Source organism: Vanellus vanellus (genome assembly GCF_965231255.1).
Source record: "Vanellus vanellus genome assembly, chromosome: 1".
In the NCBI taxonomy this organism is placed as follows: domain Eukaryota; kingdom Metazoa; phylum Chordata; class Aves; order Charadriiformes; family Charadriidae; genus Vanellus; species Vanellus vanellus.
In genome coordinates this window covers 33,679,468-33,823,646 of record NC_138905.1, presented here as the reverse complement: position 1 = coordinate 33,823,646, position 144,179 = coordinate 33,679,468, and the positions used below count along the sequence as shown (strand labels likewise).

General features: G+C 39.1%; 1 protein-coding gene across 1 annotated transcript; it reads left to right on the top strand.

Annotated features, from left to right (window-relative positions):
- Positions 1-24,697: 24,697 nt before the first annotated feature.
- ADAMTS20 (ADAM metallopeptidase with thrombospondin type 1 motif 20) lies at positions 24,698-120,475 on the top strand (the record flags this gene model as incomplete). Its single annotated transcript, XM_082498477.1, has 39 exons — positions 24,698-24,788; positions 25,122-25,468; positions 37,215-37,377; positions 41,199-41,452; positions 52,086-52,169; positions 52,866-52,990; positions 53,944-53,984; positions 54,310-54,415; positions 55,536-55,682; positions 56,330-56,471; positions 57,826-57,930; positions 67,948-68,093; positions 69,471-69,652; positions 69,749-69,885; positions 71,051-71,168; positions 74,438-74,533; positions 76,307-76,473; positions 76,583-76,712; positions 77,813-77,939; positions 78,595-78,805; positions 79,333-79,497; positions 80,203-80,367; positions 81,708-81,830; positions 82,957-83,064; positions 83,743-83,907; positions 84,129-84,419; positions 84,746-84,907; positions 86,388-86,564; positions 108,932-109,099; positions 110,358-110,531; positions 113,680-113,850; positions 114,473-114,673; positions 114,789-114,918; positions 115,076-115,170; positions 115,269-115,363; positions 115,771-115,904; positions 116,676-116,767; positions 119,624-119,728; positions 120,386-120,475. 39 exons carry the CDS (start codon positions 24,698-24,700, stop codon positions 120,473-120,475), a joined length of 5,730 nt encoding a protein of 1,909 aa, XP_082354603.1.
- Between the last annotated feature and the right edge of the window lie 23,704 nt (positions 120,476-144,179).

Sequence of the window (144,179 nt, the reverse complement as noted above, 5' to 3'; positions counted from 1 at the left end):
CTATTTATTTGCAAATTATTTAATAACTGACGCTTACGCCTTACGCCAACAAATTTAAAAGTGAGATACTACTATGGATTACAATCCCACAAGCATACAAGTGTGTATGTAACTTCAGCAATTTAAACAGCCCCGTACACAACATAAGGGGTGTCTGCACAGCACTTGCAGGAGAGACATCTTTAAACAGAACAGGTTAGTTTTGAATTTGCGATCCTGGGTCCTGCTAGCAGTTCAGCTTCAGCCAAGATTTATCTCAATAGCCAGACCTGAGCCTGGCACTGTGCAACACCTCTGTCACTGTGGACTTCCCTGGGGCGTTCGGTTATGTCTTTTCTGGATTTGTCTCACGAGGTTTTCAGCCTCCTCCAGTGCAGGGTGTCAGTCCGGTCCCCAATTCCTCAGTGCTGCCTTGAAATGGGCATGCTCTGCCAAACCTGTGGAGCATCGATGGCACGGGTGAAGGACCCCCCCGCCTGCCCCTCCCAGGTTCACTCTCACAGGGTGGACGACTCCCCATTTAAGCTGGAACCCTTAAACTGAGGTTTAGATGACCCTCAGCTGGTGGATTTGTATTTTGCGCTTTTAGGATTGAAATATGGCAATATGGCAAATACCAGTACCAAAATGGAGTCTAATTTCAACTTTAAGATACATTTTTTTTCCAAATTATTAACCCATAACTTAAAAGCGTCAAATAAAAATGCTGACCTTCTTGCTGACAGCAGCAGTTATTTACTTGAACATCTGTGCAATGTTTTGGTTTTAATTTAACTCTCAAATCATGTTTATGATATCGTTGGTTGTTTTTATTCTCAGTTTAGTGCATTTGAACTGCTTCTTCAGAGAAAGCTACTTTAATGCCATATTATATTGTAGGTTAGAAAGGAGAAGCAAAGTTTATGAAATTCTGTGGAAAGGTCAGTGAATCCAATAATTGCTGAATCGACCCAGTACAAAAAACCTGTGTAAGGCTAACTTCATCTTTTCAGCCTTTTGTCCATGTTGGGGCTTACTTCTGGAAGGATAGAGAAATTTCTGGTCAGTCTTTTAAAGTGAAAAGATTTAAAACAAGCATTGCAGCTGGCTGGACTGCACAAGCAGAGGCCAGGGGTGAGCTGTGCAGGGGAAGAAGCAGTTTCTGTAAATAGCAAATGGTGAGTTTAGTTGCACAAACAGAAGCATAAAAATATTATATCTATTGCTGTCCTTTTGGTTACTTGGAAAGATGGATGCTTGGAAAGCATGAGCAAATTAAACTTTCAGCGTAAGCTAGAGGAGACAATAAGTATGGAGAATTAAGTTTAGTTTTGAAAATTTGCAGGTTTTAAAAATAGATGGTTAAAAATACAATATGAAAGAGCTGATAAAATCACCTTTTTTACCTGCTGTGGTCCAAGAAAGCACCCACAGTGCATGATTGTTGCTCAGCTGACGTGGAAATTTATCAAGCCATGGTAGCCGAGTCCCTTGCAAATGCATGGGCTTCCAGTATACGTACAAGGCAAGGCTATATTTTCACTTTCTTACCACTTTATAAAACTTTCTTCTGTTTTGGCAGGAATTCAGCTCAGTGGATTTTTCTTCCCAAGCTAAGCTTTTGGAAGGGACACTGAACAACACACATTATATCGCAGGGTAGTATGCAGATATTACTGATGGCAGTACTTAAAGGTAAAGGAGTGAAATGATGCATGTGGTATGACCTGAAGATCTTATTGCCACGTGGTTGAAATACCTCTCATAATCCCTTTTTTACTTCAGTTGTGTGAGCTGATATAAAGCTCAAATTCGTGCTGGTAAAATCTCAGTATCACAGAGCCTTTAATCTTATTTCAAACTTATCGTTGCCTTTTTTGACATTTTCTGTTGGAATGCAAATACTGTATGTGCAACGCCTTCCATCCTTTCTATTTGATTTCTGATCACTGAAAGTCCGTGGCTGATTTTCTTCTTCAAACTTTTTCTGTCTCTAGGGTGGTGTTTACAAGTAATTATTAGTAATATTGGTTCTATACTGCCTCTGGATGGCAGTAAAGAGGCTGATGTTAGAGGGAATTTTTCACACGGGATATTTCTATGCCACATTGTGTTGTACACTACGTCAAGCACTTTGGATTCCCAAACGTTACAGTTCTGGGATAATAGGAAGGCAGGGAATCTCAGCCTCAAACTGTACTGTTCCAGTCTTCCAGAAACATTTGTGACCTCAATTTTCTCTCAATAAATCACAACCTTTCTGGCTTGCACACAATTCTGCAGGTTATGGCCAAATAATTTAATGCTATTTGAAATCATTTAAATGTCATGCATGCTTTCTACAGCAGTACACACACAGAATAAATTGAAACAATCTGAAAATTAGCCCCCGAGAAGGTGCATACGCCTACTATGTCTCATTGCTTAGGTAACCGATGGGATATTTCAAAAGCCAACTTAATGGTCCAAAAGAAATAATCGTTTAAATTAAAAATGAATTCTGCATTTTGAATAGCACTACGTCCTGGAGAAATGAATACACAAAGGCTACTTTGCAGCCGTGGAAAAGATTGCAAATAGTTTTGTTCTGCCAACAACTGCCAGCCAGAAAGGGCACGCCGCGTTACGGTTTGCTGTTCTGTATGGCCATGGTTATATTTTCTGTACATAACAGTAAAGCGTTATGCCCTTGTAGACAAATTTCATTCAAAATAGTAGGGCCCACAGAGGGCCCATAGTTTCGTCTCATAAAGGGCGATAACAAGAACTGTGGGTCAGGCAGACAAGGGGCCTTTTGGTGCTCATGAGCATATCGGAATTAGTTTGCTATTTTCTTTCAGTTGCAGGATGTTGGGATTTCCCCTTTCTCACATTTAGGGGAAAGAAAGAAGTTCAGTGATTGTCGAACGTTACCAGTGCAACCACGGAGACCCCCAGAGACCAGCAGGGCTGTTGTATTGAGCCTATAGACAGTGATGTGTCCAGCTTCTTCGGAGATGCCCTCAAGAGGCAGTGCCAAAAGGCCTCCCCAAAGGGCCTCTCGGGGATGCCGCTAAGCCTGCGGTGCGCTTGAAGAGATTGCTGTAGCAGACAAGCATCTTATGTTCCTATGTTATAAATCTCTAACAGCAAACCTCTGCTCCCGAAGGGGTGATGTGTCAGTTACTGCCAGTGAGTAACGGCCTGATGGCAGCAGGCATCCACGCATCCGCTGTGCCACGCAGCGTAGTGATGCCGAGGGCTGTTTGGGATCGTGCTCAGTGTCGGTGCTGAAGTCATTTCTACCCAGGACTGTATGTCACCTTCCTGGAGAGTCTGAATTCACCCAAAGAGCACATCTCAGAGGAACCTCACATTTGGTGCAAATAGCATCCAGAACCAGACTTGTCTTCTACAGAGAATTACTGCTAGGTGAGCCTTCAGTGCTTTTGTCTGCTGACTTTGAGAGAGTTTGCCTTTTGGAAGAAACTCAAATCTACAGTGACCAGAATGGGGAGAAATACCTGTAAACTAAATGCATTCTCTGACACTCATTTTTGCAACTCCATTTATGTTACTGTGTAATCCCCAGCAGCCCTTCTTCCGAATCTTGGTAAGGAAGTCCTATGGAAGCAGGGTATCATCCCCATCTTCTTTAGTTCTGGACTGGTTTCACCTAAAATCTTTTCCTCTGTGGACGGTGGCACTGTTATAACTGCCTATTAGTGGATTAGTTTTGGATCTCGCTGAAGCACGTTCTCCCTCATAGCGCATGCCTCACATAACCTCTGGCGCAGTCGGTGAGGGGTGTGAAAGTGGTCTCTCTCAGATTGGAAGTACAAACTAATATAGCTCTCTAAAGAACGTAAAGCCACATACTTCACTCTCTCTTCACTTTAACACCATTTCTGAGATCCATGCATACTCTGGTAAGTGATCTAATAACAAGGTGATGATGATTTAGCTAAAGACATTTGTGGGAAAAGTATGTTCATCTTATGTTCAGACAAAGTCTCCAACTATGTTAACAGCGGTTTCTTGTGAGCCACATAGCCTACAAATGGTAAGACTTTAAACTGAGAGTTTAAATTAAGTTTGAATTTCTGGATAAAGATCAAATACAAAAGCACATTGCATTTAAAGTGTAAGACTTCAGACTGACAGTTTAAAATGGGAAGTCCTCCTATCTGGACGTGTTTCATGGCTCTGCTATGGATTTCTTGAGTGAAGCTAAGCAAGTCATTTAAATCATCACGTGTTACAGTGTTTTGATCTCTGAAATGAAGATAATGACAACTGTTCATCAGGAAGGTTGTGATGGTTAATATTTCATTGAAGCATTTTGAGAACTCTGGGTGGAACTTGATATATGTAAGCAGTATTATTACTGTTGTAACTGGGTAATTTATTTACTCTCAGGGGATGCTACAGTTCTAGTTTAGATACCACTTTGTATCTTAAGTCTTTGTAGCTTTTCTTGACTATCTTGGGCTGCAAACTCACATATCTACCTTAACCCAGAATTCTGAAGGAAAGCCATTCAGCTGTTATCAGAATATTTTAAAAAAGTATTTCTTTCAGCTGTTAGAGAAATTGAGCAGGCCTATTTGGCACTTGGCTTCTAGTATGCGTGTGCAGTAATCGCCACCATGAACTGCTGCTTTGTTAAAAATAGTTTAAGATCCAAATTCAGTTATCTGTTTCATAAAGAAGAGGTATATTCTCCTTACCTAAGGGGATGGAAAATATAACACACACACACATACATTTGGATAACTAAAAATACACGGGCACCTGCTACGGGAATATATTAAAAACTTCAGGGTAACAGTGAAATGAATAAGGTACACATAAGACATGCTAAATCTTTTATACAGTGGATTCCAAACTACAGCTGTTGTGAGAGCCAGCAGTACTAAATCTTCATCCTCTGGCAGCTTTGCCCCAGCCCACTCATAGGGTATGCTTCCTGTAGGATTTTCCTTAGAGAGTGAATACCTCACAGTCTATGGATGTCTTGGCACTACGCTGTTTTTGCTCCAACTTTCTAGAAGTGGAAAGGAAGCGTGGCTAGGAGCAGGGCTGCGATGTGGCGTCCTTAAATGCTGCTTTTGCTGGCACTGACAACTTTGCCCCAGGCACAACAGTTCTGAGTGTCTTCCCAGTTGTATTTGGGACCAAGCGCTCCCCCACTTAGCCTCAGCCTTGTGGAGCTCAAAGAGGAGTATCTAATTATTTTGGCCCTCATCCCCTTGTCTTTTCTCCAGAGTATCTGCACCAGAGAGTCTTGTTTCCACAAACTGTTGTCTAGAACTGTAGTAAGGATAATATTCTCTGTGGATCCAGTCCTAAATTATGGAGAATAGTATCTGTATGACATGGACACAGGTGACCCATATTTTTCCCCACTCAAGTCAGTAAGATTCTGTGGGTTTATCCAGCTGGAATTGGAGCAAGTGAGTTGAAAAATATGCTTTGCCCCTGTTGCTGATCTTATATATTCAATTTCTTTTTAGTAATCAAAGACATCCAGACTAACTTTTGTGTAAGCGAAATCAGAATATGATTATAGGTCATAATTTTTGTGTCAAAAAGTTGCTACAGAGAAATTCAGTATGTTTACTGTCCAAGTATTGCTGAATGTGGCTGTTGTAAACCAGAAGAGATTTACATACTGACAGGTGAAATTTGAGCCACAAATTCTAAAACTCAATTTGGCCAGAAGTCTAATTCCCACTTGCATAGACAAGGATAAATGTGCTTCTGTAGCTTGCTTTAAGGGCTGGATATTTTCAAATAAGAGTATTTTTACCATGAAACAAAAATGTTTTTTTTTTTTGGCTTGTATTCACAAGTTGTTTCCACATCACAAGCTATAACTACGTAAGTTTGCTCACTAGCACGGTCTTTTGTTCATACATCCTATGCTTACTCTGTTGCTTTGGTAAAGCCTTGGCAGAGGAAGGTCAATCTCAGCGGTCAGACTGAGAGTACTGACACTGATGTACGCAGCTCTTCAGTGCCTTGATCTTGACAGATCATGTCAGACTCCCGGTTTGTGGAGATAAAAAAGAGACAGGTCTGGCTTTTATGTCCCCTCATAAGAAGTGGGAAAGAACCAGCTAGCACATGTTTAAGAAAATAATACAGACAGACATGTCTTTTTCTTTTTTCCTAAAGCATCTGTTAATATAAAGTTCCAAAGTATCAAATACTTATTTACTTACTTTCCAGTAATTTAAGTAGCTATGGTAGAGAGGACTTCTATGATTGCTTAGAATTGAGATTGTACAAGAGAATGTTTGCAGGATCTTGTTGTCATTGTTCATAATTTTACCAGACTTCGGGTTGATTATGTTTGAAAAATTTCAGATAAAAGATTGTAGCCATCTCTGATAATTACATTATACAAAATGTAAGTTGTTTTGTACTTGCTGAAAAGATGCTCCTCCCCTAAAAGAAAGTTGGAAATGCTGCTCACCTAAAAGAAAGTGGAGCAAAGACATGATATATGTATGATAGTGGATTGGCCTTTGCATTCTCACAGATTATAAGCCTCTGAAAATTCAGACTGCACTAGAGGTTTCTACAATTTACAAGCTAGATTCTCTACAGGTTTTCTCCAAATGGAATTTGCTTTAGTCCCTTGTAGCTTCTGTGCTGATCAGATATTGCACATACACCATCCTCACTTTTCCTAGAAGGATACCAGATGACTCCTTTTGCAACTTCGTCTTTTACAGTGCAAAACAATAAATAAGTTGGAAAAAGCTATCTTCTTTTTTAAAGAGAAAAAAAAAATCAGATCTGTTAGGAGTTATCAATTTAAGTTGGAATGTCTGTAGGGAATTCTCTCCTCACCATGGGGAGGCTTTTCCCCAGTTCTGGTTTCTAACTCCACTCGGCTGTGCAAACCCCAGGCAGGCTGGTGTGGGGTGACGCCATTTGGGTCTGCTCCTGGCAGCAAGCAGCGGCTGGCTCAGTATTTACCTACCAAACTGAATTCAATCAAGTTAAATAGTTATATCCTCTGTCGCAGAGATCAGCAGCCTCTCTCTACCATATAGACCTCTTGCATGAGCACATGGATGGGGAATGCTGGTTGATCCCTGTTTCCACCAACTCTCTCTTATGGGTCAAAGGCATTGCAAGTCAACAGCATTTTTTTTACAGCCATTCATAAACCTCAGCATCCAGTGTCAACCTCCTACAGGTTCAGCTGAAGATGCCAACAAAGGTGCCTAATGACACACACTGCCAGGGAGGACAAAAGGGCAAAAGTCTATGTTAGGGAGTCAGAAATCAAGCATTGGAGCGGAGGAGACTGGCTTTGAAGCAGCAAAGGAGCAGTCCCCAACGGCAGTATGGTTCCTGGTTCGGCACTCCAGAGAACCCTGGTTCTCTGGAGCTCTTCCTCTGGCTCTCCTCTGAAATTCTTCCTCCGTTCCCTCCCCTCCTTTGCCCTTTCCCGAGACACAAGTGAACTTTCTCCTGACTTTTCAGGCAGCAAAATTCAATTTTGTTTCGCAGTGTTAAGAAGCTTTGAGCTGTCTTTGACTTTGTTCCCAGAGAACCAGGAAAATAAACAAAGCAAGCAGATCAGAATAAAGCACATTCCACTAATTAAATATTTAGTCACACTTTAAAGAGCCGAATACTTGTAATGAATGCTGTTGTGCATTTACCTTAACATATTTTAACTCTACTAGATGTTCATGTAAACTAGCTTTAGTATATTTGGTGGTCATAAGTAAAAAAAAAACAGGTTGCATAATTTCTTCTTTCTGACAGCACTGCAAGTAATTTTGTGTCTTACATAAGCTTTTATTGTCAATCAAAATGACAACAGATAGCTCTTTTTAAATAAGAGATGTACTTTAATGAACAACTTATAGCAGCTTTGGGAGCACGTTTTAAACAAGTGTAAAGTTTTGTTCTGGCATTTCTACAGGACACTTTATTTCTTCTTGACAGCGTTTTATTTTCCAGAAATGTATAAGAAGTGACAGGTTATTGTGTATGTAATCATGGCTAATTTTTAACTTCAAAAACTTCTCTGTGATCTTAAAAGCTTTTAATTTGTTCATAGGCACAGGTTTGTACAAGCCCTGTGCAACATCTGTATGCCATTTTAACAAACAGCTATAGTGGTAGCTCTCCCTCCCAAAAAGTTTAATTAGATTTGAAAAGTGGCTTAAGGTCTTATATGACTTTGACATGTATGGACACCATCACAAATGTTCACACCTTGAACATGGTCCTGTAAGATGCTATGGCTTTCATGTAAAAATGTTGCATCCCCAAATCTTGCTGAGACTGGTGGGTTTCAAGGTGTGCAGCATCTCAGAAGATATGGTCAATGCTTTGTCCAACTGGGAATATCTGGGAATGTGTAAGTCTGTGGCAAATCTCTCATGAGTTTTGATGAACCTAGGAATTTTGACTCATCATGCTCAAATGCTTAGCTGATACTTCAATGATATTAGAGATCAAGGACAGGCTGAGACAGTTGGGGTTGTTCAGTCTGGAGAAGAGAAGGCTCCGGGTAGACCTTATAGCAGCCTTCCAGTGTCCCCCAGAAGGGGGCCTACAAGAAGTCTGGAGAGGGACTATTTACAAGAGCATGTAGTGATAGTACGAGGGGTAAAGGCTTCAAACTGGAAGAGGGTAGACTTAGAACAGATGTTAGGAAAAAATGAGGGTGGTGAGGCACTGGAACATTGTTATGGTTTGAGAGACCCATAACAATTTGTTGTCATTTAGACAATCATTCTATCACCCGATGACCCCTCCCCACCTGGGAAAGGGAAATCAGGAAAACCAAGGAAACCCGGGAGCTGAAGTATAAACAGATTTAATAGAATAAGATTAGATAATTAACAATAACAGCACTAGAGAACTGACGTTGATCCCGACACCAATACAGAATATGCAAAGGTTATACTCAGCCAATTATATCAGTAGGAAGCTGTGCACTCCCAGCAGTGGACAGCAAATGTCGGACACTGCGAGCGCTGTGGCTTCAGGAGGAAGGGAAGGCCTCAGGGCTCCGGCACCAGGGCACGAAGTTCTCAGGATGGCAGCCATCAAGGGAGAGAGCGAACTCTGCAGCAAACTTTCTAATTTATAATGAGTGTGACATTGATGGTATGAAATAATCCTGTTGGCCAGCTTGGGTCAAGTGCCTGGGTCTCGCTCCTCCTCATCCCTGCACCTGGCGAGCTCAAAAACACTGAGACCTTGAGACCCAGACACCATAGCTGGCTGTAAAGTAAATATTTTCACAAATTCAGACACTGGAGTCTTCTAAAAGTGCAATTTTCCCAAGTATTAGAAGATAAATTAGTCCTGTGTCTCTCAAACCAGGACAAACATTGCCCAGGGAAGCTGTGGATGCCCCATCCCTGGAGGTGTTCAAGGCCAGGCTGGACTGGGCTTTGAGCAATCTGGTCTAGTGGGAGGTGTCCCTGCCCATGGCAGTGGAGTTGGAACTAGATCATCTTTAAGGTCCCTTCCAACCTAAACCATTCTATGATTCTATGAAATAGAAAAACATAATTGTATAGGCCCTTGTTCCCAACTCACCTTCTCTACTACTTCAGCATGCACTATATCACAGATACTCTTCTTCAGGAGGTATTTTTAATTAAAAAGACCGAAACTCCATTACTGAGAACATCATACACATCATCACAGTTGAAATATATTGTGATGTTTACATATTGTCATGTGTACCAGGTAATTTACATTTCACTCAACACAGATAACTAAATAAGACTAAAATTAGTCATATTCATCTTTTTTTCTTTTAACTTTGTAGTCAGTTGAATAACATTTAAGGAAGCCCTATATGTATTTCAAAGTAATTTAGAATTTATCAAAATATATTTTAAAAAAAATACTAATTTTGGAAATTGTTATTAATTTCCATTCCTTAAAAAAATCTTGAAGTAATAAAACTTGTCCTCTGTATTTAATATTTAAGCCAGTAGAATGTCTTTAGATAGTTCTGGATGTATATTTTCAAGAATTCCATTTAATTCCTAACAAGAAATGTAACATCTTTGTAACAGCCTGAAACACATCTATTTTTAAAATTCATAGTAGAAGTAACTGTAAGGTAGTTTGCAAGGACGGAGTTAATGTTTAAACAATGATTGAAATTTACTGCTTTGGTGAAACAATACCTACTTAGGTTAACTGGTAAATTCATTACTATTTGTGTCGAAGTGAAAATTCACTATCACTCTGAAAAACACGTGAATGCTTTTAGGATTATTTCACACTTAATTCAATCCCATTGGCCTTAATGTTGGGTGCAGCACTGCCGCTGGTGTCGCCAGGAGCAGCACACAGAGTTTCTTCTTGTGCAACTGGCTCTGTCCCAACACCCAAAGTCCCGAACAAGGGGTGAGGTTTACAGTAACACTTATTTATAGCTCCTGCTTGCTCTGGGAAGCACAAGCAGAGAGTGAAATGGGATATATCTGTCCCGTTAGGTGATCGGGAACCCTTAGAGGAGACAAAGAGCAAGCACCGCCTCGGCTGTCGAGAGAGGAATGCAGTGTTGCCTGGGACCCCCACAGGCCACCCAAAAAGAGGTGGGGGTCCTTGCAGTCCTCTCCTACAAGTTTAAGGGTGCTTGCCCTCTCCATTTCTGGACAATACAGGAGAATATATGAGAGGAGAACAGAGAGTTCTTGGGTTTGGTGTGCCTGTTAGAATCAGCTGATCTCAGTACAAACAGTTCTGTCACTCCTCTGTCTTGATCTCCAAGGACAGAGAGCTTTGAAAATGCCAGCAGGAGTTTTCCAGGGCAAAAATACCTCTGAGTATTTTCTTATGTGTGTATGGGAGCACACAGCCAAGCTGGTTTCAGAGCACAATAGGTGAGATGCAGCGAGTAGTCATCCGACTCAGCTTCATCTCTGCCTTGCCTTGTCTATGCAGAGATAACTTGGGGGGAGCTGCAAAACAGCTCAGCCCGGGGTTATCTCAAGATTGCATATAAGAACCGAAATCAAATGACCCTTAACAAACAAAATGCCCTGAGTCCTGTCCCACCACTATTCCCATGACTTTGAGCGCCAGACATCACAAATTGGCAACAGAGACTTAGCTATCACGCCACCAGAAGTAAATATCCCAGACAGTGTAATCCACTCAGGCATAATCCTGCATCCTCACAGAATCAGGAAATATAAACCGCAGGGTTTGGGGAGAAAAATGGGGAATCCTCCAACAATACAGCTGGCCTGTAGGAGATCCGTCACCCCCCTGTCCAGGACGCTGTACAGGGTAACTTCCCAGGGACTGAGCGACCTTACCTGAGAGAGGTGACTAAGTGACATACGTACGGTATATGGCATGCTGTTAAGTTTGCGAATGGTGCACTCTTTTAAGGTATTAATATCTAGTGCGCTTGTGGTTTGTGTTGTTACTTGTCGGGATCATTTGTAGCTTGCAATAGTGTATCCTGCTAATTTCTTTTAAACTGCAATAGTGTAATCACCATTGTACACCTAGAACTTGCAATAGTGACGTATTGGACCTGTGAGTGAAGTCCAAATAAATTGTTAATTTGAACCTCTCAGTGAAGTCCTTTTTCCCATTTCGTCACAAAGTGCTTATAGCTCCTTCACTTTACACTAATGGTTTCACCAGGAGCTTACCTTTCTGCCTATTTGCCAGTGGCAAATCAAAGAAGTTCCAAATAAGAAGAAAGTGCATGCATTGGTTTCATGTACCTGTGAATTTGGAAATAAATGTTTGCTGTATTTAGCCTGCTCTGCTTTCTAACAAGGGCAAGGGAAGTATCCTGTGCTCCTGCCTGGCCTCCTGCCCTCGTCTCTGATGTGGATGGCCAGTGGCTCTGTGCCTGTTTTTCACCTCCACCCTGGTGCCAGTCCACCTTACCGGGCTTCTGTCAGGTCACTGGGGGAACCCCCAGGAGAAGGTGATCTTCGCTCTAATCTCCTGCCAGGCTGCTTTCTTGGCAAGAACCCACGCTGTTGGATACATGACATTTGGTCTACTTTTACTTTTAAACCTCTTGTAAGAGGACACAATTTTCTAATTCTCTAGCTTTAGGACCTTTTGTTTCATTTAAATTTGAAGCTTTCTGCTGCTGCCACCTTATTTATGCCATCCATATAATGTATGACAAGCATATAAACTGAAGTCTACAGTGTTTAACACAACAATACTACCTAGCAGACAATCTAGTTTAAAAAGAAATCTAACAGTTTAATTTTTTCATAAAAAAATTGTGAGTTTTTTTATATTTTGATGCATTACACGAATCTAAATTCATTATGATGCAAAAATGGATATACTGTCTGTGGTGAATTCAACTTGTAAATTTTCAGAAACTGGAAGATTTTCTAACAGAAAATGGAAAACTAGAGGGAATAAGTTGAGCAAAGGTGAAACAACATGATCTGTAATAATACTACAGTGATAGGACTGTCTTCTATACATATGATGAATAGTTATTATTATTATTAGACTATAAGAGGTCTTCCTAATATATTCAGATTTAGTATACCAAGCAAGGAATGTATCTGTTGCCCTGTACACTTTTTCTGTGGTTATAGAGGTCGAGTTCTAGCTATTTTATCACTTATTCAAAGGAATGACCCAACTAAGGTAGATTTCTGATTGTCTGGCAGTCTGTCACAGTCAGTCTTTACAGCGAATAGTTTTCATCTCTAAGATGCTGTAGTAAAGTTACAGATAATTATATTTAAGTGTCCCTTTGCAAGGTGTTAGGTGTCTGCCTGTAAACGACAAGGAAGAGACACGCGACAAAGCCGGCTGAGTTCACTAGGCACGTATGGTGCAAGTTGCAGAAAAGTGTGGTTGTGGGTGTTCTCTCAATGTGGAAGGAGATAATTATTTTCCAAAGAGGAATAAGACACAGTAATAATAGTAGTATTATGTAAGCAACACGGGTTAGTTTCTAATTCCAGATAAATAATGTGCTTGCCATTTTCTGAGTGAGTCTTTTACTACGCCAGAAGTATTATATAAAGCATTACTGAGTGCAGACAAGAGCATATTGTTAAGGCATTCGCTAATGCAAGCTATGTGTGTCCAAGCAGACTGCTAAAATATGCAAGAGAAATTTCCATGTATTATCAAAAATTATCTTTTAGCAACTAGAGAACATAATTCTCCCTAGCGTGCTTTTGAGAAAACTGGATGAAAAATGTTTCAAAATCAGAAAGACTGTATCTAATGGCCACAACTTATGAATATAAAAAACGATCTAACACTAAACATAGTGTACAGCCTTGAATCAGCTATGAGAACAATGTGTGTGTATACTTTTTTCTAAAAAAAGAGTACATTTATCAGCAAAATCCTTTAGAAACAGTTTAAAGGCATTTCATTATTGAAAACAAAGTTGTTTTTTAGAGAATGCATTACATGTAAAGAACTCTTACAGGTATATCTACTGCATTTTAAAAATCTCTTTGTAGGGATATGTACTGAATATATATCTTAGCAAATGAACTGCAGGAAAGGAGAAAAAAAATCATAAACTCCATAAATGAAAATATTGTTTAGAAAAGGGGAATAACAGAGTACATGACATTACTTCATCAAAGAAATATGATTGCGTATTTTAAAGTAACATTTTCTTATTGCTGGCATGGAGAGCAATGCGTGTAGGAAGAGGAGAGCGACCAGCACGGTCATTCGTGGGCATGTGAGAAAAGAGAAATTTGCAGGCACAGACAGCGTGCACATACAGACCCAGTAAGTCTAATGACAGAAGGATCACACGGTAATGAACATTTGACAATATCCTTACACTCATTTTAAAGAGCAAATCACAAATTGAGTATTAAAAAAAAACAACACCCTAAGGAAAGTCAGCAAACAAAACTGATACATACAGTGACTTAAGTTTATGAATTAAGATGGCTCCCTCACTTCTATACTTTTGAGGCACCATAACTAGTTAAATTATTTGTGAAATGACTCACTAAAATGCATGTTAAGGAGAAATTATGTTTTTCTCTATATAGTGTTAATCTTTCTGATGAGGCTGATTTGCTTTTTATGAAAAGCCTGACTGATGCCACCACCTGCTAACTTGGGATCATTGTATCAGATTATTTCCTTCTACCACCTGCTGTGCGGAATAGAGCTGGAATTCAGCTGATGTTTTTACATACTGGTGACAAGATTGTAACTGTTTCTGTAACCTGTATTTTAATCTAGGGGTTTCCCCAGGAATATTCTGTTAATTTTAGCTAGTTCAAAATGCTGCAGTTACGAATTAAAAAACCTCAGAATCTCATGACTCAGGTTTTATTAAGTGTGCTTTCCTTACTCATAATTTGGTTCACTACCAAATCTGAATACTGAATTTACTTGAGATCTTTTACTTTTTTTACTCAATTTGTACTTGTTTTGTATAGGGGTAATTGGTAATAAGATGTCGAGCCATAGAGGATAGCATAACATCTGTAATAATAAAATCTCAGTATGTATAAATTAGGATGTAGACTGCCCATGGATTCTAGAAACAGAAACAAGGAGCCATTCAGAAATTACCGTAACTACTCTTTTTGCCTGAACAGTTTCACAGGAATGCAAACACGATGGGTCCACATGTTGTTTCTCCCTGTGAGCACTGATGTGATGTGGCCAGTCTTAAGGAATGGATAATTTCCAGGTAATTCACTATATAGACCTATTTGTAGTTCCATGCAGCAGTGTTCAGGAGGAAGTGTGCATGTGAGCAAAGTATGTTTCCCTGTAAGCAGCCTGCAGGCCACTGAAGTCCCTTTCAGGCCTCTAGGTAATTCTGCGAGTACGGAATGGTCTCACAATTTTATTAAGTATAGAATAAAAGTCCTCATTATTGTCTCAAAGTGTAAGGAAAGAGCTTATCATTATGCATGTGTGGGAGAGTAATGTTAAAATTACTGTGGAACTACTTAGCGTTTCTCATTCTTTAGTAACAAATGCATTATTGAGTACAGAAGTTTAATATTTCTCTAGTTTTGGAAATGAAAATGTTTAAAAGAAGAGGGAACTAGTCTTGGGAAGAAACAAGAGGGAATGAAAGTGTCTTGTTGGCTCAAATTCAAAGCACTTTTATTCAAAGTACTATCATTCAAATATTGTCCATTTTGTGACTCTCCAAGGTCTTAAATTAAATGACCTGATGATTTTGCTTCAGGGCTTAGCAAACAGGGTCTACAACACAACACAGATTGCTTGGCAGCAAAACCTTAGGATTATCAATAATAGCTATTTAGATTTTGCTTGTAACATTAAAGTTTCTGTCCTAGGTTACAGAAAGCCCAAACACTCTCTCTGCATACTGGTTTTAGCCAAATGCCTTGGGTTTGTATTTCTCACTTGCTGGAATTGACTTTTTAAGTCTTCTAGTAAGTGTAACAGTGGCATCTCAGGAAAATACTGTAAGCTTTTATTGAACCAGTTTTTTGAAGCACTGAGGGAATTATCCTTGTAGTTCTGTACCAAACTCCCACAATTTACGAATTGAGTACACTTGGTGACCTGTCCATTCATCAGTCTTATCTTCAAATCTGTCCAGGAACAGATTCATCGCAAATATTTTTGTCCTGATTGGAGCTATATAAAGTTATCACCTTTCTGTTTAGTGGTTGACCCAAATTTTGATTTTAATTCATTTGTTCAGATCTAATCTAAATTCCCCCCCCTCTCCCCCCCCCCCCCATTCCTGACTAGAGAATGTAAAAGAGAAAACTGGAAAAGCTTCAACTTTGATGCCGTTTCTTTCAAGCTGCTGAAAGTAAAGCAGAGGAGATTACTCCAGTGATAAGGAAAGAAGTTCTGCCCAGTAACCCCAGCTTAGAGACCTCAACAAGCACGATGCGAGATCCTTGAGTTTATTTTCTGTTGCTGGCTTAATGAGATTTGAAACCATGCAACAGAAAGCTGATCTAACTGCAATACTGTAACAGATTTTCCACTAGGGAAATGGAAAGTATGTAATATATAGTGGAACATGATCAAAAAAACGGGTAACAAGCATGCCCAGCTTACTCTACTAAACAGCTAATGGAAACACAAGATCAAATCTCCTTTGGAAGAAATAGGATTAAACGTGGGTTTTCTCCTGGATTAATTCTGTAACTGCTGGCTGGGGTGAAATGACTCTCCTCATTCATTAGTTTTGTAAATCTAAGACTAAATTCATCCAAAATCATCTAGTGAATTTGGATTTATTTATCAAAGTAAAAATTTTGCTGTAATCTCCTTGAAGATGTAATCAATTAGTCCATTTTGGGCATCGCAACTTTCTGCAAAGTCAGCATGTATAATCCAGTTATCAGGAAATAATCTTGGAGATTTAATACAGACAGAGGTATAAAATTTCCAAGCCTTGCAGAATAATGGATTCCAAAGCAGGTTGAAAATATTACAATTTTGGTAAATTACTTAGAATTATATAAACTGGATCCAAAAAAGTGTCAAAATAATATATGATTTATCAAAGAAAAAAACACTGAAAAAAAGAAGCTCAAGGTTCTCTCACCCATAACTTTGAATGTTGAGCTTATATATACAATAAACACCATTCTTTGCACACGTACACCTCAATACATACATTCTTGTATTGCTTTGCCATGGAAGCCCTCATCCATCCTTTGTCTTGGTGGTCAGTTTGGTATTTTTCTTATGAGTCTCCCAGCTGGGAAAAGTAGTGTATGAAGGAAGACTAAAAAATCAAGTATTTGAAAAACCAGAATGAAGACAGAAGCTTCTGGTGTTCTAATTCAGTGACTATCAGCCAGCTGAGAGCTGACAACTCTTTTCCTAGAAGTTTATTGCAAGACATGAAGCATACTCTATCCAGGAACAGCCTGTTAATGCTATACACAATTTCACTTTCCTTTTGTCTTCAGCAATTGCATAATCAGAGTTATGAATTCTGATATTCTAATAATGAATGAGAATATCTTGCCTAGTGAGACACTACAAAAATCCATGAATTTCTGATGTTCCTGCATTCGTATAATGTGACTATAATGTCAGAACAGTGAAATTAGTGCAAAACAAGCTCATGCTTCCTCGGAAATACAACACTGTGATATAAGGATGTCTCATGATGCTATTGTTGTGCTCTAAGTAATCGTTTTTATCATGCTATAGGGCCGCACCTAGCATAGGGAATGGGCTTGGGATGCTTCTGGATCCTTCTAGTCTTTGTGCAGTTCACTTGTATGGACATATACAAATTTCTGGTTTTGAGGAGTTTACTTCTTCCTAAAGCTAGCAGTTCTAAGGGGCACAGGATACCATTGCGTAAACACAGATTTGCTTTGCACAATTAGGAGCTATTTCACTTGCTATTAACAATTTGATGCTCACATTTTATGACTGCTGTTTGTGTCTTGAATGTTAAATTTATATTCTCTTGTGGACTAATTCTAGGGTACTACCCAAAGTGGGAAACTGGAACAGGCTGGTAGCTAGGAGAGTGCTATGTGAGACAAATTATCACTGGCATAACTAACAGGGTTGATATGAGAGATGAATTGGGCCCTATGTCTCTTTACTGTAGAGAATACTTTCTCTCGAGCCAAAGTAACAGCTGCAGTGTGCTTGTGACTTTAAAAAAAAAAAAGCTTGCTTTTTTGGCAGAGCGAGTGCACATGCCTTTGTCTTCACAGTACAGCAATTCTTATTTTTCTGAATGATTTGTATGGGGTCACATCTCAGATTAGAGGTTTTTTTTCTTATGCACTCTTCTCTAAGAGTATGCAGTGACCTAGACTTGCCTCCCCTTGAAAGCTGAAATTCCCTCGGCTGATACAACAAATGCACTCCGCTGATGGCGGACAAAGATGGGGTGAAGTTCAGAGTGAGATTCCTGCCCCAGGGTTAGCAGAAAGCACAGAGCAGTCTGCCCGCTTCTCTCCTGGGACGCTGAGCCCTGGTATGTCCGCAGTGCTTGCACAACGCTGGGTATAATACCTTGTAGCTGGCGCACGCCTCTTTGTTTTTGTTCCCAGGGGATTTGTAATGATATCAAAGTGCTTGTCTTCACTTACAACACAAAGAAATAATTCTAATCAATCATAAGTTTCTTAAATTAGTAGCTATGACTGTCTGGCATATATTCAATTGTTTACAAATAATACCACCTTTTGCCAGCAAGTTAGTATTACATAGACAATACTGCAAAATTATTCATATTGAAAATAATTCAGGATCTCAATAAAAACTGATGGAAGCAAGTTCCAATTACATGGTATGGTATACAGTACCTTTCAGTCTCTATGTAAGCCTACACTTCACAGGATAAAACTTGGCAAAAGGCTTCATGCTAAATAATAAAAAGTAATGAACTTTCAGTTACCTTTGATTAAGGGAAGAGTAAATGTGCAGACATTAACTTTAGAGTAAGTCGCCATTGTTCAAAAACTGTTGTAGTGTAAATGTACACATACTAAAGAAAAAAAACACCACTTTTTTTCAGAAGAGCCTGAGAATGAAAAAGATTATTCTATCAAAATGTTAAATCCATTTATAAAATAGTTCAATATAGATTTATACTGGTTTCTGTAAAATATATTGACTTCACTGCCTTTAAATTCTGTGGGTTCATGGGTTCACCTACAAGGGCACCCTGAATTGCTCCCCTGTGCCTTGGTCGCCTCAGTACCCATATAGCACACACCCCAACAGGCTCCTGGGCTCCCTCTGGAGTTACTAGACTGGCTGAAGGGACAGTCCACTCCAGCTCCACCCAGCGACTGTGGATGAACCCATGGCAGGGTAAGCTTCCCAGCTCACCCAAGAACATCTCCAGCGGCATCCCTGCTGTCCTCACACCTTCACCCATCTTTATACACTACTCCAATGCTCACAGACCTTCCCAACCGCTCTCAAGACTAGAGAAGACCTTAGAACTGTGCTATCCAAGGTGGGTTGTTGGATTTTTTTCTTCATACTTGACCAGTAATAATTTTATTTTAAATGCTCTTTATTTGGACCCTATGGTCATTTATCCCCTATTTCACTCATGTTGGTAACAATACATTTGCAATTCATTGCAACATATATGCTGCCCTTGTGTACTGTGGGGGTCTCATGTCTAGATCTTCCTGTCCCTGGGGCTGCAGCTGGGCTGTCGGGTGGACAGGCACTCTGGGAAGGAAGCTGAGGATGTGGCAGGATGGTGTGGGGTAAGGCTAAGGAGGACAGAGCAGGGTGGAGGATGGGGAGAACAGCATTGGACTAACGTGGGCTTTAAGTTATTTTGAGTATGCCCAAAGTCACTGCTGAAAGGCAGTCTCTGATAGTGTTTTGATGGATGATGCTGCTGGCCCTGAAACTCACAAGAAAACCCAAAGATGCCTTCAGTGGCAGCAGCTGGGCATTCAGGAACAGCCCAGTTGCCACTGCACACGGGGTGCTGATTCACCTGCATGCAGTGATCCCTCCAACAGCCCCCAATTCAACTGCTGACTGCAGGTGGAGTTGTGTAGGAAGCATGGTGGGGTACAGATGGGAAGGGCCATGGGATAGGCATTGAGCAAGGCTTGCTTCAAGTCTCAGCATCTGGGGAAGGCCAACCCACTCCAGACAAAACTAGCCTTGATCAACAGGGACTCAATCCACTCTTCACCTGGTCGGGTGGCTCTGTGGTGTGTGTACATATATATATGGTATAAATATAACCTCCAGGACTTCTCAGGATAAGCATCAGACAAGGTGATGAATAAGAGAAGTGACTGCAAACTGGGCAGATTTGTGCAATGGGTTTAGTGTCCTGACAAGAACAGCAAATAAAGAGCCTGAAGGATTGATTTAAATTGTATTCCACAAGACAGAAAAATGCCAAGATATAATAATAAGGAAGTAAAATATATATTTCATATAGTCTCCTTTTCAGAATAAAATTTGTTCATAAGTCTTACTTTTTATGACAATTTCACTTACTTAAATGTTGTCTTTGCCTTTTCTGAACACCTGCTTTTTATACTGCTTCCACTTTCTGATTTTCAGTCAAAACCACTTACAAAAGACCACTTCAAAAAAATGGAGGCAAAAACAAGTTAAAAGATTTAATAGCTAATCTGTGGTAGGTTGTACTAGACCTAAGGAAGAAATTCATTAACTACTCAATGTGCATTTTTACAAATCCTGCTCTTTTATCTGCTAAGCCTTATCTACTGCAGCATGTTAAGTGTACAATACAAATATTTGAATAATCATGACATAATTGCAATTCAGTTTGTCCATGCAATCCTAGTGAAACCCTGAGGAAGGCAAGTGGTTTCAGTGAACACAGAATATCCTTGTATTTCATTCACTTGCAAAATAATTGGCACAACATGCTTCATTCCAAACATATCCACTGAAAGAGATAACTGAAAAGAATAAACAGTGTAAATAGATGGATTTATTTCACTAATGTAGGAGGCATTTTAAAGGCAACTGTTCAATACCAAGCCTTAATGTCAATGCAGATTTAATGAAGTCAGAATATATTACATTTCTGAGGACTGCATAATTCTACTGCCTTAGCTGGAGCTATACCAGTCTATAACTTCTAGCCTTGAAAAATCTTATCAAATATTCTCTGTTGCTCATCCTTTCTTCCTCTTCTGTTTCTTTGCAGCCTAAGACTATTTTCTCCTGATTTTTTCCCCTACATCTCTGCTCTTTCAGCAGGTCTAATGATTCTCTTCCTCCTCTGCACTTTGACCTCTTCAGCTTTCTCCAGTAATCTTTTTTTCTTTGTTTCATAGAGTCATAGAATAATCTGGGCTGAAAGGAACCACTGGAGGTCATCTAGGCCGACATCCTGCTCAAAGCAGGGCTAATTTCAAAGTTAGTTCAGGTTGCTCATGGCTTCCTTGTCCTGTTGAGTTTTGAGTATCTACAAGGATGGAGATTGCCCAGCCTTTCTGAGTCCTTGTTCCAGTGCTCAGCCCCTCATTTGAGTTTTTAATTTTAATATTCCATTATGTATTTTTACTGTTCTGCTCCTTTAAACAGATTCCATAATTCTCCAACTTTGTTTCATCCTTGTGTCTGTTTCCACCCTTCTACCTCTTAAAGTTGTAGCAAGCACACTATTTCCATGCTTTCTGATTTTTTTGATGTACTTACATTTCTTCATAATAGAAATATACCCCTTCCTTTGATATACAGGGTTATATTTACTTCTCACAAGATTCAAACTGATGCCATATGGGTAGAGGTCAGATTGAATGACCGCAGCTTATTGCCCAAAGCCATTCAGGTAACATGAATACTACTAGAACTGCCTCTTATTCTCCTTTGCTCCTTCACAGCTAACCCATCTTGCATTTGAAAATCAGACTTCTGCCTAATACCTGTAAAGCTTCAGTGGTTTCTGAAAGTGTAGTGGCTGCTAAGTATAAAAAGCTGTTTGTTTTGAATGCCTGACATTGCCTGAATCACCAGATTTACCTTTGGAAGTTTACTTTTTGTTTAGGATGAAAATTTGAAAAAACAATTGAAAAAATTGTCTCTGTTGGCACTAGATTTTGTGCAATAGTCTTATGGCACTACCAGGAGCTACTGGAACAACACTGGCAATCTAAATAAATATTGTCAATTTTAAATTCCTCTAAACAGTCAATCTTTAGACAGAGATGGACCTTCAGCGTTTACTGTAGAAGTGCTGGCATTCCATTTTAATGCAGAATATGGGAAAAGTTAAGCAGATTAAAATGGTATTATAAAAAAAGTAATCTTATTGTGTTTAAAATATTCACATTTTGAAGTAAATATTGCCTTTTCTAAAATACTGGAAATACATACATAAATGCACACATAAATTGTTAAAGCATTGAGTCATCTGCTCATATTTGCTTTGAAGTGGGCTACAATGAAGCTTTGTGATTGAAGTGAGAAGGTTGAACTTTGTGTTCCCTGATGCTTAATGCTTCTGTTCACTTTCAGAAAAAATAATTTTGCAAATCATAAACAAGAGAAACATCACATCTTAATCAGTGGGTATTTGGTTATGCTTAATGGAATAATGCCCATTCATGCTGTTCACAACAGTCAGTAAAATCAAAGCACTTGTCCTTAAACCTTGTTCTACTACTATGTGAGCACCCCATGTGTTAGCTTCCTGCAACGGAACATCTCAATGTACTAAAATACTCTTCATGCTTCTGTGATAGTGAGGATGGAGCTCTCTCCACCCACCTCCTATTCTTTCTCACCACTCAATGCTCAGAATTGGACTTTTGTTTACATCTCATGATCAGTCTTCTCCAGTGTAAGCAGTTTAAAAGAAACAGTTTAGAAGTCTCGCTTCATTGTTGGATTACCATGGAATCTGGAGACATAGGCTTTCTGTTTGTTCTCACTTTGCAGAAGTCTTCAGATTTCAAATATTTGTTTCTTGTCATATGGCAGTACTTATCAGTGACCCATATAGAGAAAACAGTTTAGTATGCATCTGAGAGCTGCCATCATCAGAGAATTCAAGAAGACAGCTCAGTATTCCCAACAAGACTCAATAATACCAAGATTATGCTGGATAAATATACAAATACACTTTGGAACAATTTAGACATCCCTTCTACAATCCTGGACTCTGACACGGGACATCTGACTTTACTCAGGCAGTGGAGGTTCTTCCAGTACTACTCACCTTCATTCAAAGCCTGATCAGCTCATTCCCTCATTTCAGGAGAAGAAAACCTGTCCGCCAACTTCGTTTCTACCTTACAAGATTCCTAGAATAACAGGTGAGTCAGACCACCAAACAGCCTTGAGACACAAAAGTCACCTCAAGCTCAAAGGCCATCCTTGAAGCCATTTTGCCTTTGACAGAGCAGTCATGGACTTCTCTTGTATGCGGTAAGAACAGAGAAAGAGGCTGGATGAGCTCAGTTCCACCTGTTCGCTGACACCTCCAGCCATACAATAAGCAGGTTCTGCAGTTGTTCACACTATCTTGGTCACCAGTGCCCCAATGAACAGATGCACGGAACATAGGACTTGCTGAGATTATACACAGCTCTGTTTAAACCCCATATATGACATGCTTTTTGCCGAAGAAGCCAGGAAAAGGTTGAGACAAAGCACTTAATAAAGAGGAGACACAAGGAATATTTGAAAACATTGGAACAGGCTGCCCAGAGAGGTTGTGGAGTCTTCCACACTGGAGACATTCAAAATGTCAGTTGCTGGACACTGTCCTGTGCAACCTGCTGTAGGTGACCCTGCCCTGGTAGGGGGGTTGGACTAGATGATCTCCAGAGGTCCCTTCCAATCCTGAGCCTTCTGATTCTGTGAAAAAAAGTTGTATGTACATTGCACGTTTTCTGCAGAGCACTGGTGGCTGAACAGACAGATCTTACTGCCTGTAGTGAGTAGACTCCATCCAGCCTGGAAACCTGGCTCACCATAAGCATCTGCATTGTCGATATTTTCACATAGATGAATGGCGCTGACAATGATTCCCCCATCTTTAACAGTGATTAGTCATCAACTAAATGGACTCTCCAACTTGGGGAATTTTTAGCTCAAGGCTAGATTCCTGCCCCACCCCATGACGCTAAAGATGTAGGTTTAATCAAAGCCATGAAAACTAGATTGGAGGAACAAACAACTAAAAATTATGTTTAACTAATAAAAAATAAATTCAGAACTGCCTCCTCTTCCTGAAAAGGAGCCATGGCACTCGTACAGCAATTGCCAGAGTACAGCCTCCTAACAACCAGGTTTCGGTCTGGCTGGTAATCCACGGGCTCGGAGGGGTGTGAGGGGTGCGAGGAGGGGTGCGGGGCTCCCCGAGGGCTGGAACAAGCAGTTTTATGGAGGCTTTGCCCGGACAGAATAACCTAAGCTGGGGACACAAGTCACACCTGGCGACGCCATGGTGTCAGGCTCTGCCTTGAGATCTCCTGCCTTCGAAGCCGCCTGTGGAGACGCCTTCGCCCTGGAGCCAACGCACAGGGGAAGGTGGTCGGTGGGGTGCGCGGAGGCGACACCTGAGGGGACACCCCTGAACTCCCTTTGCCCTTCTCAGGGTGAATCCGGCATCGCCCTCCTGCTCAGAAGTCCCTTTTGTTTTTTTTTTTGTTTTGTTTTGTTTTGTTTTTTTGTTCTCCCCCCAAAATGACACCTCTCACCACACCGGGGGGGCGGGGGGGGGCGGCCCCCCCCTTCCCCGCCCTGAGGGGTGCTGAGGGCCCGGCCCGGGCGGGCGTTGCCTGAGGGGGAGGCGCCGCGCGCTGCGGCCGCGCGGGGGCTGCCCTCCGCCATTGGGCAGCTCCTGCCCCCGGGGGGCGGGCCGGGACCCCCGGGGCCCGCTTTGAAGTGCGGGTGCGGGGATGGCCACCGCCTGAAGGCGTCTGGGCATCTCCTCGCCTCCCCGCCGGCGGCGGAGGCCGGGGCAAGGGAGGCGGGAGGAAGGGCCGGACGGGAAGGGCCGCCCTCGCCCACCCCGGCGGCGGAGGGAGAGCTGGGGGGGGGGAGGACGAGGTTGGGGGGGAAGCGGAGGCGAGGGGCTGGGAGGAGAGGGAGCGCTATCGCGGGGCGGCTTCCCGCGGGAGCGGGCGCCTGAGGGGAGCGCGGAGGCAGCGGGACGGCGAGGCGAGGCGAGGCGGGGCGCGGCGCGGGGAGCATGGAGGAGCCGCGCGGTGCGGGGTCGGCCCCGGCGGCCGGCGGCCGCTGAGGCGGCGGCCCGGGGGGGGGTGCTGTGGGAGCGCCCGCCGCGGAGCGAGCCATGCGGGTGGCGAGGTGGCTGGCGGGTCTGCTGTGCCCCCTCTCCCTGCTCGTCACCCACTCGTGGGGAGTCCGCTTCCACCCGGGACAAGGTAAACAAGCGGCAACAAAGGCGGCGGCGGCTGCCCCGCGGGTCTTTGGTCGCTCCCCCGGCCCCCGCGGGCGGGGAGGCGGGAGCGTTTCCTCAGGGCGGGGGAAGAGGGCAGCGGGGAGGCCGTCGGGGCGCCCACCGGCTGGCGCGCGGGGCGGGTGCGGGGCCGGAACGTGGTGTCGCCGGGAGCGCTGGACACCCCCTCTCCGACCCCGCTGCTGTCACTGGAGCCCCGGCTAGCGCCAGGAGTGCCGTGGCAGGAGCCGTTCGGGTGCGAGCGGAGGTCGCTTCGTGTGCTGTTGCGCTGGGCTGAGTGTCTTGCTTTCTGTTGCAGAGACCTTAGTGAAGCAGCTCTCCTCCTACGAAATCATCACACCTGTCCGAGTGAACGAATTTGGAGAGGTTTTCCCTCAGACGCATCACTTCAGCAGGAGGAAAAGGAGCTTGGAGGCACCACTGGAGCCGGCTGCTTTCCGAACACATTACCAGCTCAGTGCATACGGGCAGGTCTTCCAGCTCAACCTGAGCGCGGATGCAGGCTTCCTCGCTGCTCAGTACACTGTGGTGCACGTCGGGGCCCCGCAGAAGCAGTCCTCCCCTGATTTGCGCCACTGTTTCTACCGTGGGCATGTCAATGCACAGGAGACGCACATGGCCGTCTTCAGCATCTGTGGTGGATTGGTAAGCATGTTGGTTACTTCTTCCTGTCTCCATTCATATTCTTCTCCTCCCTGAAAGAAATGTAGTGGGATGCCTTTGCCACAGAGCTGAGCTGGAAATTCTCGGGCGTCATTCCAAGTAGTTGGTCATGAAATGTCTTGGCATCGGCAGTTTGTAGTCATGATGATACTTTTTTGGCGGGATATACAAATGCTGCTTTCAAAGGATCTATTGCTGGCCTGTGATAGAATTGGTTGATGTAACTCCTGACACCAAGAGCATTATAATGGAGGAAAAAACATGCCTCAGAAACACAGTAAGCTATTGTTTTGATAAAATGATGCTATTAGTTGGCATCAGTTATGTGTTGGTAGCTTTATAGATATACTGTGTGGTTATGAGTGAAGAATAATGGTACTTGATGAGAGAAGAACTAGTGTTGATCTTTTTCTTCTACAGCAATGCTGTAGAGGTGTGTCATGTTCTAATAGGTGTGCAGCAGTGCTCTCTAATCACATTTTTGTTTAAAGTGAATGGGCAGCTTCCTACTAACTTCAGTGGGAATATGTCTATGAAATGCTTCTTAAGAACTGAGCAAACAAATCAAAACTCCATTGCCGTACATTCTTTACTTACCCCTTGATAGCACTCCTTATGTCTTCCAAGGTGATAATGAAGAAACAGTATCACACAGCTGTCTATGAAAACAGTTGTACTGTTGCAAAATTTTATAGTTTTGTGTCTAGAAACAAGAAGATTGATACCTAGTGCCTTACCACATCACTGCTTATTGAACTGATAAGTATGTGTGACATGCACATATGATGTTGTAAATGGTGTCGTATTTGTTGATGACAAATATGATGTTCTAAACATTACTGTGAATTTAAGTTGAAGTTGTTCCATGTTTTTTGCAGTCAGTCAGGAAAAGTAAAGGTGCAAGACTTTTCTTTTGGGGAAATAAAAAAAATACAGCTAGTATTCTACTCTCTTTCCAATAGCCTATAGAAAATAGAATGGAGATGACTGGATGCATGCAGGAGGATGTAATGTGTATTAAAAGAAGGTGATACACATGATGGAAAAGAGGATCGGAAATAATTGGTACTTGAGAGAGATGCCTCTGTCTAGTGTTAGTTCTTGGATATGTGGATATATGTCTCCTTGTCTTCAGGCTGAGGCCTGTAGGCTTGGGCTAGTCCCCAGAAATTACTGGAGAAGCAAGCATTCGAAAACAGTAATTCTATATTCATCAAAGTTTTGCCTATATATCTTGCTTTAAAAATGTCTGTCATTGATTCTTGTCTGCATTATAAAAACCCAATTCAAACCTGTACCAAACCCCCTGATATGTTACACTTCTAACTCACAGAGGGAATCGGAAAGAGGAGGAATCACAAATACCTGTTTGTGTTTTTTTTTTTTCCTCATGTTTCATGTTCTAGTGGATGCTCATAGACCATGGTGTTGAGAATAGTGTCATACTTTATATGGAATAAATATGAGAAGTTTTAAAACCTTCTCTGTTCATAACTTTTGTTGCCTGTTTTAATTCTGTCCCTGCAAACCATCACTTTTCATTACTTGAAGGGACCATATGCACTGAAAATAATTTTTCTGAAAAATGTGCACCCACTGCACTTAAAAGTTGTCTCAACTACCTATTATTTAGCAGTTCTGAAACTCTTCAGCACAAGACTCTCTTCTTCTCTGTCATAGTTTGAATGGCTCAAATCTCTTGTCTCTCTCTCTCTACGTTGCTGCTATATTAGTCTGCATCCACTCGTAAATCCTTGAGTGTCTTTAAACTGAGTCTTTGTCTCTTCTAGATGAGTCTTGTGAACTTTCACTGCATCTTCCAGCTGGACTTTGTGTCCTCTGTTACTGCCTGGCTGACAGAGTGCCTAGTCTGAGTCATCAGCGAAGGCCTTGCTGTCCTGGTGTTCTCAAGACCTTCTCTCTCTGCTCGTTTTGCCTTCTGCCCAGGCAGACACAGCCTTGCAGAGGGTGTGTAGTGTACCCAGCGCTGTTGCTGCTTTCCCCTCACTAATGAAGCCTGTGAGGTTTTCAGAAGAAGCAGCAGATCCTTGCATGGGTGCTGATGCAATTCTTGTGGGACATGCCTATAGTACCCCAGGGAGGGATTGTGTGGGGATGAAGAGGCAGTCATAGCCAGCTGGTTGCCTGTATCTGCGCAGAGTATCCTCCGACTGGACTCAGAGCCTTCAGCCTAATGTTCTTTCTCATCCTCATGGATCCAAAGTAAGTGTTACACTCTTTATGTGACTGCCAGAGGAGTCAACTTTTCTGGAGTCAAGAGAGGAATGGATATGAAAAGATATGGAGGCCAGGTAGAATTTTCCTGTGAGATCTTGTCCTCCCTAAATGCATTCCCCAATCCCAGGTGGGGCTACCATCAAAAGTTAGTAAAAATATACTTTTTTTCTCAAGCTTTTTAAAATTTCACAGCTTTGTACATTCAACAAATGCACCTGCAAAAATAAGCTATTCAATTATTGCTCTTTTATTGAACAGTACCATGCTTCATGAATACATGTAAAGATTTAAGTGGGACTGCTGTGGAGGTAAGATACTATTTATTTTGAGTGAGGCAGTAGAAACTAGACTAGTGACTCAGTAGCTCTGTATTATATTTATTTTGATCATAGAATCATAGAATAGTTTGGGTTGGAAGGGACCTTAAAAGGTCATCTAGTCCAGCCCCCTCTGCAATAAGCAGGCACATCTTCAACTAGATAAGGTTGCTCAGAGCCCCGTCCAACCTGACCTTGAATGTTTCCAGGGATGGGGCGCCTACCACCTCTCTGGGCAACCCGTACCACTGTTTCACCACCCTTATCATAAAAAGTTTCTTCCTTCTCTAGTCTAAATCTTCTCTCTTTTAGTTTAAAACCATTACCCTTTGTCCTACTGCAACAGGCCCTGCTGAAAGCTTTGTCCTCATCTTTTCTGTAGGCAGTAAAATCTCTTTTCTTTGTAGGATCTGTTTTCTTCAATGCTGAACTTGGTGTATGGAAAATAAAATAGAAGAAGAGTTTGCTTTGAACTATTAGGTCTAATTTTATGTTCCAGCTTTGCATAGAATCATAGAATGGTTTAGATTGGAAGGGACCTTGAACATCATAGAGTTTTGCTGTAGACCAATGCTGTAAAAGCTAGGGAGGAAAAAAGCATATGGACTTAGATAAAAAGGTACAGGAAATTTAACAATGGAATTTTAAAAATTGCTCTGAAGATGTGCCTGAGTGATCTGAAGTTAAACCAGGTACTTGAGTTCACTTTATCCTGTAGTCATCTATCCCCAAGCTTTGCACTGCCTTCATTCACAGCTTCATTCCTGCTTCCCAAGCTCCTTCTTTTCATTTTTATATTCTCAAGTTGAGTGTGTTCTCCCCTTTGAGCTCTGCTTTCCCTTTTCACCCTCAGTTAAGCCTTTTGAGTGTGCCAAGAGCACGTACAACCCAGAGTACCCATGGAGCATTGCTTAATGGCTCCTGACACCCTGTATGCAGTTTTGTTGTGTTACATTTCAGAGCATGCCCTGGGTTTAGGGATGCAAATGGCAAAGGGAGGTTAGAAGGTCAGCGGGGAGTCTGTAGTAATTGCAAGAAGGGAGTGTGTAATTAGGGAAGTTTGGGATGCTGTCAAAGGCAGAAGGTCATTTGGAGTGATGGCCTGGGTGCCTAGTTGAACATCTGATCACATACAGGCATATTTCCTGCATCTTTAGAGTAATTTTTGAAATTTCACACTTTATTTCACTTTATTCTCTTAAGTTCTGTATCTCTTTATTTTTACTTTTACTGCATTGCATTGGTCAGTTATAGCTTCCTACAAACATGGGAAACAAGACCTGTTGAGGATGTGCCTGGATGCGTGTAGACTAAAGAGACCTCTCAGACATTATCCAGACAACAAAATCAAAGAATTAATAAAAAATATTAAAAAAACATTTAACTTCTGAGAACATATGGCTTACAAGTTTATTGACAAATACAAGCAAATACCAGTGAATAAAGTATCTTAAAATGTGGGAGCTATCACCACTTATAACTAGAATGACCCTTCAATTCCTAGTATGTCCCTGTCTGAAGAAGGGACCCTTATTTGTATTTGTTTTAATCCTGAATGAATGCTATAGGAACAGTTTGTTTAGTCCTTTGAGAAGCCTGGTATTCTTTTGTGGAGGTCAGGAATGTGTTGACTGATGCTGAGGATAGTTAAAATCAGTTTTTGTGAGCTAGGAGAATGCTGACGTGCCAAAGGCTGTTTATGTGATTCTACTGTGAGAGAAAGAAAGGTAAGAAAGGAGGAAACATGCATCTTTTTGGGTGTACAGTCTCTGATGTATAGAGCACTTTCACGTGCTCACTGACTGGAAAAAGGTAGGAGTAGGAAAGTACATGTGAATCTCTTCTTGCATGGATTTGCTGGCTATCAGCTTTCTGCAGTCCAGGAAGGCAGGACTGCTTTGTTCTAATGTAGCATCTGGAGTGTAACAAAGTCTGTGTGATGAATTCCTTCCTTGGGAGCTCAAGGAAGCCCTTTGGTAACACTCCTTTACTGCACACCAAGCTTACTTTTGTCCTGGCAGGAATGGCAGGAATATGAACCTAAGTGTGGATCTTCAGAATTTCCTCAGTACAAAAGAGGTTGTGTTTATTTTTTTACTAATACGGGTCAGTGGATCACCTTTTCTGAGAGATTTTGAAAACAATTCAGTCTGCTACTGTGGATGAATGCAGTGGTTCTTTTTCAGAAAAAGTAAGCAGTCCTGAAATTCATTTTAATGAAATATAATTTTTAATTGTTTAGCTTAAAAAAAAAAAAAAAGGGCCAAAAAAACCCAGACAAAAAAACTGCAAAACTTGCTAGAAACTAGTGCTAGCATAGCCAGCATCTAGTTTCTTGTGGGGATCTAATGCAGGTAACAGATTCCAGATATTTGCTCCCCAGTTTTTTTCTGCTTAGTACTAATTTGGTTTTCCAAAGAAAGCTTCAACACTTGTAACTGGAAGATATGCTTACCTTGACATAACTTCATACTATAACTTACAGGCTGTCACTTCAAAAAAAAGTTACCTTCTAAACCTGAAAGGCAGATTAGTTTTCAGCAGTCAGGCCACTTTTGTAAATTTGTGAGCAAATATGCATATGGCACATACTAGTCTCTATATATTTTTACCTCAATGTAGAGATTCTGTCATAAGTTAGGAAAAAATCATATTAAAATGTCAATTCAAGATAATGAATTCTTGTTTGGACAAACTAAGTCTTATTGCTGCTGACTGGCTGAAGTGATGACTTTCACTTAATAGTTCTGGTTTCACTTGTTGTATAGGTGAGTCTCTAGCCCTGAATCTCTGCACTACAACAGTCAAAAATTTCAGTGCTTCCATTGTTACCCTGTGTGTTTGTTCTATCTGTTACCAGCACAAAATGGTTTCAAGTACAGGGACTGACTTTGCAAGTAAAAGATAAAATGTTCTTTTTTTTTTTTTTTTGGCTGTTGTTTTTATAACTAAACAGAACAAAAATGAATCGGGAAGTAGACCAAACTCTACCTTCTGTACCATCTCTACATTGAAAAGATCTAGATGAAGATTTTTGTACTTAATTACTTCATTTGAATTTTTCATTTGATTTTTCTCTTTTTGCTGCTTTCTTCTCTGATTATTTATTCTTTTGCTCTTCACTTGATTTCATTTACATTTTCTTGTCTCATTTACTTTGGTTTGTTTTCCTGTTAGCTTTTCCCTAATATGTATCCTCACAAGCAGGACTGATTTTTAAATATTTCCACTTCTGTGACACTTGATGTAGCATTTTACAACAGTCTGTTTTAATGACTGCAGTTGCCTGAAGTCTTCCCAGTCTTCTGCTGGTCACAGGATGAATGGCACGTATCTTTTACTATTGCTATGTCATCTCTTTTTAGCTTTGTAGACACTAGGGGTCTTTTCCACATACACCTGTGGGTGGACTATAACACTTGAATTTACTTGAATATGATCGTGTATCCCAGAGTCAATTTCTGCCTGCCTGCCTTGGCAAAATCACTGTTCATCGCACACTTCATTATAAAATAGTAAGACAGCTTAGGTCCCCCCTGTGCCTGTTACCACAAAACTGAAACATCCCCAGTATGTTATCCCCAAGCTTTTTACACCTCTGCTTTCCCTAAAAATATCTCCACAGATGCTGTGCCTTTGCACATGGTCCTTGTGCACATGGATATCAGCAAATACAGGTGGCAATTGCAATTGTAAATGAGAAAATGCGCGGGGTCGTGAATTGTGCAGTTGAGGTCTGTCACAGAAAATGTCTGTTGGAAGCAATAGGATCTGATTATACATCTACATTTTTGCCAGAAATTCTACATGAATTATCCTTTATGTATGCACGTCCTAGTCTCTAACATTCTGTGTCAAGGATGCTCAGCCATTGCTGGCCTGCCTTTTGCCCACATCCTGTGTCTGGTAGCCTTCTTCCCTGGCAGCTGTTTGAGCATATTCTATTTGCCAGATAAATTGCTTTGATGGCTACAGCCTGTTCTTAACTACTGCCTTTATAGGAGATCCACAAGCTTTTGCTTTTTTTTTTTTTTTTTTTTTTTCCATCATTTTGGGTTTATGTGACACAGGTGAATTTGCTGGAAAGCTATGGGTAGCCACAGGAGGTTGGATTTACTTACATATATATATATGTGCATGCACTTGTTCATTAAACTTTCAGGAAGTACAAAGAAGGTATGGTGCATGAATGCAAGTGGTATGTTGTGTCCTCTCCCCTCCTGACACTCTTATGGCCCTTTGCTGTTACTAGGTGAGCAGAATTACTGAAATGGTGTGCAAAATTTTTTTTATCTTAAATTAATGTTTCCAGCCCCAGGTGACAGTCAACAGTTAGCCATCAGGGATCTTGGGAAACTTTCTACTATTGGCGAGTAGGTAGGCTTCCCACATGAGATAATGTATCTGCAACAGTCTCAGTTGTCTTTCTGTTTGAGGTACCCTCATGTAGAAAATGGCAAGATTATGGTAGCAAAGTCAGACACTGAGAACAGATCATACCTTCTGGGTATACACATATTGACAAAAGTACTCAAGGTAGCTTACTGTGTGGTTGACTAAAACTGGTGAAAATCTAGCCATACTTTGCATGTACTTGAGTGATAACTGCCTGATGGCATATATGAGGTTGAAAGGACTTTTTGGAGCTATTAATCTCCCAGCAAGAGGAAAAAGGTGGTTCTGCATGTACTTAAAAACATCAAAGCTAGGAAGTTCTCTTTAAACAGAGATAAGTTGCAAATGTACATTTGCTTGACATTTACTGAGACAGACAAGATTATCTGATGGAGTTTCCTCCAATATTAAGCATATAGATCTGCCAGGTCTGTGTTCTATGGTAATACTTAGCTTGATTATTATTTATGTGTTTAAAAAAAAACCCTAAAAAAACAAAAATAAAAGCTACCCTCTTCCCCCCTCCCCCACCCCAACCAAACAAAAAGGACCCCCTTCATTTCGTTTCACCAGTTTCAGCAGGTATTGCAGAATAGCTGCTTTTCCGTAATGAAATCTCCATGTATATATCTATGACAAAAGCTTTTGCGCATATTTTTTAATTGACTTGTCTAGCTTGTTCAGTGAATTGTATATAAAGGTAAAAATACATAAATTGCCCCGCTCCCTTCCACTATGCTGAATGTTGTTAATTGCCATGATCCCTGCTATTTCCAGCTGTCTTTGAGATTGTTATTGTAACATTCTGTCAAGTTCTCAGCTATTTAGCTAGTCTGTTGTTACAATTTGTATTTAGAAACTCCTGGAATACAATTTTTACCAGGCTTCAGCCAGACTTTCTTGCCTAGAGTAGCCTTACAAAGTGATGTTCAGGGTACCTAGAGTCAGGATTTATGCTTTCTGCAAGAATATTTTCCCCTATGCACAGTGTGTGTTGTGTGCACGTGTGTTCCTGAGTGAAAGTAACTTGGCAGTAATAACACTGGATCCAGTGCTATGGTTATCAGCATGGTTAGATCAGGTGTGAGATAAACATAAAAATAGGTAAGATCACTTTAGCAGTTTACATGGAATTTAAATTCCAGTCTGGAATTATGTAATTTTATTTAACCAACGATCAAGTGCCTTTTCAGACTGGGACACCTCTGAGCACAGGTGGGTGCCTCATCAGTTCTGTTCAAGGTGTGATTAAGTGTGGTAAAGATATGGTTACTATCTGCTCATGAAATCTTAACATCACACAATTTGTAAAGAGATGTAGTTAGAGCATAGTTAAACTTATGATGAAAGATATCATATTTTTTTTCCTATAATAAGCTTTTAGCATTTTATACTATTTCTCTAAGAACTTCAAATGTAATGTTGCTTTCAGTCACTTCTAAAAAGGTGTTCCCTTGGAAAACTTATTCCTTGCTAGATATTTCTTCCCCATTGCTTAGCTGGTGTATTATTTATTGTTTTCTTATTATTTTCTTATTTCTATTCTGTTAGCTCTAGTTTTAACACATTAGCTTGCGACCACTACCTCTTGTTGTGTTTCTAGCTGAATTATCTTCTAGTAGAAATATTTTTTCCATATGTTGGTGGTGTACCATGATCAGATAACCTCTAATACTTTTTTCTTCAATGAATTAATTAAGCTATGCTTAAGTCTTTCATTAGAAAACATTGTAACAGTGGAGCAGGAAGAAAAGGGTGAAGGACTTCTCACATGATTCAGAAGAGCTTTGAATTAACACAAGGGGGAGGGAGGAGAAGAGGGAAGAGAAGAATATAAAAGGAAGGGATTTTGTCATCTACTTTGACCAGTTTACTCTTGATGTAAACTACTTGCAGGTTTTTGAGTTTGAGTTAAGAAGCCATACCATAAGGGCATGAAAAATACTTGAGTACCGGAGTGGAGCTTACCTGGGAGGGAGTCTGCCAGTTCAGAGTCATGTTTTCCAGAACTTCAGTTGTTTTAGCATTTTTCTGAAACCTTTCCAATTTTGCTGTTGGACATATTAAGATTAATTCCACGTTTCTGAAACCTGCTATATATCCCTTATGTTTTCCATGTGTTCAACGAAGTTGCCGTTATACACAAGGATGTAATTTGTATATGGGCATGGTACATACTTTAACCATAAATTCTGCAATATTTATTTCTACTACTCTTGGAATAGAGCAAATACATTGATTAAGACTATACGGTTTTAAGCCACTTTAAACCACAAAGACATACCATATCTAGTGAGTAGCTGTGTTGATCCATTGAACCTTGATTTAATATAAAGTGTCTAACTCATCCAGAGTATTTTAAATCCAAGAAATAAATTATCTTTCTCATGTGGGTTTTCTCATAAATTTCCTCAAATCTATGCATATGCGTAGTCCTGGGTAGCACTCCCTCTTTGGACCACTTATTTATGATGTGCAAGAGACTGTTTTCAATTTTGTACTGCACTTCTACTGAAGAGATCTTTTAAATGTACCTTTACCTCTTTATCTGAGAACAGAAATAGAATATTTCAGGCAGATTTCTTGTTATATGATTTGAGAGGCATCTGTAGATGATAAGTAACTCCAGTTCATTTCTGATTTCATTTCCTGCAAATGCTTGGGCTCCTGTTTCGGCAACCTGCCTCTGTACATCTAAGTGACTTTGGTTTGTTTGGTTTTACCAAAAGTATTTCTCATTTGGATCTCTCAGACCTTTTCCTTGTGGGTCTAACTCATGGTAATAGCTCCATTTGTATCACCAGATTAAGTATCACTTTCATGAATGAAGGACTGTGAAACAGACAGAGCTGGTGACTGAATTTTTGTAGACCTATGTGTTGGGAAAATTAGGAGATAACCATGTGTGTAGCTAATGAAAATCCAGCTTTAGTCTTCATAGAGAATTTAAAGGATTGGAATTGGTGTCTTCAAGCTCAATGTCTGCTTGGGGTTTAAATGACAAATATCATATGAACTTCTTAAGAGATTAAAACAGTACTCTATCTTATCCTAAGGTTTTTCTCACATACAATAAAATGACTTCTTCTCAACTTGAATAGCAAAGATGCAAAACATTTATTGTAGACTACTGGTGCGGAGGTGTTCCTAACTAGTCAGTGGTAGTAATTACTTCTTTATCTATACATTGTTAAAGAGGAGAGAATTCATTGAGGGAAGAATGAAAGTTTGTTGCATTATTTCTTCCATATCTAAACAGACAGTGGATCCTGGAATACTGTGCAAGAATCAGTGGGCCAGAGCATAAGCAAGTGAGAGGAAGCCTAGCTCTGTTTTTTCTAAAATAGTTAGTCCAAGTATCTGGACAGGTGGAATCTCCAGTCTTGTGCCTTCTTGTATTAATCTTTTGATTTAAAACAAAAAGCTAAGAATAATTCTGAGGTCATGAAACATAATATAGGATACTTCCCCTCCAGCTGTCCGTCCTAACTTTTTAGGCTATAAGTTTATGATGTGTTTTGTATTTTCTTGGGTATAATGAAATGTCTTTTAAACATAGAAAACTGATAACTGCTAGAAGGATCCCAAATTCAAGGGGATATTATGATTCCAATACAATACCCTGGACACTAAGGTAGTCTGCAGCAGATTTTAAAAGGCTCTTTGTAGATTGCTTGGAAAAAAACCAACTGTTCTCACTTCTTGTATATCTTGCTCTGCCACTCTCTATAACCCTGAGTTTCAAGGTTGACACGAACACTTAATCTACATAATATGGTTTAAGAGATTATCACTATTCTCTTATTGGTCAACATACTTCACTAATATGGCAGAACAGCTAACAGGATGCAGTGCACCTGCTCACTCTAGGTGCTTAATTGGCTGAAGTGAGGAAGTTGCCAAAAAGTCTGAAAATAATTTGATGAAACTCTTACGTGGTTTTTCCTCCTTGTAGTCTCCTGAAATAAGGTACTTAAGATATAGGAAACTGATTTGGTGCAGAGAGAATGAAGAGATTCTGTTTTAGGATTTCATAATTGAATGGATTATGGGGCAGAGGTGAGGTGAGGGAAAGGAGCTTAATTTTTGTTCTTTTTCTTTGTATTTGTGCCAGTGCTTTTGTTAGTAATCAAGTTCCTTTGGTTCCCATTACATAGTTACCCATGTGTGTGTGTTATAGAAGGGGGAAAAAAAATCAAGGAAAAAAACCTCATTAATGAAACTGTCAACTTTGAATTCCTGCAACTCGTTTCAGTCTTTACAAAGAGTATCAGGTTGACACTGATATAGGCATATAATATAGATAATCTATGGGCAAAATGCAATTTTAGAAGAAAAATATTATAAATTATGTAAAGGATGGAAGGCAACAAATCAATCCAGAATTTGGACAACATAAATCCTGAATTACTTAATGACCTCTGATCCCTTTTGCACAGTTCCCAGCTGATCCTGCTTGGTTATATCTAGATAGTCTTCACTTTTGTGACCTCTTTTGTTTCATTAACTCTATATAGTGATTACCTATGATATATTGTTAATATGCAAGCTAGTCTGTTATGAGTTATTCTGGTGGGACAAGTCTCTGAAAGCAAACTTCTTTGTCTTACCTTCAAGCTTCCATCTCTAGCTTCCACTGAAGTTTCCTCTGTCTCACGCATAAATTTATTTCCGTTAATTTCAGAGTATCGTCATAAATAGTTTGTTATTTCAATGGAAATTATTTTTATATCAGTATTTGTAGTGGAAAATAAATCAATTACTTCTCTTACTTTCAGATGGGCACCTTTAAAGCACATGATGGTGAATATTTTTTAGAACCTCTGATGAAAGCAGATGGAGGTGAACATGAAGATGAGCATAACAAACCACATCTTATATACAGGCGTGAAGAATTTAAAAAAAAGTATCAGAAATCCCACAAACCTTGTGAAGTTTCAGGTATAGTCATACTTTAAATTTCAATGTGACTTTTTCAGATGTCAAATGTTTAAAAAAAAAGGCAAGATTTAATTTTCTTAAATAATATTTATCTCCAGATTGTTCCATTAGAACCTACACATTTCTTTCTCGTAGGCTTGGCAGCCATTTCTTTTTTTTCTGGCTGTGGCTAATTCAAATATAGGAAAAAATGTGCATGTCAAAAGAATAAAAATCATGATATTGCAAGAACTTCTTTGTGGGTTTACTGTTACACCTATGTTGTCCCATTTGTAAAAATGTAAGGAGTAGATCCACAGGAGTTTTTGCTTATATTTGCAAAAGATAATGAACTTATTGCAAGTCTAAGAGGTAATTCAGGACATCCCTCTTCCTTAATAATGGCAGCATCTAATATTATCCATTAATAATTAATTTCTCCTTAAGTGTTTCAACAATTTATTCATACTACATATTCATAATATTTACTTGTATTTCAAATAAAGTGGAGTAACTTACAAGCATACTATTAGGATACGTGACAAGTGAACGGTTATACTTTCATAGCTTCACAGTATATGGGTTAATCATTAAGCAAAGTAACTTAAGAGTGAGAATATGTAGTGAAAGTAACAATGAAAGACAAAAAAGCTTTATTAATACCGTGAAGCAATGAGTAAAAAGCAATGTGCTTTAAATTAATATGTTTTTTAGTGTGGCAGAAAACTTTCAGTAGTTGTTTTTCAGTTATGCATGCATCTTTGTAGTCAGAAAAATAGTATGATGCGAGAAAGGCACCTGCAGCTACCATCAAAGTACAAAAGCTAGACAAAAGAGTGGGATTAGAAGGGATTTATTTGAAATTGTAGGTGTCCATAGACTCATTCTAAACACTGAGATACCATCTGCTTTGGGATATAATAATGTAGAAGCCTTTGAAGATCCTGCCTGAGTGATGCACTTACTAACCTTTACTATTATACTAGTGGCATTTAAAAAATATTTTTCACTGTGTTGGAAACATTTTTTTTTAAGCCTAGTGACATAATAAATGCTTTTCTTTTGCTTTTGATGGAAGCATACGGGCTTCGTTTATTTGGCTTCAAAGAAAACACAAATGTGTGGAGATTCACAATAGGAGAAAGCAGCTTATGTTTGGCTCAGCTTGGCATTTAGAAACATCCTGTCTAATTCAGAGTCTACACCTTTCATGAGATTGAAAACTGTATTTTATGCATTTTGAATGTACTGGCACTTCAGGAATGTTTAAGCAAAGCTGAGTGAGTAAATAAGACTATCTGAAGAAAAGGAAAATAATAAAATTTCTACTTTATTTTCTTAAAGAATATCTGCCCAGATGTTTGAAAATATAAATTGCACAAATAACGGTGTAGCTTGAGTGGCTAGGTTTTTTTTAAGTTTGGAAAATTCTTAAAGCCTATTTTATACTCAGAAACAATATGTTGTAAATCCTGCTTTTCCATAGATACTAAGGCCAGAAAGCAACCATTACGATCATCTTGCATTCGATAAATTTTAGTAAAAGGTAGGAATCTGGTGCTGTCTATTCATTGATTGTCATTTCAGAACTACGAGTTAGTATTTTGAAAATCAAGCAAGTGTTGTTATTCCTGATTCTTTTTTGAATGATGAATAATATGCACTGAACCAAAGTAGAGTTGTTTCAGTTTGTATGGCTTGGTGGTGTTGTTTTTTTTCCTCTATGTTATATATGAGAATTTATTAATATAAGCAACCTAGTGTGAGGAAAAAAGCTCCAAGCATTAAGAACTTGGTCATTCTCCCCATTTTCATTTATTGGAGTAACTACAAAAGATTGGGAGCTAGAGATTAGTCATTTTTCGGAGAGTGAAGTTGTGGAAATTTTCATGGAGAAAAGCCTTGTATTGTTATATTTCTGTCCTTCTGAAGATATTTGTCTCCTTTAATATTAGTCTTGCCTGGTTATTCACATCCTCCCTTTGAGAAGGAGCAGAGTATATCTAGCAATATTGTGATCATGAGAGTTTCTCTAGTAAGTGAATCTTGACAGGGGATATGGAGAGGCATAACATTCAGTGCATCTTCTTAGTTTGAAATTGGACTATAATAATTACTTCTAAAATTGTCTAACTAATCTTTTCCTCCCTCTGTACTGGTTTCTTCTAAACTAACTTGCTGATGAAAAATTAATTGGAAACCCTGGTACAAGCCTTACTCAAGTCAGGATAGGACATCTGCTGCATTTCGTCTATCCATAAATCCTGTTTCCTTAATACAGGGAAGCTCATCTGAGTTTACCATAATATGTTTTTGATAAATATGATAGGTATTACTCATCCACTTGGTGATTTCTGGTCTTTATAAAGAAAACAAAAAATTCATTTGTTCTGGTATTGAATTTATCTTGGCTGGTCCATAAATTTAGGCTTTCTTTAAACTCCCACTTTAGATATAGATGCTGTTTCCCATTTTGCCAGTACTCTGAAATCTCAGATGCCTTCTGTGACCTAGTAAAGATAATGTGTATATGAGATTGTTTCAGCCAGTTCTCTTCAGTGCACCAAACTCATTCAGTCTGAACATATCTAATATACGTAGGTACTCATGAACAAGTTGCTTTTCAAAGCCAGTCCCCAAATTCTCCCCTCGTTACTGTTAGTGATAAAAGCTTTTGCAATGCTTATAACTGTGTCTTGTGACTGATGTTTAGATAATTACTCAGTAAACTTTAAGGTGCTTGCTGTTGTCCCTCTACTGTTTTCTGGCTCTATGGTGCCCTAACTTTAAAGAGGACAGACTATTGACTTGTCAAAAGTAGCTTAAAGTTTATGGATAAGGGCTCTTCCCTTGAAATATGGAATGCATAGATTTAAATCCTCCCAAGTTGAAGTTGCCAGAGTTGGGATCTCTGAATTCTTGAGTCAGTGCTGCAGTCACTAAGTCATTAGAATAAAAGGATTAGGAGACATATCCTTTGGAAGCTACTTTGTAAGATGAAATCTAGCTTCCAGGAAAACAGCGGAGGTTTGTTCTGAGAGGGCTGAAGTGTCTGGTTCTGGAGAATTCACTGAGAATTCAGATATGCTTCTCAGTTAAGTATGTTTATGGGGGCTATTGCTAAGCTGACTCTGTGATTGATGCATTGATTTTATGTATCGAGCATCAGAAGCCTCTGGTGGCTGGACTGTACAGCATAATTAGAAGTATTGCAGTACTTAGTTTGGAAGTATCTGAGTAAATTCTATATTTCCATTAGAACCTGATCCTACATAATGAATATTAACAAAGCTGTCAAGGAAGTAATGGAAAGCTTTTGATGCATACTTGCTTATGATGTAAACTCCATATTTATATAAATATAATGTTATATAAATGAAAAAATCAATTGGGACTTGAGAACTCAGGCCTAGTCTCTGTTATGTTTGTTTTGATTGGTTCTGTTGGTGTCAAAGGTTTATGTGTAACAAAAAAATGAAGTATTTTGTTTAATTAACTTGCTTCCTTTTTTGCACTGCTTAAACTGTAGTATTTATCTCCTTCCATCCTGCCTGTTTGGATTATACTGCATTCTAGGAACTGTATAATACTGCTATCTCTTAACTAATTTTTAACAATGAATCCATATATGATAGAACAATATGATAATGGACAGGATGTCTAATTTGATGTTCCTGTTACAGCCTTCCGTGTTTAATATATTTTTGTAACTGTTGCACTGTTTCTTTTGGAAATAAGATCATAAATATAAGTTTGCTTTGTCTATTTTGGGCAGCCTTTTACCTGTTTCTCTTTTTAAATTTAGAAACTGCATCAACAGTATATATTCCTTTACTTTACAGAGTTGAAGAAGAGGACTTTACTACATCCAACCTTCAGCAGCTTAAATGAAGACAGCAACGTTTTACAGAAGTCTCTCAATTCAGAGTATGCTTTAAATAACTTATCTATAGAGGATGGTGGCAATCTACATTCCAGGAAAAAGCGTTTTCTTTCCTATCCAAGATATGTAGAAGTGATGGTTACAGCTGACACCAAAATGGTTCGTCACCATGGGCAGAATTTGCAGCACTACATACTAACACTGATGTCAATAGTAAGTAAACTTAAGTTATTTTAGTTATTTCTGTTCTGTTTTTTTCTCTTCTGCAACTTCCCTGCCTTCTGGTTTGATTGAATTTGATACAGAATATTAGAAGAAAGAGATTCCATAAACATAAAAGAAGTAGGGCCAAAACTGAAGATTATGGATCTTTTGAGTTTAATGCAGTAAGGTGTGTAGGTGAAATGCTGTGACCTATTTCCTGATTTGCTCTTGCATTAGGAGAACTCTTAAGCTTCAATGGTTTAAACATATGGATTAATTACAGCAGACAGAGTTTAAAAGGCATTTTGAAAACGTGTTTTGTTATGGTAATCCTAGTTTTTCAAGTAATTTCAAATGAATATGGGTCAGACTTTGAGTTGGCATAATTTAGTTGAGTTCTTTCTGTGGTGAGTTCATTTTGTGGTAGATTCTTTCTTGAACCAAAAGTCACTTTTATTGATTCAGGATCTAGTAATTTAATTCCTGATGTTATTTTTTAAGAACAAATGTTGTTTCTGCATCTGTAGGTGTTGTACATTCAACCACTATTCCTTATGGTGCAATGTTTCTTGTGTCTTTACTTACGTAATTGGAATTCTACTAGGTAAATAGGATATGCATTGTATAATTGCTGCTGAAGAGAGTCTAGATGAACTGTTTTTAAGATATAGCATATATGTGTATGAGTGAAAGAATACCAGTTCTTTTCTAAAAAGCCTATCTATACTGTAATACTGGGGCTTAGAGCAGTTATTCCTGGCTTTGAGATAATAGCACACAATAAAACACTACATCTTTAATGTGAATTTAATATCTCTATCTACTGTGGTATTCAGTGAGATGTATAGCTGGCATCTTCTGACAGCTCTTATTTCACATGTACATTGGCTATTCTGAAGGTAATATTGAAACAAAAGTTTAAGACTATTTCTAGAAATGTTTAGCTCTTATAGATGCAGATTTAAAAAAAATATAAAATCAGATCTTAATTCTGAAATATTTTTTTCACCGTTCAGTTAATTTCATCCCCAACAATATATATCCCAGCTCATATCCCTTCTCCTTGAAGCATTTCAGTGATGTCATAGAGTCACAGAAGAATTTAAGTTGTCAGGGACCTTTGGAAGTCCAACCTTCTACTCGCATATATATTGCTTTGTCAAATAATGCATATGAAGATACAGTCTTCAGTCTCTTCTCTTCTCTTACTTATCCTTCCTCATAATAGTTATTTTTCAGTAAGGTAGTAATAAATGTGAAGAATAGAAAAATAACTGACTACCACTCTTTGCTATGTAATCTGTATTAGAACTCATCAGTGTGCTGGTGGGTCATTTCTTGACCCATGGCCTATTAGTGTTTGAAATAGAACCATTATTAGTCTTATTTCATTACCCATAAAGGGAAGAAATGAAACTATTAAATTTTATCCCTTCTGCCATTGTACAGATAGCTTTGATTATTGAATTTAACTGGTACTTGTGTCTGGTCAAGCAACTTCTCCTGTTACAGGAAATTGTCAGGTTGCTGGCATTTTAAATGAATCAAGCATTATACTCTACTCTTATAATAATTCTGAAACTTTTAAGGATATTCAGTTTTGGCTTGGATTTTAAAGAAACCTAAAAAGTTAAAGCATATAAATCCCATTAAATTTTAATGAAACTTAGACATCTAGCTCCCAGAAGAACCTTTGAATTCCTGGCCCATTTTCCTTTTCTTCTTCTTTTTTTTTTTTTTTAAGCATCAACAAAGTCACCAAAGTAAACTTGCTGCTATAGGATAAGGTTTTATGAGTGGAAAATAAGAACTGAAATATACTGCTAAATATTTGTGGGGTTTTAAGTGTCTTGTCACTCATCCAATTCAACCCAAAAAGGCTTAACTCTCAGCATGGAAGTAATCCCATTGAACTGGAACTGGAATGCATTTTCTCATTTCTTTAAAATTGCATAAATCTTGGCAAGATGAGTATTCACAGTATTTATACTATGTCTTGGAAATACTAGTTCTGATTGAAATATGTATTTAAAATGACAAGGAATACCTTTGCCATAGGATTTTATCAAAACTTTTGTATTGAAATACAATAGAGTGGCATTGTTTTATGTGAAATGATAAATAAAATAATAAAGAAATCTGTGTTTGCTCAACTCGCAATGTTCTTTTGTGTTCCTCCAAGTGTTGCAACAGCAGAGCAGGCAGTAGGTACTGCCCTAACAGATTTAATAGCTGGAGGATTCCATCTTAGGCACATTACATTGTGACAGTTCAAAGTCCCTAACACAAAAGCTTGGTCTTAGCAACTGAAATAATTCATTAAGACACTGGAGTTACTGTAAAAGCACCAAAACCTCATCAGATCTGGTTCCATGGTACATTTTAAGGTACTGTCCTCATTTTCTGAATCAGGTACCTGATTACTGACATCTCTTTAAGAAATATACTGCTTATATAGTTATTTTGGTAGTAAAAAACTACTTGGTCTGTTCTTAGTCTGCATGCAGCAAGAACTTTGTAATCTTGCCTTTCTGAAAAGAAAACTTGACATGTAAAACCACCTGTGGTAGGGCTGTTGGCCAGCTCAGATCGGGAACTTGGCTGACAGCCTAGTCATGGGAGTGCTAGATTGGAGCATGGGAGGGGGGCAGCCGTGCATTCAAGGAGAGGACTGAAACAACATCAGTTTAGATCATTTAACTTGCAGTAAGACTGTGGAATCATAAAATTGCATTATATAATAGTAAAGAAGTACCATTACGAATTAAACACTGGTGTTTTTAATTTTCATCAAGACAGGTTCCTAACTTGGACTTGCACATAGATGGCTTTGACTCTCCACTGCTTTGTTATTTGTGTAGTCTTTCAGATCTGTGCAAATCAAGCTGCCATCGAAGTACCTTGAAATAGTTACTGTTGTTTCAGTAATGTTTTGTGGCTACTGTAATTTACTGAGATGTAAAATGTAAGGCAATGACTAGCAAGTCTTAGCAGTAAAAAATGTTTCTAGTTATAGTCTTGTTTATACTATTTTTTTATTGTCATGCTGACAGCTAATAACCTATGTGGAAAGATCCCACGTACCAGTGTGCTGCCCTTATCATTAAAAAACAGCCAAATGATTTTGTCCTAATATGTATGGGATTAATTTAAAGAATGTTTTTTATATTTTATTTGCAGTTCATACCATACAATTGTTGACAATTCATCTTTCCATAACACTCTGGGAAAACATAGCTGCATACTAGCATATAAAAATACTTGACATTACTGATTCAGCCATATAGTCATCAGTTAAAATTAGGGAGAAAACTTGATTAATTTGTAGGTTAATAATTTCATTTGTATGACTAGCATCTGAAAGGCAATAAATATTTTTAAAATCAAAATTTAGTGATGAGTATACTGCTCCTTGCATCTACTACTTAGACTACTAAGCTTGTATTTTACCCTTTTTTCACTCAGATCACTTTATTACTACTAATGCTGCAGGAATGTTCAGTGCTTTTTAATCTCTTATTCAGTGAAATCTAGAGAACCAGCACAAAGGCGTTTGTTTCTTGCTTAAGTTCTATACCTTATGTTTCTTTTTCTGTATGTGAAAAACCACATGGTCTTGTGCGCTTTATGACATGATTAAAGTGAAAATGGGCATTTGATTATGCACCAATGAATATACATAGCTGGAAGCAATTATTTTTGAAGTATCGTTCATGCAAAATTCTGAGCTAGACTTTTGCTTATCTCGACATATGGATATTTATATGGGTATAAGAAACCCCTACTATTTTTTTTAAATTGTGGCTGTCCTTGTATTCCAGCTTCAGGGTGCCTGTACATTAAATGTCATAATGCCTCATACCTCACTGCATTTTGAGGTCCACCAGCTAATACAGATGTGGAAACTTTGCTGTAGGTAGGCAGACACATACTTGCCCAGCTTTACACTTCACTGCTTTTAGTGCTATTTATTACTATTGTTACCTAGGTGGTGGTGGCTGTGGTTGTTAACTAGGTATTTAATGATTAGACTAGTACTTGTCTCTGACTTTCTCCTTGGTAGTACAGGATTCAAGGTCTGTCCCTACCGTGAAGCCTTGGTACTGTTTAATTAGAGAAAGGCCTTGCTCTAATCTATCTGGGACTCATCTCCTGTATAAGAAGGAGGCGTTTTTCCAATCAACAGTCATACATCTTTCTCTGAGTAGCTTCTAATGGCTAGAGAAGCCTGTGAATGATCATGCTTTGTGAAAAGACCTTTTCAGTTAGTTTCTTTCAGATACTGAAAGGAAGGATGCTTTGACGTCTGAGCTGTACATGATGCCGTTTGATGTGATCAGATTATAGGCTTGGTGCATCAAAAGCTGTAGATGATGATGATTATGACTAAGTCACCATTTACTGAGTTATTGCAATATTGAAGGGATATCTTTGCAACCATTTCAGTTCTAAGTTAGCGATAAGACAGCAGAGGCATTCCTGGCAGGATGACTGAGCCTTTAAAAGGGATGTGTTCCTTTGCTTCCACTAAAGCACTAAAGGGAATCATCTGGAACCTCTACTTGGTTAACTTGGGGGATGGTAGATGGGAGAGGACTTGGATGAGGGAACAGAAGATGGCCTAAAACTCAGAGGAAAAAAAAAAAGGTAACTGAGGTGTGTAGGTACACTTGTGCAAGTTTGCATGAGAAGTCTCTTCTGTCATTAGGTTCTACTGGTGAAAGCACAGGTTTGTACAGAAATACGGGTGGAACAGAATAGGAATAACATCAGCAGAGATAACATAGCTCTTTCTCATTCTCTCAGTGAAGCAGTAAATGCTGCGAATGACTCTTTATCTCATGACTTTAGACAATTCTGGGGACTTACAAAATATATGACAGAATCAGGATATGGCACTGGAATAGGTGAAGGAGAAATCTCCCAGATCCTGAATATCTAGCATCCTTTCAGCACTACAGTGATAAATAAGAGGTTATTGGAGCCCGCAAAAGATGTGAGCTAAGAAATAATATCGTGTTTCTTTCAAGAGATATAAATGTTTGTATTCTCCTGTGTGTAACAGACAAGAGAAAAGAAAAAGAGATCTTTTGATACAATATTTAGGGGGAAAAAAAAGCTGAAGTCCAATTTGATTTGGATATATCATTTGGTTATCTTCCAGCCTCTAGATGTACTTGCTTGTTTACTAGCCCCTTTTCAAAATTGGGCCTTTTGCCACAATGTACAGTCCCAGTTTAATGGACAGGGAAATCCAGAGAAACTAAACTTTGTTGTGACCAAGTTGCTTCTGGTCAGCTGGCAGTCACAGCTGTGGTGATGACAAGATCTGGCAATCTTTGAGAATTTTATGAACGTGAAAGCTGTGATCCTTCCACTGAAGGGTGACTGGCTTCATTTATACTTTTTTTTTTTTTTTTTTTTCCCTTTCTTTGTTGCTGTGCAGTCTGAACTGTTCTGTGGTATGGATGCTGGTTTTAAGAGTCTGAAAAATCTGTTGAAACTAATTTCCCTTTGTCTTGGTTATTACCTTGTACTTCTGTGAAGCCTGGACGTAGATTGCCATAAAGCAAGTAGATCTGGAAATTATAAAGAAATGGTGTATTCTATCAAATTCCTATCCCATGACATCATCCTTTTTCATGAATGCTTCTGATAAGAGAGCATTGAAAGAGATATCCTTAGAATACAGGAGGAGGGAGTACTTATCCTTTTACATTTCTTCACTAAAAATAAGAATCTCTCATTCCAGATCTTTGATACTTCCCCGCATTGATCTATCATTTCAAGTCTCAGTTGATGATTTTAGCCGTAGTTGATGATTTTAGTTCCCCAGGTAAATCTTCAAGTTTGGTTTGTGGTTTTCAGCTCTCAGGATATTTCTCTTCACACGTGTTCAGCCAGCCGGCAGAATATATCTTACTTCACTGGTAAGGGCATCTCATTATCAGCACAGAGTCTTGCCCTTTGATCTTTTGAAAGCAGTGGTAATAACTAAATGTTTGGAGGTCATGAAAGTGCCCGTGAGACACAGCATCCATACTTTGACTCAAATGTAGAGTTAATGAGAGCAGTGTTACTTTCACGTTTAGTAGGCGCTTACCTGTCTCCGGTATGAGAGAAAGTATGCTTCAGATTCTGGCAAGAACTGCTGGCCTCGAGCATCTAAGTGACATGATTTCAGGCCTCATCTGTTCTCAAGTCAGAGAAAGCCAGTAGATAATTCAGACGGTGCATGGATATGGTGTTGAAGGTCCTGCAACAGATTCTCTTCAAGTGTGCAATGAGATACTCTTCTCTCATACTTACTCAGTGTAATGCGTCTCCTCTGAGGTATGAGTGACTTGTATTCAGTTTTGAAGAAATACTTTTTCTCAAATATTTTAAATAGATGTTGTGTCAACAGGCAGGAAGGAGGACACCTGACTGTGGGTTTTGTGTTGGTGTCTTTGCCTCCTCTGTTTTCAGATTTTGTTAGCAGATAACCTCAACAGACAGCACTTGCACAACAGTGTTTTTTTTTTTTCAAGGGACTACTAATGTACACAAGGAAACATCCATCAACTACAGTAATAACCATAAACAAAAAATGCTAAGTTTTAATCCCGAGAAGGCTTCAGCCTGGACTTCTTGTCCAGATCATTCTAATCACCAAGGATCAGAAATGAGTCTTACTCTTACATACTGTGGTACAGGTGTCCTTTAAGAAACTGAGGGATAAAGTTGCACCGAAGGTTGATAGTTGCAGCTTAGGCACTCATGGTATTATTTGGTGTTAGTTGAACTTAGTTAACCCCCACATCCAGTTCTCAGTCTCTCTGCCTATTCTACCTGATATAAACCCTTGTAGAACTGGACAAATCCTGTATTGTTTTTTGTCCACAGTGTCGAGTCACTACCTCAGATGACCTGCATGCTTTTTACTTGACAGCTAGTGAAATGCAGTTGTTCCCTGAATTTCAGAGCTTCCCGTTCCAAAACAAGACATTGCCTAGACTGATTTACAAGTTAATAAAAATATATTTCTAACTAGTCTAATGGCTTTCTATCATGGAGTGACTGCATCAGTGGACAAGGAAAGAGCTACAGATATCATCTACCTGGACTTCTGTAAGGCCTTTGATATGGTCCCCCGCAACATTCTGGCTGCTAAATTTAAAAGATGTGGGTTTGATGGGTGGACTGTTAGATGGATAAGGTATTGGCTGGATGGCCATGTCCGAAGAGCCATGTCAATGGCTCAATATCCAAGTGGAAACCAGTAATAAGTGGTGTCCCTGAAGGGTCTGTATTGGGACCATTGCGATTTAATAGCTTCATCTGTGTCATGGACAGTGGCATTGAGTGTACCCTCAGCAAGTTTGCAGATGGCACCAAGCTGAATGTTTCAGTTAATTTGCTTGAGGAAAGGGATGCCAACCAGAGCAACCGTGACAGGCTTGAGGAGTGGGCCTGTGTGAACCTCACAAAGTTCAACAGGGCCAAGTGCAAGGTCTTGCAGCTGGGTTGGGATAATCTCCAGTGTTGATACAGACTGGGAGATGAATGGATTGAGAGCAGCCCTGAAGAGCAGGACTTGGGGATACTGGTGGATGAAAAGCTAGACATGAACTGGCAATGTGCACTTGCAGCCGAGAAAGCCAACAGTATCCTGCGCTGCATAAAAAGAGGCACAGCTAGCAGGTTAAGGGAGGTGATTCTCCCATTCTACTCTTCTTTGGTGTGACCCCACCTGCAGTACTGTGCACAACTTTTGGGCCCCCAGCACAGGAAAGACATGGACCTGTTGGAGCAGGTCCAGAGGAGGGCCACAAAAATGATTGGAGGGGTGGAGGACCTCTCCTATGACAGGCTGAGAGAGTTGGGGCTGTTCAGCCTTCAGTAGAGAAGGCTTTGGGGAGACCTTATTGCAGCCTTTCAGTAAATAAAGAGGACTCAGAAGACTGACACTTTTTACTAAGGCCGGTAGTTGACAGGACAAGGGGTAACAGTTTTAAATTGGAATAGGGTAGGTTTAGATTGGATATAAGGAATTATTTTTTTTTGTTATGATGGTGGTGATACACTGATACAGGTTGTCCAGAGAAGTTGTGGATGTGCCCCAGACTTGGAAGAGTTGAAGGTTAGGTTGGACAGGACTTTGAGCAACCTGATCTAGTGAAAGATGTCCCTGCCTGTGGCTGTAGCCAAGGGCGGGGGGGGCAATGTTGGACTAGATGATCTCTAAGTGTCCCTTCCAACCCAAACCATTGTAGGGTTCTGTTTACTGTATTTCTATAGCAGTGCCTGTTTCAACATTATGTTACAGACATGAAAAAGTCTGGCTTTTCTACCTGTTCCATAAAAGATCTTTCTGTTAATGCCATATGCGTATCATCTTCTTGTATATGTTTGTGCTGTAACAAATTCTCTATTATAAGTAGCTCTTATATCAGCTTAAGTGGTAGGAGAGTCAGTCCTTGGGACAAGTGTCTTCACATTATATGCTGAAGATCCTTGCAGATCTTATTTCAGATTCCTCTCTGACATGATTTTGGAATGCCGTATGAACCCGTCTTCTGTTTCTTCTTTGCTAAAGAGAAATAAAACTTGAAATAGTTGGGCTGGAATTAATCTCCCCTAGCCTCATACATCTGAAAATTAGACATCTTGTCTCCCTACATAGTAAAGGGATGAAGAAATGAAATACCTTACTGTCGTGTATGAAAATACGTATATCTAAATATGTATCTTTGGATAGGCATGTCTACACAACAGTTCATCCTTTTTCCTTCTCCATTGACTGCTGAAGGAATTTAGACAGCTAGCTTAGTTACATGGCCTGTGATGAATGTGATAATTGTGTTATGTTATTCTAAGATGACAGTTCATTCACCAGCATAACGTGACTGTTTGTGATATTTCGTGAGCAGAATAAATATCCAGAAATATAATCTCTAGGTTTATCAAAGTGGATCTCAAACTATGTTTAAGAACACATTATGAGCTTGATAATTTGTGGTAGTTTAAAAGTAGTTTTGATAGTAATAAAATGGTAGTTTATTCCATTCAAATTTAAATAACCCCTTCTGCCTATATAGTGCTTGAGCTTTACAAGCACCTGTCCTTTTATAAAGGTATTCTGAATGTGTCTATGCCTAATTGAAATCTTTGGTGACTGCTTGAGAGATGCTCCTTATTCCCACCTTGGAATAATTGGACACTTGCTGGTTAATAACCAAGAATGGAGTCCATATGGAAGGAAGCAGACAATAGCTGTGCTGCTCTGAAATGTGTTCTCCATATGGATTTCAAAACTCAGGTTCCTTCCCTACCTTTATCAAATCCTGTACTTCCAGCTTGTGTATCAATGCAAGAATGAAAGACAACGCTGTGCATTGTGCTCTCTCCAGTTTAGAGAAAGGGAGGGTATGAGTCAGTGGTAGCCAGTGCTCTGTCTGTTCCAACTTTTACAGGAATTACTCAGTCTCAGGTACATAGGATTCATACACAGCAAGGCTGTGGTTTCACAAGCAATTTGAGCCAGTTCAAGTGTAGGGTACTTTTGAAAAGAAGTCTGTTTTTCTGCACTTTTCCCTCTGTCAGCACCTGTGTTGGAGAGGCTGCAGCAGGAATGAGATCATGTTGATCAATAGAACACGATAGAAAGAAAGAAAAAAAAAATCTTTTGTAGCCTTGCAGCCTTAGCACAAGCCAGAAGGGAGGAAAGGCAGTACTTCTGTGTTTGGTGGCAACTCTTGTTTAGATAAGGCTGTCATTCATCAACTGCTTTAAGGACAATCCATATGGATGGGATGTCTGAAGCTGTTACTCAGAATGAATAAACTTTTTTACTGCTTTTATGAAGAATAACTTTCAAGGTGGTTCACTTTGTGTATGGAAACGATTCATGATTTTTACTATCTGGATTGAAGATTATATATAAAAATGCCTGTTGAGTATGTAAATACAAATTTTATGAATGAGGAAAGAAACCTTTGTATGTGTCATACATATTTTCGATACATTTTTTTATAAAGGTTTACAACTTAGTCCAGTTCCATTAAAAGCAAGGGCAAAAGCTTATTGGTTCAAACTTGCTTTCTAAAACTCTAATATTTTTAGGCATTGCTTCTACAAATTATCCACATAAACCAGCTTATGTCTATGATAGCCACATTAACATTACTTTTGTTCTTTCTTTGATATTTTATCAATAAACTACATCCTTACAGTGTATAATAAATATACTTTTTACACTTTTTACACTAGCATTTCAACATGATGTCTAAGTGTTTGGAATAATGAGTATAAAATTATAGCCATTTGGATATTAAAAAACGGCATTTTTTGCATTTAAGAAGACTTTTTTTAGGGTAGTTACTTATTATGTGGAGATTAGCATTGGAAAACAGTATGTGTGCGTGTTCTGATCTTCATGTGTACAGTAAACGTGCTGTTTTGAGGTAGCATCCTAGGTTAAAAACTAGCCAACTATTTTGGATTTGTCACCATATCCTTTGGTAGAAAGGTACAGATGGATGCTCGAGACATCTGTTGTGTAGCAACTTGTTTTTCTTTGATAACTTGTTCACGTGAAAAAAAGAGATATGATTTATTAGATGAGTTTAATATTCTAATCTTCTGACTTTTTTCTCTTTAGGTTGCAGCAATCTATAAAGATTCAAGTATTGGAAATCTTATAAATATAGTTATTGTAAAATTAATCGTAATTCACAATGAACAGGTAGGAAAAATAAATACTAAAAAGATTTCTTTCTAATAGAAGAAAAAAAATACACAAATTTGCATTGTAGTTCCAAAGTTTAAATATTTTAGTTTTAAATACAAAATATTTTCTTTAACTATAATTTTTTTTTAAGATAGGAGACTAAATGTCAAATGTGAGGTTGAATACAGAGCCTTTATTTAATGCCTGTATTTTCCCATCTCTCTATTAGCACCTCCTGTTGACCTGCATGGACATAAATCAGATACTGTATGAAAGCATATGGCATAACTACCTAACGTATGATTATACGCATGGAAACATGACAGGGAAATGACAGCTTTTATAGAGGGTTTTCAGCCCTAACAGCTGTAACATTTTAAGACTGTAAGAAGTATATGCTTTTCAAATATTTTTGTATTTATTTATTATAAATGTCTTGTCACACTGTTTTTTAAATATTTAACACGTGTTGCTTGCTCACATACATTGATTAAAATAATGGGTTCTCATGACTGATGACTCCTAGCTAAATTAAGACCTGATCCTACAAACAAATCTGTGTGAGTGAACTTATGTAGAGTCCTGCTGACTTCCTTTCCATGCACAGTCATTGTTGCGCAGATTAGGGGCACAAATGACAAAGTAGTAAGTGCAAATACATGAATATTAAAACCATTATTTGTTTTTTTTTGGGGGGCATTTCTTGCTTAGGAAGGACCAGCTATCACTTTTAATGCAGCTACCACTCTTCGTAATTTTTGCTTATGGCAGCAAGCACAAAACACTTTGGATGATGCTCACCCTTCCCATCATGATACTGCTGTTCTTATCACTAGGTACAGTATCTGAAATAGCTGTAATTACTCAGCTAGGTGAGACAACTGCTTTGGTTTCTGTTTTACATCGTCATTTTTTTTACCATTCCACTGATATTGTTTATAGATAATTGGAGTGGGTAAAGACTATCTTGCACTTCCCAAACCACCGATTATCAATACATGAGCAATTATTCTGAAAGTGCTATGTTGGTAGCTAACCATCTGATGAACCTTTCATTAAAGATGATGGAAATAACTTAGACCTGATATTGTTAGAAGGAAATGAAGTCTTTAACCATTGTATGTGTATGCGATAGGGACAGAGTGTTGTATGTAATGGATTCAGCAGAAGGATGTGGTGACAGTCAGCTCCTGATAGCCCAGGCATAATTAGAACTACCAAAATCTTACAAATGGAAAACATTTCCATATTAGTATATATTCTTCCTGTACACCAGTTGCCTCAGTGGAGGTTCTGATGTTCATTCACTGAAATACATTCTCTCTTTTGCTGTTTTTTTCTTTATTATTTTTTTCTTCCCACTGTTCAAGTTGGATACACTCCAGCACTTCAAACTGTTTGGTATTTGTTTTTTGAATTTCTTGTTTTCTGAATTTTATGTTGTTTGGCAGATGGTCTGCTACATAAGATAGTTTCAAGTATACTGCAATCTGCATGTTTTTCAGCAGCATTTCATGCTTGATCTACCTTCTGCATTGTAGAGAAATAACATAGTATTTGAATTTTTATTCTTTGCAAGCTAGATGGAAAGCAATACTTAGGTAAGCAAACTTAGTCTGGTGAATTTAAACTACTTCTTTCACTAGAATGCAAATTGTTTGAATGGACTGTAAGATTAAAAATTAAGAATCAGATTTGCGATTGCCGTAATTAATATAGCAACAGTCATATACTTAAAAAATGTTCCTTTATTTACTGTAATAATTTTAAATAAATCTTTTCCTTCAAGGGAAGATATCTGCAGAGCTAGAGAGAAGTGTGATACTCTTGGTGAGTTGTTTTTTTTTTTTAAATCAGTATGATTTTATAACAGAAAATCTATAAGAGAATTTCCCTGAAGGGAGAAAAACCAATTAGGAATAAATCAGAAAAGAGAAGCAAAGTTTAAGTCACACAGACAAAAAAAATCAACTTCTCAAGGCTATTCTGCCCTGAGATGTACTTTGGTGCCAGGTGGTTGGTGGTTTTGTGTAAATTTGCTGCATAGTTGAGGCATGACTTTCAACTTGGGTGCCATAGTATTTGTTTATAGAGCCAATCCTTCTACATGAAAATTCGTTCTGTTAAGCTTTTATATAAGGGCTCGATTTTGCAGGTTTAGCAGAGCTAGGTACAATGTGTGACCCACTACGCAGCTGTTCAATAAGCGAAGAAAATGGACTGAGTGCTGCTTTTACTATAGCGCATGAGCTTGGACATGTGTAAGTACCTATTTCCCAGCAGGTAAATTTTTTTTTATTTCCTTTTGAATATGACCAGTTTCCAGTGGTGGGCTCTGCATGGCCTCTACAAGAGGGCGCAGTCTGCTATGTCCTTCTAAAAGAGTCATTATTTTTGCCCCTTGCAGTGAGCCAGCTCTGCCTACCACCTAGAGGTAGAGAAATTGTGAATTTTATAACCTAGCTGGTGTGTGTCCTGAATTATGGGAGATACTGGCCATACAGCTGTATTCTGTCCTTTTGTCATGAACTGGTTGGGACACTGGGACAGGTATCTTAGATGTGCCACATAGTCCTGTTAACTCCAATTGCATTCTAGCTATGATAGGAATTTACCTTTAAGAAAAGACAATTGTTAATATAACGCAGAAATATTCTTCCTTGTGTTTGATCCTTTCAGAATACAATAGAGTAACACAAAGAGAAATACTTTACAGAGAAAAATAAGAGGAGATGACAGCATTTTATTTTATGAAGCATACCTCATCAGTGATGGCAGAAAGGTGCTATACTCTAGCTCCATGAGGCATGCCACAGTGTAGGTAACGATGACGTTACAGAGCTCAGTAGCTAGCTTGTTGATTTTCATGTGCCTGGAAGTTCATTTAGATACATGCCATTTGTCGTGGTACTTCAACTGAGATATAAAATAAGATGATGTGTTAGTTGCATAAATATGATGTTGATGTGCTCTGTAGTTTGTTTTTGTTACTGAATAGTAAGACCTATGATGTGAATATTGGGGTAATATGTTATGGACAGTACAGTGATGGTCTGTATATTCAGTTGAGAAGATGGGTTGTTCATTTAAAGTGGCACATTCCCAAAACACTGGAGTTTTTCTGGTGAGCTAAAGAACTCTCTAATTGTAAAATTCCTACTGTCCCCACCATTATATAATTAGGAGCCTTTTGGATAAGGAGAGAACTTTGTAAGGCATTTTTAAGATATCTATTGCCATAATGTCAGATTATCATACTAATTGAGTCCCATTAAATTTTAAAGCATTTTCAAACTCAAAACTCAAGCATTTGCTGCTGCAACAAAGTTTCGATTAATTATTGCTGAATTTGTTTTGGAGTTTGTCTGTTTTGCTTTTTAGATTTAATGTGCCTCATGATGACAGTTTTAAATGTAAAGAAGCTGGAATTAAACATCAATACCATGTGATGGCTCCAACTTTAAATTATCATACAAGTCCGTGGACCTGGTCAAAATGCAGTCAAAAATATATCACTGAATTTCTTGAGTAAGTATCAATATAATGCTGTGGTTTTGGTGTTTGTTTTTTTTTTTTTTCCAATGTCATGTCTTTCTAAGAAGTTTTTTAAAGGTATCGCTTAAATACTAGTTTTGTGTTGTTCTTACGTTTAACCACTGACTTGTAGGGCCTCAGTCCTCCAGAAAGACACATGCATTTAACTCTTTGGATGATTCATGGCTTTGTTAAAGTTGCACTTTGCGCTCAACACATAAGGCAAAGAATACTGGGTTTTTTTAGTATAGTAGTGTTGGTTATTCAAAGTATCTTTAATGTGATTTTAGTAGGTCAGAACAGACACAATTTATTTTTGGAAGTCTATATTTAAAAAATAAGTAGCCGGTATATTTTAGGCAGTACCATCTTTTTCCTGTAAGAACGTGAAAATGAGAAATGACAGCCAGAAAGCAAAAAAAAATTAAGCTTTATTTGGAGGTTATAATGCAAAATCCAATAAAGGAAAATCAAGTGACCTGGTTTATTTTATTAATTTTAATCTATTAAAGTCGTTACATAGGCAGGAAGGCATGCAAACCCATAACTCCACTGTGACATGCATGTGTAAGTGTTGTGTGAGTAGACTCCCAATGATTTAAGAGCAATTTAATCACATTTTGTTCCTGTTTTTACAACAGTACTGGTTATGGTGAATGTCTCCTAGACAAACCTAGTGGAAGAATATATGATCTTTCCTCTCAGCTGCCTGGGTCCATGTATGATGTCAACAAGCAATGTGAACTTATGTTTGGTCTTGGGTCACAAGTGTGCCCATATCTGGTAAGTGAACAACATGGTCATCCTCAATCTATACTAAAATAGTACCAAAAGATAGGTTTAGAAATGAAATCTTAGCACTTCTGGGTTTGGAAGAATTTTATCCTGAAATATGTCAAAGTTCAGGTTCTGTTCTGTTGAAGCGGGTAGAGTTCAGTGGAGAGCATTGCAGCTCCATATGCTAGAAATATATAGAATTAAAAAGCAGGATGAATTAACTCTGATTTGCACATCTGCAAATGTGATTATAATTCCTTTACGAGATCTAAAGCTGCATAAATTAACGCTTCCTGCAACTACTGAAAGGGGATTATTTCCACACTTTCTACAAATGCTTTCACATTATAGCCCCCGTATTACATTAACAGGTCTTTCTTATCTGCTTCTTTTAGTGCTTTAAAAAAATGTATAACTTGAAATTTAATATATTAATTCAAATATTTGTTCTAAATGTTTGGTCCAAAGTATAGATTCCCTCTACTTTGTCAAAGAGTCAAAAATATTTTCATGCCTGTTAGAGTGTACGTTTTGTATACTGAACCAAAAATTTCTTTAAAGCAAAATTGGGATCTGGAAAGAAAACTTGAGTAGATTAATATTCAAACTTAAGTTGTATTTTGAAAACTTAATGTGGCCAGTGCAATATAAAATAAATACAAATGTAAGATTATGACTTCATTTGTTACAGTCAAAAAGTTATGTAGAGTTAGATCTTGGACTAACTTGTCAAATACCTCTCCTAGTATTGTATGACTTGTTGGAGCTATTTAGAGGAGAGACTTTAAGATCAGGTTCAGGCTGATGTAGTGGCACTTTTGGTGAGGTAGAATGTTGTTTAGGAGGAGTTGGGCTTTATGGGAACAGTATAGAGAAGTAAAGGGGAATTCAAAGACCTGAACATGGTGTTACTGAAGACTGCTTTGTAAGTTTTGTAATCCATAAATGTTATTTGTCCATTCAGAGTCTTTTAAGAATTTGAAAAGGAGACTTCCTTTTTAATTTTCTAGCTGATGTATTTTTTAAGAATTCCGGTTAGAGTCTTTATCTGGGAATTATACTCAAACTGTGCTGCATTGTATCAACCATAACGTCTTACTTACTTTTTTTATGAAATTTTCTATTGAATTAGAAAATCAAGTTATCTGTTATTTCTAATGGGATCAGTTTCAAATATTCCACATTCCTGCCTGGCTGTAAGCAAAATCCATTTTGGTTTTGTGGGGTTTTATCTGTGAGAAGTGGTAGTACTAATAACAAACACTAAGCCCACATAGTATGAGAAAGTAGTACAAATAACCCAACTAATGTCTAAAATGGTGTTACAGGTACAACAAAAATAATTTTGTTTTCTTTTTAGAAACAATGCAAGCGCTTATGGTGCACAAGCACAGAAGGTGTTCACAAGGGTTGTCGTACTCAGCATATGCCTTTGGCTGATGGAACAGTTTGTGGCGTGGGAATGGTAAGCCTTCATTTGTTTCTCGGTGCTCGCATACGTAAAGTTGTTGATCCAGACCAGAAAGATCAGTGCTTGCTCTGTGGCAATACTGAACCCGTAGCATGCTGATTGTGTGAACAGTATCTACCTGACTTTACCTGCAGTTTCTCTTAGTCCTGTAATGTTGTGACATAAATAACATAGGTTGTCTGTTCAGAATAATTATAAAAGTTTACAGATGCCATATTGGTTAAAAACAGGTGGAAGGCCTCAGGGGAAAGTTGCCATCTTTCCTTCTGTTTGAAAGGTTCAGCTAATTCATAACAAGTTGAGTTTTTTTGTCATCAGTAGTGCTCCAAAGTTGAATTTCCTGGAAACAAGACATCCCAAAAATGTGTTTCTCCCAGTTTGTCTTGTTGAGGCTGTTTCACTGAACCGGAATGAACTAAGTATGAATGACTTAGGTACAGGAGTACACTTTTTTGGAAAGAGGGAATCTCTGGATTAGAATCCTGGTTTCAGTAGATATTTGCACATTGCATAGGTTTCAGACAAAATATGAAAGCATGGATCAGTACCTCTTCCCCTACTCAAATAAATGCCCCAGTCACGCATACCTCGCACTCAGATACTGTCCTGCCTATTGTAACGTAATTCAAGATACTTGGATCTGTTCAGTGCTAAAAAGCAGCTTTCTTCTCACGCTCCAATGCATAGGAATCTGCCTGGCTATGTGAGGTATGGATTGAATGCTTTGGCACTTAAAAAGGAAGAAATAAAAGCTGGACTTCCTATACGCTGCTCATTGGTTTGTTTGGCAGAGTGTTTGGGTCCTGAGGGTGCAGCTCACTTACTTCCTCATCTGGCAGGTTGTTTCTGAGTGCAGATCTCGATCTGTTCCTCTGAGGATATAGCCTGTCTTGGGCTGTCCATAAGGGTCATGAATATCTAATTAGTAGATATAGTCAAGGTGCTTACAGAACTGTGATGGAAACAGAAGTAGTGAGTGGTGGAGGCTAGTTGAATTCAGAGTTATCAGTGAAGATTTGAGGGTTTTAGTTCTGGATTTGTATGTAGTTTGGGAAGCAAACAGAAATTAGGTGCTTGAGTTCTTTGCTGATCTAGTCTTTGGCTTCTCCATGTCTCAGTCCACCACCAGCTAATAGAATTATTTTCTTACCTGTTAGGGGTTTGTTAGAATAAAATTTTCAGAGAATTTTGACATGCTCAGATATGACAATGATTATCTTAAGTATGGCTGGTTTATCACGTTGAGCTGCTTTTAATATTAGTGTGCTTTGGGACCTTCAGGGGTTTTAGTGTGCTTTGGGACCTTCAGGGGTTGTTAATTTTTTACCTTTTGATAGTTTTATAGGTTCTAAGATGATTAAAAAAAATCTGGTCTAATTTCTGTATATAATAGGCTGCTACATTTCATTGTTATTACTAAATTTCCCCCAATAACTTTTACCCTTTACAGGTTGTTTTTGGTTTTGTGTTTTGTTTTTTTTTTTTTCTTTTTCTGTACTTGGTAAGACAGTAGTAGTAGTGAGGCATTTGAAAATACTGTCTTAATGGGTAACAATTTAGTGGGCAAACCGTCTCAAATGGTTTCTTTCCCTCTTGCTAGAGTGGGAAAAGTTATTTGAAGGTTGTGGTGAAAGCTTTTCTTGATTAAATCCTATGTATGCAGCTGGTGTTATAATCTTTAACCCGTTTTTCAGTCAGTCACTGATCAGAAAGGAAGTTCGTCTCGTCTTTTATATAAACTTCATGTGTAATCTTTAGTTCAATCAACTTGACTCTAATTTGCTAACATCAGAGGACTTCTTTTATATAGGAATACAAAAACCTATTTTATGCAATTACTGCAGTGAAACCATTTTTCTCTAGGAAGTGAAGAGCTAATTACAGTCATTACCTCTGAAAGATGCAAAAAAGAACAGCAATTAATCTGGCACGTTGTCATCTGTTGCTGTCTAAGGGACAGCTCCTTTCAAGCTTAGTCAGCAAGTTTCTTTAATGTTAATGGGAGTAAGACATGGCGACTAGTAATTGTAATTAATATTTGCTGGCAACCTAAATAAGTTTATATTTGGCATTTGCAGCGTTATTGCTGTGAATACAAAAAAGATCCATTTAAGGCATTTGTAAATTTAGTATCAACTTTTTAAGCTTAGATTTGACACGTGAGTTTATTTTCACATATCTTTAGGTTTTATCTTTAGTTTTTCTTCAGGTTGTGTGTCTGATTAGTGGATCTTGCTCTATGGACTGCTCTAGCAGTCCTTGTGTCTTTTCCTTCCCAAAATAAAAGAAGATATAAATCTTCTATAAAAATAATATTAGTAGGTATGGGTAGCATTTTCTTAAAACATTAAAGGGAAAATGCAGCCTAACATTTTGGTGTCTTATAGAGAATAAAGGAAATATTTTCTTGGGAATTTGATTTCTTGTATTAATTCTGTAGAGTTAATTTTATTAATTATCTAGAATTAATACAACTAAAATAGAAAACTTTCATTTTTACTTCAATTTGCTCCCTACTCAAATTTCTTTAAGCTGATCAAACTGCATTTTGTTCATCCTAGAGTTACCTGCAAAAATGAATTTTATTTGCCTGTTGGACTTCGGCTGAAGTATCTGAAAATTTCTCTCAATCTCCTCTTTTTATACATTCTGAGTGCTTAGGTTTGACAGTAGCCTATAGGTAGCAATTCTGCTGTGTCTGAGAACAGTTTCTCACTCCATTGATACTCATGTTGTGTCTCATCACTTCAGATGCTTTTTGTTTGCTTATTTGGCTTCACAAAGGTCCATAGGAAGTCTAAGGTTCTGCCAGCTCTTCTAACATCACACAGACCTTCCCTGAAGCAGATGATACAGCCTTTAAATTCTTTGGCCTAGTTGGTACTTCAGAGACAAAATGATAGTAAATATACCTAGACATGCCATATGTAAACACTTACTAGTTTTGCAGTGGTGAATTTCTACACACCATAGGACTATATTAGTCATTGCTTGAAAGTATTTCTGTTGTTTGGGTTTTTTTTTGTGAGAAATATTATTAAATACAAAGCTATACATTCCTGGATTGTCTAACTAAATAGAATTATATGATATAACCAGAATATAAAGATTTTATTAAAATGTTATTTTTATAGCGTAATGAGGCACAATGGCATGAAAAATTATTAAATAGTGCTTTTTCGTGTCTTGTCTCTGTAATGACAGTTACCATCTTCAAAATTAAAAACTATGCCGTACGAGTAAGCAGAGGTAGCCTGCTCACTGGATACCACAGTGAATTTCTGATATACAGTTGTAACTTTGGTTGCAGTGGTATAAGCTATATGTACAAATTACAAATTAAAAACTTAATAAATGACAATACGGAGAGTGTTTATATGCTGCATTGAGGACCAAGATAGCAGAGGGTGCCCACATAACATGTATGATAGAGTTATTTTCCATTAGGACAGAAACTGGAATGCTTTAATTGGGCTGGTTTCCTTCTCTTAACCATTCTTGTTGGCATCATGTTCCAGGTAGGAGCTAATTTGATGGATGTTTAGGAAATATGAAGGACTTAGAGTAGATCTTTTTGCCCCGCTTCCTCTTAGGTTTTCATATTTCTTTCTAGTCAGAAATTTCTTTTGCTTTGAAATTTCTGCAGACCAGCAAGCTTTTGGTATTATCTTTGGATAATGTTTTCATATGGATTATGTTTTCAATTGCTTTGTTTTCTTTTATTACCTGTTTACTTTATTTTTTGGGAGATTACCAAGGGTTTCTGTAATGAGGAATTTACTTGCACTTGTGCTCTGGGATAGTGCAAAAGATTGCTCCTCACCTTGAGCATAGGAAGTTCTGGGGTTTTTTTTCCTTTCTTTTTGAAATTCCAAAAAAGAAGTGAGTTTGGAAAGCAATTAAAGTTTTGGCATGTTGAATATCTTTGTTCAGATTTAAAAAACAAAACCAAACCAAAAAGCACCCACAAAATAATGTTAGTAGGTAGAATCCCTGATTCCCCGGATTTGCTCATAATTCTAAATTTACAGAGTACCAGTTTTCACGGTGTGGTTGATGTCATTCACAGAAAATACTTAATCCCATTTTATGGAGAACCTAGTTAAACAGGGTGGTAAGCTAGTAGCATTATGGAAAAGAAATGTGTAACCAAATTGGTTACAAGCCAGCTGATACACAAACTCTCCTTACACACGTCCATCTCCAGCTTACACCTGGCTCAGAATCATGGCTTCTGTATAAGTAAGTTATGCAGCTTTTAGCAGTGTAGTGTACATGATATTCCAGTAATGGTAACTCATCTGTTGGAGATGGTGATGCACATCTGAGCCAAAAAACCCACCTCCAAAGAAGAACAGTCGGTGAAGCAATCTGTCTTCTAGGAGTGACATTCTCAAAACAAGTCTTTTTTTGCTAAGGAAAGAACATACAAAATATCCAATAAAGTGTCTTTTTTTTTTTAATTGTTATTATTTTTGAGACACTGAGAAGGGCTGCACTGTTATGCTTCCTGGATTCCTGAGCAGTATAAAAATATGCCCATATTCCACTGATTCCCTGGACATTAGAAGAAAGAGGTAGGAGGTAGCTCTGTGATTCTGACCCAAACTTTTCCATGTCCCAGACGTGTCCCAGTGTTCTACCTAAGGACAGTTTGCTACTTAAACACCAGTAAAAAACCAAATGTCAGAGAAGTCTGGAAAAAGCTGTTTAACAGCAAGAAGGAATCCACATGATACATATAAGTTTGATTGGAAAGCATTACCTTGTGTGCGTGTGAGAGAAATGTTTATTACTTCTATTCACTCCAGATATACATTGTATATTGAGCTAGTGTCTCTAAAAATATCTAGAATAGCTATCAAAAGAATTAAGATTTCATCCTAGTCACTTTATAGCTACATAAGGAGAGGGATCCAGGGGCAATTGAGTATGTGGATGCAGACCAAGAAAGGATTGCTTTGATAGTACAAGAAGTACAAGTCTTTGATTCTGAGATATGCTCACTGTTCTTCAGTTGTAGGTTACTACCCATGTATTGATTTCTTTTTAAAATAATTGCATACCTTGACTACATCATGAATGCAATACATGAAGATAGTTAATCTAAAAGAATAATTCATTATGTGTGTATATGTATGTGTAAAGTAAGTATAAAAAAATCAGAGTTGGGTGATAGGGGGATTTTTAACCATCTGGAAGCAGCAGATCTTTTGAACTGTAAAAACAGAGTAAAGTATATTTAAGGGCTCAAACCAAGAATTTTTCTGTAAAGTGGGATTTCTGTAAAATATTTTTCTGACGACGTGATTTCAGAAAAATTAAAAGCTTTCTGTGGGAATATTTCAAGGGAGAAATAAGGCATGTAGGTTTTTTGCAAGAAAGAAATTGAAAACGTTGAAGAATTTTTAAAATACTGTGGGTTTTGTTAATAGTTAATGTCATCTGACTAATATATGTTGGCTCATCTGAGAATCCATGCTACAGAGATAGAGACCTGAGATGCAATAGTTAGAACTTCAGTTAGACATTTCTCCAAGCTCCATTTCTTCTGCGTTGTATACTCATTTTACTGACTGCTCTATTTTCACTGCTACTGTATGCTCTAGGCTCCACTTCTCATCTTGGTTCTTTGAACTTCCTTGACTAGTGTATTACAGGAAGAAGCTGGAGAGGAGACATAGGTCTAATGTGCAGCAAAACGTTTCCTTACATCCACTTGCTGCAGACAAGGCAAAGAGAGGTCTGTAGCAGTACTTTCATTCACAGGAAATGGGAACATCCCATAGAGACAAATACAGCCAGAAGCAACAGCTCAGAAGTTTGTAGACTTTGGCATTTGTCTGAGTGGGTGTTCTCTTCACTCCCTGCTCATGGGGTTATGTGCTGAATCTATGTAATGTCTAAGATTCAGACTCCTTTCCCAGCAATACGTGACTGGAATCTACTTTGCGACAGTTATGCTCAGACCTCACCTACAGGCCAGATGCTGTGTAGTGAACTGGTCTTGTGCTGCAGCACTGTGGTTAGTGTTTATCTGTTTTGTGGTACCAGCTATATCCATTTTCTTTTGCCACATTCAGTCCACTACAACTTTCTCTTCCTGTGCTATTCACTGGCTTGTAGTCATTCTCAGGACCCTGTCTGGATATCAGGAGTGAAGAAATCATATTTTATAAGGCAAAAAGAAATCAGAACAATAAAACTGGATATTTGGAAGGTAAAATGCAGACCATCATGTCCACTTCTGCAACGCTTTGTCCTTTTAATTTTCTCCTCATACGTGTCTTCAGCGTTCAGTCATCTTATTTCCTGCACCATCAGAAGCACCACCAGCTACCAGCTATGTCCGTGGAAACATGTCGCTGTCTGGAAATAGAAGAATAGTTTTCCCTGAACCTCCTTTTCTGCAAGGCTACACAGGGTTCTAACACATGAAACTGTCCTCACACACTGAGCATCAGTGTTTAAATCTTTGCCCCAAGATCTTCAAAAACCATGTGTATCTCTGGGAATATCCTGGAAAAGATAGGCAGTAAGAGTGAACTTAGAGTCCTTTTCCTGCTGTGAGTCATACCAGGCTGTGAATGAAGTACTTGTTTTCAGAAGAGCTCTTGTCCTGTTCTGGGTGCACCTATCACTCTTTGATTCAGTCAAAATTGAGCATAGTCTGGCAATTAACACTTTAATAATTTCTTTCAAAATTGCTTTCCTGCAAATTTAGCAAGTTCATAAGGTATGAGATAAGTTGGAAGTACCTGAAATCAGTTTATCAAGTCATAGTTTAATCCATAGGCAAGAGTCAAACTGCTTATTATAAGCAGGTGATTTATAAATACAAATCTGGGTACCTGTAGGTTCATTGATCCCAAATTTGAACTATTAACCCTCCCTAATTACATGTGGATTTGGATCAGAATTTATGCCTTTTTGACAGAAAACCAACTGTTGACCTTGGCTAGAGCAGAGTTGCCACTTCCTGTAGTCAGTATGTTTGGAATTACAAGTGATACTCACTTTACATGATGCCTACGTTATATTTTCTATAACAAATGTAGGGGAAAAAATTGTTAGCGATTACGTTTAAGTTTATGAAAGTTCTGTGCATTGTAGTATTCTCAGTGAAGCAATGATTCAAGCAAGCATAGAGGAACATCTGGAACACATCTGGTGCTGGAGTTTTCTACTGTGACTTCATCATGTTGCTTCTGTAGGAATGCAGCAGAGTAATAGCTGAGACAAGTTTGTTGAATAAGCTATTAAAATCCCAGATGTGAACACGTGCTTTGCATTTTTATGGATCAAAATAATGCTGTTGTGGGCATAAAATTTCATTTTACAACTCTGTCTTTTCCTGAAATCTCCCTTCAAGTTATTGTAAATGTTTTTGTAAATGGAAGAAGAACTTAAACTCTAGGTCACTGGTCATATTTGGATTCAGTATTCATTTTGTGAAGAGGGATTTAGAATCTTCAGCCTATAGTAATAAAAATTATTTCCTATGATGCTAATTACAGTTCTTGGAAAGGCAAGTTCTTAATGTTTCCTCATATTTACCTTAGACTTTTATGTGGTGGTAGGTACTAGAAAGTTTGGGTACAAAAGTACCCTAAGGGCATCTTGGAAAAAGTAATAAAAACTATCAGTAAGCACTGCAGTAGGAAAATCATATGCAGATATGCAGTGAAATAATGGTGTCTTTTTGGTGTTAAGTTAAAGCATTAGTCTTAGCATCAAGCAAGTGATGATCTAGCAAATTTAAGTGACCGTGCGACAAGACAGATCTAGCTTTCGTTCTGTGTTTGCTTTGGGCTTGAAAATCACCTTGAACGGTCATATTATTAGAGGAAGGCATTTGGGCCTTAGAAAATATGTCCCGTGTGCAAGAGTCGGTGTGATGAAGAATTATACAGGCAGGCAGTTTTACCGCCAAGTTGGATTAGGAACTCAAAAGGAGAATCTTGATTCTGTGACAAATTCCTGTTTTGAGAGCAAAATGTTAGCATATCAGCATAAGTATTAACATAATAAAAGCATATACTAATTTGGAAAAAAATGCTTCTAGGAATTATTTTATACAGTGATAAAACCGCTGAACAATGTTTGAGTTTTATGTCATTCAGGTATATTCAGAAAGATTGCACACATCATTTCTGTGTGTTCAGCAAAATTTATGTTAATTGATAGTTCCTACAATAAATTTGTAACATCATAATAACTCTTGAGAAATTCTATGCAACATTTAAATTAGTTTTAAAATGGGGTAGAATCCTGGTATAATTCTATCTTCTATGTATCAGAGGTTCTTAAATTGTTTTATGTGCCTGAGACTTTAGTTACCAAAACCCTCTGGACTTTAAGGTAATTCGAAGCTGTTTTGTGTCCCAGAAAGGCAAAGTCTAAGCTTCAGAAATAACAAGCAGTTGAGTTGATATAATCTGTTCTGATGATTCTAGTGACTGATCCATGTATGTACTACACGGAAGTATGGAATAGGCCACTCCCTGTCAATATGACCGGGGCAATCCCTCCTGACAACCTAATGATCAGTCTAATCCTGAGTCTGCAAACAGTCATCTAAAATAAAGAATTCTCTCTATTGTGTATGAGCACTGACCCCATGTAGTCCATCCTGCCCAGTGTCTTGTCTCCAGATGTGGGCAGTCTTTGATGCTTCAGAGGGTCTTTGGAGTCAAGGACAAAGTTGAGGACATGTTATCCACATAGAAGTCAGCAGGAGACATGGTGCTGACATTATAGTATCTTGTAAGTATTCTGTTTTAGTATTTAAACTATTCCACTCTGTTGTAATCAAATATACCACTTGGGATTTTCTAAAGCATACAAGTGAATTAGAATTCCAACTGCCATAAGTCATCAATAGGATTAGTGTTGGTTCTTTGGAAAAAGTCACACATGCACCAATCATAAGATTCTCGTTTAGACTTTTTAGTCGTGTACTTTTTAAGTAACCACTGAAGTGGATAAATATGTGCAGAGTCAGGGACTTAGATAGTAAATACTTAGGAGCAAGGGACTGATTGCTTGATTATTTTGAAAAAAAAAAAGCAAGCTAGTAATTACAACTTTCTGTGAATAATAACAGTTTACAGATATGGGATGGTGAAGTCTCATAACTGATATGACCACAACAGACTATTCTTGCAATCTTTGTCATCTTAATAATGTAAATCCCAGCAGATGAAATGAAAATTGCACCTTGATGTAAGTTTTACTTGGAAATAGGTGGTTCTTCAGCAGGAATAAAATCTGAAGTAACACGATAAACATTACAATGTAGTATCTTGCTCTAAGAATTATTATTTCTTTAAATATCAATTCAGTTTTAATGGTAATAGCAAATTTGTTAAATTAGTGGTAAATATAGAATTATTGCAAAATATAAATAAAAATATAAAATATTATGCAGCTATTGATATAGGTGTAAAAGTCTGAGTTTAAGCATGAATCTATACCATCATCTTGCTTTAGCATAGACAAGGTCTTAAATGCTTGAAAATTTGTGTGCTTTTCCAAAACAATCCCCCTAACTTTTTTCACTTTCAGCATGCTCCAAAGACCACAGACTTCTTGGTGGTTTGTTATCATACCGTTTTACTTTTTGTATCAGCATGAATTTCCAAATTAAACTGGAAGAATATCATATGTACAAGATGACTGTAAATCTATTTTTGAAGTTTGTGCAGGAAAACATATCAGGAATTTGAGATCAGGGTTCTGAGATTCTTATATAGGCATTTGAATAAAGTGACAAGACCTAAATATGTATTCAGCATCCAGCAGCTTTCATAGACAGCAAAGAACTCTAGACAGCATTTCTGAAAATATGACTTCTGGGCAAGATATCTGAAAGGAATTTGAACATTTTAGAAAATGTCCAGACCCAGATTAAGAGCAGGTGTGCTCTTAAATTTTGTTCTTTCTGTGCCTAAAATATAGAGTAACCTTTCAATTGACTTAGAAATTTTATTTTGTTTGTCGACTGTGCAGCATTGCCGCCATGGAATTTGTGTGAGCAGAGAAATGGAGACACGTCCTGTAGATGGAGAATGGGGACCATGGGGACCTTATAGCTCATGTTCAAGAACTTGTGGAGGTGGAATCAAGAGCACCACCAGGCTGTGTAATAGACCAGAGTATGTTTTTTTATTGTGTTTTACATTTGTGTGTAATGAAGATATTACAACAAAATAGGTTGGTTCAAAACCAAATTAAGGTATTGTGGATCGCACAAATTAGTTGGAAGCACCGATAAAAAAAATGCTTGTTTCAGCCATGTTTGGAAAGAGAGATAAGTCTTTAGAACTTTTAGATTGCTTTTGTCTCTCAGCTATATAATTCATATTTATAGATAGTACTAAAAACTTGTTTTGGTAGGGTCTTTTTTCTAGCTTTACTCTAAATGCTGAGGGTTTCTTTAAACATTGATTTACTTTCTCTGGAGTAAAATATGCAAAAAGGAATAGATGTATTTCCCTGGTAATCTTTTTAGTGAAACAATTGATTTGCTTTGATTTAAGGCTTTTTCACAAAATCACCACTAGTAACACCCACAAAGAACCTGTTACAGCCGAGTCATTTACAACTTACCTTTATAACAAGAAACTTCCATTGCCTGAATAATTCAATGTGGGTTTCATTCTCTGTAATAAAAGTCAATGAGAACTTTACCCTTAACTTCTCCAGAAGCAGAACCGTAGCTGCAGCAGCCTGGGTAGTTTCAGGGCTTTTCTAGGAAGTCATGTCATCTTGATATTGTCAGTGGGATAAATGAACCTCAATCAAATGACCCCAGGTTATTTTTTTTTTTTTTTGATGACTAAGAGGCATTAGACTAGATTCCCGTTAGATATGGCTCTGTCAGTCTGTAGTAACTGATAGTATCAATTTGATTTATTCTTTTTTCCTCCCCAAGAACCTACTACTACTGAATTATTGTGTAGCAGAGTTTATAACAGTTATGAAATGTATTTTAGACTTTACAGTAAATGAGGTGTTTTCCACAATTTTCCTTTTTTTGTTCTTTTGATCCCCAAACTGAAACCAATATTAGGACTACAGAAAAGAGTGTGTCCTCTCCTAACTCAGTTGTCTTTCTTTGTCACTCTGTAAAATAATAATTTCAAATTACTGAGGGAGGTGCTGCTTCTGTAAAAATAGGGCTGTAATCTCCACTAAATTCGTAAGAGCATTAAAGTTAATAATGCTTTTTCCCAGGCAAAATAATTATGACTGTAAGAGAAACAAAAATGTAGTAGACATTAATAAACACCAGTAACTTGATTACCAGCTACCTCAGCAGTGGTATTTTGCATGGACATTTTACTTTCTTCACTTGGGCATAAATGTATGCATGGTGCAACACAAGATAAGAGTGTGTGTGGGGAAGTCAGTAACAGGTGGCAGAATGCTGTGTGAGATTTTCGCCTTTAGATCAGTGGCTCAAGCCACTTTTCATGGAAAACAGCAATTTTAGAAACTGAACGTGTTTTACATTTACCTATTTTTGTTAGACCAAGAAATGGAGGAAAGTACTGTGTTGGCCGCAGGATGAAATTTCGATCGTGTAATACTGATTCATGTCCAAAAGGCAAAAAAGATTTCCGAGAGCAACAGTGCTCTGAATTTGATGGCAAACACTTTAATATCAACGGTCTTACGTCTGCTGTTCGCTGGCTTCCAAAATACAGTGGTAGTAAGTAATTATAAATTTTTTCAATTAATGAAATAAAAATATTACTTTAATTAAAGTTTTAAAACAGACAAGAAACCTGTTGGATTTTCTTTCCAGTTTCTATGAAAGATCGCTGTAAACTTTTTTGCCGAGTTTCTGGAACAACTTCCTACTATCAGCTGAAGGACAGAGTTGCTGATGGTACTCCCTGTGGAGCAGAAACCAATGACCTTTGTGTTCAAGGCTTATGCAGGGTATTTAAACTTATTAATTATTAAAATCAATTTTAACAAATGGTAAAGTAGATATTTAATATTCATCCAAATAACCGTTACTGAAAATATGTAAAGCTAGATGTTTTGAATTTACTTAAGTTAATTTTAATCTCTACCAAATTAAACATCTGGAAATGGAAGCAATTAAGTGAAGAACATATAGTTGAATCTGAAGACGCATAGTCTTTCCTCATTAAAGCCTCATGTGAGAGAGTTAATATTGTTCAAGTGAACAGAGAGAAAGTGATCCAAAATTGGCATAAAGGGAGGAAAGAAACATGCTGTGTGTTTATTGTTGTCATATTTCTGCTATCAAAGGAGTAAAAAAAGTAGAAAATCCAAGGGTAGATAGATTAGGTAGTAATTATTTTATTGCAAAATCAGGAGTAACTGGCTCTTGAAAGGGATCATTTCAGCATTCTTTGCTTAATAGAAATGATGGAAGTGCTTTGGGAGAAGCAAGGTGCCATGTTATGACAATTCAAGACTTTGTCAAGCCCAGGTTGTTTTGCTGACTGCAGTGAAACTGAGTAAATTCCGGATGAGGAGAAAATGTAGCCTTTTTTATAGTTTTTAATCAAGAGGAAAGAGGAAATACCAGAGAAATGTCCCGTTTATCATAATTTTTTTAAAAGGAAGTTTAGATAAAGATACATAAACAAAAATTGTCGTTATGCTAGTTTAACCAGCATAGTCTACATGTATTCCTCTGCTTCTTTTGCAGTAATGACAGACTTAAAGAATTGATGACCATGTACATATACATACTGCTTTTAGGATTCCAATCCAAGACTTTTTAATGTAAATATAACTTAAAATTTATACACTATGCTGATTTTTTTTTTACACAAAATTTTTACATGCTGTTATGTATTCTTATACAGTTCTTGACATATTAAGTGTATTTGGATTGTACATTCTCAGTACAAGAGCACTATTGTGTTTTGCCCTTACATCACAGCACCCAGAAACATAAAAGGCTTTTCATGAATTGCCAAGGAAGACCATATATATATATAAAAATATATATATATGGTGAATAAGAAAACTTTGGGAGAGTGGGAAGCTTACATTGTTTGTTTTCATTGTCTTCCATTGGGCTGAGTGACACAGGGCAATTGTATTTTTTTTATTTTTTTTGTAGCAAGCAGGCTGTGATCACATTTTGAATTCCAAGGCAAGGAGAGACAAATGTGGAATCTGTGGTGGTGACAATTCTTCATGTAAGACTCTTGCAGGTACTTTCAACAGTGCTCATTATGGTATGTTTGGGTTTTTAAAATTTTTTTTAAAATCTTAATGCACGTTTTAGTATAGCTTAGAAATTATATTTTACATTTGAGGAAGTGGGATTCCAGTGTGTGCTCCTTAGGGCCCCTGTCAACAAAAAATATCTCTGATTTTCAATCACGTGTGCCTTCTGAAGGATGCAGAGGCAAACACTATGACACACTAACCCATTAAAGGGGAAAAAATCAATCTGCTCTAAGGTAAAAATAAAAGATGCAATGAGGGTAAAAGTACTTTAAAAGGAAGAATGCTCTCTGCTTTTCGCTTTGCATTCTCTCATCTGAAACTCTGCAGCTGAAGGACTTAATCCAACATCTCTATTTGGTTGTGTAAAGAGATAGCAAGAAGTCCATGGTGTGAGCAGCTGATGAGGTTCCTTTTTTCCTATAGTGAAAAAGATAGCCTGTGAAATGTGAGCCTTCTCTTTCCAGAGAAGATGGGCAGCAACGTTTATGTTCTTTCCTCTTCATTGGCACGTAGTGAATGAGAAACTTCTGAATAACCCTGGTAATCTCTATTTCTTTGATTTAGTTTCTCTAATAGAACTACTGATAGTTCTTCTATATGTAGTCCTTTCTGGGAAGTATGGAGAGACTACTGTATGTGTGTAGCAGTGCAGCTAAGCAGTTAGAGCATATAACATAAGGACAGAAGTCTCCAGGTTAACACCAGATTCCTAAAGGCTCCTTCATGCCGTTTTACTGGTTGAAAGAGACCACAGGCGAAGTGAAAATGATAGCTGCAGAGCTGCCAAATAGGATCTTCATAGAACAAAGGAATTGCTGGTCGAAGGGGAAAGCATGCCCAGTATCCTGTTGGATTTTTTTTTTTTTCCCCTGGCAGAGGTCTTGCACCAAGCAAAAGTACCAAAAAACTTAAAGGTGGAATACAGCTTCCCATACAAATACACACAGCTTTTATTGTGTGAGTGCTGAGAAGCTGGAAGAAGACACAATCAGCCATTAGAGACTGGATTTCTGAACACGTGATCAAAGAATGTTTTATTTTGATAATTCTGAGTAAAGGACTGTCAGTGTTTTAGCTTCCCACCACTATGAAAGATCTTTTTGCTTATAGTTAGCACATAAATTCTGTCACAAATACATTTGACCCAAGTGACCATTACACTGGAACTGCCATTTATACAAATATGGTTGAAACTGTCACTCTGTGCTGTTTATCAGCTTCACATCGTCACAGACTTATTTGCTGCTACCTGAAGTTGGAGGGGAAAAAAAAGCACCCATGTTTTGGCATAAGGAAAACGTTGATATATTAATTTGTTTTCATACTCAGTTGAATGTTTTAAAATTCTGTTTGAATTCTTGGAATTATAGCATATAAAAGATGATACTGAATTACACTCCTGGACAGTATGCTGAACACTTGGGATTATCACTCAGGTGTGCTGCAGTAGGAGTGCAGCAATGCAAACAAGAGGGTGTAGCTAGCCGATCACTACAACTTCAGTGTCCGTGGGAGGCTTACGGCATCCCTAGGCTAATGACTGAAAACATGGTCTGAGGAAATGTTCTTTTCCAAAAAAGTTCAGAGTTAGGATCACAAGATAAGTATGCCAAAGTCTGGGCACTTGATCTTTTTCTTTTAACTTCACTTGGTCCCCTTCCATACTGACAGAAGTCATTTACTAAGGCAGAATTTGGAACTAGACAATGGAAGCCTGTTGTATGTGCTTGTATTCATACACTTCAAATGTTGTCATTAAATGTTTAAACGGTAGTGAAACAATCATCCCAAATTCATTACAATGAAATACTAATTTACTTAGCCTCCCAATTTAGGAAATGGTAATATAATTATGTACACATAATAATGTTGGCTATTATTACTGCCTCAAATTAGAGTATCTGAGGATTTCCTGGAAATGGTCATTCTCAGTGCCTTAGTACGTGACCTATTCTCCTGTGTATCCTTGACAACATGCTATGCAGATTTGTTTATAGTTTCCTCCTGTATTTTGTCTACTGTCATTCTATTACCACAAGGTCTTCAGCGTGTGAGACAAGGGGCTTTTTTGAGTGTGTTTGGTTTTCTTCCCAATGTGTTGGAAGAATGACAAAATGCTGTGTATTTATCCAGAGCACATAGCGTGTCAATTTGCAATTGCAGTGCTGCCCCCAGCTGGTAGATGTGATGGATCTGTGATCAGATTAAATGTTCATTTAAGTGCATGGTATAGTTTTAATAGATTAAAAGCACTGTGAAGTTAATGAATTATGAAATTGAAAAGGATATTGCCATTTAAATTTTTACCCACCGAGGTGAGTCAACTCACCAAAGTTTAATCCTGGCAAGACTGTTAAACACAGCACAATAAGTGGAAAAGTTAGCAAAGATTATGTTAATTCTTGTGTTTATTATTTGTTTCCAGTGTTTGCCATACTCAGATTTTCTTAGACATAAGAATCCTTTTGAATTTGTCATTAGCATCTGTGAGAACCAAATTATTTTTTTTTTAACCTATGCTTATGTGTAGAGTGACAGTTCTAAAAAGTACATCTTGATGCACCTTATTTGGTTCCCTTACAACAAGGCTACCATAGTAGTAGTTGGAGGCATTACAGGAAACGATGTCTCATTTGTGAAGCATTTGTATTTTGAAGGGAACACACTAGGGTAACATTTTAAGTAGTAGAATGTGGATCAAGCATGACTAGTTTATATGATATATCTACCTATGTGTATGGCCTGCAACACTGCAATATTTGAGTATTTAGGATTTGCTCTGTCATGCAATACTATTGTGAGATAGACAAAAGCTAACCCAGTTGTATAAACAGGGAGTGGAGATATTTCATGTTAAGTGACTTATTCAAACTTGTGTAAAAGTTTTGTGGTTAAATTGTGAGGAGGCACAATATTTCCCAAGTCCCACTTGATGTAGTTGGCTGCTTTCTAGAGTAGTGCTGTTCTCTAGAGATTTTTTTGAGTACATTGAACTCATGTTACTGGTAAAGAATTGAATTCACATTTCTGAACACAGGAATGAATTTTAATGAGTTATGAAAACAAAAGTTCAGTTCAACTGATTAAAAAACAAAACAGAGAAATCTAATAAGCATGAAGATATTTATGTTTCCTTCCTAAAACATGAGGGCATTCAGAAGTGATTGTCGCTGGTACACTGTAGGGTTTTGTGAATAAAACTAGTTAAACATATGTTCATCTTTGCTAGTTTTTGGCTATTTTTGTAGTTAATCTGTGAATAATTACATTGCAGGTTACAATGTTGTAGTAACTATTCCCAAAGGAGCAACAAACATTGATATTCGGCAGCACAGCTACTCAGGGAAACCAGAAGATGACAACTACCTTGGTAAAAGCTTCCTGCGTATAACATTGATGGATGGTTTTTGTGCTCTTGCCAGAGATCTGCTCTAGACGTATGTTATCAGAAGTCTGATAAAGTCTTTAGAGCATATATCTAATTACATTGTATCATCATTTGTTGAGTCTCTCTGTAGATACTAGTTTTCAGAAAAAAGAATGTAATGTTGTTAGGTTTCTAATTCTTAAATGTGCGTTCACTTGTCAGAGAACAGGAATTACAGCACATTGCATCATTTTGTCAATTTTTTACTTTGTTGTGGCAATGTTAATTAAAACTCCACAATGAATTAAGGAATAATGCAGGTACGGGTGGTTTTAAATCTTGGAAACATACTTTATGTTTATAAACAAAGCAGTCAGACCTTTAGCAAACTTATCAGTTGTCTCACATTTTTTCTATCATGTCTGAGTATAAAGATCACATTTTGATAGATTTGCAAGTACGTGAGAGGAACAAAGCATTCATAGCACATTGTACCAAAAATCTTGGTTGTTCTGTTTCACAGTACTTAACGTTATATCTGATGTGCCTGAGAGAATACTGGTGCATATTTTCCTTCTGTGTCTTCTTCCATTACCATCCTACTCATCATAGAATCATAGAACGGTTTAGGTTGGAAGGGACCTTGAAGATCATCGAGTTCCAACCCCCCTGCCATACGCAGGGACACTTCCCACTAGACCAGGTTGCCCAAGGCCACGTCCAGCCTGGCCTTGAACATCTCCAGAGATGGGGCCTCAACAACCTCTCTGGGTAACCTGTTCCAGTGCCTTACCACCCTCAAAGTGAAAAACTTCTTCCTAATGTTTAATCTGAACCTGCCCTCTTCCAGTTTAAAGCCATTCCCCCTTGTCCTATCGCTACATGCCCATGTAAAAAGTACCTCTCCAGCTCTCCTGTAGGCTCCCTTTAGGTACTGGAAAGCCGCAATAAGATCTCCCCAGAGCCTTCTCTTCTCCAGGCTGAAGAGCCCCAACTCTCTCAGCCTCTCCTCATAGGAGAGGTGCTCCAGCCCTCGGATCATCCTCATGGCTCTCCTCTGGACACGTTCCAACAGGTCCGTGTCCTTCTTGTGTTGGGGACTCCAGAGCTGGATGTAGTACTCAGAGTTTTCAAAATGTTTTTCTTGCCACCTGTTGCCCTGTTGTTGCACATGCATCTCACAGGACAGAATCAATCCTCGCTCCCTGACACTGGCTACCATTTCAAATGTAGTAGTGTCTGAATAGCGTGCCTTTACTAAAAATTTTACTTTATTTTAAATTTAATTTTTAACTTGTCATTCGTCTTTATTATTGTAAATTGGTCGTTATATTAAATTATTATAAATGTTTAATAATTTCCTTTATTTTTACTTTAAAATTTACTTTTAAAAGCCACTTCACTAAAAGTAGCTTTAGCAAATACAGGAACGTGGGTTGTAGAATAGGCCAGAAATATCGATAATTATTGTTTCCTTCTACAGTAGCTGAACCTAACCAAATTTAAAAGTGATGACTGCAGTCAACCCTTCAACAGAACAAATATTATTAAAGCTGTGTTGTTAATGCAGAGAAAATCCATGACAACTGCTCAGGTGAAAGTTACTGATGGTTAGGATTGAATTCATGCATTAGAAACTGATACAACTTCAAAGTATTACACGTGGACTAAAATAAAGCTAAGTGTTGATGAGAAGATCTATTATTAAGAGTTTTTCTTGATAAAACCTTTTAATTAAATACATGCTTTATTTCCAATATTTTATTTTACTTATAGCTTTATCTGATATTCATGGAAATTTTATCTTGAATGGAAATTTTGTTGTAAGCATGTCAAAAAGAGAAATCAATATACAAGGAGCCATTTTTGAGTACAGTGGTTCAAACAATACAGTAGAACGAATTAACAGCACTGATAGAATCGAAGAAGAGCTAACCTTACAGGTGCATGTTTACTTTTTTCATAAGTTTGAAAATTTGCTACATGATCATTATTTTCCTAATTTTATGTTCAAATTCACTGAAAACCAGCTGTTATTTTATCTCAATTAAGGTTTTGTGTGTAGGGAATTTGTACAACCCTGATGTCCGTTATTCATTCAATATCCCAATAGAAGAGAGAAGTGATCTGTTTACGTGGGATCCTTATGGACCCTGGCAAGACTGCAGTAGGATGTGCCAAGGTACTGTGAATTCTTTTGTCACCAGAACCAAACAACTGATGGCATTTAGGAAGGTACTAGTCTTAAGTACTGTGATTTGTCACTCCTACTTGTAAGGAAGAAGCTCAGCACTCCCAGTAAACTTTGGGTGCACAGAGCCTTTAAGGGCAGAATGACTTCTGATTTTGTTTTGCTATTTTCAGTATTTATGCAATGCAATTCTATATTCAAAACTACATTTGTGTTCCTTTCTTTTGTAGCCATAGAAGTGGTTTATTAAAAAAAAAAAAAAAGTTGAATCAAATCTAATGCATCCTTAGAAACCGGTATTGTATATCTACTACTATGTATTAGGCTTCTTTTATCCTATTTCCAGATGGTCACTGATTTGTCTAGTATCTTTCATAAATATTTAGTTGCCTTTTTTGGTTATCTGCTACATGGGGTGAAGCTATTTAAAGATATTTTTTACAAATTCTTAACTGTTATTCTGTGTAAAAATAAAACTGCAATATGTATGAAGTGTATATATAAAATATGCATGCACAGATTTTTGATAGATACTCCTATTAGCAGATGCTAGAAATGCCTGTAGATATGTGATGGTGAGTTTCTTCTGCCTTTGAGTCAGGCTGTAGACACGCTCATGTGCTAGAGCAGCAGAGTGTCTGTCAACTGTGGTACTTCTCCCAGCATTCCAGATCTTTTAGGTACCCTGTGATCAAATTTTCTGCTTCCTTAAAGAAAAGGATCACAACCTCTAAGTTAACATGGTGGCTTGAAAATTTGGTAATTAGCAAAGGACAGACGTGATGCATTTGGAATACTTAGCCTGATGAATAAAAGGACTGTTGCACTTTTGCAGTTTTCTGGGAGTTGATATCCTTGTGAGACCACTGTAGTACAGCTGGGAGATGGCAGGGGTGACTGGGACAAGGTTGTTCTCCACTTCGAATGTAGTCAGCTGCACAAAGTAGCATGTTTGTACAGAATCTGCTGTACACAAAGATTTGTGTTAATGGGGTATCTCAGTTAAATTCCTAAATGATGAATGGAATCCAACAGTGTAAAAAGGCACTCTTATTTTAGCCCTTTATTTGCTTTTTTGATTCCTTTTCAAGGTATTAGAAGAAGAAGAATGACATGCATACGTAAAAGTGATCATGTGGTAGTGTCTGATCAAAGATGTGAACATATACCCACTGTACCAGATGTCTTTGAGGAATGTAATACAGAGTGTGAATTAAGGTAGAAAGAGGTTCCTAACTGATGGAGCTGTTGTGGTCTTACATATTGTTGTCGATAGAGATTGAAACAAAATAATTGAGATTGCTTTATCCTCTGTCTCTCCACCCCTCTCTATCTCTGTCATCTCTCCCGTCTCTCCTTCCTTTCCTCAAATCTAATGGTATAATGGGTTTATACATTAGGTTTACACCCCTGAATCTAAGTAGAACTAGTGTACTTATCTAATTTTTATTGGTAAAGTACAAAGTCTTTTGTTAGGATTGTGAATCTGTTCTATATATCCTGCCACAAAAGCTTGTATAGCTGGGCAGAATACACATTTCACCAGAATTGTACCCACAACTGTAACTAATTTGAAACAGACTTGTGTTTTTGCACTCCAAGAAAGCCCACACTGAAGTCTTCAGAGAATGAACAGTTAGAATTATAGCTTACATTTTTCAAAGTCACCTAGGAGATTAAGAAAAAAGATCCTTTAAATTTAAAAAGATGTTTTTAAGCCCATGAGTCAAATTCTTTTATATTGCTTTGAAAATTCCAGTCATGAGATAGATTTTACTATTTTATCTGTTTTGTAAAATGCATATCTATATTTGCATGGCAATGACTGGAACATTCTCTGGGTGCTTTATTCACCTACACTTTATCCTTGTAGGTGGCACAATGTTGGCAAAAGTGACTGCACATCAAAGTGTGGCCCAGGGTATCGATCTATAGAGATCCACTGCATGAAGTACTCTATTTCAAAAGGACTCAGTGCTCCAGTGGATGATAAGTACTGTGCTCATCAGCAGAAACCACCAACCAGAGAGTCCTGCCACGGTGACTGTATGTTAACAAGTTGGCACTACACAGAGTGGTCAGAGGTACAAATTCAAAACCTTGTAACTGTACCATTATAGTTCTGGTTAGCATTCATATGAAAAATTTATTTCTGTATCATTTTTTTTTAGTAGAGGTAACTAAAAGAAAATCTTTGACAAACACAGGGTTGTATGTACCAATCTTATATTTCAGCAACTTCCTCATGTTTTTGTAAGAAACTGTAGCTAAATTTTTTGCAGCTTGGTTTTGGAAGTCAGCGGAGAAGATCTGGTGGTTAAAGGTGTATATTTTGTTTGCAATCTTAATAATTTATTTCTGCGAGTATTTTGGAGAAAAGGAATAAGTGTAATTTCAGCTTTAATCTTCATTAAAGACTTTTATCTTGGAACTACTAAACAAGGTGCCAGATTTATCTGACGTGAACATATTAGCAGTCTGTGGATTAAATGTAGGATACATTTGTGTAATACAATAATTAATGTTTTTCACCTTTAAGACTGGTAATGTATTTTGACCTGGTTTTATCATGTAATGTTTCCTGTTTCGTAATATTGTCTATACACTGCAGTGTTCCAGGAGCTGTGAAAGAGGTGTCAGAACAAGAGAAGCTTTTTGTATCAACAATTTGGGTCGTCATCTTCCTGACAGAGAATGCCTGGAACTTCCAAGAGTTGTAACACAGAGTTGCAATGAATTCTTATGTCCAACATGGTCTGTTAGTGAGTGGAGCGAGGTAATGAACCATGTAAAACTTAAGACACCTTTAGTCCTCGTCATCAATATTAAAATAAGCTGTTTTAAGTGTTTGGGTTTTTTTGTTCTGGCTATTTTGGGGAACAAGATAATAAAGATTCTGAAGTCCTAGTGTTTTTCTGATATACATCCCAGGTGTACAAATGGCAAGAGAACTTCTGAAAACCACACCTAGAATCTATTTTTCTCTGAAATTTTGTTACATGGAAACAAGGTAGCGGAGCTATTTGAAGTAAATCTATCTACAGTGATATGCATACCTTCCTGTTTTATGAAGCAATAAGAACCATCCAGCCAGTGGCAGAACAGAATTATATCCGTTTTATTATAGATTTTATGAGTATAAAAGAATCACAAGCAGTTTAAACATTTTTCCCATGAAAGCTGTGACATGTGCACTCATATTTGAAACAAGTATTCTTTATTCTAATGGAAATAAATGATCTGTACATTGTTCTTATATTTTTGTAGCTTTAGAAGCTTAATAGTGATTCCTTTGTATTAGCATTTGGGTTGATGTTTACAGGAAATTGAAAATTCATAAAAGAACTAGTTCTTTTGGACTACTTAAATAACAAAAATATTTGATGAATTTACGTGATCTTCAAAATCCAACAGATTACTAAAAGTGAAGCTGTTAATGAAGATCCATCTCTTTACAATCTGATGACTAATAATTTTACAGTGTCCTGTGACATGTGGCAAAGGGATGAAGCATCGTCAAGTATGGTGCCAACTTAATGATGAACAACTGAGAGATGATTTCTGTAATCCAAATGATAGACCAGAATCAATAACACCATGTGAACTTCATGAATGTGCATCTTGGCAAGTGGGGCCTTGGGGATCAGTGAGTACACAAGGATTCCTTCTTGTTGTCTAATTTGGACTATGAGCGATCACAAAACAAAATCTTTTAAATATTTTAATTGGATTTTAAGCAGTTACTTTAGTTGAATTGATTCACATGTTTGCTTGCTCCTGTTGGCTATCTTAACCTGTAATTTAGGAACACCCATCTATAAGTTAAATGCCTAAAATACTCATTGACTCTAAGCCTTAATATCAAAGATGCTTTTACATATGAATGTATTACATCTCCAGAATAATAAAAATGTAGATAGCAAACTGTTCAGATGAATGAGATCGTTGAAAGACCAAATACTTAGAGGTGTATGGGCATATTAAAGTGGTAGCTTTAATAAAGATCATAGAAGTGTATATGCTAATAATATCAGGCAAAAAGACTTAGTATTTTGTTATGTCTTGTTTTGACCTTCAGTGATAAAAGATCTGCTATCTGTTTATGTGAAAGTGCTGTTGAAAAATATGTTCCTGTGTGTAATGATGCTCATCTAATGTATACAAGAGTGGCTTCAAAATTCTGGAAAAAAGGGAATTAATTTGAGAAGGAAGCTTTGGTCACCAAATAGATGAGACTAATTAAAAAATAATAAGGTACTCAATTTCACGGAGCTTTCATAAGATTAGGCTACTCAGTCCAACAGAAGTGTTGGATTATTCGGTGTTTCTTGGATGTTAGTGAGAATTCATAACTGAATAGCAGCTAATTATTTATTTTTTTACTTATAACCTGTTAGTAAAATACAGAATAAATATACACTTGGAAATAAAGTATATTTTTAACTTAAACATTTATTTTTTGTAGGACTTTTCTCATGTAATATTTTTTCATGTTAGAGATAACCACACTGTTGCCTAACATAATGTTGATTTCCTTCTACTAATCTTTTGATCACAAGGTGCTGGCTTTCCATTTCTACAAGCTAAATGATAGAATTCTTATGAATAAAAAAATCACTGTGTATGGCCTTGCTGGAATAGCTCGTACAAGCAATTTACCAACACCCTCCCCACACACACACCCACACGCACCCACACACCCACACACACACCCCTCTGACATTATAGAGCATGTCCCTTTGGTCAGTTCAGGTCAGCTGTCCTGCAGCTTGTCTTGCACAAGCACTTTTCAGCAATAGCCAAAATATTGGGGTGTTATGGACACTGTTCAAGCACCATGTGGTTTGCCACGAAGAAAGTTAACACCATCCCAGTAGTCATTCCTATTCATTCTAGAAAGGGTTTTAAAATAGAAAATGTAATTTAAAATTAAATCTAATTATAAATAGTGCTATTTCAAGTGTGTGAAATTATTGACTTTAACAGTGTACTGTAACATGTGGACGTGGATACCAGATGCGTGCAGTCAAATGTGTTACTGGGACTTACAGAGTTATTTTGGATGATGACAGGGAATGTAATGCTGCTACTCGTCCTAGAGATAACCAAGTAAGTTAAAAAATATCTTTCAGTTGATTGTACTTTTTAGTTAAAAGCATCTAAAGACAAGTGTTGCCTACTGACTCTTTGAAGGAACTTGCAGAAAATGAGTTCTAAAATGAGAAAAAGTTACTGAAACTATCGGCTGTTTTCCTGAACTTCAAATTTGGCCTAGGGAATTAAGTAAAAGAAGAGTAATTTGGAGATTGGAGATTTGAAAATTTGATGTATGATTGAAAGGGTCCAAAGACCTTTGATTAGTTGGTTGGAATGGAAGCTCTAAGTTGTAGAATATTTTAAGGAGACTGCTTGCCATGATGACAGCAGCACCGAACTGGCTTGGTATTCCTTAAAGTTCTGCTTCTATATAGTTCTCAAAAGAGCAACATGTTTACTTGAAGAAAACTTCAGTTGTTGGAATAATACTGATTCAAAACTGTGCAGACATGAATTATGATTCAATATGGTATTAATACCTTTTCTTCTTGTCTCAGTTTACTTACTTCCTCACTTCCCTTAATTTAACTCTCATCATTTTTCAGAAGAAATGTTTTCAACACAGTCAGTGGTTTACCTTTAACTAAAAGCAGAAGGTGTCTTAGATGCTATGCATTAATATGTTGATCTGTCCACTAGATTGATATATCTCATTCATATCTAGCTAAGCTGGTAATCACATACCTCCTCGGTGGCATACTCTGCTTTTTGTCTAAAGAAGAGGAAAAGAAAGGATTCAGTGGTCCAGAGTAAACCAGTCACAAGTTACTACCTCTCTGATGGCTTCCTGAATAAGATTTCAAAATACAAAAGCCATCTAATTAGTATAAATTTATTTCCATTTACATAGAAGTTGCCCAACACAGTTCTTTCTCAAAATGCAAATATTACTAGTTATTACTAATACTGTTTTAACATCGAGTAAATTTTCTTTGCCTCTCAATTTGAAACAAAACAAAACAATTCAATTAAAAGCCTTTGAATAACACCAGAGAAAAGTTAGAAGATGATATGTACTTATTAATTAATGCTGCCTTATTGTAATGGTAGAATCTATGTCTGTGGGAGCCATTTGCTTTACATTTGGCTATTCCAAAATGTATATTTTGAAAGCTTTTTTTTCCTCTCACCCCCACAGGAATGTGAATTGACCTCTTGTCCAGAAAATACAAAATTATGGACTACATCACTTCCTCTAGTTCACGTGGGGAAGGTGACCCAGTGGAGATATGGATCATGGACCCCAGTATGTAAAGTAATAGTAGTCACATCTTGCAGAGCAGTCCTCAATTCCTTCGCCCTTTTTTCCATAAAGCTCTCATTAGTATGTTTTTCAGGCTGAAATCTGCTTGGGATAAATTTGAAAGGAATTGTAAGATTTTTTTTTAAGAAGCTGTTTCTTAAGGAGGAGATAGATGCTCCCAGAAAGTTCTGTGTGCTTTAAATCTAGCCAGAGAAAATAAGGAGGGGGAAAACACAAGATTCTTGAACAAAATAGCTTTCATATGATTTAGTGTGCAAGGAAGTGGTTTTTTTTTTTTATAAATAATTGATCAGTTTTTGAGTATGGAGAACATCTTTCATTCTAAAATATGATTTGAATCTTTTATGTGAATAGGAGTATTCAACAGTTTGGGTCTTTAAAAGTCTAATTTTACATAATTTGTAAAATAAACATTATAAAAAATGGTTAAGGCCATGGAATTGAGTTCCAAACCAACAGGAATTCTTAAGGCCTAAACCATCCAGCAATATTTCACTTTCCTTCCTGAATGGATGGCTCTATCAGAGTGAGATGGAAATCTGGCTCTCAGTGTTTAAATCTGAAGTCAAGCTGATACTAAGCTATGTTAGTGTTTTAGATGCTTGCATTATCCTGTTTCGGTCTCCTAAAGTGCGATGAGCTTGGATTGTTCTCTGACAGTGCTCTGCATCCTGTGGGAAAGGTGACCGTGCTCGCTATGTGAGTTGTAGAGATGCTGATGGAGGAATAGCTGATGAATCTTTCTGTGCTCATTTACCACGACCAGCTGAAATTTCAAGCTGCTTTAGCCCATGTGGAGAGTGGCAAGTTGGAAATTGGTCACCTGTAAGTATTAATTGTAATTCTTTTTTTTAATGTGTTTATTTAGATTATTGGCCAAAGTCCCTGGGTAGAAATTGGGACTTCATATTCTGTGCGAGTGTGATTGAAATTGCTTCCCTAGAAAAAACAAACAGTATGTTGCTTATTGTCAAAAGTAAATGTAAATGCCTTTGGTTATTAATTATCAATGTTCTGTTACAAACATTGGGTTAATTTTTGGCCAGTGCACAGTTACGTGTGATAGTGGAATAGTAACAAGACAAGTTATCTGTGTCAACTATCATCAACAAATCAACGAGAATTACTGTGATCCTGAAGGCCGACCTTCCAAAGAACAAGAATGTAAAATGCCACCGTGTCCACCAGTTTATCATCATAATCTGAAACCACATGATCATCCAAGCCAATTTCCAGAAATAGGTTACCTTCCAATACACCGTCCACAAAACAATATAAACCAGTGGAACCGTCCCTCTGTGGGAGGATATCAATGGAGAACTGGACCCTGGGGAGCAGTAAGAATTTTTTTTTTAAATATATTAATTTTTTATCTCACATGTGTGTTAACATTTTTAGAAATATTATTGCAGTACAGATTTGGTCAAAAGAGAAGCACATTTATTTTAAAAATATTTTTATTATTATGAAAAATAAATTTAAAAATACATTTTTTTCGGCAATTTCAATTTTAAAATACTTATACATAGTAGTAATTTCTGTTGGCAAATTTCAGTTTTGAAAGTTAAGATTAAAAAAGAATAATTTGAAGTTGTTTTAACCAACATATTTTGCATTTTCGCGGTTATGCAATGGTTATATGTATGTTTACATGTTTTGACAGTGCTCTAGTACTTGTGCAGGTGGATTTCACCGTCGAGTTGTAGTATGCCAAGATGAAGAAGGAAGAAGTGCTAGTTATTGTGATGAGGCAACAAAACCTCCAGAGTCAAGACACTGTGATTCTGGACCCTGCCCACGATGGAACTATGGGAACTGGGGAGAAGTAAGATCATTTCACTTTGAAAGGGAAACATTATCCACCAAACAAGCTTAGAAATAGTAACATAATTATTTGGCTGTGAATGGAACTGAACACCTTTATTTAAGTTATTTAAAAAGAATGATTGTCAACCTTAGATAAAGTTTGTTCTTTGATGAAATCTAGAATTGTAGTGTAAATATGGGTAGTGTAAATATACATCCAAAAGAAGTATTGCATGAGGCTAAGGATGCACAACATATAATTGAGTGCTGCAGTAGCATATTGAGTCTTGAGACATCATACAAAATTATTTGCTGTTAGAAAAAGATGAATTGTATGCAGAAAAGCCTCAGTGCCTAAGAAAAAAATGAGCACAAGAAGCTGTAAAGAAACTTTATTACATCAAATTTCACAGGTACTGACTAGAATAACTGCAGGTAGTAGTATCTATTGGGTTGTAGTTACAAATTAGCAGTACAAAGACAGGATCATGCATCTAAATGGTGTGCCTGGGTTAGAACGTTTTGGTGAGACATTATATGTTATTGGACAAAGAACGGTTTCTCCATGCTGTGTAATGTCATATCTTCACCATGCATTCTTGCTCAGACAGTACAGAAGGCGTTAAAGCTGGATTAGTTTGGCATTTGTTCTAATCTAACCTCCTATGATTCCTGCCCTAATTTCTTATTCTTGATACATCAATATCTAGAGTTGGGAAAAGAAGAAAAATTGTTTGAGTGACTTTTTCATTCCACACACACACACCACCCCACCACCCCCCCATTTTGGGCTGATCTAGCCATTTATTTCTCAAGGCCAGTCTGAGTGTCATATTTTTTCTGTCCACAGCTGCAGACTTAGGAACCAGCTAATGCAGATGCTGCAGTTTTTGTCTAATTCAGAATCCTCTGACATACAGTAAAAAAGCTGTAAACCATTGGAACATGCTCACTTTTGATCAGATTGTTTTTAATAGCTCATTAGAAATGAGAGTTAGTATTTCTGTCTGGTATTGCAGAATTACAGGAAAACGAAACCCAGAATACATATCCTATAAGTATTTTACACTTAGTCTGTATCAGCTAGACATGAGAAAGTGTGCCCAGTATCTGAGTTTTATCTTTTCTGGCAGGGAAAACTAGTTTTAAGAGCAATTTCCATCTTTTCCCTCTATCAGAGAGAGATATATATGCACATTTATTCTCACAAATGGGTACTTCTCCTTGATAGAGTAGATTCTCTGTAACTGAGACTTTCTGTAGAAAATCACTTGATAAACTGTAAAAATGTGGTTCGGTAAATGTTTTGGTGAGAGAATTTTTTTTTTCATTATGTGAGAATAGACTGTAAATCCTTATTCTTGAATTGAGAGTCCAGGGAATAGGAAAATAGACGTAGTAAATAATAACACGTACTGGTTGTTGCTGTATCTTTTTGGTTTAATGGTTTGTGATGACTCAACTAACAAAAATATGGCATATAAAATTCTGTATTTCAGTGTACTCAAACTTGTGGAGATGGAATAAAGACAAGACTGGTGATTTGTCAGCTTCCTACTGGCCAAATGTTGGGTGATCAAAACTGTGAAATTTTAGACAAGCCACCTAATATGGCACAATGTAATGTGCACTCTTGCCCTGGTGATGTTTCATGGCATCGGGGACCGTGGAAATCGGTACGATAGCATTCACTAACATTTTCTGCTTTTTTGTTCGTTCTGTCACTCTATTTCCCCTTGCCTTTTAAAAATTACATTATTTTATTTGGTAACAGTGAAATAATGCATGTGAAATATAGTCTATGTAATTTTATTAAGCAATTGTTCCTGCAGTCATTGAATTAAATGGGAAACAGCCGTTTACTTCAGTCATGATCTGTAAAACATCATAGGGAATATTTTGAAAATTACCAGAAATCATCATAGCTGACAGCGATACCTAATAGGTTGTTCTATTTTGAAGGATAATGATTTGATCTGGTTTTAAATTTAAAAGTATATAGTGTAATTTATACTGTAGTATTATCTACATATTTATATTTGTAAAAAGGAAAAAAGCTTTTTAGTGCATAACTTTTTTTCTAATAGTATATTTAAGTATAAAATAGCTCACACACATGTATATTACACTCTATCATCAAATATTTTACTCCATATTACGTGTACATTTGTGTATAAAAGTTTATATTTGTGGTTTTAAAATAGTGACTAATTAAAACTGTCTATGTATAATTATGTATGTAACTATAATATGTTATTGTCTACATGTCACTGTCTATTAATGTGTAAAAATGCCTACAATAATCACCATTAATCTTTAAAATTGCCGCTAGCAGATTATTAACATACTGAAGTAACCATTGCAAGCTCTACAATATAAAATACATTATATTTCCCAAGCTGTGAATTTGACAACAATATTTTTTTATTGTACTCAATTCTGAGGAGAATAATGGCCATCAAAGGAGGTTGGATCCAGTTCTGGTTCCATCGAAATCAGTTAAAAACTTGTCATTAACATCCCTGGGAGATGGGCTGGGACAACAGTGTTTGTTTTTTTTTTAAATTAATAAAATTATGTAATTTGGTTCTTTGAATTAACATGGAAGCTTTTTAAAAATATTGTCCAATTTCAACTTTAAATGATATATTAGTATTTATATGATCTATTCTAAATTATTGCAACTAGACTTTAAAATGAAGGTTTGAATTAATAATTTAACACACTTATCTCTTTCTTCCACTGTGCAAAACAGAGTTTTGATTTTGTTTTTTAACAGACACCAGAGTATCTTTTTAGCTATTAGCCAAATAATTAGTGGTCACTTGTTAATGCTTAATTAATGAATATACTTCAGGTGACGAGAAGAAAAGCAGGGCATTTGGCATACAGTTGCCTTTGAACTCAATATTTGTTTTCCTTAGATCGAAAGTTATTCACAGCCTGTTCGTTCCCTGAGTTGTGCAGTTTGTCCTGCACTAATAGGTTACCTGTAAGCTAATGTAATGTCTTGTAAATGTTGCATGTGGCTTAGTTTTGCAAAGATTTTCATGTTGGTTTATATCTCAATCGACATAAAAAGCCATTTTAATCCTTCAAAAAATAAGTTTAAAATGGCACCTAGTTATCAGATAGAGTTTGTGGCCTCTGTTTTATATATGCTTGCAAGCTCTGTGGTTATTCAGTAAGAATTTTAATTTCATCACGCTGTCACATGGTGTTGTGCAGAAACAAACAGGGCAGATTCAGGAAATAAAAGCAGGCTCGCATTAAATATGCAGTCACTTTTTAGTAATTTAGCTAGTTTGAATGCTGCCAACGCACAAACTTCAGTTAACTTTTGTTGCCGTTTAAACAGAGCAAAATTTATTCATTGAAGGCGACTGATGAAAGAGCGGTAAAAACTTTAGTCACAGAAATGCTGTTGTAGCCCAGCACACACAACTTTGTTTAGCCTTCACCTATGGGTGGTTGACAAGTGATGTTGATGTGATAGTTTGGCAATAGATCATGGCTCTGCGTATCTTATGCCTTTCTGGCATACAATATGCTCTAATATAGAGCATCTAATATGTTAATGACTGGACACTCTCTGGAGGCTGGAGTCATCAAGCACGTCACATCTACACTTATTCCCTTCTCTATAAAGACAGCAAGAACCAGATAAACCACTATTTATATTTTTGATAAAAGTATTGAGTAATATTCATGTGTCTGGACAGCAATGCATTACATTTTTATCTCTGCTGGTGAGATTCCAATGTCAAAACTTAAGTAGAAACTGAAAGACGCAACTTCCCACATGTATTGTAATTTGTTGTAATAGATTCTGCCATCTTTTACTCTTGGCATGAGTGGCACAAATGTAGTACAAGGAGAGGGTGCATAGAAGGAAGGGCATTTCTGAGCAATTGCTTTGCATGGAATAATTCCTTGACCTCCTTGAATATTGGTCCTGTCTCTGGCCCAGCTGGTTCAGAAATGGGTATCAAAATTGCTTAAAAAACTTTTTCCTCATTCTGATGTAGCTTTGTATAATCATGTCTGAACTAAAAGCTTTGCTCATGGATTATTCCAGCTTTTATGTAGCCAGATAGTTTCCTCTTGGATTTCAGATTCTAGCAGAAATAGATTCAGAAAAAGTCACGTTAGCTAAGACTAATTCAGAAACCTGAGTCAACAAACTGATCCACTGTGTAGAAGGATCGTTCTAGTTTATCAGTTGTCTCTGTCTTTTATGCTGTCTTCCATATTGGGGCATTCTGACTTCTTCCACTATCACTATATATTTGAGGATAGAAGACTTTTAGCAATATGCCTCGTAAATACATTTCTTTCATTTTTTGATTCATTTTACACAGCATAATTAAAATAAAACATATCTTGTAAATGCACAATAGGACAGTTGCAAGGAATGCTCTGTTTATGTTTTGAAGCCAGAATTCTGGTTGATGCTTTCTGCAGTTTAGCAGCTACGTTACATGTTATAGTGTCTGCCTATGGCTACCAGAGCTGACCGTTACAAAGCTTAAAGGTTACATGCGCCTCTGTTGCCAGTTTCTGCAGCTGCCCAGTGGGATGTGAGGCAAGTAAATCTCACATTCTGAAGGGTCATACCACTCCAGGACACTTTCTCAGAAATATTATGCATATTCAGAAACTTTGATTCTTTGAATCTTTGAAACTTTAATTCAGTCCAGAATTTTCATATTGTGCCAATCCGGAAAGACACTCTAAAGTTTTACAGGGAGGGTGGCTAGGAAACTCATCCCTTTATCCTTTTGCCTGAATTAGTTTGATCTGGAGGTCATCGAGAGACTGACAGTGATTTTTTTAAAATGTAGATTATGTCTTCTGCCCTCTTAGTTTTGTGCAAGTTTCTAAGGGAATTTTCTTGAAGAACTGAATAACTGAATCATGCTCATCTCTTTTTTTTTTTGTTCTTGTTTTTTTATCAAGACCCAAAGGAAATGGAGTGGGTTTACAACCACCCCATGCATCTTGAACTCTGCCCTGTTTTCAAAGGATATTGCTGTCAATTCTTAAAGTAAATGAGGTTGAAAAACATACAATCATTCCTAAATTCAAGTGTTTCAAAATTCAAAACATTTGATTTCAAGATCTAAGTATACTACCTCTTTTTTGATATACAAAAATTACAATACAAATGCATATATTTTGATATTTACATATTTATAACATATTTATACGTTAAATAATACTTGAGGTAAATATAGCTGCTTATTTTAATGGAGTTGCACCACCAGTAAATTTGGCCCATATATCCTGGATATTTTCCTTTTAGACAACTCTAGTTTCACTGTTGAAGGGATTGAGGCAATGATCCAAAACTTCACGAAAGAATGAATAAATTACAAGCTAAAAAGTATGGAAACCATATGTCACAATATATAATGTCAAGAAAAATTCCATATCATCCTGACAGCTGGCTAAGAGTACTTTGTTCCAGTATAGACTTTTATTGTATCTCTTCTTTCCACAGTATTAAAAATTCACAAAGATACCACAGGGTTTTAAAGCTGAACTGTAATCACAGAATCTCCTAGATTGGAAAAGACCTGTAAGACCATCTAGTCCAATCATTAACCTAACACTGACAAGCCCACCACTAAACCATGTCCCTAAGCCCTATATCTACAGGACCCTTAAATACCTCCAGGGATGGGGACTCCACTGCTGCCCTGGTTAACGCGTATGTCTGATGACCTTTTCAGTAAAGAAATTCTTCCTAATATCAAATCTAAACTTCCCTTGGTGCAACTTGAAGCCATTTCCTCTTGTTCTATCACCTGTTACTTGACAGAACAGGTCAACTCCCATCTCTCTGCAGCCTCCTGTCAGGTAGTTGTAGAAAGCGATAAGGTCTCCCCTGAGCCTCCTTTTCTCCAGGCCAAACAATCCCAGTTCCCTCAGCTGCTCCTCATAAAACATGTGCTCCAGGCCCCTCACGAGTTTCGTTGCCCTTCTTTGGACATGATCCAGAGCCTCAATGTCCTTCTTGTGGTGAGGGGCCCAAAACTGAACACAGCACTCAAGATGCGGCCTCACCAGTAGGTTTAACAATTTTGTGCTAGAAGAGCTGTAGGTAATCTATCTTAATAGAGTTCAAGAATGCTACTTTTTCAATATGAAGCTTTTTTTCTTTTGAACAGCATTCCCCATGTCCACATGCTTTAGTATTCTTAGCCAAACAATCATCTGTTACCTGACAAAAAGTTATGTGGAAATATAATCAAATCAGCTGTTAGTTGGATCACTAGTTATATTTAGATATGACAAATCTTCAGATAAATAGTGCAGATACATATACAATCTTACAGAGCTTTCATGTATAGCAACGATGTAAAGTAGCTACACTAGAGAATAAAATATTATTTTTAGCAGTACTTGGCTGGGAAATAATTTGACACACAGTAGCATCCTAGGAGATTTCCAGTGCCAAAGCCCTGGCCTGGTACCTGGGCAAAATGCGTAATCGTAGAATCATAGAATAACAGGTTGGAAGGGACCTCAAGGATCATCTGGTCCAAACTTTCTTGGCAAAATCAGTCTAGAAAAGATGGCCCAGCACCCTGTCCAGCTGAATCTTGAAAGTGTCCAATGTTGGGGAATCCACCACTTCCCTGGGGAGATTGTTCCAGTGGCTGATTGTGAAAAATTTTCCTCTTGTGCCCAGTTGGAATCTCCCCAGGAGTAACTTGTACGCATTACCCCTCCTCTTTTCCACATGACTCCTTGTAGAAAGGGAGGTGCCATCTTTTTTGTAGTCTTTAAATTCTGGAACATGGTCATAAGGTCTGCCCTGTGCAATGTGAACATTTGTTTTGTTTTAGTCTTCTTTGTGCTGTTCAACAGGTGATAACTCTTTTACTCATCTAGTATGCTTTTCTTAATAGATTTTTTTTTTTTTTTTGCCTTCACTTCAAGGATTGTATTTGGCAACTAACTGAAGCTTCCCCTTTTATCTCATTTTATTTTAAGATTTTGTTATTTATCTCTTGGTTAAATGGTCATATCTTCCTTTATAGTCTCTTTTTCTATGCCTCCTAGGTTGTTACTGCACAACAGAAAACAAGTTTCTCAAAATTCCTGATACGTTTGTGCTTTTACTGTGCTGTGTACCTTCGATTTTATGTATTTTTTTAAAGGCTTTATGGAGTGTGAGGAGGAATTACACTGAAGGAATAAAATAGGCTATTCTCATAGATGAGAAGACACTACCTTCCAGCTTCACATAGTGAGGAAACTTTGTTTGCATTTTTGGGTGACAATAATTTTGATATATTTAGGAGTTTGATTTTATTTTTGCTTCCCCATAGTTTTTCAGTGCTTACTGAAACCCTTGGAGAGTTAGGTAGCCAAACGGCAAGGTTCGTGCTTAGGCAGTTGGTGGTAGCAGTTGACGTTGCCTTGAAAACTTTATGTTTCATTAAGGCTTTCATTCTTGTATGAGTTTGGATAGCAACCTAAATTTCATCAGAAACATTTTAACCAGGTATGTCACAACTTGAAATATATGCTTGCTTCTCATCCTTTCTCATTCCTTTAGAAACAATACATAACTGGATTAATGAATCCTGATTGTAACTGAATATTACCTAAAGGTCATTGTGGCAGTCTATTATAAGTAACTCTTCATGGCACATTTAAAGCCAGATAGCTTGCTGTATGCATTTCTTATCTGAGCAGGTGCGGCACATGAAGCTGCTATAACTTGAAGGTAACAAGTATTGCCACAAAAGCGAACAGTTACGCCTTTGCTCTGTTGCATCCTCAAACAATCAGTCTTTGCGAAGTGTTCTAGTTTCCTCAGCTGAACAGTTTCACGTACAGTCATTGTACAGCTTTGTTGCTAAGCTCTACCAGTTACGGTTCAGAGCATAGCAAAGAAAAGGTCCATCTTGAGGGGTTTATTTTCTGTTAGATTTTCTTGAAAACATCTGCATTTGGAATGTTATTTGAATACTAATGGAAGAGGATTTAAACTCTCTAGTGTGAGTTAATTGTAGTGCAGTCATTAGCACTTTGTTTTCTTACATTTGTTTTGTTATCATGTTGGGCTTCATGCTCTTTTACTTCACACTTATATTGTCAGTTGAGATATGATACATCCAGTTCTTTTCAAAGCTAAGACTTACAAAGAGTTTGTCCTAAAATTTTACCACATACCAGTTGTGAAGTCAGATAGTAACTGTACAATTCTTTTCTTAATTACTTTAAAGTTTTTACCGGTAGTTTCCATAATTAAGGGGACCTTAGATTAAAAGTGGACAGACAACTTCCCCAAGAATAGTACTTGTGCAAAGTGCTTTTACGCTGTTCTAATGCTATTAAAAGAACAAAGCACTGACAACAAACTAGTCATGTCAATTGTACTTTGTTAGTCAAGAAACTGAGTATCACAGACAAGTGTTTCACTAACTGTTCAAATTATATTAAAAAAGAAGTCCCACAAAGTTACAGTTTAAGAATGTTTTTCTGAGTTCTTTCGGACCAATTTAAATCTGATTGTGCTGAGGTGCCTTTATGGTCGGTGATACAGGCAAGATTTGAGCCTTACGGAAGATAATTATATTTTGTTTGTCTGAAATGTTGGTAAATTAAGATTTTTTTTTTCCTCGCTCTTAGGACTTTTATGTAATTTCATAAATATTACTTGTGATTTTAGAGAAAATGAGCATAAAAAGAGTGGATTAGCTCATCTTCTAAGTTACCTTTAAGTGTCAGAAATTAGTCTTATTGCTATTAATGCCCTTCAGACGCATAATGTAATATTCTTTAAAGTGGCTATTTTTCTGGTTGTTCAGTTTTCTTTTTAGTTGCTCCAGAATATTTTCAGTGTAATTCTGTCTTTGCACTTGTGGAAGAAATCTATTATTACTTTTAATGAATATAAATTTATTTTTTAAAAATTGACCTCCCAGTCCCCTTCCAGTGTTGTTACTGCCAGTCATCCCATTGACTTCTGCAGGAGCAGAAGCAACCCAAACTTGCATAAGTAAAATATTTATTTGTTTTCATTTTCGTGCAAAAAATCTTGCTATGTATGATAAGTGCCTTCATTCACTTTTTCTAATGTGTAAAAAGTATTTATATCTTTAAAGATAATCTTTTATATTAAAAGGGAATTCAGAATCGGTGAACTTGGTTTTCAAAACCAGCATCAGTCTTTTACCTCTACTTCTGCTGCTGCCTAATGTCGAACTTCAGGATACCTCATTACCAATACAGCACATTTAATATCCCACTGGCTGAAAGAAATCTTAATGTTAGCATATGCTATTCATTTTTTAAAACTTTGGAAATGGGGGGGTGCCCTTTCAGAGATAACTGAGAACATATGTCACTACCCAAATAATGTCATAAAACAAACTTGGGATAGTGTATTTCATTTAGGGTAATTCTGATAAAAATGAAAGAAAACACTTGTTTCCAAAATTCAAAAACCAATATTTGTGTACTGTTCATCAAGTTTAGAGGAAATTTCTCCATTTTGGTGCTATGTTGCCTGTATAGCTTGAAATAATAAATAAGTTATAATGTATGTGTGATAATTTAATTTAATGACTGTGACTTGTGTCTGTGAAATACAGTTGCATTTTAACCCTTCTTTTTTATGCATGTTGTGTGGCTTTGTGCTTATATTTAATGTGTCCTTTATTAAGGCATGCTAATGTTTAAAGTCCTTAAAAAAATTAAAAAGGGGGATGGTGGTGATGGGAGCTAACCACTGAAAGTGAGTGGGTTTAACATTGGAGTAATCTTTGTGTTGCAATGAACTTCATGTGATATTTTAGTGACATTGTTTTCATGGGGGAAGCTCTTATACTTGAACAGAAAAAAAAGTGAACCTTGTCATTGGTGAAAGCAGCAATTGATGCCATTGGACAGCTGGAGTGGAATAGGTAGTTGGCACATGGTCTTTGATGATAAAGCTTGAGGAGACTAGCTGTTAAATCTTTTGTTGGAGCTGTAATTTTATGGCCCGGTCCTGCTCCCACTTAGTCATTGACAAAAAGCATAGAAAACGGTGGATCATAACGTAATGCTCAACTCTTAATCTTGAAGACATAACATAATTTTTTACATTCCTAAAACACTTTTGCATGAGGAGGTTTGAAGAACTTTCACACCCTCAATTTAGAAAGAAGGCAGGAGACATAGTCAAAGTAAAAAAAAAAAAAATCATGGAAGGGGAAAAAAAGCAGGTGGTTCTTAATACCATTCTGAAATATATATAGCCATTTAATGAGAATGAAAGGAATGTGAAGCTACCAATGTATTTATTTCTTTTTTTGCAGACTTAGAACTTTCAGAAAGCTGAAGGGTTCTGGACGGTCAGATCCGTGTAAAAATCATTCTGAGCTACCTGTATATATGTGCCAGTTTTGAAAACCCCAGTCTCAACTCATAAATATTGGTTCAAAGTGGTTTTGAGACCCAAATTTAAAAGTTATTATTAAACATATATTAAAGTATTAGCATTTCTGAAGGTTAATACACAAATATTTTGGTTACCTGGCATGTGTTAGGAAATGAACAAAATGTCCTGTAGTTCTCTGTTATGGGAGTTCCTAGTCCTTCCTTTGAAAAGTGGTAATTGCGGGAGACTGGTGATTCCACTAAGGTGGACCGCTATATTGATCAGTGTATGTTATAGCACACATCTATCTATAGCCCCTTCACTCACACTGACAGCAGGATTGGGCACTTATGTTTCCTGCTGAATCAGTCCTTCAGGAGCTTGCATGCATGCTCACATTTGTGCACATGACTGTGACGTTGGAAAGATTGATCTTTAAGTAAATTGAAAATACGCAGAGGAGTGGCTTAGGTCAAAAATAAACTGCAATTCAACATGTGAAGGTAGGTAACGTTACATTACTTATTATCTAATATATACTCATGAACACACTTTCGTGCCCAATTAATACTGAAAATAATTTGTGTTATTTTTCTTAATTCTTTAACTGATATTTAGTAAAGTGCCGTAGAGTGATATTTTTGTATGCTTCTAAAAAGTTTCAGAAAAATTCTGACAATAGTGTATTGTTCCAGTATATATTGCTTCCCCCCCCCCCCCCCCCCAGTTTTCTCTAAAGTTCAAATACAAAACCTTAGTTTTTAATCAAATGAAAAATTGAAGTGATACTTTTTTACAGAGCAGACAGACACACATAGCTCAGGTATTTGTTATTCCTTTAATTTCTGAGCTACTGTTTTGCTGCTGCTAACATGACTGAAAATAATAAATCAGAGATCACAGTTGCTGGGATCCAGTGTTTCGTCTGCTCATCTTTAGGTTTTTGCAAACTCAGCTAAAACTACTTGGTCTACCATTGTAAGACTGTACTATGTCTTGTTACTTCTGTAACTGGTTAATTGAAAGGACCCTATCTCTGAAGATTAAAAAAGAAGAATCCATAAACTGAAGTTTTAAATTATGAAAAGTATATAAGCAGATGCTTTTTCCTGTGCAAATGGAGCTTCCACACCAGAGATCCTCCACCATGTTAAAAATATGGCACAGCTTTTATTGTGAAGACCTATGAATAAAATATCACTCTCAAGGGGTGATCATTACTTTTCAGTGAGAATGCAGATTATGTCATTCCCATGCATTTGTTCCGTTTTCCTGAGCTTTGCAAGAGACAGGAGGTTGTCTTCCCTGTGATGCAGTCTGTTAAATTGTGCCTGGTTGTTGGAAACAACAGTGGATTCACTTTGGGTTGCTGCTTGGTTTTCGTGGAAGTTCGTGAACACAACTGCTGGTTGGACGCAGATACATCTGTTGTTCTCCTTTTGAAAAATGTATCCAGAAATTTATCCATTTAGTGGAAACAGAAAAAAAGCCCTCCATTTCTCTTGCTCATGCTGGATTTCCTTGAGGTCTCCTACCTCCAGTTCTGCTGCTCTTCTTTCTTGATGCTTGAACTTTACTCACTGTTTGTGCTGCTGCCTTCATATAATTGCTTAAAGGTGTTTCTAGTGTTACACGACTGCGGAGTAAAGAAAGATGAGACTTGCTGAAGTCTGGCCAAGTCAGCAATTTGACATCTGTAATGGTGTAATGGTAAAAGTGTCTATACCAAATCCTTTTGAGGAGGTACCGAAGGCAAAGAGCAGGATTGCTGTTCAGCCTTGTAAATTTGACACAAATTTGTACTTGTAGATTAACATTTTCAGAAAGACCTAGTGAGGGTCTAGCTTGGTTCCTGTGTTCCACTGATTTTAGAAGGAGAGGTAAGGCAGAGTTGTCTGTTGGGGTTTTGCTTGGGGTTTTGTTTGATTATTTTTTTTAGTTTACCACTGTTCCTATATTTTTAATTGTGATTTGTCTCAGCCATCTGTCTGTTCAACAGACATATCGTTCAACTGAAAGATGATAAAGTTAGGTAGACGTACCAGATATCTTGTTGCAGGAATGCTGGATGAGCAGTATAGTTTATCTGTTTCACCCCTCCTGGCAATTAATAAGTCGATTGTACCTCTCATTGTTTTAATATATACTGTCATTAATTACAGTGATAATGTTGGCTTGAATGAGGGCTGATGGTGAAGTTCTTAGCAGAGGTATGTGCAGACCCTCAGCAGCACTTAAGACCTGGCGTAGCAGAGCCTGCCAAATGGCTGCTGAAAGGAGTCAGAAATACCTATTGTTTTTCCCGATCCTCAGGTGGTAACCAGATGCAATGGATTCAAATCAAGAGCAAGTAAGGCAGGAAAAAAAACTATACAATTCAATTTATACTGTAATGAGAGATGAAATGGAACCTATAAAGGAAGTGTTAAATGAGATGCCAATTGTGATATGTCTTTGCTGGTGAATCACAGAATCACAGAATTTTCAGAGTTGGAAGGGACCTCTAGAGATCATCTAGTCCAACTCCCCTGCTAAAGCAGGATTGCCTAGAGCACATTACTCAGGACTGCATCCAGGCGGGATGAAGGAGAACATTAATCATCAACTCATGATATGGTGATTATTATTTTAAAATTTTCAAAAATATCAAGCAGACATTAACAGAAACACAAAATATCTTCAGTTAGTGCCAGGCTTGTTTTTAGATCTCACTGATGCTGTCACGTAGCAGTGTTAGCACGCCTGCCGCTGGTAGATGCTTCTCTGGTAGGTCACTGCGGTGTCTAATAGTGAGCTCTTCTTCCAGGGAAGCTGAAGCCTGAAAGAAAGTAATATCGGGGGACAGGTCATGTCAACTGAGTCTCAGTTTGGACTCTGACTGAACTGTTCATGTTCGAGTCCAGTAAAGTATGATATTAATTTTCTGTGAAGAATTTCCATCTCTTTCTGGCCTGCCTTTTATTTTTGCCAGTTCTGTTCACCTTGTTTTGTTTTCCTCCTCTTCCACTGTGCCACACAACCTTCCATCAGCACCCACAGTAACATCTCCATAACCTGTGTGAAATGGCTTTGCCACAACATGGAATACAACATACTTGTTTTTCAATGCCTTGGATTATACTCTTAGGGAAAATGGGAAGATGGTAGTCTCTTCCCTGTATGCCATTCTTGTCCAAAGTTTGAGGCAAATTTGGTTGCTTATTATGAAACTTGGACTTGAATATTGCTTGAGCCCAGACTTTCCTTTCTGAATTATGTGATTATTATTTTTTAGGCTTTCCAGTGAACTTTTATGAAAGGCTTTTGTTTTATTTATCAGTTCACAATCACCCTAAAGCTTGAGATTTTTACCTGGCATCAGGAATTTTCACTCTTTATAGCAGCAGAGTCACCTCCAAACAAGTCAGACAACACTTTTCTTTTGAAAGAAAAAGGATAGAACTTTGTCTAAAACCAAAATCTTGCCTCTTGTAAGTTGTAAATTAATTTATTTATTAAAATGAAGAATAATAAGACTTAAACTTTTAGAAGAAAGCATAGAAAATACAGGAATAGTTATATAATATGTGAAGGATGATCAGTCATTTACAGAAAAAAGTTTCTGAAAGTTTCTTTTTCTTTAATGAGGACACCTGAAGTAGCACCTGTGAAATACAGTTCTTTGGGCACTGAATTATCATCTGAGCATGCCCTTGAAAAGGACCTGGATATAACTGAATATCCACCAGGATCTAAAGAGACAGGTAGTGTAAAAGCCAAATCCTACAGTTGCTGAAATAATGTTGCAGCTGTTTTGGCGGTTCTGTTCTTGTGTTACTGTAATAGCTAAAAGCTTGTTTGAAGATCTAATTGTGCTGTGTAGGTAAAACCAAGAGAAGGTTGCTGACTGGAAGAGCTTACAGTCTCGTTATGAGATGTATGTGGACAGGTTGGGAATACACGACACAGTGAAGTCTGGCTCAGTATCACGGCCGGTGGGGAGCTGAGCCGTGTGAACAGCCTGTTTTTCAAATGTTCCATAGTTGGCATCAAAAAGGATGCTGGGCTTTAGGCAGTGATGGGCAGAATGGTGGTGGTCATCGTGAGGGGGAAAGATATGATGGGGCTTTCAAGGGAGGACTTGGTCATCCATTTTAGTCGTGCTAATCTTGAGGTAATGGATAGTGCTTTGAGGTGTCAGAGGGATAGGCCGAATTAAAAGGCTTATTCACAAATCTAACTGGAATGAATAAATGAAATTCTGTGGATGATCACTAAGTGGAATTTCAAGAGTTCTGGTTTTGATTTTTTTCCAACAGCTGCAAAGAGTATGGTGGTTCATCTGCCATCCAGGCAGACTGCTGTTGTGCTCAGAGGTCTCCCTCATTAAAGCAGCTGCCAGCTGCACAGGACAAAAAAAATTCAGACCATGTGGTGGCAACTTTCAATATTGTCTAAAATTCCTCTGTAGCATCATCAGTAGAGCTTGACTTCTACAGATGTGTGTCACTGACCTCAGGGGATCATCTGTCAGTGTCATGGGAGCCAAAGCTGTGCTGTGGACTGAACTTTGCAAAGTGTTTTTGGGATGATGTTTGTGTTGCATCTTACTGAAACATGGGGAGTGCTAGTTTCTCACCTTTCACGTTTTGATACACGAGAGGTCGAACAGATTCAAGGGATGCTATATTTCCTCATTCATAAGCAACAGGGAGGAAGGAATTTGCAGTAACTGTGGAGGCTACTTAGACTATCCTACAAGTAGGCATCACTCAGTGGTAATTCATCAGCTCGAGGGAAAAGGACCTGTTGGAAATCACTGGGCTCAGCTGGCTGTGCATTCAGTCATTAGAAATAAAGTCTTGCTTGATTTAAAAAAAAAATAAAAATGTTACTGAGCTTAGAGATCCAGTCAAATTATGTGGTAGGAATGTAATTTAGGTAGTGGTTGGATCAGAGGATAGCATTGCAGCCCCAGTGTGAATACAGCTCCCACTTATAGGAGAGAGGTGCGTTTATTATTAATGTATGTCAAAAATCCTGTGACGTTTGCAGTATGATTGCAAATATTACTGCAGAAAGTAGTGTTCACTCTAGATCTTATTTTTCCAGGTGTCATCTAGAGCTCTGCAAAGTGGGAAGGCCACAAAGAACTTGAGCAAAGAATAATAGTACTGGGTATATGCTTGTTGGGTATGTGCTTTGTGTCGTGGTGTATTTTAACTCTAGTGCTTCAGTTGATACACAGCATACAGTGTTGGATACCTCCTTGTAAAAAACATGCAGACAGTTGGAGTGTTCAGAGGACAGCCACAGGAATGGTAAGAGACTTGGACAAAATGACGAATGAGAAAAGGCTGGGGTAGCTGTGTTTTTCAAGACCAAGTCTATAGAAGAATGGACTGAATGAGGTATTCTTCCAACATAGTGGTTATAAAGAGGTGAGTGTTTCCAAGTCTGCAAAGGGTAGAATGAGAAGTAACCATCTTATTAAACAGTAAGAGAGACTCATTAAATCCTAAGATACTTTTTCTAACTACAAGGTTGGTTATACAGTGGAAAAATGCATGCAAGGGAGGCTGTAGCATCCCTGTCATTGAAGATGAGACTGACAAACTGCTGTCAGGAGTGGTTCAGGTCTAAGCTGATCCAAACTCTGAGCAGCATGATGGACTGGATGAAGTCTTTGAGTCCTCCTTAGCCTAGCCTTTCTCCCTTCCATTGATGTAGCTGCAAAAGCATATTTAGAAATGTGGCGAAGCAGACTTACAGGCTGCAGCTGCAAGGAGGACTTAATCAAATCAAGACATTTTCTGAACACCAGAGGAATGTGATGTAACACTGAACTTTTGAAATGAAGCTATACTCAATGAAGGGACTTTAAAATATCTTCAGCATAACTTCTGTAGTTAACATAGGTGTAACTTAGATGTAACAGTAAATCATACGCATAGCTCTTGGAGTTCAATCCACTCTTTCTCAGGAGTGATGGAATGTTTGGTCTTTTGTAACCGTGGTCCTTTCTGAGTGCTTGAGCTAATGGCACGAGTCTGTACTTCTTTTAGTGAAGAATTACTGACTCCGAATCAAAAAATTCAGTAGGACCTAATTACAAAGCCTGTGTTGTTCTTGACAGTAGTCTATGTACTTAAAGGAAAGAACAACTTTTTGAATACTTTTAGCTGAAAAATGCCTATTTCATGCTCAAGCATCTCAAGGACCCCTGGGGAGATGCAGCTAACAGGGAGGAGGCAGGCACAAGAACTAGTTCTAATATGGAAATGAAAAGTTGAAGTAACTCTCAACTAAGTAATGCTCAAAGTAAGGCTTTACTAGTGTCTTGTGCAGTAGTGGTCCCAGTCTACTTCTAGCAGAGTTTTAAAAGAGCCCAAACAGACATTTGGGCCAACCAGAGATCATCAAAATGCAGCTTCTCAGACAACTCAAGCAACTACTGTGTTTAACCCTGTAGGTTTGTAATTATTCTGAACCATTTATAAACTTATCTTTTTTTTTTTTTTTAACTGGTCTTCATGTCCAGTCACAGGAGTGCTTCACACACACACACAAAAGGAAGAAAATACCTTCTGACATTTGTAATGTGTTTTATCCTTTTTCAGTGCTGTTGTGTCTTAACCCTGGTAGGCAGTTAAGCCCCACACAGCTGCTCTCTCACTCCTCACTGGTTGGATGGGGGACAGAATCAGAAAGATAAAAGTGAGAAAACTCATGGGTTAGGATAAAGGAATTTTAATAGTAGTGCAAAAGCTGCACCAACAAGGAGAGCAAAATAAGGAATTCATTCATTACCTCCCATCAACAGACAGGTGTTTATCCATCTCCAGGAAAGCGGGGCTCCATTACACATAACAGTTACTTGGGGAGGCAAATACCATTACTCCAGGCATCACCCTTCCTCCTTCTTCCCCCAGCTTTTATTGCTGAACACAATGTCATAAGGTCTGGGACATCCCTCTGGTCAGTTGGGGTCGGCTCTCTTGGCTGTGTGGCCTCCAAACCTCTTGTGCACCCCCGAGCTGCTCACTGGCTGGGCAGTGTGGGGAGCAGAAAAGGCCTTGATGCTGTATAAGCACTGTTCATAAATAAATAAAACATCCATGTGTTATCAACACTCTTTTAGTCGCAAGTCCGAAACCCTGCACCATACTAGCTACTATGAAGAAAATTAACTCTATCCCAAAATCAGTATAGTTACAGTACTTTCTTTAGTCACCGTCATTTATATTTTAAGTCCCTTTATAGCTAATATGAATACAAAGAGAAACTGCTATGTGCTTTAAATTTACTGGTCTGTTTTTCAGTATCCAGAAGCCCATTGAGCTACCAGCTAAGCTACACAAAACGCTCCCTTGAATCAAAAGGTTAAAAAATTTAGAAAAAAAGTTCACCAGATAATCCAAGGTCTTCAACTTTTCAATGAAATAATAACAATAGCAAAAGAATCAAAAAGCTTTTAGTGAAACTCTGCGTGTCAGCTGCAGAAAGAGCCTTAATTAGGTAGGAACTGATGATGGCATGCCTGTCTGAGAGTCCGTCTGTGCCACAGAAAGCACCAGGAGTTCTGTCAGGCTGATCCTCACAGAACTTTATTACTATGAAAAAAACCCAAACAGATGAATCCTAGTTACCAGTGTTATGGAATGACTTTGAACAATAGTAATCAAGTCCAGCTTTTTACTGTAGTTTTATGTTTTTAAAAGAACGTGACATATGGGAAATATTACTTTAGCCAATGTTGAGACAAGTGCTAGAATTTCTGTGTAAAATGATTACAGGATGGTTTTTTCAACTTGCATTTTTTTAAAGAAATGTTCATATTTCTTTTGAGATTTAAAGTTCTTACAGATATTTTTTTTTTTCTACACATGCAATCTGCAGAAAATATATGGAAAATGTACTCTCCATAAGCCTCCAATTGTGTGGAATGTCATACAAGTGGAGCCACGTTATACATGTATTGAGCCATAAGGACTACTTTGTTCTTGACTGTGGTCAAGCTTGAATGGAAGTAAGTCAAGCAGCAAGACAGTTGAGCGCAGTTGTACCTTCCCCAAGTAGGAGATTTAAGCCTTGGGAAGGTCACCATCAGAGCATCTCACAGAACAGAGTGGGCACCAAGCAGTGGGAGGACCATATTCCACAGATAGTGTGTAATAATGCGTTAGGATCTCCAAGAAGGAACACAGGCTTATGAAGGGCAAAATGCAACCTTGTAAGAAACGTGCTATAGGCTACATCCACTAAAAGGACACGGGTGGCTTCCAGAGCATAGAACGAGGCCTCGGTCCTGTACGAGTGAGAATTTGACGTTTCTTACTGATGATACAAAGCTGAAAGGAAGTAGTCAGGCAGGTGTCTTAGGTCAGTGTGTGCAATATGCAACTCTCTAAGGAAAACACTAATGGTGGGGATAAAGATCAATGCAAGACACCTCCCTGTAAGCTCTATTTAGATGCCTTCAGCCACCTGGGAGTCCCACTCAGGGATCTTCTATGGAACCTCTATTTTTTCATTCAAAGAACAGAGCAGGAGCTACGCTCTGTCCTAACAGAAAATTTAAAAGAGGCATCCCCCACTTCATATTGATTAAAGCTTTTGATTCAGCATTTGAGAGACTTGGTTTCCTTTCTTTGGTATTCATTCTCTTTACTGGAGGACAGGCAACCCTTATCTGCTTCTCAGGGGTCTCCAATGAGAAGCTGTATTGGAGAGGAGTAGCCTTCATTTCTCTTGCTGAAGGTGGGTCACTATCCCGTAAAGAGCACAGCTGAGCCTGCCTGCGTCTGGTGCTGAGGCAGTCTGGGTGGAAACAGTCCCTTTAAGAACTATTTTGATATATTATGTAAGGAACGAAGCCAGAATATGTCCAATTTCAGGAGAATACTGTACCTACAGAGTCATACGCCCTCCTGAACTTTCCATTGATGATCCTGGAGCATCTATGTCCAGGGTGAGTGCACTAGTTTTTTCATGTGTTAAAAAAAATTAGGATCATTTCTCTTTCTTTGGTTCTACTAACTATCATTTATCACCGTGTATTGTAGTGTGCCTCATTTACCTGCTGTGTGCTCAGTGTACCCAGAGCAATTGTTTGCCTTTTTTTCAACTTGTTAGTGGAAATAAAGGAAAAGCTGCTGGTCCTCCTTCTGGGTGTAAAAAGTGCTGAGCTGGTCGGTCTGTTAAAGGGATTGTGCATGTTTGTAGAATTAGAGTGTTCATCACCAAATGAACTTTTTAAGGTCGTTGACTGTGGCTCAGGGCAGCGGAGGTGCTTCTGTAACCGATACGTACGCAAGGCTTTAAGGATTACAATCCTGGAATTAGTTGCCTAAATTTTTATCAAGGTCCCATGGAAATTGCGAAAGGTCTGGTCCTTAGCGATGTTTAGGTTTCTCTTCCTCCCACTGCTGTTGGTGGGAGATGCTCACTGCAGCAGAGGTAAGAATCTGGTTGTGGGGAACCGTGCTGGAGCTGCTCCACGCAATTCCAGGAGACGCAGTACCCCAAGCACCTGGTTCTAGCAAAACTGCTTGGAGGCACTTCTTAGTTGGGTGGTTTACTTGTTTTTAAGTTTGAGCAATCACATTTAAGCAAAGGTTTACAGCTGCTTAATGTCTGTGCTTTTTTTAGCTTTAAAAGGTATCAGGATTTTTGATTCCTCCAGTGAAACAATAAACACACATTAACCTAATGAATTAAACTTCATTGTTCTTTTGTGACTTCAGTAAAAAAAAAAATCCAACGGAAAAAACAACAACTAAAAAATCCCAACAACTTTAAAAGCTCCTAAGTTGAACCCTGTAATGTTAGGACACCAGTGAATTACCTCTTGGACAATAAATTTTCTTTTTCAGTGTAAGATTTATTCAACAGGAGGTTTGGATAAATGGACACACAGGATTAGATCTGTAACTTGGTGAATATGTGAAAGAAGAAGACAGCAAATCCACACACAGAAATGCTGTCTCTGAATTTCTGGAAAACTTAGAGTTTGTAAGGATTTAATGCATTTAAGATTTTTCAACACAATCCCAACCTGTTGAACATGTCTTTTTACGTTGTTAAAGATAATATTAAATTAACATGGAGTGAAAAAACTTCCTGGAAAAAGTTATTTAAATGTGGATATTTTCTTGGTATGAGTTGGCAACATTCTCTAACGTTGTCTGTCACAGCAAGAAAAGAAAAAAAAAACAAACCAAACCAAATGAACAAACAAACCAACCCCCAAAACCTGGATGACTTGTTCAAAGTTACATTACTGGAAAGTTAAATTATATTTTTTATAATTAAACGAATTTTTAAATGCAAAACTATCTTTACAATAATTGAAAATAATTTCTGCCTACAGAATTTAAATATCTTTCTTTTGTGTTTCTGTGTTTACCATTAAGATAACAATAGGTTTCAGCTAGCTTGCGCCATCAAAGCTAAGCAGTATTTGAGTGAAAGAAAGTTTAAGTAGTATTTGAAATAACTGTTCATAAAGTCTCTGTTATTTTTAACATCCAAAGTGGTATTTTCCTTTCTGAACTCCCTCTTCAGCTTCCCATCTAAAATGATTGAAAATAAATTCCTGTATAACTGTACTCTAATTAAAAAATTCAGTATAACATCTTTATGAAAGGGAACAGCAAATGATCTCTTTATCCAGGCATTGCTCTGTAACTACTAGAAATACCTTACTGTTATAATAGGCTAACTTAAGACACAAATCTTCAATTTCTTTCTTTAGAAGAAAGAATAGAACAAATTATAAAGATTAAATTAAGACATTTAAATATAAAAGAGATATAACTCAGTTGAGTTTGGACCAACAAAGAGAAAAGAAAACATAACAACAAACCAACAACAACGAAAAAATCAGACCCAATTCTAACCTGTGTAGAAGTAAACATATAAAGCTGTATCTAGTGGGTAGAGATATTATCATAGAATGATTTGGGTTGGAAGGGACCTTAAAGGTCATCTAGTTGCAACCCCCCTGCCATGGGCAGGGACACCTTCCACTAGATCAGAAGATCTTTAGAAGACTGAGATGCAGGGTAGAAGACTTCTTTGCATATTCTATTGCTATTAGCGGCCATTAGCCCCATACAATAAATCTTATTTTTGTTGAGTAAAAGACACCTGCGCAAGCTGTATGAACAAATATGTATGTATGCTGAAAAGCGTCGTCTTGATACTTAATGTTGAGGACAATGAGAAATAAAGTGTGAGATTAGTCTGAGCAGCGGTAGCCCCATCTCCTGAAGTGGAGACTTCCTAGGACACCTTCTGTGGTTGCAGTTCTCAGTCTAGACCACCATCCCCAGAAGAATGAGAAGAGCTCTCTCTATCCAATAGCCCTCTGGAGCATAATTTATGCATCACAGGTGAAAGGCATTGAGGAAGGAGGGACATGTGATGTTTTCCTAACACATCATAAGAAGAGGTTAAGGATCTCTGTGCTTACATACTAATGAAGAATGAAAAGGAAGGCTCCTCAGAGTTTAGGGATCCTTTATGTCTACATTTTATGATTGAAATTCCTTAAAAATCTTTAACGGAGGGTAAAATCAGTTATCAAGATCATATCAGTGTATTAGTTTTCATGTGTAAATGTTATCTTGTCTGCTTTGATAATTAAACCCTCTGAATTCAGAGCTGTGTTTTCTGAAAGCCCATTATAATTATACGGTTTGCAGACTTTTAAGTTTTCTGAGCTACATTATTCATAGATAAAAGGAAAGAATGAATTTCATTTCAGGTAATTTCTGTTCTAGGAAGTATTTTCCTACCTTAAAGTAGTTTCTAAATTAGTGAAACTTAAATTGTAAAACTACATGAACAGTACTTTTAAAAGATAAATTTAAAGATTTTGCTGAGAGAAAAAGGATTTAATTTAGAAACAAATGTTCATATTTACTGGACTTGTATAGCAGACATATAAAAGGCAAGTTGTGACCGAATCAATACTCTTATCTTTTTGCAAACACAACTATAGCTGCTTAAGAGAAACATGCTGTTCATTGTATTGTGCGATAAATTAAATGTGTTGCTTTATTCTGCAAAGATTTAATTTGAAACACATTGCCAGTTTCAATTAAACCGCTAAGATTACACCTATAAATGTTTAAGGACGCAGAGGAATCCCTGTAGTATTTGAGGACAAGCGAGTCAGCAGAGACTCTGTTTAATGAAGTATAGTTATTGTGAAAAATGTTTCTTTCCTAGCAGGTTAATTTGTTATGGTTGCTTGTTCTATATTTTAAAAACTCTTCTCCAGCTGTTGGTCTCGGGCAAATATTTGCCAGGTTTTGTGCTGAAAGCTGGACGGTCTGAACTTCACTTCCTGCAAATAGAAGATACGTGTTTTTAAACATGCTTGATTACATTAGTGTGTAATGCTAGTGACATATATGACAATGTAAGAGAACAGGAAGAGAAATATCTTAGGTGCTTTGGGAGAAAGTCTATATTTAAATCCTTCATTTCACATCCACGTAGAAATTAAATTTTGATTTGAGTATTAATTCTCTGCCTGATTGTGTAGAAAATGTTTGTCCTGGTGTAGAATAATATACAGAGGAAATCCTAGAACAAATTAAGCACGTTCTTTTTCCGGGCAGAAAAGGAATTGACTCCATTGATCAAGACTTTTTGATAAGGTGATATAAAATAGGAAGATTAATGACAAGATTAAAATAATAATAATACTTAAGTGCTTACATTCAGAATGCTCATGATCCAAAATAAGTCAGCTGAGTAGCCACCTAATTTGGAAGTGCTTCAGGTGTTCCTTGTTTGACTGAAAATTCCCTTGGACCTGCAGCTCTGCTCTGCAGGTGAATAGGACAGCCCTCGTTTGAAGAATTAAACTCAAACCTCATGAAAGTCTCACGGCAGTCCAGGAATATAGCAGAGGAATGGCTGTTTCTCCAGAAGAGACCAATCTGTCAGACCTGCTCTAATCACAGCCTAGTGCGTACTGCCAGGGTGGGTTTCACAAAAGGTATCTGCAGCCCCACTGGTTTTGGGTTAGAGGGAAGGAGGGAGGGAGGTCCTAGAGCCAGTTGTGTCTATCCTAGCAACTTTCTGGAAGAAACAGAATACCAAGACGGCGGGGCAAGACCATGCCTCCAGGGTCGGCACCATAACCTACTCTATATCTTTTCTCTTGCCTCTTGGTCACATACAGCAAGATACCCAAAGCTCATGGAAGGGAAGTGCCAGAGCAAACGTGACTCTGCAGCCTAATAGCTGGAAACATGCATACCCATGATTTTTTATTTTCCTTTATTTAATGCTTATGATAAGCATCACGCTTACATGAAAATAGCAACGTACATACTAGAAACAGAAGGTTACTAGAGCTTGTTTTTGTGAGACTGTAATATTAAGCTGTCTCCTGCATGGATACGGATGGCTGAGCTCAGGTATTTGTGAATGGTGACATCAATGAATGAACAAGATGTGAGAGATGTTTGGCATCTGATCAGTAACGCTCAGTATGAGACAGCTTACCCAGAAATTTCGGATGTGTACAGTTGATGTTGTGTCATAATACACAAATTCCTGTAATCACGGAATCCGTTTTGGGAGAGGCCACAGCTTCTTCTGGTTTTCTTATTACTTTGAGAATTTTAGTGAAGTAATGAAATACACTTCTCTTTTCAGTGTTCTGTTTCCTGTGGAAAAGGTTTGAAGTTTCGTGATGTGCATTGTTTTAATAGCTTCCAAGCTAAAATAGAGGAAGGAAACTGCAGACATTTGAAAAAACCACGGATGTACAAAATATGTAGAGCTGGAAGATGTCCTGCTTGGAAGGCCAGCAGATGGAAAGAGGTATGTAAAATCTGCTCTAATTATGTTCTCTATGAGAGTACAAGACAAGATCATATTCATGACAGACTGCCTCAATGGAAATAATTGTCAGGAGGGTTTTTTTTAAATGCATGTGGCAATGAAATCTACAAATTAGAAAGTAGTTCATTATATTTTCTTTTTCTTTCTTTTAAGAGTAATTCAAAGTAAGTATCTGTGAAAACTGAAATTATTTGGTAATCTGAACCTTGAACTGGATAGGCAGTTAGAACTTTCCTCAATTTACCTGGTAAATTCAAAATAACAGTACATTTTTAAAGTTTAATTCTAACCTTCAGTGATAAATTCTGTAGTATCACTGTAATTGCTATCATAGTCTGAATATTGAAGTGAAGCCCGGTTTGCTGAGGAAGACAAGAAAAAGGGATCGTGGGCACAATACTGGCCTTTTCCCTGGTTGGGTCTTGTAAAAGATCTCTCACCTCGTTGTGAAATTGTGTGTAACTGAGCACATGGCAATATTTTGCATTTCATTCACTCTTTCAAGGTATAATTCCCCACATTGATAAAGTCACTTTCCACTCTCCACAATTTGGCCACACTCGGCAGAGCAGTATCTGGTTTATGATTAGGCTTGAGTCTTTAGGTGGGCTTTGGGTTCTGACTGGAGTAAAAGGGGGCTGTCTGTCTCAGCGAGCCTTAGTGTTATAGTGAAATACCTTTGGCCAGGAAGGAGGACAAGAAGCACGTGGCAGGAAGGATTTGAACCTTTTTAAGCTCAGTAGGATTCAAATTCCTTAGTCCTACCTGCAAAAGGAGAATTATCGTCAAAACATTTGGAAGATTTTTCTGACCTGGTATACTGAGATTTTTTTCTTTTATTTTAATATTTGCATTTTAAAACAACAGACGAGAGTGACAGTGTCTAATTAAAGGAATGATGCAAACTCAGAACTTAAACAGTTTGATCTTGCAAAAATGTAAACTTTTGCTTTGCGTATGCCTATTGTGATTGGTCCTACTGTGAATTAAGATAAGCAGATCTGTCTAGGTAACTCAGATGCATTTTTTTTCCATATTGCTTACAAATTTTGATTTAAATTGTAGTTTTACATTTTTAAACATAAATCTCTTCAGATACAATGAAACACTAGTATGGTAGGGGCTGTGAAATATGTATTTAAAATAATACCCTAAGAACTTGTACTAATGGCAACTGTACCACCTTCTGGGGACTGTCTCATTTCACGCCGACATAACTAATTTGGATCAATTCCAGTGTTCTGTATCCTGCGGAGTGGGGATTCAGCAAAGGGACATCTACTGTCAGCTGAAGGGCCTGGGTCAAGTGAGTGAAGCGATGTGTAATCGTGGTACCCGGCCTGCTGGCGAGAGGCACTGCGGGCTGCCTGCCTGCGTGCGGTACCAGTGGCTGGCAGATGAATGGGAAGATGTAAGTAAGGCTTTCAAAGTAAGGCTTTCAACTTGTATGAAGTAACTGAGTGATGTCACAAGTTTTCTTCTTTTTTTTTTTTTTTCTTTTTTTTTTTTTTAACATTTGGATGCATTTCTAATAGCTGTTATGTTGCACAGTGACAAGTGACCATGCTGGATATTTTGAAGGGACCTTTAAGATCATTGAGTCCAACCATCAACTTAACACGGCCAAAAGGACCTGGGGGTGCTGATTGACAAGAAGCTCAACATGAGCCAGCAATGTGTGATCGCAGCCCAGAAGGCCAACCGTATCCTGGGCTGCATCAAAAGAAGTGTGGTCAGCAGGTCAAGGGAGGTGATTCTGCCCCTCTACTCCACTCTCGTGAGACCCCACCTGGAGTACTGCATCCAGTTCTGGAGTCCCCAACATAAGAAGGACATGGCCCTGTTGGAGTGTGTCCAGAGGAGAGCCACGAGGATGATCCGAGGGCTGGAGCACCTCTCCTATGAGGAGAGGCTGAGAGAGTTGGGGCTGTTCAGCCTGGAGAAGAGAAGGCTCCAGGGACACCTTATAGCAACCTTCCAGTACTTAAAGGGGGCCTACAGGAAAGATGGGGAAGGACTTTTTACTAGGGCATGAAGTGATAGGACGAGGGGGGATGGCTTTAAACTGGAAGAGGGCAGGTTCAGATTAAACATTAGGAAGAAGTTTTTCACGTTGAGGGTGGTAAGGCACTGGAACTGGAGAGAGGTTGTTGAGGCCCCCCCCCCGGAGGCAACCTGGTCTAGTGGGAGGTGTCCCTGCCTATGGCAGGGGGGTTGGAACTTGATGATCTTCAAGGTCCTTTCCAACCTAAACCATTCTATGATTCTATGAAAACCACCACTAAACCATGTCCCTCAGCACCATGTCTACCCATCTTTTAAATACTTTGAGGGATGGCAATTCCACCACTTCCCTGGGCAGGCTGTGCCAATGCTTGATAACCCTTTCTGTGAAGAAATTTTTCCTAATATCCATCCTAAACCTCCTCTGGTGTAACTTGAGGCCATTTTTTTTGTCCTGTCACTTGTTACTAGGGAGAAGAGACTGACCCCCACCTGGCTACAACCTCCTGTCAGGTAGTTGTAGAGAGCGATAAGGTCTCCCCTCAGCTGCCTCTTCTCCAGGCTGAAAAACCCTAGTTCCCTCAGCTGCTCCTCATAAGACTTGTGCTTGAGGCCCCTCAGCAGCTTCGTTACCCTTCTCTGGACATGTTCCAGGACCTCAATGTCTTTCTTGTAGTAAGGGGCCCTCACTATGAATATGAAGCTGTTAAAATCAGGAATTAGTGGAAGTGGCTCAGAATGTCCTTTTAGCACAAATACAAACTTTCAGAGAAAGAGGGAGCATTTTCCTTTCCTGTCAAACATTTGTGTATTCCAGCTGGGTATTCAGAGCTCTCCACAACAAATGCATTCTGTTTCACTACATCTTCCGGCTAGTTCATAACTTCTTCCACATGGATATTGCTATTTGCTTGGAATTCCTGTGTGCAGTTCCAGTCTCTCACCAGATTCATATATAGCTCTGTACATCTAGTATTAATAGTAGTTCAAGTGTTTATCCATCTGTATTCCACTCGTGGTGCAGTAGGTCCTCCACGGAACGAGCAGTATTTTGCCCAGCTGTCTCAGCTCTGAGCGCTCGTGTGACGTTTCCTCGTCTCACCTGTCACAGCACAGCAGAAAAATTTCCAGATCTAGCGTTTCTCCAGTTTCTCTTGCAGCTGGGAGGCTGGTGGAGAGCAGCAGCCAGCATTCTCCTACCAAATATGCATTTTCATGCTAAAGAGAAGTATGTCTACAAGAGTAATGTATAAAGCATAATGAAAAGGATTCTTCTGCCTGGCCCCATTTCCTCATGACTGGGTTATTCCTTATGTGCCTAATATTCTGAGCTGCTCCATGCCATTAAAAGATCAGGTGTTTCTGTAAGTTACACCAGCCACCTGTATCCGCGCTCCATCCCCTGGTACAAGTCGAGGAAGTTCCCAAAAGGACAGAGCCAGGCTCTTTGCAGTGTTGTGTGGTGGGAAGGCAAGAGGCAACAGGAGTAAGGTGAAGCCAGAGATGTTCAAACTGGATGTTATGAAAAGCTTTTTCTCCACGAGGACAACTCAGGCAGTTGAACGGGCTGCCCAGGGAATTTGTGCAGCCTCCAGCCTTTTGATGTTTTCAAGACCTGACTGGATAAAGTTAGAGGTTTCCTCTAGCAGAGTTGCTTTAACCATACAACATCTATTTTTCGCACTTCAAGTTGCTTCTTTGAGTCAATAATAATAAAATTTGAACAATAGGCTTGATCTGTGTATTGGACCTTGGTGAGTCTTCTAATTGACTGTTGTTGGGTCCAAATTAGTGTTAAGTTAGGTTCAGGTCTGACTGTAATAGGTGGTGTTATTGATTATTGCCTCCGCTGAGACTGGAGTTTGTGTCTTTGAGCCTTCCTTCTTTACCACAGCAAGTTCCAACAGGTTGGTTAAGGCACCTGCAGCTGTGATGTGCTGGTGACGTGTGTTACTTAGCTTGTACCTCCACTTTTCTGGATTCCAGTGGCAGCAGGGTTCTCATCCTATCCTGGCAGAATTGCGACAACTCTCCATCCCACCAACTTGCCATGGGGAGAAGTCTGAGGACACTCAGGGCAAAGACAGATACCGCAGCCCAAAGCTGCCACTGGCTTCATTAATAAGCAGTTTTGTTTTCTTTTCTTTTATGGGCGTAATATCACGTACATGCTTCCAAGGATTCTTTTTGCTTTGCTTTGAAGACCACTTTATTCCTTTTCTATTTCACTGAAATCCTTTTTTGGCTTTTCCCTTTTCATACAGAAAAGCTTTTACACTCAACCTGACATTTTCCTTTTCTTCTTTGTCTCCCCCAACAGTTACAGTGTCATGTCATTATATGCTATTGTTTTTTCAGCTGTTTAGAGGTACCTGAACTTTGAAAACAAAGTAAAGGATTTTGATTCAGCGAGTAGTTCAGTCTGACACTGATAGCAGGTGTCATAAAGGGTGTTGCTGTCTGGGTTTTACTGCTGCGTGGCAATCGGCAAATAACTTTGTTCTGTAAATGGCTAGTTTAAGTACAAAAACCGTGACTGTTTTTCTCGCTCTTAGTGCTCAGCCTCATATAGGAGAAAGGAAATATACCGGAAGGTTAAGTGCGTGGCTGGAAACCAGCTCCAAGTGGATGAAAGCTTCTGTGATCCTGCGACAAAGCCTCCCTCAACCAAAAACTGCAGGATGGCTCCCTCGAAATATGTTGTGCTTACAGGAGAACTGTCACAGGTAAACTAATTATGCTGCTAGCACATCTTATATATAACTTTACATTTAAGAATGTTATACTGCTGTAAAACATCCATTATGTGTGCAGAGCAAAAAAACCCCAAACGGATATTTTCATCTGAGCATGGGTGGCTAAACTTTCTCCATGTTGAACCTTCCAATCAGCCATGATTTATTGTAGTCTTCTGGAAGCCCCCCGGGGACCTCTGAACACCTGCCCCTCAACAGGATTGCTTTGCTGGTTCCCAGGGAAGTCTCTTGCGCACTGATCTCCCTGAAGTAGACGAAAATCTTTTCCTTGATTTCAGTGAAGTGATGGATCAGTGCTTTTTTGACTCTTGCACACCTGTGCTCCCTGTGTGTGTACTGTAGCTGAGAGGGGACTGTGCTGGACCCTCTGTGAGCTCTGAGAAGAGGGCAGCGTGGGACTTCCCATCTCCTTGCACGCATTAACTACTGTAGACCTTCGCTTCTGCATGCTGACCAACCGGCCCCGAGGTGGCACGCGTCGGATTACAGGCTTTTGCCGAAACGAGGATCAGAGCTGATTTACCTGTAATTGCAATGCTGCAGAGAGGTTGTTGCGCAGCAATAATGCCTGTGCTTGGGGATTTTCTTTCAGTGCTCAGCCAGCTGTGGGTTCGGTTACTGGCAAAGGATCACGTATTGTGTTGGAATTCATTCTGTTCAAAATCAACACCCCCACGGCCTTCGAACTGTAACGTACCGAGAATGCCCAGTAGAGCCATCCCCATACATTTACAAATGTAATATCAAAGGATGTTCACAAGCAGCTACCTGGAGGGTGGGCAAGTGGAGCAAGGTGAGTACAGATGCGCAATATATGCACAAATAACTGCCAAGACTACTTTGCTGACATAATTCTGTTAATTATTTACTACCTTCTAAACTGACTCTTGACGGCTATCCACATCTAGTGCTCAGTGTCTTGCGGAGTGGGGGTAAAGGAGAGAACCGTGGAATGCATGTCTGAAAGTGGCTTATCCAGTGACTTGTGCCTGCCACGCTTAAAACCAGATGCCAGAAAGATCTGCCGTGAGGAAGAATGTAAGTGACAGCCGCAATTTTTGGCTGAACTTAATGTTTTCCCAGATTATTTATATAAAAACTATAAATGTATTTGGAGCACAATTATGCAAAGCTAAGTTCTAAAATTAAGCTCTATTTGTGAGATTTTAATATGCTTTAATCATTCATTTTGAAGGTGAAATTTTTACCACCTGCAAAGATATCCAGATTAAAAAAGGGATTAGAAAGGATGGTGAATACCCTCTTAACATTAAGGGAAGGATGATAAAGGTACTGTTAATATTTATGAGTTTTTATGAGCACATATTTTTATGAAATGATACGTTTCTAATAAAGGTTTTATTAAAGGGTTGTATTTTCTCTTGCAGATTTATTGCTCAGGCATGCACTTAGAGAATCCCAAAGAATATTTGACATTGGTAAAAGGCGAAGCAGACAACTTTTCTGAAGTATATGGATACAGGTACAAAAGTGGTTCTGTAACTTCATGAAGTGCATTTATTTATTCCAAAATGAAAGAATAAAATAATACTTAGTTTTGTGAGAACAGATGAGTAGAATTTTTTTTCCTTGATTTTCTGTTTTGAATATCCAGGTACAAGAACACAGAAATGTAGAAATGTGAATACTTCCAGGCTGAAATTGTGTTAATTGCACTAAATGATTTTTAAAATTTTCTCTCTTGACTTTAGTAGAAATGGTGTAGAAATGAGTGTTTCAGCTGAGCCAAGATTAATAGCTGAGCTTCTTGTTCAGTAACTGTTGTTTAATATTTTTTTATGCAGCATTATGCAATGCAATTATTTTTCACTACGATGCTATGTTATGGAGAAATGCCAAAAGGAAAACTAAATCTTTGCTATTCTCCAGGCTGCAGAATCCATATGAATGTCCTTTCAATGGAAGCAGAAGGCAAGACTGTGCCTGTCGAAATGATTACCTTGCAGCTGGCTTCACAGTTTTTAGCAAAATAAGATTTGATGTAGCCTCCATGCAAATAAAAAGTAAGCATTTTGGCAGTTTTAGTCAGTGTGAGCATTCTATTGAAATTGCACTCATTGTGATTATGAAATTATCATTTCACCTAATTATAGATCCAATTATGCCATTTTTGGACAAACAATATTCTCATTTCCTTTGGGAATTCAGTGGGAATTTCAAAGGGGAAAAACCACTACTACTTCCCTCGTTAGTTTGTCCCAGGTGGTCGAGTGGCATGAATCTTGCAGATTCATATTTCACCTGTGAACTAACTTCAGTTTCTAAGGTTTTGTTCCCATGATTCCATTTCCTTTTAGTCCCTGGCATGTTTTTCAAGAGAATGTCTTCCTATGCTGTAGTTAGTCACGTCTCAGACCTCGATAGACTTATGAAATGGGCAGGGAATCTTGCAGCACCTTCAAGCCTCTGCCTGAAGGTGGCAAGGGGACCCACGACCAGCTCACTTGGAGCTGCATCCAAGTGCGTGTCCATCCTCCTCCTAACCCCCTCCTGTCCGAGAAAGGAAACTGGGCTCATGGTTTGGTTTGATGTTGCATTAACCAAAATGGTTAATGTAGTTTGTGGAAAACAAACAAACAAACAAACAAACAAACAAACAAAAAAAAAAACACAACAAAAAAAACACCACCCCCCCCAAAACCCCTCAAACAAACAACAAACAAAAAAGCCCACCCAAAACAAACCAACCCCCCCATGTTAATGCCTTTTTGCACCATTTTCGCATGACCTTCTACAGCAGCAGTTTCAACGTTGAGTAATTTTCTGTTTTCTAGCCACAGATTTTCTTTTTGCTCGGACTATAGTTGGGAGGGCTGTTCCCTTTGCTACAGCTGGAGATTGCTACAGTGCTGCCAGATGTCCACAGGTATTTATGATTTTTTTTATCACCTTGAAAAGAGCACGTAAGGACGGGGGGGAGATCTGTGTGACTGATTTAGAGCTGTAAGGTTCTAAACCAATCTCCTGTTCTGTCTAGTCTGTGTACTACATTAATAAGTATTTTTTTCTTACTCTTTTTCTCTCCCATTCCATCATTTCCACCCCGCCCTGTTTTTCCCTCAAATGTTTACTCCACATTTTCCTTCTGGGCTCCATGTATGTATAACTTTCTATGTATTTAATGTATTGCTCTCCCTCCCTCTGGATGTGCTGTATCCTTTGTTTCCCCTAATCCTTTCTCCATTTTTGTTCTCCTTCAGTGACCTTTCCTTTTCGATAATCCTGCAGAATTTTTGTCTTTTCTGTTTCTCTCTGAACTCTTCATATCTTTGATGACCACCAGAGGAAATCAATCCTCTTTAGCAGCATAATTTGAAATTAGACATCCACTGGTGTGTCTCCGTTAGTGTTTGTTTGAATTGGATGGTGATTTTTAAGTTAATCTCTGCATTGTCCCAGTTTACTGTTTGTTGGTTCACGTCACAGAGCAGTCTTGGAAGACCAGGATGCCTTCTGGATGAAAGTAAATCAAACAGTGAGCTCCAGAAGAAGGATCTTAATGCACTCTAACTGCTAATGAGGATTCAGTCTATGGGACTTGAGGAGAGTCAGTCGAAAGTAAAACCTCCATCTGTGTACTGTGTACAGACATTGGGCTCTCTGACCCGACATTTTCGCTCTACAGACCCGCTCATACTGCGGTGTCCTTCTTGCTAATGCAGCCATAGCCCTAGTCTGAACTAGCCAACCGAGGCTGCCTTTGGAGTCCGTGGGCAGAAATGAGATTCCCTAGAAAACAGTTCAGCTAATCTTAACGTATTAGACGCCTCAGGATGAGGTATACTGTCCTTTGGAAGTGCATATTTCTTTTCATTGATTATAAAGGGAGTTAAGATCAATTAGCTCAGACTTGCATGGGGGTGAATCCGCATTGTCCATCTATCCTAGGTGCTTAAACTTAAGACCGGCTGTGTAGGTGGACACATTCAAGGGCAGCTAGAGACAATTTATGTACAATTTAGGTACAAATGAAGTGCCTAAATTAGGCGGGCTGAACCCCTGGCAAGAAAACAGTTGGAGTTCATTATAAGATTGGATACCTTCAACCTGCAGACTCTTTGGGCTTAGTAGAATACACATCTACGTGCCATCTGTAACTTCTGTTAGGAAGTCATTCCGCTCACGTGGTTTTTGCACCGGCACATTTCTGTCTGTAAGATCTGCACTGAAACTAACACTTTTAATGTAGTAAAAAGGCCTCTGTTCCTGCGCTCGCAATCCTTTAAATCTGTTCCTGGCCTTGAGTATGCTGCATGACGTGACAGACAGCTGTTAAGCTGCTGTTACAATTGTACGTAGCACTTCTCATTTAATTTTGCAAAATGATGTCACTGTGAATGAAGTTACTTTGGGCCTGTTAATTGTGGAAAGCATTCCACACCGCTTGTATGAATTTCCTCCAGATGCTTTATCCGTTGAATGGAAATCTTCCACTTTTTGGGCACTTGAAGAACAACCTACCCTTTCCATACGAGCTTATGTGAGCTCATCCCGAGTACGAGAGTGCTATAAACACAGCAATTTTACACAGAAGTGCTCTCAACACAAATCTGCCATACTGAACGACATAAGATGGAATTTTTGTGAAAGAATTTTAGTGAATCACAAGAATAAAGGCTGAATGCTGTATTTCTATGCATGCACACGTACATATACCCATACAAATTTATATTAAAAAAAAATATATCTGACTATGATGGTATTAAGCAATAAAATACAGAAGCTACCATATGTAATAGAAATGTTATCTTTGCGAAAGCTTTGATTGCAGGACTTAGGCAATTTTAACTAGGTCTGAATACAGGGATTCAGGCCCTCAGTGAATTGTATGGAGGTGTGCAGGAGTTTTCTGATTGTAGGGCTGCCTAAACCGACCATTAGGCTCTTTGTGGAGGTAGTACTTCTTTCCAACACGTTGCACTTCTGTGTGAATGCAATTTAATCATTATACGTACCCCAGTTTGTTTGCCAAGGCAGTGCAGTCTGTTGCTTTTAATATATTTCTTATGTGAACTGACTCTGTTTTAAAGCTAGTTTTCAGAGTAGTATTCACGTAGCGTATATTTTAGAATCAATAAACTGTTTTGAATGGTTTGTATTGCAAAACATTCCATTTAGCCACGGATTTATTTATTTTTAACCTCCACTTATGTTCATGTTCAATTATGTTAATTGGTATATTGAAAAAGAAAGAGAAGATGATGATGATACTTGAGCAGAGTGCTTGCAAAAATTTGAAAATTCGATGGCTAAGAATTTAGCCTGATTTGACTGTAATTTCCAGGTAACAGTAGGTCCTGACCACGTTATTTCCAAAGAGTCCAGGCACTTAAAAAAACCCAACAAAACAGTCTTTCAAGAAAGCCAGCCTCATTCTTGCATGTTGCAAGTCCATACTTTTTGTAAATTTAAATTTAGTATCTAGCAAGGAGGCTAAAATAACTTGAATTGTCTGATGTTAGTTCTGTATTCAGACAGATGCTACAGATCAGCTGATGCACAAACTACTTACTGCTTGTTCACGTGTCTATGTCCTGACTGTCCAAAAAAAGGGTACAATGCAGTGTCACTAACCCAGGTTGAGTAGACACCTTTGACTACTTAATGTCTAGATATATGGTAAGTGATATGTGTAGATATGCCAATGTAGAGTGTGTTAGTGTTTTGAACTCTGTATATCAGTCCTGTATTTTACCTTTTTTTTTTTTTTTTTTTTGGTTAGGGACAATTCAGCATTAATTTGGCTGGTACAGGTCTGAGATTATCCAGTACAGTGAGGTGGATTGCTCAGGGCAACTATGCAACTGCTGACATACACAGATCCCACGTAAGTCAATGTTGTTTTCCTTTACCTGCTCTTATGGCTTGGAATATTATACATCCAGAGGTGCAAGTGATGACTTTCTAGTGAAAGCTAGTTGTGAATCAAAAATAGTGCTCAAGGTCTCTGACCCATCTAAGTCTCTTCCAGATGTAATGTGAAAACTGTGTTTAATCACACCACCCAGAAGCTAATCCAGATCAACACTGCCTGCCCACCCTTCTCTTACTGTATTTTAAGAGCCTATTGTTATATTCATCAGGTTTATTAAAAGTTTTGAAGGCACCTAATAATACATTTTTAAAAAAACCCCAACACAATGCCCCCCAAAACCACATTTTATTAAAGATACCCTACTACAGAGGATCCTTACAGATTGCTTGCCTCCATCTTGATTTGTGTGGGAAACCAAAAGACCAGATGAAAAATAGTAAACGTGCGCAATTTAAGACAACATTGGACGGTAAGCTGGGAAAGAAGATCTATGGAGATACTGATAAATGATGTCTGTGTCCGTTTTGCTAATTTGATGATGTCTCTTGATTTAGTCTTTGTAGGTACGATTTGTCACAGGTCTGTTGTGTACAAACCTCAAGGAGTTTTTGTACGACTGTGATTTCAATTGCTTTTCTTGATTGGCTGTTCTCTTTGTCTGATTCCCAGGATGGTACTAAAATATATGGAAGATGTGGAGGATTTTGTGGAAAATGTATTCCTAACACAATTATTGGTCTCCAACTTCAAATACAGTGAGAACTTTGATGTGGTAAGAGCTTCCAAGCAGGGACATCTGCTGTTTAGGTGCAAATTGTAGGTGCTGTGTATATATATATTTTAATTCTTTCATCTCTGTAATGCTCATTACTATAACGCTCACTACTAAGAATTCCTGGTTTGTTCAGTGTGTTTATTCAGGGATGTATTATCTGTTTGTGGGCCAGCAAGTGCATAAATCACAATCATAATCCTGCAGGTTTTAATGGAGAGGCTTTCATTCAATGTACAGTATATATTAACAAGTAAATTGCCTTGAGGTTACTACCATGAGTAACACTAAATTGTGCCAGAATTGTAATAGTTTACCTGCAATTAATCAGTGCAATTCTTTATGCAGTATTCAGTAAAAATTATAATCTACTGGTTTTCTTGATCAACTGTACTAAAATATAGAAAGGAAAGAGTTAATGCTATATAGAGGAGACAGGTAATAATTTGAAATTCTTCCAATTTTGTGAAACCTTTTAGAAATCATTTGTCAACAGCTTACAGCAGGAAAGTATATAACCAAAATACTTGAGATAATTTCTATAGATCTGTGCGTTTCTCTGTCAGTAGAAGCATCTTTTCCCCATCCCTTTCATTACATTCTTTGTGGTGCTCAAATACTAGCAGTAATCCTGAGAAGTGTGGTTTAACCTCTGTAGTCTCTATAGCACATGTTAAAAGTCTAGGCTTAATTTTGTTGTGGTTACAGGAAAAGAAAATAAGGAAACATATTGCTTGGAAACCTGATTTTAAATCCCTGCCTCTAATCCAAGTAGACTCTAAAAGCAGTGTACTCTCTTTACCGTAGCATCTTGTATGTGACTGTATGAACATGTATTTACTTAAACGCTTTCCATATACACCTCACTCCTTTATCCTGGCCAATGGCATATTACTAAAGGCTGTAGTGTGTGTCCCTCCAATTCAACATAATTTTCAATAACCTTAGTGAAAACCCTCGGCAGAGGCAACATCAAGCCCCACAGTGCTTTTGGTGTCCATCTTTGACTCCGTTTAATTTTTCAATGTTTGTAAATACAGCTCTAACATCTGCTAGTTAAAATTATTTCTTCCAGAAACGTAGATGTATAAAAGAGTTACAAGGTTTAAAAAAAAAAAATCTAGCTCTTTGATTCGTTGTTTTGTATTACTTTACAGTCCAGAACTGTAGATATATACGCACATGAAGATAATGCGTTTCAGGGCCAACTCTCAGGTATTCAGAATAAAATTTTCTACATACATAACAACATATGTTATGTACCAGACATGCCTTTTCTGACTATGCATTCTGTAAACCAAATATTTGTTTTGCATGCCCGTACAATTGGTAGATCAAACGGCAGCTATATCATATTTTTACCCACAAAGAGTTACCCATGAATTAGCAATGTGTATTAATTAAAAACCATACTGTACCACAGAAATGTAAGCAGCTACTTTCTAGATAACACATGTAGGTAATTATTTTGTGATCTCTGCATCAGAAATGTATTTTTGCACTATGTGCCTTGTATTTGTTGTAAACATTAATAAGAATATAAAACATTATTTTCCTATAAATGTTTACATTTATAATTAAAATTGTGTAATTTATAAAATATTTATATAATAAAATGCTTGTGTGAATGGTACCAGAGTACTTTCTTTTGCCTTTTTTTTTTTTCTTTTTAATCGAACACAGTACAAAATATTGCAAAAACATTTCAACTTGTTTATGCACAGACTTATACTGGAATAACTGCCACATGAGCTGGTTATAGTCATAGCAATCTTTTCCATGGAAGCAAATTCTGCTTCAGAGGTACAAACTCCACGTCTGTGTGCTCTTTCCAGATGTAGCTCCCCTCCCCCCCCATTCACCTATACTTTTCTTGGGGCGGTTGCCCTGTAAATCGTTCATTGAAATAATGTAGAAATCTGAAATAATCTTCCTCCTCCTTGTGCCAGACTCGGATCAATTCACTTATAGCATGGTCCCTAAACAACTGCTTTTGCGGAAGAGGAACTCCAGTCCGCCTCCATCCCCAGGAGGACCATCTTCTTTTCAGCCCTGAAACTCCAGTAAAGGGCTCGGAAGCGCTCGGCTCTGCTGTCACAGAATCACTCTGAAAATCCACTACCAAACAAAGTGACTATTAACCCAATATTCAACACTGCATGTTTTTATTGAGTAATAGTAGTGATTTTTGAGTAAAAATGCATTTTCCATAATTAAAGCAAACCCTGTGGCCCAACATCTACTTCTGCATAAAATAGCGCTGTATTGCATTGTTGGTTTTTGCATCTTTTCGTTCTTTTATCCTTGCTTTGGAGTTTCTGCCCTAGTGTAGGGAGAAAGTACTTGCCTCTTCTGGTATTTTGTGAATTCTTTGTGTCAGGATTTTGATTTTGCTGAGAAAAGGGCCTTAATCAATCACCCCATTTCAACTTACCAACTTTTCAGCCTGAGGGCAATTTAAGGAAAACATGAGCCTGATGATCAGCTCTAAAGAATTTGGAGACTTGGTGATGCTGACATTTTAGAAGCTCCATGCAGTAAAATGAGACTCATGGGTTGTACCTGCAGTATGACATTTCCATCTCCTTTAATTGACGTTGCTGTGGATTTCCATGGCACTGGGCAGCAGAGGTGCCTGCCAGGGTAGCGGGGTGCTCCGTGAGAGCGCTGCGAGCTCCACCTCGTGGGTCTGCATGTGCCGAGCTGCCCACGGCTGGTCAGGCACACAGCTCTCCAGCTTCGGCCCACGCTTAGGAAGTGAAACGCTGAACTGCCCCGTCACTCTTCCATACAGAAAAGATAATAATTAAGGAATGGTAACAGTTAAAGATGATTGTAACAATACTTTGTTAGATGTCTTCCAGGATATTTTCAATCCATCAATGACAGCATCAAATATTAGGTGACACAACTGCACTTACTCGCTTGTGTGTATGCACGCACACACGTTTAGTGCTTATCTGAATATTGAATGCCGAAGATAGGCTAAATGTGAAAAAAAATGTTGCTCACTTTTATCCAACAAATTGTCACTTGGCGTGCTATGAAATGGTGTACTGCTATGTGGCAGTACCTGTGACATCTCTTGAAGAAGACATCATCTGAGTGTCTTCTACCCGTATTACCCCAAAGGTTAGATCTGGGAGGTAGCAGAAGAGGTGAAAACCCTGGTTCTGGGTCCACTAACAGGTCTCCATCCTAGCTGAATTCATCCTGGCATGGTCTGTTGTGCTGCTTCCCCTATAGAGAGGAGCAGAATATGCCCAGGCATTTGATCTGGGACACTCATAAGCGTGTTGTACAATCAGCCAATCCCACCAATCATCATGGGAAGAGTTGCGAGTGTGTGATTTCAGTGTATGTATATGTCTATGCAGGTTTCTGCTGGATGGTCTTGTATTTTTCTTATCAAACTGAAAGACTATAATATCCAAGATGTACTTGAAAAGATAAGGGAAAGATTTGGGGGTTTTCTTCCACTCCTGTAACCTGGAATATGTTTAGCATAACTTCTCCGTTTTGTTGACTATTTGAAATAAAAGTCACGTGTAACAGAGGAGGGGGTTTATGTCCTTGGAGTTTTATTGTAGTTACACATGACATCCCTGAGAAATTCAGAATCTGAATAAAATATTACTATCTTGCAAGTGCTTTCTATATCTTGCAGGGATTTAAGTAAGATTAGTGAGGAGTGTGAGGAGTTGTTTTTTATTGTTTCCGTAAAGAAACAAATAAATTCCTGAAAATTGATGTTCTGTGGCTATCAAAACCAAATTTGAATTAGAAGCGGAACAGAAATATGTTGTAATAGTCTCACCTTAACTTAAAAAATAGAGAAAAGGAAAATTATGCGCAAAAATAGTTTTGAAGCAAGATAAGTGAATATTTAAATAGGAAATTAATATTAAAATGAGCATTTATATATAAACATTGCTGCTGAGATTTCATAGTAATCCATGTTGCCATTAAATCTGTGTTGGCCTTATTTAAAAATTAAAACTATTTCCAATTGCACTCCAAAGAAGCCCACCAGAATCTTTTCCAAAAATTAACTACCAAGACACAATAGACTTCTATATTTCTACTTTTGTAGAAATTGAAAGCCATGAAAGGCCAAAGGATGCGCTTAAATACCTCTACTCTACGCTTCCAGGTTACATCTCACTCACTTAATGCAGGTAAAAGCAGGACTGGAGGTCAGCTTGGCAGAATCGACATGAAATAATGTTCTCCAGGCCAGAGAGTGGCAACTCTGGGGAAGCACTTGTACCCTCTGGACCAGCTCATGATGTCCCCTATAAGGCCTTTTTTGCTCTGCTGTAGTACTTGGTCATCTTTTCCTGAGCCTCTCTGATTTTTCAAGATGATCTCATTCTATCTATGCATAAAAAAAACCCAACAACTTTGAGAGAGGCCTCATCAGCCCCTCTCTTTCTCTCTGGTTTGCTTTGGAAATAGGCTGAATAGATCATAGAAAAAGTAAGATATTACTTTTAAAATGCATTTGTGCTTCACAACACTGACTTTGCTTCAGACAGAGCAGTAACTGCGATGATAGCAGGGGAAAATTACCTGCATTTTTTTCAAAGAGAAGAATAAACTATCTGATTTGGGGTTGAATCTGGCATTTAATCTTCTCGTCCACAGAAGGTGATTTTCTTTTGCACAATTAAGTTTATTTTGCAATACCATAGCTTAAGAGGCTTTTCTGGGCTTTGTTTATCCTGGCTTTAGAGAAGCAATCTGTGCTCTGTTTCTGATAAATTTCTCCTTGTGTTCAGTTATGACAGATATTCCTTTGAATCGACTGTATAAAAATACTGTAGCAGCAGAGCAGAGCAAAGATCTAACTGTATTTATGTCTATATTCTGCCTTTAAACGTGAACAGCTGTGCATACATTCATGTGTCTCATGTCTGTGCTGCCATCCAGAACCTTTTCCTTTTTAATAAACAAATGTTTCCTTCTTTAATCTGTGCGTGTGTTTTATCTCTGTTCCTGCAACAAAATTTTCTTGTCCGCATATGTTTTTCAAATCTGATTTGTATAATTAAACAAAGCATGCAACAGGGAGAACCCATGCTGCAAATGGCAGAGAACTACTCCCTCTCCAAGTAGCTGAAATGAAACAAGCTTTTTCTGTCCTGCGCACCATTACTATGTTGTTTTGGAAAGCAAAACCCCGCATTTATGAATACTGAAAGACTCTTTTTGAAATCACTGTATGGTCTTATTTTCCAGCCTGATTTACAGAAGCAAGCAACATTCAAGGAGAGCTCATGAATTTTCTATACGCAAAAGGCTGGAATGATTCATAGCGGCAGCATATACTTACGCCTGGTGGGATGCACTTCAGTTGTCTCTGGCAGTCATTCATTGATCGTGGTAATTACATTCATGGTCAGTTCATCATTCTCCATGAGTTTTTTTGACGTTCCTTTGGAAGCTGGAATAATTAAAAATGTGGTTGCGCGGAAAACAAATCGAAATTTGCTGTTGTAAAATCAGGAAGCAGAAAGTTTCTTTTTAATGCTTTGTATTTAAAATGTCCAGCAGAAAAGGCTGTTGTAAAAACATTTATTTAACACTTCAGTAAAGCAAACAGCAGCCCTGCTAGCATTTGTCTTCCTGGAAGGTCTGCAACTCAGGGCAAAGCAAGCTGCCACCAGTAGACCCTTTCATCAGGGTTTACAAGGTATTTAGCTAAGAATTCTTTTGCCCTGCAATTATTGTTTTCTGTCTCAGGTTTATTACCGCTTTTGCCAGAAAAGTAACGCTGTCCCCAGTTCCTTAACTAAATTCCTGCTGCCAACTTCTGAGAGAGGAGGGAAAACTGGGGGTACATTTGTAGTTGTTACCTCAAAGGGAAAACACAACCTGTGTGTTAACTAAGGGCAGTACTAGAAAGTGCACAGTAAAAAAAGATCATTTTACTTCTACAGTCCTCTCTTCCACGCCAGGATTAGAGATTCGATTCTTTGCTGTTCTTTGTTTTGTGGCTGGGTATATTTTTGGTATTATACTGCCAAATATTTACTAAGAGGGATTATTTTGAGGCGCGCCTATGGAGAATGCAGATAGGCAGGCATAAAAGAGGGAGATTTTCTTTGGATTGGAAGTGCACCCTCCTGCAATGTGTTTGCCTGGCCAGCTGTCGACAGCATTGCTTCATGTGAAATCCAACGTTCAGGGTATTTTCAAAGCAGTGAAGGAAGTGAACTGTTTCCAGCAGTGACTCACACCCCCGTCGAAGGAGAGGGATAGGGAGAGCTTTATCTCTAAAATGGAAACAAGCTTCTGGCTACCCGAAAAGCTTCCCTAGCCCATAATCCAACAAAACCCCCACCATTGTTATCAGTGCTGTGTTGTTACTGCCATAATAAATTATACATGAGCTGTAAGAATCATAAATTTTTAATAAAAAATATATATATCTACAGGCACTTCTGTGCTGTGCAGTGTCTTTTTCTCTCTGTGTGTTTTGTTCCATGCACCACAAATATTGTGTCATACCTCTTGGATAAGCCTGGCTTTTCTAAGAAAAACAGCCTTCTTTTGGAGAAATTAGTTCTTCAAATTTTTTTCTTTCTGCTTTACTCGCTGAAAAAAAAAAAGCGAGGTTGCATATTTTAATGTTATTGCCCTAGAAACACACATTCAAACAACCGTGTATTTAAATATTTCTATATTTCTACCCCCCCCCCCCCCACTCCTCATCAAGCCTGTGGTGCATAAGAAGAAAATTGGCAAAGTTTTGGGTTTTTTTTGTAATGTGGTACATCACAAAAAAAAAAAATTATGTGAATTGGTGTGACCACTGTTTGGTATAATAACAGCCTTCTGGCTCTCATCCCACAAGTCACCGTACCAGGGTGTATTTCTAGCCCTTCACCAAATCCCAGTAATACGCATGTAATTCTGTGCTGGTGCACAGATCTAGTGTAGGGATCCAGTTCCCCATGCTTGAGACCTCAGGCTGTGGGGTTTTTTGGATGTTTGTTCCTGGCCATGTGTCTTCCTCTAGCATTTTGTCCTGGACAAACCATGTGGTTATTTTTCAAAATATACTATCACGAACAGTAATACAGGAGAATTGGTGTAGCATGGTAAGTCTCATGGTTTGTTGTGTTTTTTTTTTTAATTAGGAGTTGCTATTCAACAATTCTGTCCTACTGGAAGTGTTGCCAGTTAAATTCCCCATAGCTACACAAGAATCACTTACTCTGAAATCAGAAATTTCATGCAAAGCTGAGGGCATGTTTTGCTGTAAAGGTCTATCTAGTTCTACATTGTGCTGCTAATTCACATTGGCTTCACCATCTGAGCCAAAGCTATACGATGTGATCAGTGCCATGCCAAGTATGAGCTAAAAATACCAGAATATGGGATATGAGGAAATTCTCTCAGCATGAAGGAGACAGGCTGTCATCCCTACATAGCTTCAACTAACAGACGACAGTCTCAAACCTATGTCTTCTTCCTAAAAAGAACATAGCCCTAATTGCTGAATTATAGACCATGTCAAAGTGTCTCTTGCATACATAAAAGTCCTGCTTGTTCAGCTGGGAAGTGATTTAGTTTTCCATACTCACTTGGTTGACCAGTCCTTGCTCTAGTGACAGTGTGTTGATCCTTCGTCACCGGGAAAGGGCTCGTCCGTGAGCCATGAAAGAGGGAGCTGCTTCCCTTCAGTACGGACTTCAGTGGTCAGCACAGAGCTCATGTCTTCACATCTCTAGGCTGGATGGGGCTTTGAGCACCCTGGTCTAGTGGGAGGTGTCCCTGCCCGTGGCAGAGGGGGTGGAACTACATGATCTTTAAGGTGCCTTCCAACCTAAACCATCCTTTGATTCTATGATCCTCTGAAGGCAATGTGGGTAGCTGGTTGCCCAGAAGTGCCTTCTGTCAATCTTATAACCAAACCCTGTTTTTTCCACAGGTGCCATCAAGGAGCCTGGGTGTCCTGTGTGCAGCTGTGGCTCACATGACATGGCAGGGCACCTCCAAGGCTCAGCGCTGGGGTGTCTCCTGTGTCCCCCTCAGGACAGATCTCCCATCCTGCTGAAGTTCAGAAGCCACCAGTCTTTCAGCCTATTGGAAAGAGCAAGACAAATCAAATATGAAAGCTGTCTTCATCAAGTCTCCAATTGTCTGGTTTGGGGTTGTTGACTGTTCTTAGCATTTATGACCTGTAACAAATTTCACAAGTTTATTACCGGAATAGCAACAGTCTCCAACTGACATCAGTGGTCTATTTTATAATGTCCTATACAACCAGAGGCCTCAGGGCAGGTGATGTACACTGTTAAAAACTGGGAAATAATCTGTTTCATGATTTCCCATCCAGCTCCCTGCATGCCTGCATTAAAGTCAAAGATATCTCTTAACAAGAAAATGTGACTATCAATCCAGACATGAAATTTTAAACAGGTCTTGTATCGTGGTTTAGGCTGGACATATTGCCAGGCATCAAATAAAGTCTTGCCTTCATGGCTGCATCTACCCTATTAAGTAATGGAACAACATAGTTCACCTCCACACGTCTACAGGTATAAGTTCCCGCTCTGAGGCAGGGACCCCTGCTCACGGCAGGGAGCCTCTGGCGCCTGCTGCTCCGAAACATGCCCACACGCCGTCTGGAGAGCCGTACAGGCCAAAACAGCACCACAAAATGTGGCGACAATCTAATGCCACAGCCAGTGAGGCAGAGGTCGGCCTATGCCCCAGCCCTGTTTAATTTACTGACCCCGGCGCAGCCCTGAGGCTGAGGGTGAAAAGGCCCTCCTTGTCCCTCTCAGACAGAGCTTGCGCTCCTCACCTTGGCCGCAGCAGCATCATTCGTATCAATACTTCCTTTTGCTGCAGAAACCTTTGACACCCCCAGGCAGGGAAGGGGCAGGGATGAAACACTTGCTAATGTATTCCCATGCACTGCTGCTGAGCTCTTTCACTATCACCCGTCCCTCTCCTCGTTAGCAGCAATGCTAAATCGGATCACTAATTTTCCCCGGGTGCGTTTTGAAGGAGGGGGATGCTCACTTGAGGAAAACATCTTGAATTTTTAAGACGTTGCAAAAGAGTCTGCAACTCTGGCGGATTGCGACGGAGAGGAAATTTGTGGTTTTGAATAACATAAAGTGGCGCCAGCTCCTCTACTTTTATTCCAGGAGAAATTTTATTAACAGTTGGGAAATACAATCTGACTCCAGGTTTCTCTATCATCACAGCCCTCTCGGATAGAACGCCCTCGGCTAAGACAGCGGCAGCCGGCGGGCTGGCTGCGGGGAGTCCACGGGCAGAGGTGGCACTGGGCCGCCATTGCTGTGGCACCTCTCTCAGAAGCTCCCAGCAGGATGTGCTCGGTGGCTACAAATCTGTTTTGCCGTGCTGGGTGCTGTAGAGTGGCCCTGGAAAGAGGGTGCTCGGTGTTTGGGTGGAGGTGGGCAGCGAGGGAGGAGCGCTAACGACAGCTCTGCCAAGGAGGGGGCGCGGAGCGGCGTGCTGACCCAGCCACCCCCTCGCCGCTGCGCAGCGCTCCGACCCGCTCGCACTAGCTCAGGGTAGGAACCCGGGACAGAAGTTCACGAGTCGGGATTGGGGAACATCTGTTTCACATTTACCCGGAAAAGTTTGCATCAGAGACCAACTGCTTGGGCCGATGGAGAAAGGGAGGGAGTGCGTTTCCCAAGCATCTTCAGCCTAGGCACGGTTTCGGAACTTGAAGTAATAAATTAGGGCTTAAGGAAACATTTGAAATCAGATGGTTGAAACAGGGCCTTTCTCTGAGAAGACGTGACTGTTTGGGTTCGCAATCTGACTTCCCACTTTGTTGTGCCAATTTTTATAAGAATCTGCATACAGCCTTTGGGAGAAGTATTTGGCCCGCAAACAGGAAAGCAGCACAGTAAAGCTGCAGGAGCTCCAAAATGCTCCTTTTACAGGATCGTGTGCGCTGACACCAGTGTAATATTTAGAGCAGTCATTTCCTAACCATTTTCTTCAGCACATATTGGACCCACAAGCTGAAATCAGGAGCATGCCAGATGTTACCCTAATGTCCCACAAGATGGTGACAAAATAGTTCTAATTACACAACACTTTGATTTGTGGTACATACAGACTTAGCGACTCCAAATATTTTCTTACCATCAGTTGCATTAAACTCTGCTTATATAACACACTTTGGGCATATTTTAATGCCTTACTCATTTGGCAGACGTTCATTCTTTTAAGTACTTTGTTGATTATATTTTAAATTAACTTCAGGAGTACATAGCGAGTTTCAGTCCTCCCACATTAGGAGTCACAAGTTCCCTAGATCCTGGAGAAGGAAAAGCACTTCTATTGCTTCTGATCCATCTCTTTGCCAGACTGTTTCCCCTCCCTCTCTCTTCAGTTTTCTGGGGGAGGTCTTATGGTCCATAAATTCTTTCCTTTCTGAATTAAGCATGAAAAAAATGGCTTGGTAAATTAGGCATAAGAAAAGTGGCCACTGTAGAGCAGGTACATGCTCTCCAGGGGAAAGGCTGGGAACAAACATGGTGAGGAAGAACTGAGGCTCCAGAAGCACAAGAGGGCTGGAAGTCATCTCAGTCATCTCCCTCCCTGTTAGCCCTCCTTTATTAGACTTTTTTCTTGGGGTTGGGTTTTTTTGGGTTTTTTTTTTTTGTTTGTTTTTTTGTTTTTAAACTATGATCAGTTTGGGCTATTAACTTCTTTGGACAACCAAGCTGAGAAACCTGCAAGGAGCCTGAACTGCAGAATTTGCCTCTTGGAAATTGTGTCCTCAAACTGAACACTGGAGATGGAGCAGTCATCCCACAATACAAACTGCTTTCTTTTGGGGGTAAATATATTGTCCAATATTAGAAACAGTTGCTTCCCTGGGTCCTATTGTTTTAGAAACAATAAAGGAAACAAAGCCTTTTTTTTAGCCTGTCAAGGGACAATAGAAACACTCTGTAAATGCTAGCTGTTCATTCCAGTGAAGGCAGGAGCTGATTTTCATAGACGGGATGACTCCAGCCATTCAGGTGCCTGAAGACGATTGTAAAGAAAATATATTCCCAGCTGTAGCTGTGGGTTTCTATCAATAGATGGCAAGATCAGACTAGTCCTTTGGCTAAGACTTACGAATGCATGACTTGAAAGCCATAGGACCAGATTTTCAAAGGTGTTCAGACATCTAATTCCCAGTGATTTAAATATGAATTTGGTGTCCAAAGACGTTCAGTTTCTGGCCAGAAATACCACTTAAAAACGACTTATGCATTCAGGAGCCAAAGTTAAATGCAAAACTCATGTGATAAAGCAGGGCTGAGCACAGACGCCCAGCTTGTTCTGAACAAGCTTGTTTGGCTATCAGAAGCGGTGCACCCACACGAGCACGGCAGCCCGCCCAAGAACATCAGCCCTGCTGAGGCATGTACTTAGATCATCTTCAAAACCTCACCTCCTGCCCTCAGCACCACAAAGACATTTACTGAGAATTTCTTTCCTATGGATTTTGGCCAGGACCAACCCAGGCTGATTGCAATGCACTTGCAATTTTTAATGCTGTATATAATAGATTCAGTTGGATTTATTGTGGCAATGTTCAGCTCCTACCTGGGGAGACAGGATGTAGCCAGCTGGAAAAGCACCTTTTGACAGCAGCAAGTGAGATGGTTTGAACTCGGGGACAGCCCTGTCCTCAGCACCATAGCTTAGAAGGACTCGACAGGACTCAGAATTTTCCCACTTTAATTCTAATTTTAAGGGTCATTCTCCCTCTCTCCATCTGTCCCTCTCTCTCTGTGTCTCTGTCTTCAAAAGCCATGTAATCTCCATCCCAGACTTGCTCCGTGGCAAATTCCCACACAGATGTATCTTCATGTTGTACACTGTTCCACACCTCCGCTATTATCTGATGCTGCTTTTGACAGCTGGCAGTGGAGGAAACCCTGCCCTCCCCTGCCGGCACGGCCACGCAGAACGAGTTCCTGCTGTCTACACCCACTTTTAGCAGATTTTTACATATAAGCAAAGCAAATGATCAGAAGCACAACCGTGCTTGTCTGGAAGTGGGCTCTTCACACTTGTATAATTTTCATATAAGAAGCTAGATGCCTAAACCCATGTTCAACATATAAATAAACATGACCTAATTTTAAGCATCTGCCATTCCCATGGCCTTTGCAGACATTATTCAAATGTGCAGTCTTTGGCACCCAACTGGGAAAGTTTTGGCTTACGTTTCCAGAGGCCTGTAAGAAAGCTCACTTATGTGCCATTATTTTAAAGGCAGAAATAGAGTGATCTGAAAGACTTCTGGGCTTACCATCAATTCTGGGCAAAACATCAGAGTTACTGATAAAGAGTTCTTTCTGCAGCAGAATGCTATCAGCAATGCCAGTTGATATTGTTTTACAGAAAGCAGCTCACCAGACTCACCTGGTATCATTTTCAAGCCATTTTAACACGGATGTTTTAACAAAATAAGGTTGGTTGATAAAGGTTTTAAGACTGACAAAATTTATGTAGGCTTCTGCAGGGGTTTTAACATGATCATTGTTTTTTTTTTTCATTAGCAGAAGCAACAAAAATGTAACTGTAGAAGAGAAAACATCTTCAGATGACTGTTTTTCTAGTCAGGCCCCACAGGGACTGGTTCTTGGCCCTATACAGTAATGAGGGGGGAAAATTCATTAAACTATGAATGAAAAATTCCATAGAAAATGCAGAGCCCCACCCCTCCATTCTTAGTTGGCTTTCCAACCAGAAGGCCAACTAGATCAGGTTGCTCAAGGTCTCCTTGTATAGTTGAGTTTTGAACCGTGGGGAAAAAGTATATCTTGCTATCTAGTTGGAATTTTCTGTGTTGCAGTTTGTGTCTGCTGCCTTATGAACTTCCAAAAGGAGTATGATTTCTGCTCTATACCCCCACTAGATTTTTGAAGACAGCAATAAGGTCTCCCCCAAACCATCTCTTCTCTGGACTGAACAAGCCCAGCTCTTCCAGCCTCTCCTTATATGCCTTGTGTTCCAACCCCTGACCAGCTTGATGGCCCTCTGCTGTGCTTCCTCCACTTTGTCAATGTCTTTCTTGTACTGGAGAGGACGAAAACTGGACAAAGTACACCAAACCTCGTTTCACAAGTGCTGAATATAAGGGAATTTGGTATCTGAAAAAACGCTGAGAGTGCTCCTCATCCTGTTGTCCAGATTTTTGATAAAGATGTTGAACTGTATTGGCTTAGGTGTTGATCCCTCAGGATGCCGCTATTAACCAGACACCTGATGGACTTTGCTCTGCTGCTCACCATCCTTAGCCTTGCTGGTCACCACCCACCTGGCCAATTTCCAGCTATCCTGTAGAGCAAGTCTCTTGCTCATGTCTCACCAGTTTGGCTATGAGGATACTGCAGAAAGCCTTGCTAAAGTCAAAGTAAACAATATGTCCTGCTCTCCCCTTGTCCGACTGCCAGCCACCTCATCACAGAGGGCTCTCTGGTTGGTCATCGCCTCTGGCAAACTCACTGTGGCCATTCCCAAGCACTTTCCCATCTTTTACGTCCCTCAAAATAGTTTCCAGGAGGATCTGCTCCATAAACTTCCTGGGACTGGAGCAAAATGATCTCTTTAGCCTCAGAATAAAATGAAAGTCTGAATATTTCTCTACCTTGGAAACAACTCCTAATACTGTTCAAGCTCTTCATAAATGAACTGGATGATGGGATTGAAAGCACTCTCATCAAGTTTGGTGAGGACACTAAACTGTGTGGTGAGGTGGACATGTCAGAAGGGAGAGCCATCTTATAGACAGACCCGGACAGTCTGGAGTAGTGGGCTAGCAAGAACAGTATGAAGTTTAACAAAGACAAGTACAAGGTCCTGTACCTGGGACACAATCACCAGAAAGTCCAGTGTAGGCTAGGACCTGTGTGGCTGGGGAGAGGCCTTGATGAAAAGGACCTGGGGGTTCTGGTGAACAGCAAGCAGTGTTGGATCCTGGGCTGCATCTACAGGGGCATTACTGACAGACAGAGACATGATTGTCCCACTTTATTCAGTGCTTATCAGGCCCCTCCTGGTGTACTGTGTCCAGTTCTGGTCCCCATAATTCAAAAAAGATGCAGACAGACTGGACAGGGTCCAAAGGAGATCAAAGATGATCAAAGGGCTGCAGAACCTGTCCTTTGAGGACAGACTGAAGGAGTTAGGTCTCGCCTCCTTTAAGAAGAGAAAACTGTGAAGAGGTGTCCCCTGAGCCATGTCTTCTCCCTTGAGACTTAAAGGATACCTACAAAGAGGATGGAGACTCTCTCTTCACAAGGAGCCACATAGAGAAATCAACAGACAATGAGTACAAGTTGCACCAGGACAAGTTTCATCTTGATATAAGGAAGAAATTTTTACAGTGAGAACAATGATTCACTGGAAGAATGTCCCCAGGCCGTGGTAGAGTCTCACTGGAGGTTTTCAAGATGCATTTAGACAGAGTGCTAGATAACCTCATCTAGTTTCCCATTCTTGCAAAAGATTGGACCAGATGTTCTTTCAAAGGTTCCTTCCACCCTGGGCTGTCCTATGATTCTATGATTCTAATTTCCAGGCACTAAGACAGTGTGTGATTTGTAATTACTTAATTTATTAGTTTTTAAGACAACTATAGAGTAAAATTTGACCAGAATCATGAAAAGACATGAATGTCCTGAGTTCTGTGTCACTGTTTTATCCAAAAATGTGGCCCAATATTTTTTGACCATTATTCCTTTCCTCCTTGAGGACAGCATGATACATAGTCTGTTCACTTCCAGTGGCCATTATTCCTGATATCAGTTTCTATCAGCACAGGTCTGCTCAAGCTGGAAATTGCTAATTAGAGCAGAAGTAGAGGACAACTACAATCTGGGAGGTGCTTATGCACCGCTTTTGCAAGCCAATACGCAACCGCAGCCCCCAAACCCCAGGGAGGGATGTGGAGGGGAGCAGGCATGGGCTGAGGAACGGCACATCTCTCCAGACCCCACGGCCTCTGGGGGAGATGCGGCAGTAGGGAAAGTGGTTGACATCCTTCCACTGCGCTTCACAGCCTGGTAAATAGACCAGCCTCCTCCTCCTCGGCTGGCAGGCTGGGTGTGAAATGCAGCCCCCTCCTCTCCGCAGCACCCCGTACCGGGATGAAGACCTTTGGCAGAGGAAGGGAAGGTCAGGGACAGAAAGGGGGGAAGCGGTGACCTCTCTGACTGCCTCAGCAGGATCTGGTGGAGCTGCGCTGCCGGAGCCCTTCAGCATGGCAGAGGGCCCAGCGCGATGAAGCAGTGCCATTCCCTCCACGTCTTCAAAACTGAGCTCTGTCATCACTTCTGCCTCCTCCCTCGCCTCTTTTCTAAAGAAAAAAGGCTGCTTTCTGAAATTTCTGGAGCAAGATGTTCTCTGAAAGCTGCCTTTTGCCGATCCCACCCTGCAAACACAAAATGCTGCAGCATTTGGGACCATGCATGAAGAAGAAGAAAAGCTCAGTGCTGGATTAAAGCCATTTTTGGCAAAAGATAAAAGACAGTCTCTCTCACGCACACACACACACAGACAAACAGGAAGAAAAGCTCTCAGGGGCACAATCAATTACAGTTCATATCTCTTCTGGGCTGTCAGAGATAGTCTCTGGCACGGGCCCTGCTGGAGTGCAAACCCAAAAGGGATTTACAAAAACAAATCCTCAGCTGGTGTATACCTTGTATACCAGTATAGCCCACAGCCATTTGTAGAACAGGAGCAAGAAGACTAATATATGGTGATACGTAAGCACAATGAATATTTTTCTCTTAATTGAATTTCCTCTGGCCTTCTGTAGTGAACTGACTGAAACAAAGGCTCTGCTGTTTCATGCTGTTCATGAAAAGTTCAAGATTTTGGGAAATTTGACTCAGTCCAAATCAGGACAGACATAATCTTTACACATATCTGTATGTATAAATGCAGATACAAATAGGAAAATCTAAAAATATTTAACATGGAAAACTGAATATCTGATACGAAATGCAGACCTACTGATTCTGTGTATGGTCTCATCCATTCTGCTGCTGCTGGAAGTGGCTGTAAAACTATCCAGGGTATGGATAGCAAACTCAGAGAGAAATCCCACTAGATGGTAACCTGAAAATGTCACCAGACGTTCCTTGACAGAAATGACAGCGTGTATTTTATCAGTTACAACCAAGAAACACAAGCTCAAGTGCAAATATTTGCAACTAACCCAGACTTAAATATTTGTTCTGTTATCAGGTGATCGGTGGTAGGTCGTGGTGACAGCCATGTAAATCCAGACTAACAAGGCTAATGTGAACGATGGGAGCTGCACTGTGGTCATGTAGGAAAACGCTGTGTTGACTTGATTTGGTTATACAAAATATTGGGACAAGTAATGGGAGTTTTTATGCAGGAATATGTGCGTTTAATGTTGGAGAAGGATTTAAAACAAGCTGGGCTGAAAAGCAATGACTTGAGAGCTGTCCTCATCTAGCACATGTTTTGGGTTTGTTAGAAGCTGAGCTGTGAATATAAAAGCCCTGTCCCTCAAGATCTCACCAACAACGACTTCAGCCTCCTCTGGAAAGGACAGATCAAAAGCACTATAAATACTTAATAGATGCCCCCAGGTCCACCGGGCAGGCTGAGAAATGTTGTGGGCTGTCGTTAGGGGGATGCGGGTCTCGGCATTCCCTGTGTGCTGCCCTACTGGGAAGCAGCAGCATGTGCTCTTGGTTGGCATCACCTCCTGGTAGTGCCAGAAGGGGCATGTGATGGATCCTGGGTCGGGGATGTGACCTGGGCAGGGGATTACTTAGGCCAGACCTGCTATCAACAAGGACATCTGAGCAGCCCCAGCCACAAAGGCACCTCAGAGAAAGGCACATGGCAGATGCGTCCTCAGCCCATGCTTTTGAAAATGTTTCCTCCTGCATATGGCTTATTCTGTCTGCTAAGCACCAGCAAGGGCTTTGAGCAATCAGAAATCACAGTCTGCTCACAAATGTGTCAGAAGAGCGAGACTAAGAGTAGCCAGTGATTTGTCATGAGTTAAGATGCGAGACACAACCCAGGGTTTGTAAGGCACAGAGGAACTGACATGTCAAAGCAACATAAAAAATAGTTGAAATCCTCTGGATAAGTGTTATCATCAATTACCCCACTTCAGCTTTTGGGCCAAAGTGCAAGGACAGGCGTAGTATTCCAGTCACTTCTCTGAACGCTTGCACCAGAGAAATCACAAAGATTGTGCATGTTATACAAACTTGTTAGGCCATTATACCATAGTCCCCAAATCGCTTGTGAAGATGCTTGTAAAGGATGCTCTTTGGGGGTCTTTGGGGCCCCCATGGCTGCAGAGCTGGTGAAGTCTGCTGGTGCTAAATTCAGCTGGGGCTGTACGTGCCTGAGCAGACCTGGAGAGCACTAACGTGCCGCTCATGGCTCTGTTTGTCCTCTGTACCCAAACCTCCGAGGCTTTCCCAGCGCTTCGGGCTGCAGCCAGCAGGTAGCGCAGGGCTGTGCGATTCTCCTCTCCATCTTCGGCCAGTTCCTTCCCCACCCACCGGCTTCTCAAGCCTGATGCAAATGCGTTGCTTATTTATTTTGATGTTACGTTCAGTTTATCTGGTACCCTTCTTAAATTTTCATTTCTGGCCTGGCTGCAGATTTTTGCGATCCAAGTGCGGAGGTGCCATGCGTGGATGCAGGGAAGGGATCGGCAGAAACTGAGAGCCCGGCGCGGGGGGCAGCAGGGATCCATCTCACCCAAAGGTTTCTGGGGAGCTGCTTGGGGTTTTAGGATCCCAGGAGGCCCCGACCTGGGTGGTAGAGTCGCACTAATAAATAAAAAATTCCATTTAAAGCTGCAACGAAGACAAGTTATGAGTGTAAATTAGAAGCCTAAATCCTACTCGACAGCTCTTAAGATCTGGGGCGATGATTTGAGCCACATGTCTGATTATAGTAATGGCATATTTTAACGTTGCTTGTAACTAAGCTTAATCTTCACCGTAGCTGGTACCTCAGTGTCTACAAAGGGCAATCTCTGCATTTCAAGCCTGGGCAGCCGGTGTGGGCAGAGGACCCTGAGGGGGATGTTGGTCCAGGGACAGGGGGCAGAATCAGACCTCCTGGTTCTGAGCAGGAGCTGAAGGTTTCTGCGGTTATAGGGGAAGAAAGCATTGCTAGAGCAATTAACAGCCTGGCTTCTGGTAAGCAGACCTTTCTAAGGGCCAGGGAGACGTGACTGAGCAGCTATTTCGAAAGCAGCCGGAGCTGTGCAATGCTCGGTGGTTCCTGTCATCCATGTCACCCCTGCTCTGCCGATTTACCCAGCCTGAATTGTGGTGCCGGGGCTCTGTCGGTGGCTTTGGACACGCCTCCGTCCCAAGGAAGAGCTTGCAAAAACTCCATTCATTTTCACTAATTGTTACTGATGGTTAGCATACACGTACTTCAATCTCTGCTGGATGTGGCACCTTTGTGCACCGCTTTCCATGTGATCACCACAGAGCTGTTGAATTCAGAGAGATTATTGAAAAAATAATCAGCTGAGGAATATAGAGAAGAAGAATTGGGGAGAGGGGGGTCAGTTTTGCCTTTTTGTTTTTTTTTTTACTGTTTTTCTAAATATTGTGGGGCATGTCGTGGAAAAAATTTAGCCATCTGTCTAACGGATATTAGTAAAGTGGAGACTGTGTTAAAAATAAAGTGCCAGGTTGTCCTCTGCAGAAAGTTAATAAAAAGAAGGAAGTGAAAGGCTGCTCATTATTTTTAATGACTTTGCTTTCCAGCAGAGTGCCTGTATCTCCCTGCCTTTACATTCTGCCTTATTTCAGTTCATTATGGCACATTCAACTGCTCAGGAGAATGATGGCTTTGTTCTAAAGCACTGAATTTATCAAGAGGCCCCCAGCCCGGCCTGGCCGGGCTGTTAATCACAGCCCCGCTGCCAGGAGGAAGATGCCTAGAAGAACCCAATGGATGGTGAGTCCAGCCCGGATGGTTGGGAGCTCCTCGGTGGGGACAGCCGCGCTGGGCGCTAGCGCTGCCAAACGCCATGCGCAAAGCCGTCATCAGAGTCGATTAAGCGGTGCTCGGCGACTGCCTTGACTGTTTGCTGCCTGCACATCTACATTTGTCTCTCTTTACCGGCTCCACCTGGACACGAACCTCTCATTCCCTGTCAGAGGATATTTGCTTTATTAACTTTAAAATATAGGAGACGTTTTGCTGTTCAGAAGATGAAGATTCATGAGCGCGCAATTCAGAGCAGGGTACCAGGCAAAGCACCCAGAGCATTCAGCTAAATCTGCAGGCTCCTCACAGGCAGCAGGCGGCTGGTAGAAAAGCTAAAAGCAGAAGCTGCATTTCCAGCCTTGAGAACCCACAGCTTTTCTCAACAGCCGTGCTTGCAAAAATCCATGCTGTGATCCTCTTAATCTAAAACTCTTCTGCTACGCTCTTTGCATAAATCGAGGCCCACGTTACAGCCCGGTTTTTATAGCGCTACAGTTACAGTGATTTGTTTGGAAACAAGATGCACGTTTTCTAGGGCTTGGAGGAATCACCTAAAAGGGGTCCACAGCCAGGCCCCAGGGTCTTTCCAGGCTTTTTTCTTACATTTCCCCATGAACTCGTTTGCCGGCAAATTTCGCTGTCATGCTCTGCCTTCTCTTCTTGCTTATTGATGGTTGTGGCCCTGCAACAAAACCTGCATCCTGCATTTCATACGTAACGTGAGTGCAGAAGTCCCAAACGCCATGGAGAAGTTGCTGCGTGGCTTGGGGCAGCAGCAGGGGATGGAGGGAGACCCCGTACAGCTGTGCTCACAGCTGGAGTGGGTCCCCGGCTCATTCCATGCCTCTCCTGTAGCTGCTGCTCCCGGTCCCAGCTGCCTCTCCTTGGGGGATGGAAGCTTGTGGGAAAGCGCAGTCGGGCACTTCATAACCCCAAGGGCCTTCCAGCACAAATGATGCTCGTTTGGGACAACAGCCCTCGAGTCCAGCCTGGCCAACAGGAGGAGGCTCAAGTTTTCCTGGGGCTGGGGCAAGGGTCAGATGGGATGGCAAGGAGCTGATGCTGATCCTTTAAAATCTAGGCACAGCAGGCTGGCTGATATTTTGAATTTGCTTACCTCTTAACACAGAACAAGGCTAAAACTCATTTATATTGGCGAACCACATTTTTTGCCTGTCTTAATCCAGGAAATGAAAACCGTGACCAGAAGTGTAGTCCCCTTGTCTAAACACTGGCATGCTGGTGTAGAAAAAAGGGACTCCACCATGATTCTTCCCAACTGCCTGCAGAGTGAAACGAGAGCTTCAGCCAGGGAGGAAAATGAGCCCATTCCTGCGTGGAAACTCCGCACAGAGTCAGGCAGAGTTTTCTTGAGGGCAGGAGGGGTTGTTTGTTTGTTTTCCAGCTCTACCAGATACCAAAATTGGCTGTACCCTGACAAGATGCTACAAAGCAATCATCTGGCAGCAACTTAACGAGAGAAACATTTGATAGATGCCTACTGGCAAGCTAATTAGAAGAGAAGGGATTCACTGGACTGCAGGAAAAACAAAGGAAGGAAATCAAAATGTTCAGGCAGATCATTTAAGGTCCTTATCCTGGGAAAGAGGGAGTAACTGGTTTCATTTCCCAGGGGCTAATCCTGTTCTAATTGACTTATTATTGGAGTCCGAAGGAAAACAATCCATGGGGCCACGACATCACAGCCAGGGAAGGGGTGATTGAGGCTGCCAGGGGGGAAACACAGGGAGACAACAGGTTGCAAGTGTGTGAAGCGACACGGGATAACATTGGTCATGTGCGGATCTCAGTGGTGTAAGAGCTCTAACTGGGCACACTGGTTAGCATTACACTACGGACCAGGAGCGCTGAGAACAGGCTCGTGATTCATTTTGACTCAGTGATTTCAAATGCTTTAGTCTTCCGTGAGAAAAAGCTCAACCTCTTTCTAAACACAGACCAGACTACCAGGGATCACACGTAACAGTATGATAGCTACAGCTTACTCACGAACTACAAAAAAAACAAACTACATATTTACAAACCAAACTCAGGCCAAGAAGATCCTGGTTTTGTGAGAAGCGATGCTATGCACATGGTACGACAGAGCTTTAAGGACAACAATGCATCAAAATACAGTAAGTCTGGGAGCTGAGCAAAGGCTGAGGAGATTTGCATTTATCAGCATTGGGAAAATCTGTTGCGCTTTCCATTAACACTGGAAAATTGTTTTGAGTCCCTAGTTTGCATAATTAAAATACATAGCTAGAAAGGAATTCAAATTTGGGCTAAATTACACTGAGGAAACTACATTCAGTTTTGATCATTTTTCTTGACAAGGACTTTTTGGTATTAGAAATGCACTGAAGATATACTATTACTAAAATAGGAACTATAATGGAATGCCTAAGGGATACAATTCATTATCCAGATAAACTTTCAAATAAGCAGACATAAATGCATGCTAAATTACAATAAAATTCCTGTGGAATTACATATTTCTTCCATAACAGGCCAGATGATCTCACTTCATGAATGTTATTGCTGTGACTACCACGGTTCTCCAGGGAAGTTCAGAAGACACAATGAGCTTCAGGTATGGTTAGATAATATGGTAAATTAAAGAAACCAAACACAGAAGAGGAAAATCCAGCAAATAGTACAACTGTGTCAAAAAATATCTTCCGTCTCTTCAGATAAACTTTAATCTAAGATGTATTTTCCTGCCTCAAAATGGTGGAAATGTCTTTATTCTGGAAGGACTTGAAGGGAATGAGCGATTGCTTGAAACAGGTGACTTGACTACATGAAGATCCCGTCAGATATTTGATTAATAGCTGTGGTTTGGCAAGGAAGGTGTAAAAATCTGGTACCTGTTGGACTGGGCTTTCTGAGATTTTGGGCCAGGCTTTTCAAGTAGGGTTTTTGTTTGAATGTGTCTAAGGGGAAACTGGTAAAAAAAGAATAGCCTAAAATTAGAAGACGAGAAGTGTTTTATACTGCTGGAGTACCTGTACGTGCAGGTGATGGGCATCTCTAAGGAAGGGAAAAGCTCGTTGGAAAGCAAGGAGCCAAGGCACACCACTTACTGCCTGTCCCCAAAAGATTGCAGATTTGCCTGGGATACAGTTACAGGGGAGATGAAAAATTAGAAATGCTCCTCTCTGAATACAGCACGTTGCAGATGCAAAATGAGACATGTCATCGAGCTGAGTGCAGGGACTCATTTCACTCCACTGGTTCAGGGTGGGAACACTTCTGCCAACACGTGGGGCTCTGCTCAGTGATGGGGTGAAATGGTCGATCTGTAGTTTGTCAGGGAGGGCTGGCGATTCAAACAGCTTCCCCAGAACCGTTGTTTTCATGTTGTACAGACAAAGAAATACACCTGCACATTTTAGTGAAGTACTCTGAAGTTAGAAAATTTCAGAAATTCTAAAAATCCTTCCAAACATTGGCCTTACAGTAGACGTTTTCATGTGGAAGAACCAGCTGTTGTACCACATAGTAAAGTCAAAAACAAAAATAAACACAGGTGGCAGAGGCAGGGAAAAAAGCTCTCAGAGAAATCGGTGCATTTCTCACTTATTAGGACATTTCCTTGATTTTAAGCATAATTTATTCTGTTTCAACTGCATGGTTTCTGCACATTTCCTTTGAAACATCTGTAATTCTTTCTGGCAGAGATCCGAGGCAACACAGTGTAGTCTCATCTGGGAACAGTATCCTAGGAAAGCGAAAATATCCCAAAGCTATAAAGAAAATAAAAAAAATAAGTTAGCATTGAATGGCTTGAATGAAAAACAGGACTAGATCAGAGATAAATTAATCTCCTCACTCAGCGGCTTGGGCAACACGGATGAGGAGGTGGCTGGCATCAGCCCACCCCACCTGCAGACCTGGGAGAGATGTCCCTTCTCCAGACTCATCAAGCCCACCTTCTGGTGGACTCGTGTTTCATGGCTGACTGACTTTTTAACTCAATTAGAATACGAGTGAGGCAAGAACTCTCTCCTCGGTGGAATCTGCCCAGGAGAGAGAAACTGTGACCGAGGAGTCAATTATTTGGAGATTAATAATGCAAAGCCCTGAGACATGCCTTCCGCAGAGCAGGGCCCACCATTTGCACAGGATGGTTCGTTTCCCCAGGAGAGGACTCCAGCACCAATAAAGCACACAAACTCCTCGGTCGTTGACCAACTCTGGGGGTTCAGCAAGGGCTGAGCACCGAACAAACACCCCGAGTACAACCCACCGCATCCCGCACAGGGCGGGGTGGGATCTCCAACCCCAGCAAGCTGACAGGTCCACGCGGCGCACTGCCGTGTCCTCCAGGGACACTCGTCGAGGTCCCAAAGCAGCGTGGCCACATCAGCATAGCATCCTGCTTGGCCTAATTAAAGAATTGGAGCTAATTAGGCCAGGCACAGTGCCATATTGATTAGATGGTAGAGACACAGCCCTGACATCCAGACCTGCTAGCGGGGATAACATAGCACTTGGCTTGCATGGTACCCGGATAAATCAGAGCCTTTATTCTCTGTAACTGTCAGCGTGGTGCTGCTCGCAAGCACTGCCTTCACACGGACCTTAATGCTGCATTGTGTTTTGTTTTTCTTTAATATTACCCAGAACTCAACAGTCATCTCCCTGTTTTGC